This window comes from Labrus mixtus, chromosome 11 (assembly GCF_963584025.1).
Source record: "Labrus mixtus chromosome 11, fLabMix1.1, whole genome shotgun sequence".
Taxonomy (NCBI): Eukaryota; Metazoa; Chordata; class Actinopteri; order Labriformes; family Labridae; genus Labrus; species Labrus mixtus.
Genome location: NC_083622.1, coordinates 5,301,478 through 5,445,656, shown reverse-complemented (window position 1 = coordinate 5,445,656; position 144,179 = coordinate 5,301,478). Strand labels below are relative to the sequence as shown.

The 144,179-nt window shown below is 39.7% G+C and overlaps 5 protein-coding genes across 6 annotated transcripts in view; 3 read left to right on the top strand and 2 right to left on the bottom strand.

Annotated features, from left to right (window-relative positions):
* Positions 1-42,593: 42,593 nt before the first annotated feature.
* Positions 42,594-55,144, bottom strand: cep76 (centrosomal protein 76). Its single transcript, XM_061049712.1, has 12 exons — positions 54,927-55,144; positions 53,332-53,575; positions 53,006-53,224; positions 52,718-52,903; positions 51,742-51,839; positions 51,393-51,521; positions 51,087-51,278; positions 47,360-47,526; positions 45,999-46,158; positions 45,282-45,455; positions 44,029-44,246; positions 42,594-42,982 (listed from the first exon to the last, which is right to left on the bottom strand). The coding sequence occupies exons 1-12, from the start codon at positions 54,987-54,989 to the stop codon at positions 42,844-42,846; spliced, it is 1,989 nt and encodes a 662-aa protein (XP_060905695.1). The 5' UTR covers positions 54,990-55,144; the 3' UTR covers positions 42,594-42,843.
* A 774-nt stretch (positions 55,145-55,918) lies between these two features.
* ptpn2a (protein tyrosine phosphatase non-receptor type 2a) lies at positions 55,919-68,515 on the bottom strand. The gene is made up of 9 exons (XM_061049711.1): positions 68,294-68,515; positions 66,956-67,046; positions 66,751-66,851; positions 66,099-66,197; positions 64,751-64,888; positions 64,173-64,382; positions 61,273-61,437; positions 59,853-60,061; positions 55,919-57,711 (listed from the first exon to the last, which is right to left on the bottom strand). Exons 1-9 carry the CDS (start codon positions 68,348-68,350, stop codon positions 57,522-57,524), a joined length of 1,260 nt encoding a protein of 419 aa, XP_060905694.1. The 5' UTR covers positions 68,351-68,515; the 3' UTR covers positions 55,919-57,521.
* A 1,381-nt stretch (positions 68,516-69,896) lies between these two features.
* On the top strand, positions 69,897-79,016 carry seh1l (SEH1-like (S. cerevisiae)). Of its 2 annotated transcripts, none has more exons than XM_061049708.1 (9): positions 69,897-70,095; positions 71,211-71,261; positions 71,373-71,519; positions 72,646-72,857; positions 73,699-73,797; positions 73,891-74,031; positions 74,208-74,362; positions 75,655-75,808; positions 78,784-79,016. In XM_061049708.1, exons 1-9 carry the CDS (start codon positions 69,985-69,987, stop codon positions 78,959-78,961), a joined length of 1,248 nt encoding a protein of 415 aa, XP_060905691.1. In that variant the 5' UTR covers positions 69,897-69,984; the 3' UTR covers positions 78,962-79,016. The 2 variants fall into 2 exon arrangements, with proteins under 2 accessions (XP_060905691.1, XP_060905692.1); XM_061049709.1 differs by lacking the exon at positions 78,784-79,016 and adding an exon at positions 76,945-77,157 and having other exon boundaries at positions 69,898-70,095.
* Positions 79,017-82,064: 3,048 nt separating this feature from the next.
* On the top strand, positions 82,065-121,520 carry cep192 (centrosomal protein 192). Its single transcript, XM_061049707.1, has 51 exons — positions 82,065-82,287; positions 83,128-83,238; positions 83,685-83,842; positions 84,017-84,078; positions 85,806-85,947; positions 86,028-86,143; positions 86,251-86,349; positions 86,538-86,690; positions 86,805-86,955; positions 88,154-88,371; positions 88,582-88,704; positions 89,159-89,314; positions 90,287-90,554; positions 90,672-90,821; positions 90,913-90,977; positions 92,530-92,754; positions 93,027-93,168; positions 93,306-93,388; positions 93,483-93,776; positions 95,205-96,048; positions 96,194-96,311; positions 96,596-96,752; positions 97,079-97,769; positions 98,736-98,927; positions 99,158-99,306; positions 99,412-99,642; positions 99,796-99,921; positions 101,538-101,678; positions 102,642-102,705; positions 102,862-103,001; positions 103,904-103,996; positions 104,346-104,464; positions 105,563-105,760; positions 106,212-106,302; positions 106,652-106,831; positions 106,989-107,249; positions 108,613-108,734; positions 110,169-110,278; positions 110,393-110,555; positions 110,877-110,967; positions 111,139-111,196; positions 111,299-111,422; positions 112,362-112,467; positions 112,579-112,807; positions 113,005-113,081; positions 113,406-113,501; positions 113,900-114,019; positions 115,693-115,805; positions 116,678-116,804; positions 118,028-118,086; positions 119,992-121,520. The coding sequence occupies exons 1-51, from the start codon at positions 82,115-82,117 to the stop codon at positions 120,122-120,124; spliced, it is 8,412 nt and encodes a 2,803-aa protein (XP_060905690.1). The 5' UTR covers positions 82,065-82,114; the 3' UTR covers positions 120,125-121,520.
* A 3,033-nt stretch (positions 121,521-124,553) lies between these two features.
* Positions 124,554-144,179, top strand: part of LOC132983415 (low-density lipoprotein receptor class A domain-containing protein 4-like) — a 223,958-nt gene continuing 204,332 nt past the window's right edge. Inside the window, exon 1 of the mRNA XM_061049705.1 lies at positions 124,554-124,685. The gene's annotated coding sequence lies outside the window, so the exon portion shown is untranslated. The remainder of the gene's footprint in view (positions 124,686-144,179) is intronic.

Genomic DNA, 144,179 nt, shown 5'->3' with positions numbered 1-144,179 from the left:
GGGGGGGGGAGAGTGCGGAGAAAGAAAGGGAAAAAGCGGAGCGAGCTGCAGAGCCGAGCAGATAATTGACACTCTCAGAAAACAAGCCACCACTTCTTCTCTTCCTCTCGTCGGCCGAGTGCCGTGCTGTTGCTGAAGTTATTGAGCCCATTGTAAGTCACAAAGCAGGGAGGAATGTTTGGCCAGCTCTCTGGGAAACGCCACTTCAGGGCCCACAGCTGTCACAGCCTGGGGACTTGAATTCTGCCACAGAAAGTTCAATGGTGAGGAGCTGGCAGAAGGAGATATGCTTTTTACTTAAGGATGGCAAGCTGTGAGTGGACTTGATGTGAAACCAAAACTGGCTGCTCTGATATTCACTTACTCAAATGGGCTCTTAGCATCTTTTGCTTCCCCCCCCCCCCCCCCCCCCCCCCGTATCACACACTATCATTCTTAGCCATCGCTCTGAATCTCGTCCCCATTTTTTTTTTTTTAACCCTTTTCTTAGATCTCTCCTCGTCCTTCGTCTTTTCAAAAGCTCTGTCTCATTCTGTTTCGGGCCTTAACTTGAGTAAACAAACGTCTCTCTGTGAACTTTTCATCTCGTTTCCTAAAGGAATGCTGCTTCCCATCCTCCACCTCACCATGGTTACTGGGAATCTACTGGGAATCACATTTTACAGAGGTGACTATGGGCACTTACTCTGAACACCGATCGCTATTTGTTTGAATTCTGAATTTAGCCTTTGATTTAAACAGGAAAAAAATGTTTTATGGCAGACAAAATGTATGAAAGACAAAATGCAGGCTGCGGAGTTGATCCACCAATAACTCACTGAAATAATTACTAACGCAGGAAATGAATAAATTGAAACGACTTCTCTTCATTATTAATTATTCTAAACATTTACGGCTTCATAACTGATTAAAATGCCTCGCGGTTATATCAAAAACTGTTCACAAAAACATGATCAGTATGCATTTGTGAGACTCAGCACTCACTATTCACAAGGAAAAAATGTAATTTCTTGATAAAGGACCTGCTTAAGATTTCAGTTAAATAGGCTTTTATTTTGTGACTGTTTTATTGGGAGTTATAAAGTCTGCCCCCTTCACAACTTTTAAAAGAATAAAAGCATTTTTATAGGTCCTGGAGTGCCAAAAATCTCCCTTTTATTCCACATGATCACTGGAGGACCCTTTTCTTTGTCCAAAGGGTGCTTGATGCCACAATCCCAGCAGCAATCAAGCATTTCTATGTGTTGTTCAATAAAGAGTCCCTTTTCTTCTGACAGCCTTGAATTAAATCATTTAAAAAAAAATAAACGTGATGAAATGCTTCCACATTTGAACCCTGGCTCTCCATGTGTGTTGGTTACGAGTTGTGTTGTGGTTCTTTTCTATCACCGCCGTCTAATTATGATAATGGCCAAATCCTAACATTCCTCTGCAGTGATCTCATTTTATAGCACAATACTGTGTGACACTTACAGCGTTCTGGCACCCACAAGGCCTTGGAGATCTACAATATCCCGGCCGTACTAAGGTTCAAAAACCTGAACGAAGACGGGGGAATTAGAGGGCATGAAAAGAAAGCAATCTCAATCTATTTGTCTCTGAGCAGCCTTGGTGTGTTCTGCAGCGGTGACATCGTCCTTCTTGTTTTTAATAGCTCGGCAAGGTTGTTTCCCTCTACCCACCAACAATTACAGCGTGGCTGCTGGATGTCAGGCATTTTACTCAAATGTGTTTTTGTGGGAGAAAATAATTGTGTAAATTCTAATTGAAGTCGTTTATAACACAATCTGCGCTCTGCAATGAGAGAAAATATGCTTTAGATCTCCTTTAAAATGTTTTGATTATAGTTAATGTCAGAATTGAGCTAATATGCAAAATGACGAGAGAAATAAAATGGTTGGTAATTGTTCCCTCTGTTTTGAAATAACACTAGGCAGTACCAACCAACATGCATTCAAAGATGTTAGTAGAAAATGAAAAGTTCTGCAGTAAAATGTCCCATGTTGCATTTATGTGTGCGTAGAATTTTACAATTTAACCTTTCAAAGGGCGGAGCCTAACGTCAAATCAGAGGCGTTTAGAGATCATCAATGTGAGAGAACTGAAGAACAAAAACAGTCTTCACAAATTATTATTATTTTTATTTTTTAAAGATTGAGAATTTGACCTCTTTGACTTTGACAACTTATTTAAATAAAAAAATCATCTAACAGCTGTAGAGGGGAATGTATCTTTAGGGGAACTCTTAAAAGACTAGACACGGGACAACAAGTCAAAAAGGTCAGAAACCATCACTTAAATCTGCAATGTAATGAGTATCTTTTATACAGAATTCAGTAGAGGAGTATTGAGATGTTATGTGGTTTTATATGAGACCATCCAAGTAAATTAAGACTTTATAATGCAAAGGTGTATTTACTCATACACAAAACTCCTCGAAAACTTCGAGACATTTTCAGGTTGAGCTGCATGTGTGAACGCAAACCATGACTTCATCCAAGAATTGTTCCTCACAGCCCCCCAGTGATCCCGGTGCGCAATTGTGTGAACCCGGCAGAGAATATTTTGGTAAATTTCCCCAGGAGTGAGTCGCCAGGTGTGGTGACGTTTATATCATGGGACAGTGCCATCTCCGTACACATAATGAAACTGCTTCCCCCCCCGCCCCCCCCCCCCCCCCGGTATGTTCTTCTCATCTTTAAGTTGATACTGTGATATGTTGACATGTGAAATTGATATAAAGGCAAACATTGTCATCATAGTGTCGGACTTAGTTGCTTCATCAGCGTCTTATATTTCTTACATTAAGACGATCATAAATACATAGTGGTGAAAGGATGTTCAGTTTCAGTTGTTATTAAATGAACGACAAAAATATTCAGACAACCAATAACCTCATATGTAATCTGATATTTTATGTTTTTCATTACATCGAGGCCGACTGTAATATTAGTATACTGTTACTGAATTGAAGTAAGATATAAACCTCCCAAAGAGACCCTAAGGTATCATTCCCCCTTACACACACACTCACACACACACACACACACACACACACAGCCAAACAAAAATCCCCCCCCTCCCTCCCTCCCTCCCTCCCTCCCTCGCAAACACTTGCATATTTCTCTAACAAAAATGCAAATCTAATTTTGTGCACTTCCATTTCTCCTCCCGCACTCCCCCTCCCTCCCCCAGTTCGAGCTTTGCCATTAGAGCTATTTGCATCTGACTGAGAGGCCATTAGAATAATAATTAGCCTGACCCACCAGAGAGGGAAGGCCTTCTTCAGCTCTGCACCAGCCTGAAGGCAAACACACACACAAACACACACACACACACTCACACACACACACACTGGACGAGAGAGAGCGGACTGTATCGGTAAAGAGAGGAGAGTGGCCCGCACATATATGTAATCCCATTAGCTAAATACGTCTCCACGCAATCAATTTGCTCGAATAAGGCTTCATGGTTTTCCACTTTTGCCCTGGTTGGCTTGAGACTTTATCTTTTTCCCATTTTCATGTGTACGTTTCATCGAAAAGCATTAAGTTGAAAATCTTTTGCTGCAGTTCAGGCATGCCTAAAGAGAACGTAAGAAAATGCAGCAAAGCCCTGAAATTTCTATGCACAATTTTTTTCATTTTTTTCTTTCTGAAATTGCCGAACTAGTACTCCATATTGGCAAAATGCACTCCTGGCAAATGGGATGAAAAATGGGTGTCACAGGCTTTTAGCAGATATGCACTAATGTGCCCAATTTCCAGGCTCTTTAGGGCATTAATGTACAAAGTAGCTGGCTTTTATGGTAATTATTCACATTGAAGGCAAAAATAAAATCACCGATAATTAGCTGTGGTTAGGTATCACAGAGACCAGCATGTTGCTTGTATTCTTAAAAAAAAATCTTACAGGTACAAGGTACACTTTTATTAGAGAAGCATTTTCAGTTACATGTGGGATTTGATTCTTCTGGTGCTGTGGTGACGGCTGCAGAGCTCCTCTACTTTACTTGGTGCTATAGAGCAAAGTTGACACCATCTTTTATTTTTTCGATATTTCATTTGTTCAAATGAAATCCTTTTGGTTTGGTGATGCACACCTGATTCCTCCAACAGCAAGATGACCTTACATTTCGGTGCATAAATGATATGCTTATGTTTTATTTATGTTTTAACATAAAGATAATTTAGTAAGGTCTGGGTGGATCATGATAAGAGATAAATGCCATGGTGACAGTGAAGAATTGGTAAAAGAACAATCCTCGATGTGACAAAAACAAACCAACACCAGCTGTCGTTCTGCTTTTAATTTAAGCTAATAAATGCTCTGATAGAACAACTGGAAATACTCCATGAAAAGTGTTTGCATGACCATGGTTCTGTCAATATGATCATCCCTCTGCTTGGAGTCGATTCCTCCTGACGTCCTGAGGTGAATCACGTGCATCTCATTAAGTCTGGAGTATTTTTGTCTGAATGTTCTTTAAGAAGGAAACTATATTTTCTCCTCAGTCATATAGCGGTGGCTCTTGCGTGCAATCGGAAAAGGTTTATTAAGAAACTGAAATATGGTGCAGATACACAAGAAAAGGCCTGATTATCAGTGGACACATCATTTCTCTCAGGGGTTGATGGGAAGCACAATGGAGCTGAAAAAAAAGAGTCGACTTTGGAGCTATTTGTCGGAAGCACCAAATAGAGTTAAAGTTGCTCCATGTCTAAATAGGCAGCTCACATGACTGCTATATAACTGTATGAGTGTCAAGTACAATGTCCCCTCACCCCCCAAAAGACACGAAACATAAATGCTGCAGTAACCTTTAATTTTTCATTTAGTGAATTGGTAAAGAACAACTTCTATTGCATGAATTTAGTTAGTCCACTATTGCTTCATTATTTCTGTGTGAGCCAGACAGTTTAGTTGAACTATTTGGAGAGACATCAGGGGCGTGTCCAGAGTGGTGGTCTGAGGTGGCATGGGCCCCCCCCCCCCCGGTGCCATACCCAAAATCCTTTAATATGATGGGCCATTTGCCTGCAATGTATGAGTTATTTTGAATTATTTCACAAGATAAGTGTAGGAGAGGAATGAGTCTAGAAGAAATTAAAAACATAACTGAAACTTTGTCAGTGTGAAGGAGTTTTCAATTTATTTTTTTAGTACTTTCAAATGTGACTTTGGACATGTATCTTTTCTTCTCAGTCCAGATTTAAATGTTGCCACTCTTTTGTGCTACTTTTCAAAGTTAGAAAATATACTCTGGAATGTCATCATTAAGATACTTTACTTGATTATTTGGCCTTCAGAAGAAACCATGATTTTCAAACCATTAAATTATGACATTTTGCTCAAATGTCATCTTGATGATGTTTTGTCTTTGCGTTTCATGAACTAAGACTGTCTTTGGAATATGGGTTAAGCAAGAGCACAGGTACAACTTCTGCTGTGTGTATCTTCAATGTCTCAACCAAGAGACAACTGAACAACCAACAACAGTGGTGACGCTTCACTTCACTGTGTATAGGCAGACACAAGATGTTTTATAGTTACCCTTCTAAATTATGGCACATGATTAAATAAATAAATGGTTAATTCAATAGATATACGTTGCAATTTCTCTCAGGGATAAAGAAGTAATCAAAAAAATAAAACAGCCCAAAAATAAATCTCATTTTACACTCTTCCCTTTCTTCAGATGTCAATCTCACACACAAAGGAAGTATCCAGCTCAACCATTATGATTACTTTCAAACTGTAACCTTAAGGCTCATTTTTTTTTTCCATTTTGGCTAAAACTAAACTAAGGTTGCATTGACCTGTGGGTGGTCCAAATTTAATTTGAAAAGATAAGATTCAATGTGACTTGTGCTGCTCAAACCGCCAAACACAAAAATCAGATTTTATTCAATAAGGGTTATTTTTGAGTATAATCAAAGTAAAATTCCCTCACACATCTTGTGACCTCTGCAGCATTCTTCGATAAAGTGGATTGCAAACCTGGACCGAGGCTGTCTGGAGTTGGAGGAACCAATCAGAGCATCCCTAATAGGCCTACTCAAGAGGAATGTGCATGAGTGTGCCTGTGTGCACTTAGAGCCTCCGTCTGTCTTCCCAGTGGCTACTGTCTACAGTATGCATGTATGAATCCTTGCATATGCTGTCGTGTGGCGAGGTAAGTCTTCCTCATGCCGGCTGGGTGATATGTGTGTGTGCATAAATAAAATGATGAACTGTGCATGTGTGTGAAAGTATGCACAATAACATATGCACACGAGCGTGTTGCATACAAACATCCAGTCAGTCTCATTTCTAGTATACACAAGCATGCCTGTGTTTGCTTGTGTGTACGCTTGCTGCAGGCAGGTTGAAGATTGTCTCCCCCCTGAGGGTCTCCCTCTCCCTGCAGCATGTGGGAACCATGGCGCGTTGCCAGGATACAAGCCCCTCGTCTGTACTGACAAGAAGACATGAAGAGCAAAGATTAATTATTTACAAGCAGACCCCTGTACGCCACGTCTGGCTTGGCACTTCTCCTGCATTAAATGTCACTATCTATGAAGCCATCCGTTTTATTGCTTATTCTATTTAAGCACCGTGGAAAATCTGTTGCATCGCCCCCGTACACTATCTCATGTCGAATCTGACTTCTGTGGCAATTTTTTTTTTTTCTTTCAAATGAGGCCGTTCTATTTCACATAACCGGTGCTTTTTGAAGGCGTCTCTGCAAGAAAGGCCCATTTTAAAAAAAAAAATTAAAAAAAACCCCAGTTGTTAAACAGACCAGAATGCTCCCTAATGATCCTTTTACTCTCACAGCTATTTTCAGAGTGTTTTCAAGCTCAGATCACCAGTGTCCTCTGGGCAGCCTTCTCCCCAGCTTCATCTAAAATTTATGGGGTCTATAGGCTGCTGAGTGACTGCTGGATCTTCTTCCTGAGAGCAAGCAGATATTTACCAAACATATTAGAATAAATCATTCACCATCATATTCATCTTCCTCTGGCTTCTTTCAGCCCTGTCTCGCTAAATGACGAGACATTCAGAGTCACCAGGGGATGATTGAGCGAGATGTGCGTTTATCGCTCTGATGGTTTTTTATTGTTGTGGATGAAGCTGATAAACACATAGAAACCTCGAGACTAAAGCACACAAAATGTTGCCAAAGCATCAGTAATGTTGGACACATATAACAGTAATATAAGGTGATTTATAGTGGCACTTATACCGACATGTGCTCTCTGATTCTGGCTGTGACAGAACTGGAAGTAAAGGCATCTGTGCCGCTTCAACCCGCACTGATCCTTTGTTCTCGTTTCCTACCACCTCTTTGTTGTGCTGCTGACTGTCAGACTTCTCGTCTGTCTGTCTCTCCTTCTATTTGCATTCCTCCAGCACATCCATATTCATGATGGAAGCGGGTCACTCCACGTGGAGATGTGTGTGCGCGTCGGTGTGTAGGTGCGCGTGCGTGCAGGATTTAATTGGGCTGTGGTCAGAGGGGATCCTCCACACTGAGTCCCAGGTGGAGAGGGAGCAGGCATCCCACTGTTCTGAGCATTATGCATTTTCTATTGTTTCTCTCCCCCCTCCTCCCGAACACATCAGGGCTCCTGTGGCGACGGCACAAGACGCCTTTTCATCAGACTAAATTCAGTCTGATCCAGCGCTAATTCTGCTCATATCTGACGAATGGATTTGAAGGACCACAGGCTGGGAAAGATACATCTTGCTGTGTTTTTCCAAGAGGAAAAAATTGACTTCACATTTCAGTATTAAGATTAGTTATTTTAAAAAACATGTGCTTTGGATGTCGCTTTCAATTTAGCAATTTGTGTTTTTGGTGTTTGACTTGATATCAGGGGAAAACATCCTTTTTTAGAAAAAAAAAAAAAAGGAATTATACATGGAATTGACTTCAAATCTACCAGTGAAAAATAATGGCCAATATTCATTACATTACCTTTTTTTAAATGACATTGATGACTGACTGAGCGGTGTTACCAAAAAGCAAAGGCACCTTCCCCTGCAATGAGCATTTGGCTTCCTGCGAGGGCTTTTATTATCACCAGACATGTAATTGCTCTGTTGTTGTTGAAGGACAGAGGACAGGGGAGAAAAGGATCAGCCTCTGAAATATAAAGAACGTGCCGAGCATTAATGCCCAGCCCACTTCTCTCCTTTATATTTCCCCGCTGGTCTCTGTGACTTCCTTACATGATGGAACTATTGTATCCCTTTAACCCCCTGTATGTCACATGTCAAGAAACACAATCACTGCTGCTGCCTCCTTCACCCTAAAGTGGAAATGGGTTTCAACAGCCAGGCTGAGATTGTGTGGCAGAACAAGGCTTATTACTGAGGTCAGTGGCTTGTAATAACACTGGTTTGATGGGCTTAAGCAATAGAAATGGTCATTGGAATGGGTGGATCTGATCTGCTCATGATAAGTGCTAGTTTTAAATTAAGGAATATGTGTCAGGTGTTTGAGTTTGAATTTAAGTTAAAAAAAAAAAAAAAAAGTATTAATGCAAAGATGTAGCTCAGAATTTCAAACTATAAAATGGAAGCAATTATATGTAAAGATGCAGAAAGAAGTAGGTGTAGGTAACTGAGGGAAAATATAAGGAATATATATATATATTATACATTGTTTTTGCTTTTTCTGAAGAAAGGGGAAGTGTTCTTTATTTTTTGAATTCACAATGACAGAAAAACAGAGAAAGACGCAAAACAAGCTCAATCCACAGGAAGCGTAAGTTGAGTTTATAACCAAAATATGAGCTGAGTGGTGACTATTCTTTCACAAAGATAAAAAAAAAACATCCCAATTTTCTTGCAGTTTTTTTCTTGATATTGCACAAAACTTTATCTTGTTCCCGGCTGTTGACCTAAAAATATATTCTCATCATTCATGAACTGCTTCAAATATTACTGTCAGTCATACTTATATTGTAATATTCGTCATTGCTAATTACTCCGCTGTAATTATCTGTATCTTCTTTTACTGCACGTCTGTCTGTCCGTCTCTTCCTGTTATCACCTTTATCCGACACGCTGCAGATGGATGTTCACCAATTAGTTTAATTTGTATATTGCATTCAAAAAAGAATGTCCTAACCTCAGTTGTTAAGTGAAGTAGGCGAGCTGAAGGTGCTCCGGCAACTCCTTAAATCAGAACATTTATCCCTTTTTGACGGGATATGTCGATGTAGAAACTCATACGTGCAGTCTCTTTGTTTACTACAGTTGTCTGTAACTCGTTTAGAACACATCCTGCAGAGTGATACAGCTCACAGCAGGTCGGCGCTTTCGAGTGTTTCAGAGGTTTTCAACATAATCAAAGTGATCAAAGATGTCTGATCATCAGACAGAGCAGCATAACTAGACGTTTCCTTAGAAGTCGTAGTTTAAATCAATATCTAAGAGGATTAGTAGGGTTAGCGTTATGACTTCTCTCAGCACCACTTACCATGACTGACTTCCAGCGCCGCTGCTGGTAGCGCTAAACGATATCACAGAGTGCGCTCCAGACCTGCACTGTAGTCAATGTCGTGAGGAAACTTTGATTGTGAGCTTGAACTATGCAAATGAAAGTAATGATTGACACTTGGTTGTTCCATAAGGTAGGTCATACCGTTCGATTAAAATGATGATTCTGTCATGAAACAAAACATGTGTAATGTTCTGTTACTTTGATTTTATGGCGCCCAGGCTAGACTGGGACAAAAGATGACCCCTGGCATTTGTGGCTCAAATAGACCACCAACCATGTTTCACATGTACCTACATGTGTGTATTTTGATCCTGCACCAAACTGCTTCAGTGCTGGTGTGCTAAATACTTCCCTTTTACAATAATCATACTTTTAATACATTTGTTGTTCCATCATATTCTTACTCTTCATTTCAAAGTGAAGAGAGTTAAGGCATCTTGAGGGTCTCACACTATGATAGACTTTGGACTGTTTCTTCTTTTCATCATAAATAAATTAAATTAAAAATGATAAATCATCATCATCATGGCACACTTTGCAAACATCAGTTCATTCCACTGCATGCTGCTTCCTGTCTCAGCCACACTCTCCTTCTACTCAGTAAGTTGGTAGTTCAGATTGTGCTGGTGCCTCCTTTGAACATGGCAGTATGGGATGTTGGTCAATAATGTCATAATTTAAAAGGACCAATGGGTCAGTGTCAATAGTAACAAAATAATGAAAACTATAATTAAATGTATTTATTTATTTCATATTTATATCGGGACAAGTATGGAGCAGGAAAACCGATGCCACAAACTGCAGCATTTATAGCCTAAGCTAACTTGAAATGCCCGTCCGTTGATGGGCCTTTAAAATACATAAAAACTCAACATACACAAAACAATAGATACATATAAAACAGTACCATAAAATACCTTTAACTGAAAATGGAATAAAAAAAAAAAAAACTTTACTAAAAACTAAATGAAACTAGATCAGAATCAGAATCAGAATCTTTTTTTGTCTTGGTGTTTTGGTGCAAAACTATTAGCAAAGGAAATAAAGCAAAAATAGCAAGAAATTAAAATTAAGAAGCAACTACAAATGTAGATGATAAAGTAAACAAATGTAAAAATACAAAATGTATGGACACAAGACTGTGTGTTTACAAAGTAACTACAATGAAAGTATTAACAAAAGTGTTAAAATCTTTGACACAAGCACTCGAGGGTCATGTCTGTAGAGTTTCTTAAGGCTCGTCAGCTTCACTTTAAAGAGCGTGCTGACCGCAGAAGTTAAAACTTTATCTATCGGGTACTTTCAAAGAAGTTGCTTGAGATCTTTCTCTAAATTATTTACAATTCTGAGACAACCAAAACTAAACTGATCAAACAAAAAATCAAATAGAAATAAAAACTAATGAAAAATCCAAATCTGTTATAAGCATGGTTACTGCCTCTGTTTTATTGGTACACCATTATTCATTTATTCAAATGTAATCCTTGTGGCTTTAATGAACAAAATCATCTAATTAAATGTGATATTGTTTGTTTGTTTGTTTTAGCAAGGACGGCGTTTCAAATTTTCATCTACATTATGAGGACTGCCAATTATTTTTTTTATCTTAAAATTAATTCAATTTCAATCAAACAGCGGGGCCTTGTTTTCTTTTAAAATGTTCCTGTGTCCTCCCCGCCCCCCAAAATAAATCCTTTTTCATTCACTCACATTGATCTCACTTTTGCCAGACACCCATCAATCGTCTTCCAAAATCTTGCCAGCCTCAAACTTTTCTCGGTGTTAACAATGAACCTAAGTGGAATAAAAGAGGAGACACACCAGAATGTGTCTCGCCCCTCTCTCTCCTGCCAAACACACAAGCTGTGCATATGATGACACAGACTCAAGGTAATTTCAGATGAAACGCTCACAGTCGGTCTTAAAACAATTAGCGGCTTTGTTTGATGGCAGAGAGAAAAGAGTCTATGAGAACTGATTATTGCGATGGGATTTTATATTGCTTTTTAAAAACCAATTAACTCCTGAGAGCTTAGTGGCTTTTTCAACAAACGGCACATCGTTAAAGTATTGTTGAGAAACATTGTTGGACGTGATAATTGGCATCCATTCAGAGCGGCCCTGGCAGACTCTTAGAAAAGGGTCCTCGCTGAACAATCAGACACTCAGAGACAGAAGTCTGAGTTGGCATTTCTCTGGCCTTTTCCCCCTCATCACAAATTCTCCCTCGCAGCCATTCCTCAATCCTTATCTCTGCACCAGAAACGCAAACGCTCACAGTTAACAGGAAACTGAAAGAATACTTCCACTGTAGTCATTTGACACAGTGCATGGGACATTAAGTGCACGCATTGTCCACTCCCTCTTGACACTGAATTTAAAGGAGCAATTTGAATCAGCCTGCTGTTTCATACGTTTCTTAACAAGTTGTAGGCACTAATCTCAATGTCCAGCAGGAGTCCAGCAAATGTCAGCATTCTTTTTTCTTTTGATAAAAAAAAGTGGATCTAATCTACGGCCCTGAAAACCTCAGCAGTAATTTATTGAAAGGTTATTTCAAAAACAGTTTGTGAATTGAATATTTAAGCACAGTCAGTCAGGAGGCCAGTATGTTTTTACCTTTTGATTGATTTCATTGACGTGTAAACAATTTTAAATGTATGAGCGATATTCTTTACACTGATCAGAGAGGCTGCTGCGCAAACTGCTAAACTGCCCACGAGTACTGATAAGGGCGAATTCAACGGAGCACTTTTCCTTATAGGAGCTATTTTGGGGTGCAGTGTTTGCTAAAGGCCACTAACTCCAGGACGTGCAGACTCCAGGAGCCTCTTACCAACCTGCCCTGACGCTGATGTCATGTTTATTCAAATATATGTCAATGCAAGACTATATATACTAATGGAAGACTATATTCTGCACACTCGATTTATTGTTTACTCATACCGTGTCAAATCGCTCCTCCACGCATGCTCACTCATTTTCTCGTAATCATCACCTGGTCACATCTATCCAACTCCCTCATCGTCAGCTTATCATATTGCTGCCGTCTTGTTTAAAAATGAGCGACCCTCCACCTCCCCGAACACCACCACGGGTTCATCACATTCTTCATCACCTTCAGCCTCAGATCGCAGCATCAGCCATCGTCCGGTCGACCCCCCTTAGTCTTCACAGTTTGCCTCAGATGACATCATCAACCCCCGGACTTCACAATCCAATCGACTTCTTCGACGACACCATCGGCTAACACCACCTCCACCACCACCAACAGGGTCTGGACATCTTCAACAACTCTCCCTGTAGAGTTCAAGTTCGCCAAAGACTCTCCGACAATCATTAAATATCATACTGTATGTAAAACAAACCTTTTACCTTTGAATCATTTACTAGTCTCCTGATTGAACTCTTATTGTATAATTGGGGACAAAATGAACCTCATTGACATCCATGCAAACACTGAGGTGAGCAGAACTTTATTCAGGGCTTCTTCACCGATCGGAAGCTGACGGCCGGAGATTATCTCTCATATACTTCCACTCACAGATACAGACTTCCTCTCCCACTCTAATCGAAGATCCATGTCGAGCTGCTCTCTGGGGTTTTTTCTGAGGCCCAGGCTCTCTTTAAAAAACAGAGAGACACATAGAATGACAGGCAGAAAACGTCTAGGGATACATTCATGACCTCTTCCTGCAGTCCAGTGTCTTCCAGGGCGGGCACAATTTCTCCCAGATGGGACGGGATGTATATCTTAGTTCATTAGCTGGATGCTAACACAATACAAGAAAATGCCTGAAACTGGCTAACAGAACTAGCGCCGTAATGAATTTATTTTAGGAAACAATCTATTTTACTTCACATACTTAACAAACAACACCAAATGCACTCACGCTGGATGTTCCCCATTCGAGGTAACCCGTCACCAATCAGTAACTTTAGACATGTAGAATCATTTAAATACACATTTATGCTGCCTATTATACATTTTTTATAACTACATGATGTTAACCTTGTCCTTTTAAATGATACATTAGTGTAAAGTCTATATTGAAAACTAATCTTAAAAAAAAAATCTTAAACAGTGAAGGTCATTGTCCTTGTGGGGAGTGGTCGGGTGGCGCCCTGAGACCTTCTACTGAGCAGCCGTCACTTCACTGAGGTGAGCAGAAAATGATTGAGGGCTGCTTCACCGATGAACGGAAGCTGACGGATGGAGATTAGCTCTCATATACTTCCACTCACAGATACAGACTCACACCTGCTGGGTTCCTCTCCCACTCTAATCGAAGAGCCATGTCGATCTGCTCTCTGGGGTTTTTTCTGAGGCCCAGGCTCTCTTCAAAACCAGAAGAAGACAGAGAGTGTCAGACAGAAAATGTCTAGGAATCTGGATACACAACAGCTCACTCTCCTCACCTCAACACCTGATAACTTGAGATCCTGTTGTACAATCCTGACCTCTGGATGAAGACTGCACCTTGTTTATCTCAAATAATCATCTTTTTAAACAATGTTGCTCTGTCCAGAAATACATGTTAATATAGATGCACAACAGTTTGCTTCAATCATAGCATACACAATATCCTTCCCCCATAGACATGTACTCTTCTCCTGCAGCGCTGGCGCATTATTCTCCACTGGTGGCACAATGTCTCACACTTGAACCAGGATGTATATCTTAGTTTGTTAGCTGAATGCTAACACATACTAGAAAATGTCATCAACTGGCTAACAACATTAGCATTGTGATAATTATAACTTTATTCATTCATTTTAACCTTTTCTTCAAACTAATTGGAAATCAAAGCATACAACAACCCTTCTTCATCTACAGTTTACATATAAAACAGTATGCATACATAGGAGGTGAAGAATATCTTTTATTTTAAAAAAAAACACATTTTAGTTGGTATGCATTGAGTTCGCATGCTATTATAGCAATCAGTCTGTGAGTTTATCATGCACAAGACTGGATACCATTTTTCTCTTAACAAATAAGATGTTCATAGTTTCAAACCTCATTTGGATTGAAGATAATTTGCTCGGGAAGGGCCTGTACCTTCTCATGAATCATAGAAAACTTCCCCGTCCCAAGTGCTTCAGAGTACAGAAAACAAGATTCCTTTGTGCTACAAGTATCCGTAATGAACCCAAATGTTTCTGCTAGTCGCTGAACCAACTGAGAGAAAAGGGATGAATAAAAGATGAAGTTACAATAACAGAGAGAGAGAGAGAGAGAGAGAAGAGAGAAACTTTGAACACATGCAAAGTTTGCATTAAAGATTCTCGCATTAAAAAGACATGAAAAATCCAGTTGTTTACTTGAAGAATTTGGCTTCTTTTCATCGTGGCTTTGATCAGAGTGACACAAACAGATCCAGAGAGAGAGAGAGAGAGAGAGAAAAAACAAAAAGAAAAGGAGAACTAATCCCATTCCTGATTGACAGCCTTAATTAACAAACGCAGTGCCGGCTCTGTGCATTTCCTCTCACAGCCTCTGGGGGCTCAGGCATGATAACAGGGAAATGCAAGAAAACAATACCTGACTATTGAAACAAATGATCTACTCTCGTGCAGTAGTAGGCATGTATGTTCATGTTGGGGTTTTTTTTTTATGAGGATTTTCAGTTCAGTAAATCAAACTAGACCCTGCTTGATTTGTGCTGAGAAGCTGCATCCGACATTCACTGAAGGAAACGAGTGAGATGCCATATGTTTCTCTAGTTAAAGGGTTCACAGTTTGATCTGCGTTGTCTTTATTAGAAATGTTCACCTTCAATGAACGTGTGATGCGACAACAACAGGTCGAAAATAAATGAATTCATGCTTTAAGGGAATGAATCAGCACCTTTATTTGATGTATTATTTAATCATTTAAAGATGTGATCTACTACCTATTAGAAATGTTATCACAGTGTCCTTACAGGGAACCATGAAGGGTTAACATTCAATGCTGAAGAGGAAGTTCTGTGAGGGGTGAAAGTAACAAAAATCACGAGTGAAAACACACAGGGATTAAAATAAGGGGACGCAGATGAGTTCAGTCAGGACGGGAAATGCAGGGAGCAAGATCTAGAAGACAGAGACGAGGGCAAGCATTTCAAAATAAAACAGGAAATGAAAAAGAAACCGACAAAAGGAACATGATCTTTATATTCTTTTAAGACGGACAGTGTCAGAGGTGTGATAAGTGTCTGCAGCTTTCTGTGAGCAGTCGTCTCACCAATGCCGACACATTTCTCTGAACAGTAAGATGTCAACGGCAGAACGACAATACAAGAAACTAGTCTGAAAATAAACAAAACATGTTCCGTGGTGTCTTTGCGTTTCCTTTTTGTCTTGTCTTTGTAACACAGTGATTACGGAGGAGATGGAATACGGTAACAATGGACTGCCTCTTACGCCGTGTACTCACTTGTGAATCGTTGGGTGCAGTGCGGGGAGGTGGAGACAGTCACTGATTATAGTGCACGGGAGCGGAAATGGCAAGCAGGCATAAGCACAGAGCGACATTAGTGTTTTCCCAGACAGCCTGTTAGTTGAAGTGGGTTTTAATTAGCTATTTTCCAGTTAGTAAATGGAGGAATTATCAATGGCCCCAAAAAATGTGTAACCTACACAAACTGTACAAAACACACACTCACATTCACCTCTGCTTGTGTACGCATGTATACACAAACACACACACACACACACACACACACACACACACACACAAAGACTGACAAGTACAAAGACAAACACTCCAAACAAATGACGGATACAGGCATATCATATTAGCATAATGCATGGCTCACAAATGGAAAAACCCATTATCTTGTTTTGGGAACCAAATGTGTTTTTTTTCACTTGCTTCCAAACAAATCAGAGCGTGCTCATACAATGCTTTGCTTACTAAAAGTGTTTATAGATGCAAGATTGCTCTCAATTTCGCTCTATTCAATCTGTGAGGGAGGGCACTTCTAGCTTTTTATTCCTCCTTTATGAACCTGCCGTGAGCCGTCACGGGCAAAGCCATCACATCACGGCGACAACAGAATGCCAACGTTATTAGCCATCTTTTTAATTAGATTCTGCCCTTCCACTCCGTCTTGTCCCCTCTTGATTTTTTTCCCCCTTTTATTCGTTGCGCACCTCTAAAGGCATTATTAATATTTAGATGAGAAGCCCCTGCTATTTCCTCAGAGGCTGTTAGTAAAAGCAGCCCCCCCACCCCCCGACCCCCCGACCCCCCAGCCCCATAGTGTTGGATGGATGGTTGGTAGGATGGAGGGATGAATTCCCCTGATGGCTCTCCTTCATCAGCCGAGACGAGCAGCCTCTCTAATACAGGAGACGAGATTCAGGCTGTTTGTGCCTTTAGTGCAGCCATTACATGCTGTGCTCTGCAGCTTTCTTTAAGGTCTACAGGTCTGGTAAAGCAATGCCAATTCAAATCCTGTTTAGGTTTAGGGTTCAAGGGGTGGAAAGTAACAAATTCAATTTACAAATTTTACTTTTACTTGAGAAAATTTAGGGTAAATATTGTTCTTGGCTACATTTTAAGTAGCATCCATTACAGATATTTTTAAAGAAATTGAAATGGCAACAACAAAAAGGAGATCCAAGCTTTTCTTCATCTTTGTGAAACTGGCCAGTTGATATCATAAAAGTCAGGAGCAAAGAAAGTAGAAGAAGACCCCTGCTCATGCTCAAATTGGAAGATGGATATGGTTAAGTCAGAACAAAAAATAAGACCCAGATAAAAGCCTGCTACTGTTGAGGAGGAAGTGGAAGAAAATGAAGTGAATCGTCAACCACATGTATGCGGCCTGTTTGGCTTCAAGTGCAAGAAAGACAACAGCTTTATCATGAAGTGTAAGCGTGAACATATCTCTGTTCAAGAGACGACTGTGGCTCAGCTGGTGGAGTCGGTTGTCTATCAACCAGAAGGTCGGAGGTTCAACCCCCAGCTCCTGCATCCATATGTCCGATGTGTCCTTGGGCAAGACGCTCCCTCTGCTTCGTTTGAGGCATATGAATGTATATGAATGGGATTAGTTACTTCTAATGGAGACTTTACATAGAAACCTCTACCTCTGTGTGTGAATGGGAAAGTGTGATCTGTGGTGTAAAAAAATAAAAAAGCATGTTGAGTAGTCAGAAGACTAAAAAAGCACTATACAAGCTCAAATACTAAGGAAATTATTCCACATCCACAACAAAAATAATAACATTTGCTTTTGCAGTTTATTTGAAAGATGGTCCTGAAATTGAACAACCTGGTTGGAATATCATATTCTAAAACAACTGTACTTTTACCCTGGCTACATTATTCCTGTACTCTTTCATCCCCTTTTTTCCTATCAAGAACATTGCATTAAAAGATCGAGATATGTTGTTACTATTAAGTCCAAAAGACATAAAATATTCACATCCAAGTAGAAAAAGAAGAATTGTGAAGAAAAAAATAAAATAAATCTCCATAACTAACACTATTACTGTGATGAAGAACATACACCTTTATCATTTTCTGCCCTCTGGACTGTCAACACAACACACTATGCATGACTTGATGACTTTCTTCATAGCGCACTCATGAAGGTGTAAGTTCTATGACCCACGTGCAGTTCAGATACATTAACAAAGAGGTGTTGTATTAAATTGCATTTTGCTATCAGGACAACACACAAAGGTTCCCCTGCCTGACTTTAATGCAGCATTAAGTTCAAAGGAGAATGTTTTGCAGAGACAGCAGGACGTCCTGAGGCTTTGTCACACAGTGTTGAGCTGATGTATTTGGGGTGCCAGTAGTTGGAGGTGATTAAAGTCGAGCGAACATCTGAAGCCTCAAACAAATAATACTTTTTTTTAGTTTTGTTTTTTTAAAAAGTTGCCAACTCCAAATGGTGTGTGGGAGTGACATCTGTTCCTGCAGGTTAGCTGAGGTGAACAGAAGAAAAGAGATTTAACTCCGCGATGCAACAATGGAGCTGTCTGTGCTGCCGTTTCACAACTTTCTGAAGGTTGATTGCGTGCTACAAGCAGATTTAACACAAAATAGTCTGAAAAAAAGTGACGCAACTACAGAATCTGTACACTCAGATAACCACTGATGCCCTGGAATTCCAGATGTTTGATCCCCACAATACCATTTCATCAACTCTGAGAAATCAGGCACAAAATCTATCATTGGCATGTAAAGAAACACTTCAGTATCAGTCGACATGATGTCACTCTCACAGCTGCAGACCACCCTCGGTGCAGTTTTCTAAACACTCTTCACCTTCGCATCATCTCCACAGTAACTGACAAACACTGCGCTCTCCTAACAATGGGGACTTATCCCATTGACTTTATAAAACACGGACATAGTCTCAGTGACATCATTGGTGTCTGAAGCTGACTCCTGAGGCCCATTGATAGTGGTCGCCCTATTGGACATGGTGTCAGATTAACTTTCGGTCAACCTAGAAACAGGCAAAGAGTTAAAGGTGAGGCGGGCTTTAAGCCTCCTGACAGACAGCAACAACACACCTGCCTGCCAGTCAGATCAATCATGTCCATGACTCTTATTATGATTAACTCTTATCCTTTCTAAAACCAAAACAGATGAGTTTAAAAAAAAAAAAAACGTCACCCCCATTCAATGACGGCCGATAAAGACATGAGCTATTTAGACCTACAATCGCTGTCTATGTAACTGCCAGGGCTTTTGCAGCCAACCCTAAGCGGACACTCAAGGAACTGCAAGTATTTGCACTTCAGCGTTGGCCTAATTTTTAATTAATGATGTTCTTATGTTCATCTGCTTTTTTTTATTTTATTTGCATTTGCACTTCGCAGCGTCCTCTTCAGACATCCATGTAGTCTCTGTTTGTTTTGCACAGAAACCATAAAGTCACAACCTTTCAGCAGCCAATGAAAACACACATCATGGTTTACTTCTCTATCTTCTGCAGACGAAGAAGTGTTAAAATAAGACTTTTAACGTCCCGGCTATTGATCTATGTTGTGATTTTTCCTGGTCTTCTTTATTTGTCACATGCTCATACAGATGGGCAGTGAAATGCAATTTTATAATGTGTCAGAAGTGGGATTAAAAACTGCGTTTAAAAAATAGAGTAGGTTGATGTGCATAGGCAAATTAAATCCAAAAAGTTGCTGTAGTCAATACAAACAATAACAGATAACGCTGATAGAGTAAGTCCTAGTCAGGGCAAGGCCTACTACAGTTGGTCTTGAAAACAACATAAATCCTGAAACACATTTTAAAAGCTCTGATCCTTTGAATGAAACCATAACTTGCTGCATAAATTAGACCTCTCCCTTAAGAGCAGATGCCATGTTAACATTACAGAGTCATTCCCAAGTCGTAAGGGTCTTGAAAAAGTCATGCACAGAGTCACGGATAATTCTCATTGACTGTGACATCTCCGTGATTTAAATGGAAGACCTGTGTAGCTCCGAAGTTTACCAACATCAAATATAAAACAAAACAAAACCTCGACGCTCCAGCGAGACCGCTTCGCTCTTAAATATTTCAAAATCCTTCCCCCCTTTTTCCTCTCGTCGGCAATCAGGAAACAATCTTTCCTTGTCTCTCTGAGGCATCTTCAGGGACCCTGGGTACAGAGTGTGAGGGAAGACGTCTGAATGCGAGATGACTGCTCCAGATCCGACGGCGGATGGGTGTAGCTCGGTGGAGGGCGCTTTAATTGGAGATGTGGATGGCTTCTCCTGCAGAGGGAGAATAGGGATGTGCGTGGCTCCCAGTGGCTCGGCGCGTCGCATAACCAGTGACCTAGAAAAGGAACACTGATCACTCCCCGGAGTTGACGACAAGAGGAGACGCACTGCTAACGAATGCAAGCGGCTGAAGTCTGCTGCTGATCAGAGAAAAACAGAGGCATTGTGGGTATTCGGGACACGCAGCAGCAAAATGTGACCCCGCCACAATGAAGGGGGAGAGGCGCAGTGAGTTTCTTTGGACTTCTTTGTTCAAATAAGAGACTGGAGAGATGTAATCCAAATCATGCAAGACTGAAAATAATGCTTTAAGACACAATGCAGTGTCACCTCACAGTCAGTACGTTTACATGCACAGTGAAGTCGAGCTACAGGTATAGTCGAGTAGGCTGTAGAAATGGACTACTGTCCTTGTCCTATATACAAGCACCAGAGGAGAATCAATTTATTGAAGGAAGATTCAAGAGTCAAGATTTGTATTTGTCACATGCTCATACAGCTGTGCAGTGAAATGTAAAGACTGTAGAAATGTAACAGTGTAAAGTGTCAGTGTGTAAAGTGTCCAGGGTTTCAAAGTGCAATGTGCAGATTGGAATGTGTGGTGTGTGTGCATCATGTAGTCGCAGAATACAGAATATCCAAATCCACTACAGTAGGTGGCAATATACATGAACCGTTCTCAGCGAGTTACTATGGGATCTTCTTCTGGTTGACCTACTGTATTAAGTCACATATCAAACAAAAGACAAACAAGTTAACGAGCAGCAAACTGGTTGTATGTCGAACAGTTAAAACATGGACAACTTCACAGCTCTCCTGATTCTTGCTAAAGCATCATGTTGATACTTCTGTCTTGTTTTCTTCTTACAGATTCATGTTGTTCGACTTGCCCAGTGCCGGAGCTATGAAAGCACGTGCAGAACGTCTCGGCCAGTTTGAGTTGTATACATGCGAGAGTAAATCAACCACCACAATATCCTGCTTGAGAAATTTAGCTTCGTATGATTTCAGTTGGACTGATATGTTAACATGCATTTTAAAAGTCCAAGTTTTAGTCTTGATAACACACTAAACTTTAACATGTAGATGTACTGAATGCAGTGCTGGATCCTTAAAGGGACAGAAAGGCATTGCAGGACAAATCATTAGTGGATAAGATAGAAGCAGAGGTTTTTTGGGATACAAGAGGTGCCAAAAGAAAGGCAGAAGTGAAGTGGAAATAACCCTAAAATATCTCTTAAATTTAAACTAATATAGACTTTGGAATATCAGTTAGGCTTTTTATTGTGGTTGAAAAAAAACACTAACTTTGTTTTACATGCAGTGCTCACACTGGCCTCACTAAACAAAGGCCATGCTGATCCCCTTATACTCTAGGTCAGGGGTTCCCAAACATTTCAGCTTGCAACCCCCATTATAACGGTGATAAATACTTGGGACCCCACATTTGAAGCACTAGGTCAAAACACTGGCATTAAAACAGCAAACAATAGCCCAAACACCATCATATTATTTTTGTAATTTATTGTAAGAAACTACTTTTTTACCTACTGTATTTTCAAATTAATGGGTGAAATATCCAATTTTAAACCATTTTCCATTTTTATTTGTTTTTGAAAGGAATCTCACGACCCCCCCAACAGTGTTCCGCGACCCCCCAGTGGGCTGCGACCCCCACTTTGGGAACCACTGCTCTAGGTTATACATTGACCATCTGAAAGTACATCATATGCTCAAGTAAGGGTAATCTCAAATATCCCTTGGATTAAAAATGTTATTACACTTTGAGAAAATTTCACATTGTTGGAAATAATTAGATTACTGGATGCCACATGTCAGAGTACTCGACTGTAAAAGTATAAATTAAAACAAAGCAAACACTCACTGTAAATGTACATACGATTATTTAAACTAACTTTATGGTCAATCATGGAAATACTGTATTATCCTTCCCATCTGATATCAATCTGTGCACACTGCTTAATGCAAATACTGTAAAAAAAAACAAAAAACAACTCTTTCTCATATAAATGAACCCATCTGTTACATTATTACATAATTTATTATCATGTTCATTTCAGCATCTTTGCACTACTCAACACTGCACTACTGCCTTTTAGTCTTTTTATTGTGTGTTTATTGTTAACATAAGATGTTGTACTTTAGTAGCATACCTGGCCAATAAAGATTATTCTCACTATCAACTATTAGTTACTTGTTCTTGCTCTTAAAGTGTACAGCCAACATATTTTCTTTCAGTCTGATTTTAATTGAATGTAACTTTATCAATTATTGTGACATTACATAATGACCAAACTAGTCCATTTAAAATGTAGAAGTCAAAATATGCTGGATAAGTTACTGGATAAGGATCGTTGAACAGTTCTACATAATGGTTAAATTGGCTCATCGATTGACATGACATGAGGAACAGATGGAAGACAAATTAAAGAAATTAGCATTTTTCAAATCCCTACACGGTGAGAGAACGTACGGAGAGGACGAACGGATTGAGCTGATGAAAAAAAAAAGGACAAATTAAAGGTACAGCCTCAATTCCTATAGTCCTCTTCAAATGCAGCCCTACAGCTCACGTCACATCATGAGCCATTCATATATTATATCATCAGTTCAACTGTCATTTACATATTCATTATGCACAAAATCTACCCTTCAAAATGCTCTCAAAGGGTTATTTTTGGAGCCAGCCTTTTCTATCTTTCCTTTGCTTTCTGAAATAATTCAGGGGAATTAATAGAAACCTCAGAAACCAGTATTGACATTTATCTTGAAACAAAAACATTCTCTTCTTTATAATGAGCTGAATTAGACAGAGAGAGAGAGAGAGAGAGAGAGAGAGACTCCCATTAGTGGTGGGGGAGAGGACTGCTGCATTTCCTCCATCAATTAGTGCTGCAGCCAAGCCGGAGGAGCGCCGCTGATTACTGAAGGAGCCGCAGCCAGTCAGTAGTGCAGTCAGTCGATACGGCTGCTTAGTTTTGGATGACTTTGATAAAGCAGGCCCAGACTGGTAAGACCAATTCAAGGCTGCAAAGAAAGATTCTCTGTACGCTCACACACCTCATGGAGGCATTTACAGCCATCGAGTATTCTGCCGGTCATCCAACAAGGGGAGCTCGCAACTGAGTCAGTTATTCCATCGCTGAGGCGCGTTAGAAACCGGTCGGCAACGCGATCTCATCCACGTCCTTTATAATTCAGCTAATGAAACTGAAACATTTTTTTACCAGCCTTTTCTGCACGCTCTTGATGAGTCATTGTCCAAATATTTCAGACATAACAACAAGCAGAGTCTTCTGATTGTTCAGATTTCTGGTTTCCTAGTTTCTGGAATGCTATAATCCACAAACTACATCCCCTGTCTTGGTGTTGGAACCTCTGTGACAAATTGTCACATAAAAAGTGAAGAAAGGAAAGACAGGAGAAAATCCTTGTTTTACCTTCCTAGTCTTTGCTTTTTACGTGTACATATTCGTTCATAATTTGGTATCACCAGCCTGTCAGAGAAATACTGTAAGCAGAATAACTCTGTGGTTGATCTGGTCATAATGCAAAGACATTTATCAGTCCAAAAACAAATATTGATCAAGCTCCCCGGGCTGTGATTTACCTTTTCAAGATGAAGACCATTACTCCTGTGATCTACGAGACTACTGAAAACAAAATAGGTCATTGCAAATTGAAAATGAATGCAGAATGTCTAATATCATGTTTTTCTGAGCACTGTATAGATTTGAAGCTGAAATGGTCCCAAATTGTTTCTTCTTCTCCTTTTTTATTTAAAGAAGATCTCTGCCCGTCCTTTCATTTGTCTCTCTTTGACGTGCATCATGGCTTTCACATTAATCACCAGTCTGTCGCTCCTTTCTCTCCTCCTCCTCGTCTCAATTTATTCACATTCCTCTCTTTCCCCTTCTTTTACCGTGAATCACGCCTAATTAGGCGCTCTCTAGATCTGATTTTCATAAAAGGCTCGGGGGAAGGGGGGATTTGGTTATGACAATTATTTTTCATATATGGAACAGGGACAAAGGATAAATGGTTATTAGTATTCTGCACCTTCAAGAAAATCACCAAAAGATTTCACTCTGATTCTGAAAGTACAAAAAGGACGCTGCTGTTTTTGAATATGTGGGACATTGTTAAGAAATGGAAGATAACAGGCATGGGGGGGGGGGCCACATCATGACGTCATTGACACGGTGGCACTTGTGAAATTAAATATTTGATTTAATAAGAGCGCAAGCACATCAAATCTGTGTATTTATATTTTAAGTAAGACTCAAAACATTATATATAAAATGTGCACAACAAAAGAACTTGCTCTATATCCGTTTTAGACGAGCACTGAGCTGCAGAGCTGCATGTTCCTCCATGTAGAACTGATTGAGTCTGCATCTGGCTCGCTCAGTATTGGTCTTCTGCAGTTGGCTTCTTCTTTTCCAATTAGTTGCTACCATGGTTGCAAGTGCATCACTCTTGAGTGGATCCATATCGTGCACATGTAAGACAGAAAATAACAGACTGTAACCAGCCTATGAAAAAAAAGCGTAAACAGAATGTACATAATACTTACGTTTATCGAGTCTGTCTTATAAAGGTCACAAATCTATAAAGTCAAATGATTATCAGAAAGTTATCCTTTATTTAGTTTCCATCTGAGAAAAAACATTTATTTCAATGACACACACACACACACACACACACACACACACACACACAAAGTCCAGCTTTTGAGAATTGAATAAATGATTTTCTGCATTATTCAGAATGAATGTGCCTGTCGTCCTAATAAGAGCAGCAGCACCTCACAGCCTCAGGGTGGATGCAGGGGGTGAAACAACATTGGTTTAGGTGGGGACGATCCGGCGACATCCCCTATTATATTACCAACACACACACACACACACACACACACACACACACACACACAACCACACATTTATTAATGTACACTGATGATGTCTTCTGCCATATTGAGTGGGCTCTATTGTTTACGGCCCCCTGGACAGGGTCTCCAGATGGCAGGGTGCCTATTACTGCGGCCCCTACTGTGAGGGCCCCACTGCGTGCGTGTGTGTGTGTGTGTGTGTGTGTGTGTGTGTGTATGTGTGTGTGCGCAGTTGCATGTATTCATCTATGAATGTGTGTAGATGCAAATGCAGAGAGAGAGGGAGAGATGTTCACCTCCCTGTTTGTGTGCATTTCCGTCTATATGTCCGCAGGGCAGGTCGTGTGTGTGTGTGTGTGTGTGTGTGTGTGTGTGTGTGTGTGTGGGGTTAGGGTGAGCCAGAGGCGACATACAGTGAGACACCAGTGTGACATTCCTTCAAAGGCCTCATCAGAGCTTTTCTCCTACAAAGGAGAGTGGTGTGTGTGTTCCTCCGGGGGATTAGCTGGGCCTCGGTCATTAGGCCTCAGCCAAATGGCCCCGAGGACACGCTGGCTGGATCTATAGCATGAAACACATACAACACTCACAGCCGTATGGTGGGCCCAGCTCATGAATATCATTACATAGTAATGGAGGATAACTACCCAGGGATAAAGGCTGCATCCCACAATATGTTGTGCTTTGCAGGCAGGATGGGGTTTGAGACATTATATAAAAATAAGAACAATTTTTGTTTTTGTGCTGTTCCTTCTTTTTTTCCAAACGTATGCAACATATGCAACGTCCTTTTCTCATGTGACACTGAATGGAAAGACATAAGTGATACAAATCTTTAAATAAAGAAGGAAAGAGGAGACAAAAGGAGATATTTTGGGTCTCTATTAGCTCTCGTCGATGACTATCCTCCACCTCTGACCTTTATCACTGATGGAGACCACTGATCAACATTACGACACATTGATCAGCAGAGGAAGTGCCAGGCGTCAATAGAGCAATCAATCTGCACAGGTCACAGAGGTTGTGCACAGGCAGATTGCATGTAACAGGATTATGGCAGATGGGATTAAAAAAGATTGTCAGAGCGGTGATTTATCAGCAGCACTTGTGTTAAATAATTTTATAAAGGCAGTTTTTTCTGATTACAGTCAAGGAGATATTATGCAGAAGGTGTGCGGTTAAATTCTACCCTGATTGTACAATTAGTTATAAATAAGAAAACGAAATTCATTATTGAATTCAGAGCTTTAACTAATCAATAACTTAATCAGCACTAAACTAATCTACAATAGAAATGTCAAGAAACTTTTTCACATTTTTATATCCAAAAGATTATTTAGTTTCATATATTTCTTTTCAATAATAATTAAAGAAAATAAGCAGATTTATGAGATAAATTGCAAAGTTATTTTGGACTAACTGAAATGTTCCCCTGGTATTTATTAAGATGTGAGATAATTTGTTTTAAAAGGTTTGCAATTAACTTCTCATATTATTTATCTAGTTTGCTTATTGTGTAATTTTCTACATTTTGCTTTATTTGTGTATTTGTTAATATTCTTTACAACAGGTTTGATGTGTTAACCTCTACATGTTCAGATGCGTGAATGTTCTGAAGACACATCGTTACCTTTGTATCTTTATTATCTATATCAGATCCTGTCAAACATTCAATCAAGCTGGATTCAGGAGGATTAAAGTAAAGTTTACTAAATCCCTCACTTGTTTGGATGGTGTACACACTGTGTTATTTATTGTACTCACCATTGACATTTGCACATTACTTCCTTTTATCTTAAAGGAACAATATGGAGAAATTTGGTTTGTTGGCTTTGGCGCCTGCCGAAGGTCTCTGAGTGCAGCTGCACTGTTGTAAGACACAAAAGAGATGTTACGCCTCCACCTGTTGGACAAGCAGAAGACGTTGTGAGAAGCTAAACCAGGGATGGGCAACTGGCGGCCCGGGGGCCACATGCGGCCCCCATCGACCCTCAGTGTGGCCCTCAGATCAATTAATTGGGAACATGACGAAAACATCTGCCATGAAATCATGAAAACCAGAAACATGTCCATAATAATATTTGATCACTGCCGTATTTTGAGTTAAATTGGAGACTAAATTGACTGCAATCGTTTTTGTATTCTACAATTTGGCCCTCTGGCAGTGAGAATTAAATGAATGTGGCCCTTGCTGTGACCAAAGTTGCCCATCCCTGAGCTAAACAGTCCCAGTGACTGACAAGGTTCAGTAATTTCACCGTATTTTGCTCGAATGTGACTCTGCCAGCGTCTTCAGCGTGTTGTTTGCAAACTGTTTGCATGTGGATTATGAGTTTATGTTTTCAGCTGTTACCGTGATATCTACGGGCTGTGGCTAAATGGCTACACTGGAGAAGGTGAGTTATTACACGCCAGGTGAGGTAGGTTTGTAAGGTTCCGAACTTACAACACCAACTTGAAGACCAACGAGGAAAGAAACACCTTTTTGGTGAAACATGGATTGTATTTGAATGTAAACTTGAAACATAACTTTGGTTAGATGACTTTGTGCACTGGATAAAACTGATAAACATGAGTCAAAGCTGACACTGTAAACGATAAAGCCTCACATTACGTTACATTATTTTATGATTAATATCTGCAGGGATGCTTCTTTCTCACTTGGCCACTCTCTCATTTTCTCCTCTTAGCTTCATCCGTCCTCTTCCTCTCTGCCATTGTATCAAACAGTACAGAGGCAGAGACGGGCTATTGGCTTCTATTTAGTTAAAGGTTGGTGTGTAATGTTGAAAAACCATACGCACTTACTTGAGATGACCTCCGCCCGTTACATACTGCAGTAAACAGGTGATCAGGGAGCGATGCCATTCTCCATGTTGAAAGTTATTGTGCTTTAAATCACCTTTGAAAATACTATTTTGAGGTGGGAAAGTTACATAATGTTGCTAAATCTTTATGCTTATACATTATATCTTTGTGCTTAGATTATGTGTAGGAGCAATATAATGCCCAAATTTCCTGCTGGGAATTAATAAAGTATTCCTGGTTCTGATTCTATTAAGTTTGTAATGCATCAAAACTTGAAATGAAAACTGACAGGTTAACTCTGTCAAATCAGTCAAATCCACTCTGTAGTGCGGCGACACAGACGATGAATTAGAGGCGAGAGAGTGAATAAGATGCATAGAACTTCATGGATCAGAACATATATCCTGCTGCCTCAGTGACATATCTGAACTGTAGAGACATTCGTTACCTGCAGGCCAGCTGACAGGACGTGCTGCGGTAGTGCTGTGTGGTACTTCCATCGGTACGGCACAGAGGCACGCTGACATTTTAACATACTGGTGCCAATAATGCATTCATCTGTTCACAGATTACAGAGCAGCAGTCAGGAATGATGTGATAGTCACGGGTGATATGAGGATATGTGTCCAAGCTGCTGCTGTATTTTTGATGGGAACATTCGACTTTTAGCGTTTGATTGAACAGAAAATTGTAAAAAAATGAAATGAAAAAAGAATGTAGGTTTTATAGTCATTTAATATTTTATTCTTACAGATGGAACCTAGTTTACCTTTTTCCCACCATCATCTTCATCATTCTATCGCAGCTTTGCTCTCCCTCCTGGTCCCCGTTTCAGTCAGAGATGAATTATTTAACCAGAGTATGGATCTACAAGCTCTCAGCGCGCTGCAGTCGCTCAGCCACATCGCCCAGAGGCGGAGGAAGGGGGTGGGTGAGACGGGTGGCCGGGCATTTTACGAAAGAGCGAGCAAGCGAGGCGAAAATGCAGCGCTCTCCAAAGGTCATCGCCACCCACCGGGTCTCCTGTGATATTTTCATTACTGAGGTAAAAAAAAAAAAAAAAAAAACACCCACTCTGCCACACTCAGCTCTCTGTGTATGTGCACCACCTTCAGGCCTGCTGCAGTAATCCCCTGTGGCAATACAAAGTGCTAGGCTTGACAGAGGGGGGAGAAGAGGGAGGCTTTCTGTAAATATGTTGGGTAATGAGGAAAATGCAAAAAGAGGAGTTAGAAGAAAAATTATAGGAAACAGAAGACAAGGGAAGGGAAACTTAATTCCTGCAGAGGGAACAGGAAAGCAAAGGAAATAAAATAAGAGAAGGAAAGGTGAGAGATAGATGAAGGTGAGGAGATAAAGGAAGAGAGATCGGGGCGGAAAGGGAGGAGAAATAAGAGACTTCATTACAGGGACGTGTCTCAGGCTAAAGCTGGGAATCAGATAGGCTCTGATTGTTTTTTCTTAGATACACTGTAATCTCACTGATCTCCAAACACTGCTGTAATTGGATTCTTCTGGGATGATCAGGGGGAAAAAATGTCCTATTAACTGCTGTCTTTTTTTGTCTCCAAACAACAGGACCCAAAGAAAAGAGATGATAACCTCAGAGATAAATGAAGAGTTGGATTTTTTTTTTTTGTTAAGACTTATGATAGCAAATCTAATTATTATGTAGTCGGATTTAAAATGGCAGATAAAGTGTTACATCATTTGCCGCTGAAACATTTTAGTCATTACAAAAGTTTACTTTCTGTCAGACGTACACGTCGCTGTTTCATTGATACTTCCAGTCTACTCTATCTAGGCTTTTCATGAAGGCAAATTTACATGTTGATTCATGTTAAAGTACAATAACGAGGAATAATAATGGGCCTTTTTGTGTGACACCAATACCCTGTGGCAGAGGTAACATAATTTAACAATAAATACAAAAAATAGTAATTCTTTACGCTGATGGTCCTGTTTGATTTTGTTGGTCATGTCGAGGCATCAGTGTTAATTGAGTCTGTTTTATAACCAGATAAAAAACTCTTCACAGGAGCTTTAGAAGAAGAATAATGTTAATAATGTTTCCCTGTGATACAATTAAAAAGTGTATTTTTTAAAGTTTATTACATTCTCATATATTACAACTTCAAAAACATACTCACAACAGGCATCACTTTCACTTCCATACAGTACACACATATTTAAATTCACAGAGCTTGAATTGTTTGCATACCAGAGCACTAAAATAGACTCCTTTTTTTTTTTAATTATATGAGAAGATATTGTACTTTGAACATTTCTTATTTAAGCCTGAAGCAATTACTGTCACTGAAGGTGTGTGAAATTGGTGTAAAAACACTAAAGCCGACTGTTAATTAATTCCTCCTTTGAAATGGCATTAAAACTCCCCTGAAAATATAAATCCCTAATTGCCGTGGTAAACTCTAACAGGGATTGTGAACAGGATATAAAGCAGGCAGAGCAAAACAACTTTGCTGTAACAGATTTATTTGAAAGCTTTCATGCATTTCCTTTTTATTTATTTATTTATTTTTCCTTTCCTTTCCTCTGCCACTGGTGGGGATGCAGGCGAGTGGAGGGAAGGCAGGTGCTACAGAGTGCTTTTTGATTTCTCTTTCTCAACCTTTTTTTCCCTTTTTATTTCCTTTGACTTTACTGCGTCTTATCTTTCCATCTTTTTCTTCTGTTTCTTTTTCAATTCTTTCCTTTATTCCGCAGCCAATCCTTTTAGGCCGCCCATTAGAGGTTCAAATGTTTTGATGTTCCTCTGTTGCCAGCGCCTGTTGGAACTTATCTCAGGAAATCTATTGATCTTCTGGGCCGGTACCTTTTTTTTTTTTTTTTCTTTCTGCGTGTTTCTGTCTCAGTAAACAGGAGCATCGGGAAGTTTTTTTTTTCTGTCCCTGCTAGTTTGACCCTTAGCACATCTCTGGCCCTTAACCAGCTCTGTCACCTGTTAGCAACATCATGCCACCACTTTCTACTTAGAGTCCACGCACATCCATGTTTTCTTTCCCAAGGAGATCGGCTTCCAACTTCTAAGTGGAGCACATCACAGCCCTACAGCCCATCACTGCTGATCTAAAGCCTTTTATATGAAAACAATATAATCTTTTCTATCTGACGTCGACATTTGTGAGAACCCAACTTATTGTGATACTAAATGTGTATCACTCTTGTGTGGTGAAATGCAGCTTTTTTCTTTATTTTTCTATTTAACCAGGTTGGTCCCGTAGAGATTAAGATCCTCTTTTCCACGGGAGACCTGGCCAAGACAGTCAGCAGCAAAAACACAAAGTTACAGACAGAGACACAATGGGAGACAAAGTACATTTTACAAAACACTCAAAATTTGCAACATAAGAAAACCATCTATAGGAAACAAATCTCATTTTATATTTAAAAACATTCAAGGACACCAGCTCCTTGAGTTTCAAATCGTTCTGCAACAGATTCCAGACTGAGGGTGCAGAATGACTTGAAATATATTTTCCCAATATCTGTCAGAGTGTTTGGCACAGAGAGCATAAAGAGATCCTTAGAATGCAAAGAATACTGTCCAGTGCTTTTTCTGCGTGATAAAAACATATAGATAGTGTGGGAGGAGACCAAAAAGTCCCCTTTACTGTATATAAAGGTGTACCAGTGTATGAGCTTACAAGGTCGCCAGAGCAGGTCAACCTACCTGAGAGTACAAATCACAATGGTGAGTCACAGCTTTACAATTTATTATGAACCTCAAGGATGCATGGTTTGCTGTATGGACCATATGGAAACACTGAGCAGAGGCGTACATGCATGTACAAAACATCACTATAATCCAGACGGCCGCTGACATTCAAGGCCAAGTAAGACGTTGTAGCATCTTCAAATAATGACTGAACGTGTCTGAATCAGAGTCGCAGGTGTTTTTTCTTTTCTTTCCGGCCGTCTATTTTATGTGGATGATGTAATCACCATAAGCCTTTTACACATCGTAAATATGTAACAGCGCTGTTGCAAAGTTCCAAAAGAAATTACGCCTCTGTTATCACACGTTGCATCTGCAGCAGAGCGATATTGGAATCCCATTGTGTGATTTCACATTGCAGAATCACGGGATGCATGACGCGTAAACAAACAGCTGGAGCTTCACATACACAAAATTAGACATGCACACACACACACACACACACACACACACACACACACACACACACACACACACACAGCGCTGTTCCAACCTTACACATACCCACCATCTCCCCCCATGTTATGCAGCAGAACGACTTCAGCCCACCATCCTGCCTCTACTGTATGTGTATGCTGCCCTGAACTGCCAATAGACTGAATAACAATTTCCCTGCTGGGATGAATAAAGTATATCTTATCTTAATAAAAGAGTGGAGATAGTCACTGTGACTTCACCCACTGACTGATTGACTATTTGGAAGCATCTTATTTGACATTTTGAGTCAACCCATCTTTTTGATTTGGACCCATAAGTGACTGAAATTAGGTGGGTGCACCTCTATCCTGGGTGACGGTAACAAAGCTGACTAATAGTCAGGACAAGTAGCTAAGTCGTTAATCAAACTCTGCTTTATAGTCTTTATTACTTTTTCAAAAGACATTTTTTAGGAATGAACATTTTGATTTATCGAAGACGGTGTTATATCAAATAACAAGTAAATTTGTTCCTGTCAAGATGTACAAACAGTTCCTGTTCTTTTTGTTGTTCTACTATTGACTGAATATATAAGTATGGATGTCCTGTCTCTAACTCCTTTGTACAAAATTAAAGCCAAAATACCCTGCATGACGGCCACTGACATATTGCACTGGTGACGTCATTTGGAGCCAGAATAGACAGCTCATTAAATCACTTGTTGAAGCGTTTGCAGCAGATACTCGTGGTTATTGAAAGTTTAAATACTCCTTTGTTAGTCTTCATTACTTTTTATCTCCCCATTCCGATGCACGTCTGGTAAAGATTGATAGAGGAGCTGCATTTGTCAACAGAGCTGTCAATCATGTCACGTCAGATCTGCTTATCCGTCACATCCGATGCAGCGGTCAGTCAGCAGGGGGAGCTCTATATATTTTGGCCTCACTGCCAGGTAGCTGCCCCACCGTCCATCGTTATATACAAGTTGTTGTTTGCAACCTGTGAAGTCGCCCCCTGCTGGGTGGTAGCATGAATGGCAATTTAAGTCACCTCTGTGGTCGTCTAACTTCAGAAGAAAAGAATCTACGAGAGAAAAACAGTCAAGGCAGCAGAAACTTCTGTTCATGTCACTTAATTGGACACAAAAAGGGACTTCCAAGCATGCATTGGTTTAGATAATAAACTTTTACTTTGTTCTGTCAATACAGAAACACAAGCACATAAATTCTGCGTGGCTGCAAACACAAACACTAATGTAGTGGATAATCACGTAGGATAAAAGCATCTCAATTTCAGTATAAGGTTGAGGAGGTGACCAATTACCCTCTTGTCATTGTCCATGTTTTGTTTATACTAAGACCTTTACCCAACTTGACTTTTCTTCCAAATAATTCATGAATTGATTGTTTTATTTAAACCATTTGCTTAAATTTACCATTCTTTCACCTTTGCCTTTTTCCTCTTCGATTTTCTTTATGTATTCCTCTTTCACTGTTCAATTCGTTCCCCTTGCTTCCCCGCTTTCTCTCCCCTCCAAACTCTCTCCTTTTCTTTGGATTGACCAACATTTTCAATAGCAGTGGCCAAGGTTATTTGGCAGCGACGACAGAGCACATTTGTTTTTCCCTCTCTGCTGCTGAAGAAGACACTCCGCTATTCTAATGGACTCCAGAAGAGAGTCCTTTGAATTGGTTTAAAGAGAAGGCCAGCAGAGGCCCTCTTTCTCTCTGTCCTCTCTCCTTCTCGGCTTTTGTAGATGCTGACAAAGGAGTCTTTCTGTGTTTGCCATGGGACCAGATGTACCCAGGCAGCAGACAGGATGCTAACCCCTGGAAGCCCTTATGTTTCTCCTGCTATAGGACATTAAAGCTCGCCAGGCAGCTTTGCATATTGGCAGCCCCAAATCGCAGTGAGAGGTGACTAAAAACCTGATCTTCAGTAAACACACAAGATGTAAGGTGATGTCACTTAAGTGAACTTTGCTAGATCACGCTTTCTAACTTGTTTGCACTTTGATACTTTATTAGGGAACCAAAATTATGATAGAGGCACCGAGGCCCACTAAATTGAAGACTATTGAGGCATCTTCCACAACTTGTCACAGTCAGAATATCATTGTTTTACCAAAATAGTGCCACAAGGGGGTGCATCTCTTATGTTTAAGTTTTCTTTAACAGAAAGTTGTTATTCTCTGGCAGCCATCTTGCATGTATTTAAGACCGTGAGAGGACTCAAATTCAGTGACGAGTCGGTGCAGGTTATGTCTCTATTTTTCTGCTCATGTATGATGTAATAATGAACATAGCGTCATGGAGACCCGGAAGTGAATGGTCGATTTTAAGTATTGTGCCGTGTGGAAATATCCACTCTGTTGTCTGTCGAAAGTCTGAGCTAACTGACGATTTCGGAAGTGGCGTGATGTAAATACGGGCTCTTACAGCTTCTTCTGCTCAGGCTGGCAGAAGAATGACAAAACACAGGGGTATTTTGGCTTCATCTTTGTTCAACGCTAGAAGGTTGATATGTAATGTCCGTCTGTATATAAAGTTTATAGTGAAGGCCTTAAAACTACTTCATTAAGTTTATAGCTAGATTATTTTTTTTAATTTAAAATAAGACATTTGTCCAATATGTGGAGGTTTCTACAATGTGACATAATTCACATATGGGTAAGTTACCTAAGTGAAGGATCAGTATATTGCAACATTAAAGAGGCAGAGCTCGATTGCATGGGGTTCTCATGTTTGTGAGGTAACCGACCAGGCTCAAAAATAATAAATAATAAAAAGAAATTATGAAAAAAATGTAATAAATATAGCAAATGTATTAAGACTGACTTAAATTCAGGGTTGTTAATTTTCGAAAACTATCAATTTTTTTCTTTTGTATGCTGTGTTTTGATTTTGTTTTTAACCTCAATGTAAAGCACATTGAGCTCATCTGTAATGAAATGTGCTATATAAATAAAATTGCTATCGCTATTGCTAAGATTCCCTCGGTGCTCTGTCCACACACCCTCCCCTCTGTGCTCCCTCTAAAGCCACGCCCCTCACTTACATGCATGCCGTTGCTCCAGAAGCGGACCTCAGCTCATTGCTTTGCTTGTGGAGAAACTACGCCGTCTCATGTCTCATTCAGCGGTCAGTAAACTCACAGTGTAAACTCCGTCATCGGCGACGCGCTTTGAGTGTGGGCTAGAGCACGCGAGGGGTAGAGAACGAGCCGGGAGACACGGAGGCGTCTGATTGGTTCATCAAATTGGTACCTCGAGGAACACATTGGTCAAAGTTTTTACGTGTTTACAAATGCTACAGATGACAGATTTTCTTTGTTCCTTTTTCAGAGAACATGAGTTACACATTTCTGTCAGGACCAAAAGACAATTTCAAGCAAAATCTTAAAAAGTGAATCTTGAGGAAATGACCAACCCTGCCTATAAACTAATGAGTGAAGTATAAAGAGCGATGCTTTCAGTAATTCATTCTTAGATAGAAGACGGGCGGTGTAAATTACCCTCGGTCTGCTTACATTTGATTAACCCCCTTTATATGTGATTAAAATAACATGATGGACACAGACAAAATCACGATCACAGCTTTTGAGTGTTTGAAATTAAGACCATCAGAAATCAGGAATCAACAAAATGTGGATGCTGCTTTTTTCCTCCGTTACACACAGATCAGCGGTATCGTTTTGTTCTCCCCTGCTGAACAGAGAAGCATCACGTCAGAGAAAAAAACATTCACACTCCCCTCACGAGGGAGCCGCTGACCTCTGCATGACTTCAATCCACTCCTGGATTGTTTTTCCATTGTGTGACTCAAACAGCCCGGGAGCCAGCGCTGCACCGTGAGCCTCTGTCAGGAGTCAAAGCTTTAATGCTGAGCTGGATTACACTGCAAGGGGAAAAGTGAGGAAGAAAGTGATTCTTAATGGGACAAACGATGATGCCTTAAAAAGTGGGATTATTCCATTACTTTTATCTCTGCATGACTCATTTAGCGATTACGGCTAATTATGTGCTTGAAGTGTGTTATATGATTAGTCTTAGACTGTGAGGACAATGAATGGCGGGATAATGTAGGCGTATTTAAATCGCTCTATGTATTTCCACCACTACAGTCTCACACAGGATCCCAATGCCTGCAGCTGAAGCAAGATTTCAGTAAATGCAACCATGCACTATTTTTCTATTTTTTTTGGCAATACCTTTTTAAACACAAAATTGATTTTCTTTTAAAGACTTATTTTTGGGCTATTTGTGCCTTTATTGTAGTGGATATAATGGTTGGAAATCAGAGAGAGAGAGAGAGAGAGAGTGGGGAATGACATGCCGAAAAGGAGCATCATGTCAGATTTGAACCAGGGCCGCTCGCTGAAAGGACATCAGCCTCAGTACAAGGGGCTCACGCCATGACCACTTGTCCACCGGCACCACAATTTATTCAAATGTTTTAATTCATCTCTTGTTTTACATTTAAATTTGTTATAAATGATGAATATACTGCATATATCTTATTGAATGTGTTTCCATTGTAAATCTTTTTTTTAGAGCTTCCCTTCATTTATTTTCTGATTAAATAAAATAAAATAAAACACAATGCTGATATCAAGTCCTCAGTTACTTCTCCATTCATTTATGTCAAACAGTTTGGGAAAATGACATGACAGTACTTCCACAGGTTCATGCCGTCATCTCATGATGTTATTGCTCTGAGGATTGAAGGTGAGGGAAACTCATGTTGCTGTTTTTTTTTTTTTCTGTTTCTTCTCCATCCAACAACAAGCTCATTAAACTGCAAGCAAACTGACATTTCACCCTAACTTCTCCGTCTCTCTCTCTCTTGTTTCACATCATTAAGTGGCGGTGTTAGGCTCAAAGGTAACCGGGCAAACTCTTTGAGGGAAATGGCTCGCCTGGTAAGCGGGCGTTTTGATGAGCTTGTCACTCCCTCACCCCAAACATGCCTCATTAGTAGTTCAGTCGAAACACCTATCTGAACCCCCCTTTAACCGTCCCATCACACACACACACACACACACACACACACACACACACACACACACACAAGCCATTTCTCTCTCTTTCTGTCTTTCCCTCCATCTCCCATCTCCCTCTCTGGCCCCCTCCTGTTTTTCAGCACTAATTAGCTGGCTTCTCCCTCTTCTGTGCTTCCCCAGTCACATCTCAAAGGGAGACGGATATGATTTTTCTTTAACCCAAAGGCCAACTTAATCAGCTGAATTAATGACTTTATTACCCGTTAGGCTTCGGGCCATGCAACACATTTCTCTCCAATGCCCAACGCTCCTCTCCCTATCTCTCTCTACAACTCACTTCTTTTTACCCCCTGCAGGATTTTTTTTTTTTTCCATTTCAGAAACAGAAAAAAGAGAGGCGTAGAGAACAGGCGATGATCAGCAGTAAGATACAAGCGAGACATATAATAATTGAACAGAGATAGAGTTACAGATAATGACTGTTTTAACATTTAGCTGGAAGTCGTTTCTGTAAGAATGTCTCCGTGGGTGTCCCAGGAAAAATAAAAAATGAAGTGAAAACACCATATTGTCTTTTTGAAATACATGTGTAATCACTACATCTGGAGGTATAACAAGGACTATATGGATGTTAAAGTGTTTGTTAGACCAATCTGTCATTTGAATATGGTAAATTAATTAGCACTCATGTCTGTCAAAGATGGAAAATGGCAACGTACAAACATTGAGTGGAAGCTCAATGAAAATCACTGCAGATCTGGATGTCTAAACACTCCTTTTTTTAATGGCTAAAATACGGTAATTAGTTGGTACATCAGTGTCTGTCGGTAGATATATTACAGCAATTGAAAAACACCCCTGATAAGGAGATGCGCCATTAGTCTTCTCATTTACTTGACAAACTCTAACAGAGCCCAAGGCCTATACATTGAATTAGGTTCATTTGGTGACAACAAAATAATGAGGTGGCTCTGCAGCGAGGAGACTGGCCTTGAGAACTCCTCCTCTTATATCTGTGAAGAGAGGAAAACAGCAGCCGTGTTGAGCTGTGCTCCGTGTGCGAAGACAAAGATGTGTCTGGATACGCAGAGTAATGCAATTCTTATCCGTTCTTTATTTTTCTATCTTTAAAAAAATGTTCAAGCTTCTTCACAGGGACCTGCATTTTATTCTTTGCAGTTCTGTACACTGTTGGCCGAATAAATTAAAATTGTTTTAGAATATTGGATCAGCCATAAGAAGCCTGTCTTTGGCAGCGCTGCTCTCTGTATGGTCGTCTAAGAATGGTCGTCTGGTTGGTCCACCATCGCCATGCCAATACATTTATACAGTCATGTTTCAATAACGAGTTAGGATTTTAAACTAAAATAGCTTCTGATTTAAAAAAAAAACATTCACACCAGGCTCGGCTATACTCTGTTGAAAAGAGAAAAAATAACAATCTAGATCTGTGAAAATGGTCAACATTTGACCTCATACAAACCACCATATTGAGATTTTCAAAGTGAGCATCTTTAAATGCTGATCAAAGCATTCAGCCCTGCTGTAGCTCTGTTCAGCTTCACCTGCATTTCTGTACACTCATAGTAATTATTCAATCTGAAATCCACCACGGCTGCAAAAAAAAGGCAACGCAAATTCCCAATTTCTTGGAAACCTCCTCGTAAGAACTTTTCAAAATGTTCTGTTTCAAAGGAACAACAGACAAAGCCCTTTTTTTTAAATTCACCTCCCTTGGATTTTAAAACATTTTCAATCAGAAGAGAAAATGCTGTGAATTTCCAACTTTTTTAAATGTCCTTGAACAGTCCTGGTCAAAAATCTTAAGTTAAATAGAATAAATATTTCTAGTTAGTTAGCTTCTCCATTTATCTGGATCATTCTCACACATGAACAAAAAAACCCGGAATCATCAAAAACCAACAATTAAACGCACAGTGCATATTTAGCAAGAACAGTAATCAGGTATTTCATTCACATTTTATATTCCTCAAAAATCAGTATGACTCTGACAGGATTATGTTCCACAAGCTGAAATCACAGCCCATTTTTCTTCCCCATCGTAATGAAAAGTTACTGTGATAAGGTTTGCTCTGTTTATCTTCCAGCTCACCTCGGTTTATCACCTCACAGTTATTCTTCAAAACATGATTTTTTGCTATCAACCCTGTGATAAATGCAGCTTATAACTATTGTGTTCTGTGATGAGACACACTATGCTTCACAGCCCTCTGTTATAATGTCCTCATGTGTATTTAAATTTCATAATTAGCACCTATTTGAACATTCATCATTTTAAATGACTGTATCGTGTAATCAAAGCATCCAAATGGTATTATTCAGGAAATACAAGAGACATGGAGTGACATCACTGCAGTGTTTCTGAGAGCTACATGACACATTTAACAATTAAGCAAATCTCCAGTGGTGTTCCAGGTATTCTTTAAATTGTTGAAAGTATTCTTCAGACAGAAATTATGAGGTCATTAATTCTTATTTGACTTCAAGGCATCATAAACAAACACACCAAAGTAAAAAAAAAAAAAGTTAAAGATACCTGCGAGCTACAATATACGTCTTCCAATCAACACCTTTAAAACAAATGAGGTTGCCTTGTTATTGACAATACCTGTGAACTGCAGATGAATTGTCAGTGGATGGAAAGCACTCGTTAGCAGCACATACCACCTGAGAAGAGGAGGATGATGATTATACGTGTGAGGACTAAAGAGTGTGCACAATCATTTAAATCAAACTGAAACATGATACACCTGCAATTTCATTCTATCTATATCAGCTTTATTAGCATTACTAATGACCAAAGCACAGGGTGCAAACCATTTGAAGTGTTTTACATAATCAAAACATTGTTTTCTTTAGGGTTTAAAAAATAACCTTCCCGTAACATTGAGGTGTGGATCCAGGGTACAAAATGAGGCACAAACCTCACCTTTATATGAAATGTTTAATTTGAGAATCTCACCTGACGCACACACTGCATGTCAGCAGCAGTGTCAAGATGCAAGGTGTGACCGATGATTTGGTTACGCTCAGCTTAGCTAGAAAGCTGCATCCTGTTTCTTCACTTCCTGTTTAATACAGCAGCTCCTTCCCCACAGGACCTATTAGTCAATTACACCTGAGTGCTGCTGTTTAATATGGGCTGAAAACATACCTGAGTTCTCGGCATCAAACACTTCCTTTGCTGTACATTCTTCCTGTGGTATATAGTAATGAGTGCAGCGGAGGTGTGCGTGCACGTGTGTGACATTCAGAAAAAAAAGGCAGGAATTATTCATTAGCTCTCTATTTCGCTCTCTCAGCCTCCCTCCTGATCCTCGTGTTCAACAACTCTGGGGCAAATGCAGAATTGCAAATGAGCTTTTTCTGGAAATCAAATTAATTGGCCATCCTCAAAGGCTTCTTGTCAAAGTTTGGGCTTGATGTGTCAACGATTCCCCCGCACATCTCCAAACAGCTCTGCACTATATGGTGCACAGAGCGGAGAAAACAAAGGAGCAGAGTGAAGCTTTCCATTAAAAAAATAAAAAATAAAAAAAGGAAAAAGTTCCCTTTGTGTGCCAATTAATAGAGCACTTCAGTCAGAGCAAAACTTTCAGAGTTGGTTTTCTCCTAACAGCACAATAAATTACCAAACAAGGCAGCTGTCACTTAGCCCTGTGCAATTTCACAAATAGTCTGAGTCTCATTAGAAGTCAGAATCTTATTTCTAAGGTTTCAGCTGCCACAATAAGGGCTTTCCTGCGGCTTCTCTCGCCGCACATAGAGAGAAATATTATCAAGATTTGCAAGATATTTGTATTTTATTTTATTCTGTTGTTCCTCCTGAACTGAGGGTTTTTGACTCATAGTAAAAATAGACAATGTAACCTGATTTGTTGGATCATACTCTGTAGGTATAGGTCGACTGCACTGTAACAAAAAGGCCTGAGTGAAACTGAGAGCGGTCGGTGAATTCAATGAGACAACAGTTGTGTTAACACGCCATCTAGTGCCGTTTGAGTGTATAACAGATCCTTTCAATGCAGTCATCTACCGTCTCAATCAGCTTTGACTCCATGCAAAAAGAAACATTGACTTTCTAAATTCTGAATTTTGGATCCATAAACAGATTAGTTCTTAGAACAGGAAAACATCAAATCACATGTGAAGCCCTGAGAATAAAAACACATCATAGATCACCGTCTGTTTCTCTGCAAACAGATGACGTAACACTTCATGTGATTTCAAGTATTTAACCTCACAGTATATCACATACACCAGTTAGCAGCAACGCTATCTAGTTGCACCCAATGTGAAAATGTTTGTGATTGTAATCTGTGGTTAATGTAAGAAAAATCTAAATGATTTTCTTTCCTTGTAATTACAATTTATATGGTGAAATTGATTGAATCCAAATGTGGTTTATTCCGACACACTTTCTACGATTACAGAAGTTAAGTTCATTTTAAAAATATGTGGGGTGCGGGTAGGCTAGCGGTTATCTCGCACGTCCTGTGTTCAGAGGCTATAATCATTTTTTTATTATTGCAGCAGCCGCAGGTTTGAATCTGACCTTGGCCCTATGTGCATATCATCCCCTACATCCAAACATTTCCTGTCTTTCTTCCTCCGCTGTCCTATCTAATAAAGGTAAAATGGCCCAAAAAACATCTTCATAAATGAAGTTATTTTCAATAAGTGATTAGAAAATCTATGATTTGATGTCTTGGGTAAAACAAACTGTGTAAATTACAGAATAGAAGAGGTCAAAATGCTCCAGCAACACTTGTAGTAAGAAGATCAACGTTATTAACAATTTAGACCGACCCGTTTCGGCTCCTGACCAGGGTCATCCTCAAGGCCGCAAGCCGAAACGGGTCGGTCTAAATTGTTAATAACGTTGATCTTCTTACTACTTCTTAAGTGTTGCTGGAGCATTTTGACCTCTTCTAAGCCTTTCACTCTTCATGCACCTTGTCAGTTAGTGAAGTTTGTGCCAGAAAATCCTCTTTTTCTAAATTACAGAACAGAAAATGAATGAAGTACAGATGTCTTCTTCTTGTGTCGGGTTTGGACTCAACCTTTCCCAATATATATCTACAATAAATGCATCTTCTTAACAGCTAACATTTCATTTGAATCCTTTTAGTTTCTCTGTTGTTTCTCTGCAGCTTTCCTTTTTCAATCACAATTTGTAAAACAATAAAATATTCACTCAAAACTGTTTTTGAACAGCTGGTGATCGTCTGACAGAAAACGTTTATTTATTTGTTTAATTTCAACATGCAACAATAAATGAAATGAAAGTATACTGTCAGAAATGATCGCCATGTTTTCCCTTCTGCTTTGAGGGTTTAGGTCATGACGGGGTTTTACAAGCTTGATGCGTCACACTTTTAAAACCCCTTTAAATAAATAATTACAGCGATGTCTTAACGTCATGTAACTAAAAAATGTTTCCAATGAGCCCCCAAAAAGAACAGAAATAATCAAAGTTCCATTTATTTACAAAAGATATAAATATAAATACAACTCTGTGTTTAAATGTCTGTACAAATGAAGAGGTTGGAAAATAAATCACTACAGTAACACGTCTGTAGACATTCACAGGGAGTACAACTTCTGAACGCAGCCTCCCCGTTGGTCCGGATAATTTCATGTGCTTTGTACAAATCTAAATCTAAAAAGGTGTGAAAAATGTTCAGAGGTAGTTTTTGAGTTCCACCTGTGTGTTGGTCAGAGCACTGAGCGGTATTTACATGCAAACATGAGCCACACTGCACATGCGTTCTCTGGAAAGGCAAACACCCGAACACGGACCGCGAGCCTCACATGGTCGCCACGACAACACACTATCTCCTCACAGACTGAAGACCTGCATAAAAGAGTAACAAGAAACACAGAGTTACGATTGGGTGACTGTTGATGTTGATGAAACTGAACTGACATGTGTTCAGATACTTTGTATGGGCTTACAGCACATAGAAACAGGAGAGCAATGGTGTCACTTCTGAACCAATTTTCAACCAATGATTTTAGTACGTTGTTGAAATAATGCAAAGACCCCTCCTTCCCCCTGCAATGCATTGTTTGAGCTGTCAGTCAAAACAGTGAATAACTTGTTTAAAAGAGCAGATAAAAAGGTCAGGCGAGGAGATATCAGATGCCCACTCAGAGGACATTCTGTACCTGCCTAAAAGGGTTTTTTCACACATGCAGAAAACTCCTGAAAATGTCCCTGGTGTTTTCAGGCTGAGCTGCATGTGAGGACACTAAAATCTTTTTTTTTTTCACACCAACTTCACCCAGAATTAATCCTGCAAGCCCCTTGTTAGAACATCTGTGGGCGGGGTTGATAATGTTTATATCACACAACCAGTGTGATCTATGTGCACTTAATGAAGAGGTGTCAAACTCTTTTTCACTTGTTTCCTAATACTGTGATTACAACCATTACATATGGCATTGATATAATAAATGAATAATGCTGATATGAAGAGAAAACCTCAGCGTATGTTAAGTAATGCTTCTTATGGATTCTTCAGGCATCTGTAATTGTAAAGTTACTCCTTAAGGAGGCAGCATTAACACACTATATTACATGATAACTATTGATATTGAATTATCCTTCAAAAAAGGAGTGTCATCATATTTTTGCCATATCACCCAGCCCTATTTAAAGGGTCGGGGTCTGCTACAATACACTGGAGCTAGCAGTTTTTTTTTTTGCTTGAGACAAAATTTTAACTAAAACGTCTCAGGATTAAAAAGGTGGGTTGGCAGTGCTGATAAAAGTTTTTTATGTAATGTACTGAAGGACATACAAGATGAACACGTTCCTGAAAACATAAAGTTTACTCCTGAGCAACATGTTTTGTTTTTTTTTAAATCGTACTTTCCCCACACTACCCGTCGTCTCACCTGAGGCAGGTGGCAAAGGCTCGACGAGCATTGCGGTGCAGGAAGTGGATGGGGAAGCCTTTGAAGGTGTGTCCATCTGGGACTGCCCTCCTCACCGCATCCTGGAACTCCTCGTTGCCACAGGAGACGCCGGTGCAGCGCTCCAGCTCGTAGGCTGACAGTGCAGAGGACAGAAGGTAGGATAGGTGGTCATCCCAAACTGTTGCCAGCTCCAGGTCCTAAAGGAGGAGGTCATTGGTCAATGGTTTATTTAAAAAAAAAAAAAAAAACATTTAAGATATTTTTTGGGCCATTTTGACTTCATTGGATAGGACGGCTAAAGAGAGACAGGAAACGTTGGGAGGAGAGAGTGGAGGGATGACATGAAGCAAAGGGCTGAGGTTGGATCCAAACACACAGCTGATGCGACAAGGACTTTAGCCTCAGTATCTGGTGCCCCGCTCAACGGTTTATTACCCAAGTTAATGCATACATTCAACTAGTTCAGTTGGTATAAACATATCAAATACTAACGTTCTTAAATTGTCTCTTTTTTTTAAGATTTATTTTTGGGCTTTTTGTGCCTTTAATGGAGAGATAGGACAGTTGATAGAGTCGGAAATCAGGGAAAGAGGGAGTGGGTATCACGAGGACCACAGCCTCCGTACATGGGGCGCGTGCAGTAACCACTGCGCCACCAGCGCCCCTACAGATTTCTTTTAACAAAAAATGTAATAAAAAATAAATAAACTGCTAACTCCGGGAATGAATGAATCACTTAACAAAGCAACAATTGGTGACCCAGGAGTAAACTCTTTTTCCACACATGCTGCACTAAGCATGTCAAACTTTCCATTTTGGAACATGCAGGTTTCAGTAGGAAGTACATATCGTTATAACTACGCTACAATGACAGTTTTTTGCCATTACATCAATGCTATGGACATTTCTGGAAAAGTGTGTGAAAAACACCATAAGTCCCATGTTGGTGTACGTGGTGATTTATTTACTAAATCGTTATTGTCCCACAGTGTAGTATCCATAGTATTTGATGTTTTCAGATAGACCAATCATTAACTGAGGGAACAAGTACTTGTTTTAGACTGTTCAACTTCTACCGTGTTTCCCAACAAGTTCTTTTATATGAACATTTAAATAAATGCACTAATTTAAGGAGTATTTCAGCCAAATGTGTGACTTGTCAAAAACGCTCTTTGCAGCTTTCTTTAAGTACCAAACTTTAAGTGTTCAAATCTCGTCTAGCACTGTTTTACCTTCCTGTGCTCTGAGATCAGGAAGCGCATCTCCAGCTCCAGCTGGTTGCTGGCAGCAGCAGGATCCAGGGACGGGGCACAGAGAGGGGGCAGGGGGGGCAGAGAGGTGGTGGAGCCTGGAGCACAGACGGACTTCAGAGCCTCTTCGCTCATCGCCTTCCACCGAGACTGATTCTGAGGAAACCAGAAAAAAAAGAAGAAAAAAAAAAGGACAGACATTTTAAGGATTGCTTTGATCAAGAATGACTTTTTCTTTTCATACAGTAGAACCAAAACATTGTAACCAATGGGGGCACGCCTGCAGCTTTCCCCAGTGGCTTGCACAGTAGGAGATGCAATCTGTAGCAGATGCAACCAGTCTCCCTGAAATCTGGACCTTTGATGATGATTGATTTGCAAACATCCAGTCACAAGCGTGCTGCTGTCTCCTCCAGGCTACCTCTGCCCTCTGTCTCATTAAAAATGACTATTTGAATAAACTGTCCTTACAAAATTAAATACACATTTAAAATGAAGATTTTCATATTGAAGCTCATTTCACTCTATGAACACAACGCCTGCCAGTGAAACAATATCAACATCATTTTACTGATGTGTACTACACAACAATGTACAATGAAACACGAGTAAAAGCCATTTACTTTGGTGGCATTCCGACCTTTACCAACCCAGCGATGGTAGTGACGGTGCACGCTGTGAGGAACACCTTTCTGTTACCTGCAGGTCAAAGACGCAGAGCTCCACAGAGTCCGATGGCTGGCAGTTGGCCAGGAAGGTCTGGTGGTTGAAGACGCAGCCGACAGTCCTGTAGGGGGAGGAGGGTTTGGGCTGGGGGGCCAGGGGCGGGGCATCAGGGTCTATGGCCTGGTGCAGGTATCTGACCACACATATGGAACAACGAGGCTAATTAGTGTCATTAAAATCATGCAAGCAAATGTTTAGAAAACTAGATCTCTTTAATATACGGACGAGTAATACATTCACATGAGAGAATAAAAGTGAGTGCCTCAGTTTCACTCCGTTGGTATCCAGTATTCTCAGCAATCCCCTTAATGTCTCTTGAATCATCACGTAGCCAGCCTGAATACATTTCTGATAAATCAGAGTGGGGTTTGAAAAACTAATAACAAGAACACCTGTAGTGACTTCTACTGATGAAAAGAAGCAGTAGACGACTTTGTGTCCAGGCGTCGACTCTTTATCTGGAACGGCAGGAGTTCATTAACACGATGTGACCGAAATACGGCGGGCTGCAATCATGAGGGTATTCAAAAGTAACGTTTAAGTACATAGCAGGAAATAGGAAACCATAAACCCCAACAAAACTAATATCTTAAACAACAGCTCCCCTTAGTGGGAGTCGGCTGTACTACGGTCAACATAGTTCGGTTTAACATGATCTGGCAGAATTTATTTTCTCATGTGAATGCAATACGCTTCTGTACTTATACTTTCATGTTTAGAAATCAATTAAGTGGTTCCATTTGTTCAAAGGTAGAGAAATATTGAATTATATCAAAGCTCTGAGATGAGAAAGAGTGGGTATCAGCTAAAAAGTGAAGAAATGCATAACGATTCAAATTAAAGTAGTGGTATGAGTTTACATGAAATTGCAAAATCTGAAAAGGTGAGTGACAGAAGATAGAAATCAAGTAGATCCACTGTGAAAGCTGGTAAAAAAAAAAGAGGTTGAACAAAACAACAAAATCCTGGAGTGGGGATCTGACGACTTGATCAAAATCAATTCTTTGGCAATTGTCTCAATAATTTACGACATGTCTTCATGAGATTCTCAGATATCCTGCTGTACAGCCAATTCAGGCAAAAACAAAAAAGCTTGATTCAATCCAGATCAAATCAATGAACGTGTTTGGCCTCAGATGACCTTAAAGTGTCTGATACTGATGAGTTATTGCAAGACAGTTCTCAAACGTGTTGCATTTCCTCACCAGCCCGATCTACAAACATGATTCTTGCAGCACTTCAAGCTTTGAAAGGGGGGATCAAATGAAGCAGCTGTATCAAATAACTTCAACTGTTTGCTGAGAAAATAAAAAAAGAATAAAACGTAATCACACCTATGTGCTGTCAGACTTTCCCAGAAAGTGATGCTCCCATCGGTTCCGCGGGTCAGGACCCAGGTGTGTGGAGTTCCCCTGTTTTTAGTTCCCACACACACATAAGCGTCCAGGCCAAAGCCCAGCAGGAGGCTGCACAGGAGGGTGGCATGGTCCTCACAGTCGCCCTACAGAAGAGGGGCGACAGTTCAATTCAGGTCCTTCAGAAACATTTTGAAATGTGAAATAAAAATGTTACAAAGATAATTTTCTGTTCTATTAAGTGTCATTTAAAAACGTTTGTAAATCAGTGTCCTTCTACACAATAGAAAACTCAAAGTTCTGGCACAGTGGTTAGTGTGCGCGCCCCATGTGTGGAGGCTGTAGTCCTCCAAGCAGGCAGTCCAGGTTCAGGTCTGACCTGTGGCTCCTTTTCCCGCATGTCGTTCCCCTCTCTCTCTCTCTCTCTCTCTCTCTCTCTGATTTCCGGCTCTATCCATTGTCCTATCTCTCCATTAAAGGCAGAGAACGACCAAAACACAAACAAAAATTGATTTTGTTTTGTGCTTGTCTTTTCTTTTTGCCCCTTGGTATGGTTATATTATTGTAATTGATGTGTCTATGTGTGTGTGTGCATGTCTGCGTGTGTATATGTATGGGTGGGGAGGGGGGGTATGTGACATGTTACCAAAAAAATAAATCTTTAAAAACTTTTAGATTTTTGAACATATAATTCAGCTATACTTCAACATCAGCCTTTTTTTTTTCCTTCAGTCGGATTATAGTGATGCACTCTTTTCGAGCTTTTCACAGAAGATCATGAGATTTGGATGAGAGCCCCAAAGGTAATAAAAAGACTATTATTCATGTTCCAAATATTTTTCACTGTTTTCTTGAAATACTTAACTTTGATATATGTTTTTTTTTTTTTTAAATCTCAAAACATAGTCATTCAAATTGTTTCTTGAATTGTATTTTATTTCTGTAACCTTAACCTTGAAAAGTCCAGTTAAATACAGTAAAGTTTTTAACCAGGGTGTACATTAAGAGAGATTTGGCAGTATTTTTCTAACCCTGTTGCTTGTCTCGTTCATCATGTCACCGCAGCAGTCTTTTTTAAACAGGCATACCATATCCTGTTCTCGATGCTCTGTGAGCTTTTCTCAGAACTGTTGAACGCGCGCATGAAAAGCCTGCTGGAGAGGAAATAAGCTCTGTAGTCATCAAATTGCCCGTGACAGTAAGCAACTCTTATTTTACTCGTGCAACTTTCCCGGTAAAGAGGCCGGGGATCGAGCTGGGGACTGGTGCTGCTGCTGCTGCTGTGTGCTGGCTCGGGCTGCAGGCGAGTCAGAATGATAGATGTTCCCCAGAAGTGCTAATATGGACGGCAGCGTCGGAACAGGCTGGGGACTGATGAGGCTAAATTAATTTTCCCCGGAATGAAAGTCATAAATCACAGCTGACAGCGGCCACTTTGTGAGAGTTGTGTTGTGTCTGTCTTGCCAGCCACTCACAGAGGAGAGGCAGGGAACATTTATCCAGTGGTGGTCTGGGAAATTCCCCACTATCTGCCTGAGAGATGAAAACGCATCAGTCAGCCGACTCCGTGCAATCTCCTCCTTTCTCAGAAACGACACTATCAGCTGTGCTAAGAATGGACGCATATGTAAGCTGCAGCGAGCCTGCATGATGCGTTTTATTACTAATGGAACAATAGACTGTTGCTATATCAATTCAGACACGCATAACAGTCGGTAGTCCACGTCTGAGGTCACCTAAGGACGGTGGTTTTCCTTCTTAGATTGGATGCATTTTTTACTAATTACCAAAACTTCAACTGCTTCACCAAACGTTAATGATTATGATTAATGATTCTCTACTTTACATTTGTTCTTTCATACAGAGGATTTTGAAACTTTACTATTATTTTAAAAACTATTACTTGTGATGTAAAAGAACAAAAACAACAGTATAATAACTGTAATTGTTGTTGTCATTGTTATTGTCAAATGACATTTTGAACAAGGAAATGAATTATGAATAAGGATATCGTGATTTCATGTGTCAATTGAAGAGGGGGGGGGGGGGGGGGGGGGGGGGGGATGTGTCTCAGTTGGTAGAGCCGGTCGTCCCTTAACCGGAAGGTTGGGGTTTCGGTCCCCTGCTCCAGCAGCCACATGTCTAATGTGTACTTGAGCAAGTTGCTTCCGCTGCTTTGTCAGCAGAGCGTGTGAAAGTGTGTGAACGTGATAGTTACTTCTGATGGAGCCTTTACAAAGCAGCCTCTGCCATCAGTGTGTGAATAAGTAGGTTTGACCTGCAGAGCAAAAAACTGATATTCATTTTTGTTTGGCATATGTTCTGTGTATGTCTTGTTACGTAACCTTGCTGCATGTTATGTTGATATACATTCATTTTTTTTAAGAAAACATAAAGGCAGCGGTCAGACTAAAAAGGTCTGCAACCTTTGAAATGACGTTAACCCCGTTATAGCACATGTCATATCATAGAATGTTACAATGATGAGTTATAAGGGAACGTGCCACAGTATAATATATTATTCTCCTCTGTGCCAACTTTGATCAAGTACTAGATGTTGTTCTCATTTCTATTTCTTCTCACAGGTGTCTTTTTTGTTTTGCTGTGATAAATTCACTGGATATTTTGTTTGTATTCCACAACATCTGATCACTGACTCGAGTCAGTACATCTGTGACTGAGCTGAAGGTAAAGGTGGTTCAGAAGCTCAAAAGCAGTCCAAGAAGAGGTCTTAATGTTGCACTGGAAAATGTCCATGTCACATTTAGAGGTCATCGAATTACTGAGATCATCGTCGTCAATTCATCCCTGGGCTGGATTTTATTTCAGGCGTCTGATCAGAGACAGGTTACACTTGATGTTATGTGGGCGGTGAAAAGCTAGGACCTGATATAAATGATAAGAAGTGTAATGCAGAAGTGAAATGTGATAGTGATCTACATTTGATGACTGCAGGTTCAAACTTATGATGTCGAACAGTTTAAATCTTTTGGTGTTGAGGTGTTGTCCTTTCTGTCCAGAGTGTGTGGTTTAGATTGATATATGGAGAGGTTTATTATCAACTACTGGAAGATGAATTATTTTTGAGAAAAATAAAAAAACAGCCCCAGTTCAGCCTGTCGTTCCAACAATGCATTTTTAAATAAGCAGTATTTTAGATGGGTTTTTTTTATAATAAACTTTCCAGCTGTCATATTACCAAGTAGTCTTTAACACTGCGGCACTTCTTCTCAACAGAATGGACCACTTGGGGCTTGCAACAAAAGCAAGTCAGTCCCCATGGAACCCCATGTAGAAATACCGGACTGGAGCTGAGCAGAGCTCTCATTGGGCAAGAGGCAGGCAACACTCACACAGCCTCAAAAAGAAACCCATTCTTATTCATTTACTATTAAATTATCCAGAAAATGTCCTTTAACATCCTTACATCACAGTCATTGACATTTAATGTGTAAATAGATTGTGAGTGTTCAGTCCAGAGACTTAGCTGCATGTGTGACGGCAACATAATGGGCTTGTAATAACATGGCAGGATGAATGGAACAAAAACAACTTCAGAAGGAATTCTGGTTTGACCAGCTGTAAATCTGCCATTGTCTCCGTCGTTGGCAGTGAAAATCGTAAAAGTACAGTAAGTGCATTGTCGTCTGAAAAATGAGTCAAGCCCTGCTGTGGCTGCCAAGAAGTTCGGGCCAGTTCTCCTTACCTTCCCGCGACACAGGAAAGCCATTAACGTGCACCACTGCTCCTGTTTCCCACCACCTCCGCCGACCACCGGGGCCTTCTCGTGGGTCAGGAGGCTGACGAAGCGGGCCGCCTGTCGAGGGCTCTCCAGCAGCCGGCCCGCCCGGAGGACGCGCACATAGGAACACACCGGCCTGTTGATGCCATTCTCATCCTGCAAAAAAAAAGCGTGAGGGACACCCGGAGGAAATGGTTGGGTCTCTGCGAAATCACTTCATCACATAACGCTTCAACTTGTCCCCCACAACACGTGTGACTGGAGACGCACCTGTGCAAAGATCTTGACCATCTTGGATTGGTTTGATGGCCGTATTTCAAGAAACTCCCTCCACCACTGTTTGGCATAAACCAAAAAGAGTCTCTCTTTCTCTGCCGTCCTCTGCCTCTCCAGTGACCGCTGATGAGAAACACACAGTGACGTCAAATGCGACTTTAATGTTTCCTTTACAATGCTGCCCTTAGAACCAGCCCTGATTGACTCTTAACAGTGTTAATGGAATTCTGTTGTAATGATTCACTGTGAGCTCAAGGCGTTCCTCTCTTCATGAATAATGTAGCAGATGAATAAACAGAGGGATGAAACAGACAGAAGGATAAAGAGAGTTCAGTGTGCTGACCTGTGTGCTGATGATGTCACTGCCCAGAGTCTCTGTGAGAGGAGGGTAGAGCTCCAGACTGACGGTCAAAACACCAGCTGGAACTTTACATTCACTCCCTTTCGACACACACACACACACACGCACACACATTTGAAAAAAGCTTAAGAAGTGACAGATAAACTGCATGGTTTTTTTAAACAATATTACACATTTCTAGTATTTTCTAGTTGATTAAATGGTAAAACAGTAAATGGATTGTAGTTCTATCACACTTTTGTAGTCTTCTGATCCTTTTAAAGCACTTTAACACTGCATGTCACATTAACACACTGAAGGTAGAGGATCTCGTATTGTGCACATCAGTAATGACTTATCCCATTCATATACATTCAGAGGCTGCTGGCTATGCCACCAGTAGCTATTTGGGGATCAGAGTCTTGCCCCAAAGACACTTTGTGGACTGCAGAAGCTGGGAATCAAAGAGCCAACTGAACGGTTAAGAGACGACCCATTGTACCAATGAGCTGCCCCAAGAATCTCCTTCTAGATAAATGAAGTTACCAGCATGTACCATAAGCTCTTCTGATTAGATGATGTAAAAAACTTGAGCTGTGGTCAGACACAGTCTTTTGTATCAAATTGAGATCCAATGCTGTTTTCTGACCTGGTTGCTTTCAAAACTACAGCAGTGTATATTTGGCATTCTACATTTAAGTAAAACGACATTCTTGCCTCTACCAGTCAACTGTCAACACACACCTCTACCGCCACACATCTGACTTCACAGACAGTTTTAACTAAGAGGCTCGGGGTAAAGTCAGGGAGTTAAATTTGGTCGATTTTGAGACATTTCCAGGAGATTGTGTGCGTGAGGAAACACCATGAGCTACAGTTATTTACCCTTTTGATGTATTAATAATAATACATTTAAGTTGAATCATTCACTTAACACTATCAAGCATGTATCCAGTCCAGCAGAATCCTCTTTCCTCACCTACTCCCATCAGCTCCGCAGCAATGCAGGTCTTCCCATTGGGTGAGCCGAGAACTGTCCTCCAGTCCAGGAAGTAGGATGAGACCAGCGTCGTCTCACTTGAGGTGTCCGTCTTGATCAGGACCAAGTGAACCGGGTCACACAAAGACAGCATGGTTGTCGAATCAGCCATTGTACTGCCTATTCCTGCAGGGTGAGAAAGAGTAATCGCAAAATTAAAACTCATAACAGACAAAACATAAAGTATCAGCTTAGTCCTGATTGACTGACACCAACAGGGCTTAGTACCTTCTCTGTGGATCTCTAAGAGAAAGCCTTCCTTCAGGTCTGGGTCGCAGGCACAGGGCACTGGTTTTGAGTGAAACCTCTGGTTGCGGAAGTGCAGGTAGAGTGTAAATGTAGAACACACCTGTCCAGGTAAAGGCTCTGGCTCCTGGAGATGCTCCAGAAAGGCCTTACCACCAAGTACCTGGACATAGAGGTACCGCCTTGATGGGTCAATGTTGGCTAAAAGAAGAAAAAATAAAGATCATCACTAAGTTGTTTACAAGGACATCGTTAGTGAAAGGAACAAGGCCATGCTTTGATGTTGGTGGTAAAACAACTTATCGTACTTCTTTCCAGCTGAGTTACATTCTGGTCCACAAAGTGAGTGGCAGGTCTTTGTGGAGATCCTATTTCTGCATCTAAACGTTGGCCGCCCTTGGTAAAGTGTAGGTCCTTCATCACATCGTCAACGATGCCCCTGCGCTGCAGAGCATGTAGGAAATCCACCTCGGACAGAGGTCGATGGGCTTGACCTCGGTCGTCCTTCACCGTCTCTGCCAGCACCTCTCGGATTCTCCCATGGATATCCATCTGACAAACGGAAAAGTCTCAGAGCTTAACAAAGTGGTTCGACATACACTGCCTGTCCCAAAAAACTAAGCAAATAGGTAAGAGCCTCCCATTGGATAATAACTGCATGGGCGATTATCTTTCAGCTGGCAGCAAGTTTTTTAACCCCAACTGATGCAATGAGTAGCTTCTCATTTCTTAACCTACGATGTTGAAAGACCCATCATGTGGTCGTGGAAAAGATGTTAGTCTGTTTGAGAAGGGTCAAATCATTGGCATGCATCAAGCAGAGAAAACATCTAAGGAGATTGCAGAAACTACTAAAATTGGGTTAAGAACTGTCCAACACATTATTAAAAACTGGAAGGAAGATTTCCCCTGTTCCTGAGTGATCAGGGTACGAAGAGAGGCAGATTAAGTGATGCACCCATCATGCCTAGTGCCTACTGTACAAGCCGGTGGGGGCACTGCTATGATCTGGGGTTGCTGCAGTTGGTCAGGTTCAGCAACATTATGCGCCTGCTGACTACCTGAATATACTGAATGACCAGGTTATTCCATCAATGGATTTTTTTCTTCCCTGATGGCACGGGCATATTCCAAGATGATTCATCAGGATTCATCGGGCTCAAATTGTGAAAGAGTGGTTCAGGGTGCATGAGACACCACAGAGTCCAGACCTTAACCCCATTGTAGAATCTTTGGGATGTGCTGGAGAAGACTCTCCCATCATCAATGCAAGATCTTGGTGAAAAATGAATGCAACACTGGACGGAAATAAATCTTAATAAATCTGCCGTAATCAAAGCTAAAGGCGGTCCAACGAAATATTAGAGTGTGTGACCCTTTTTTTTTTTGGCCAGGCAGTGTATCTGAATGTCTTCATCCCACAGAAAACTCATGTGTTGATTCATAAAATGCAATGCAGTTGACCTGGTGATACAGAAATCATTTAAGGGTATTTTAAGAAGTGATCGTCTCAGATTTCTTTCCTGACTCATGTTTCTTACACGATGCTCTCTTCTGGTGACTTCATTGTACTTTGGAAGTAACAAGGAACAGCTGCTTGTGAATAAATGAGTCTCATCTTTAAGACCAACACACCTCTTAGACAAGTCAGAGAGTGAGTAAACAGATTTGAGAATGATCTATGCTATTACATTAAAAACACTTTAAGGAGTATTCACTGACTGTGACTACAGCTGGGATCCTTCATTTGTTAAAGCTGCTGTAAGTAGGTTAAAGTTAGTAAACAAAGCAGTATCTCTTATTTTTCTGCTGATTTTAAATACAATAATACATTTAAATAAATATATAAAAATAATAAATCAATAAAAACATTTGATTACAGGTTTTGTAGGTAGCAGCTAACCTTGAGCAGATGGTTGTGAATGATTTGCTTCAGCTCGCAGGCTTTCTCTGGAGGCAGAGACATCACAGCTGATGAGTCGATGTTACTTTTAAGAAAACAGACTCGAACAACAGCTCTCGCTTTTCTTCTGTTAGCAATATTTGATCCATATAAACATTATTCATCTGCGGAAAAAAATAAACAGCCCAAAAGTGACAACAACCATCGACGGGCCATAACAATCAGTTCAAACTGTGGCGGAAAACCAAGCGGGAATCCGTCCCCACATATGCCTGACAACGTTATTCAATCAAATGTGTGATATTCGAACAATTCTGTCCCTGTAGAAATATAATGTACATGTTTTAATACCATTTAAAAATACTTGATTTATTAACGAAATTTGTTTTATATGTTTGGACGAAGAAATACTTTTTTATCGCGGGGATTTTAACGGCTGCCTGGTGAAGTCACGATCTGCGCCTGCCATTAAAGGACCCATTTGTAGTCCAAATTGTAGTTTTTTTCTCTGTACAGTATTTCGGTACAGTAAGAAGTAGATAGATAATACATCCATAAGGCAGATGTTTATTTAAACCTGTTTCATACAAAATATTTAAAATGTCTCTTTCTTTGTCAGTACAAAAAAAAACGTTTGTAGGATTAATAGTTTAAATTCTTAAAGAAGATAATTTTTTTTTTTAGCATATTGCTCATACTGAAAATACAGTACTGCCTCACACGCCAATTCCACCCCACAGACAAGAGAAAATGAAATTACTAAAGCAGTCAATATGAGTAAGGCCTCTTCTTGTAATATTGAATCAATTCCTGGAATCCACGGGTAGAGGCCTCCAGTCTGGCTGCATTGATTTAGCTCATGGTCAGAATGAAATTATGCCTATAACACAGCACAGCAGTTCAGGGATGGAGGAGAACAGTTGGTGGAGCCATAAAAGCTCCTTTTCTGACACAGAATTAAGGTCGGGGGGGAAAAAACAAGTAGAACAAGGTTTGGTAAAAAAAGGTGAATGTTTTATTTTAAGAAGTATTTTGTGTTTTATTTTCTTTTTTTTTTAAAACACCATCTGCCATGTTTTTCACTGTAGTTCAGCAGTGTACAAAACTCCCCTGAAATCTTATGTGGAAAACAAGAATGAATGGAATGTTACGTTCACACGTATCTCTTCTGGGTTAAATAAGATCTTAGTAAAAGCAATGTCCAAGAGTGGTATCTAGCCAATCATCTTCCCACGCATACACGGGGGGGATAATGACATTCACGTCCATTTACAACAAAACTCTCAACGCCGTTTCTCGTGTTACACGTGAAACACCGGCTTACATGAGCCGTCATCTAAACTGATCATGCTAGGAAAGCTTGGAGCACACACTTTTCCATTTAACTCACTTCAAGGCACATAAAAAGCTATCTCAACCAGCAAACAAACAGGTAAAGATAAATGTAGACTATTACTACCCTAACTGGCATTTTATCCAAAGTGCTCGCCTCCAACTTCTACATTGCACTATTATAGTTTCAGACTGGTACAAGTCAACTGAAAACCAATTCCTGGATGCTATAGTTTCAAATTAAGAAGTCACACACAATGCAAGCTACAGTGCTATCACTTTGTAATGCAGGTGTTTGTTATACTAAAGATCGGATGGAAATTACATTCCACACATTTGGAGTACAAGGTTTTCCATTTAGCAGCCATCTTGGCTGTACTCTTCTGAGAATCAAACATCTTTGCTTTGGTTTCCTCTTTAAAACGACAGTGGGATAACCTGAACACACATATACACACACATGAACCCATCCAGTGGGTAAACACACGCTATATGCGGTGAAGAACCAGACAAATTGTACAAGCAAAAATCTATGGAATAAAAAAAAAATCAAGCTCTTATAAGAGAAAATTAAAGGTTAATATTCTGGCCGAGTTTGAAATGTCAGCAAGGCAGCTCCCCATGAAGTGTCCCGTCACAAAAAATATATATCTGGCCATTTTGGGATGCCCTGCTTAATGTGAATGGAAGAACAAGTGGTGCTCTTGAGAACGTCTAAATGCATGCATGAAATGCAAATTCAACTAACAATAAAAAATAAAAAAAAAGGAAAAAAAGCCATTGCTGATTTCTTGAGTTGTAAGTCTTCCTACATATCCAAGGTAGGAAGGACAGTCAACACAAGGTTTTTTGAAATGTAAAAAGAATCCAAAGATGATCAAAACACATCTGACCATTAAAAATAAAGAATTCAAAACAAACCTGTTAGAATATATATATTTGTTTGCTTTGTACTGCAACTTTAGTAAGTTTCTTTCAAAGCATTTTGCTATGATACAGTACATTCATCAACATTGACAAGAAGGAAAAGAAATTAAATCATCGTGCTGGCACCAAGATCCTGAGATGTTACTATATTTGTTAAGATCTTACATGAAAAATATACACACACAATCATTTGATCCAGCGCTCCCGCATTTTGACCTTAAGAAATAAATACCCTCAGTTATGCACATGTTACCTTCTAAATCTAAAACCTAGAGAAGTACCTAATCCCAGGTACTGGTGCAAAATATGAGTCAGTTAGAAGTGACTGCAGATGTTTCACTGGAAGTACATCCAGCACACCAGCAGGCCCGCTGCCAAAGCTGTCCCGGCACCCACGTTGAGAAGGATGGGTCTCCAGTACAGCCACTTCTCTCGACCTTTCTCCGAGTCGGTAAGTCTCTGTTTCATCTGCTGGACCCTCTGCGTGGTGCTGGCAATCCTCTCCTCACGGTGCCGTTTTCTGACACTGGGGGGGGCAAAAAAAGAAGAGCCAGTTATGGGTAAGCAAAAAAAACCAGTTTGAACATGAGATCATTGTGAGGCACTGTACAGCTGATGTGCCAAAGAATTTAAAGAATTATCTGATCTTTTTAATTGTCTTTTTTTAATATTTTGAACATGTAACAAAAGATGAACATAACATAAATAACTGCTGTAAAGTGGCGCTAATAGGTCTCAACAAGCCTAGCCTCAACAAGTTGAAAAATGTCACTTTAATTGAGTTTTAAATCCTTTAAAAAACACAAGACCAATCACACACTAGTTTCGCCCTCATAAAGCCTGCAGCATTTCAATACTTGCTCACTCAGGGATCCACCATTTGTCCACCCTTCCACAGATTTGAATGAAACTGTGTGTTTGTGAGTTTCTGCTCAGCTGCTGTCCAACCCTGAAAGGACTGCTTCACCTTAAAACAACGCACAGGACTACTCACTCTTACGCCTCTTATATTTTCTAGTTCAGAGTTTTTGAGGTTCATAACCTTGTGACATGGCCACAATGATTAGAGGGGAGACAACATTATTTAGAAGGTGGTTTGATTAAAATAATTCCTTGCAAGGTCCCTTTGGGGTGTCTCTGTCCCTGTCAGTCATGTTTCTGGTGGAGTCACGTTTATGCTGCTCGGGCGGTCCAGGTTGACCAGTTGGGAAGTCGTTCTTCTGACTTAACGTGATTTCAGTTCAGAAAGACAACAGCGTTGACGCTACCAACAAGATCTGTGGAATGTAATTGTTACTTTTTTGAGAAGAAAGTTGATGTGCGATATGTGAATTAATAAAAAGTATCTAAACATTAACAAAACATATTTTGCCTCCCCATGTTATGACGATTCTGACGTCAAGTTGGCAAGTCAGGCACCTAATTAGTTTCTGAGTTGTTGCTCTGACTTGAGCAGTTGTTCATGAGCATTTTACAACTCGGGATCTCGTTTTTCCGATGTGTCCGACACCACTTGAATGCACCATTAGTCTGCAGTCAGCCTGGTCATGTGTCCTGCTTCAGCTAGGTAGACACAGGTGTGTAGGGGGCGTGGCCAGGGGAGAACATAGGGAGCATTGTTTATAGGTTTTTCCTGTGAAGAGGGCAGAGGAGAGCTGCTGGAAAGCTGTTATCTTGGAGGACAAACTGAAATATTGACTCCTTTTCACGATGCTTCCTACTACACATAAGAAGCAGATATGTGGTTTGGAGGGCTGTGAACATTGAGATCAAGTCAGGACTCTTTGAGGTCTAGTCATTAAGAAATCTTAATTCCAGGATCGGCGAGTTCCACTATATGGACATCCTCTTTTTTTCCTCTTATTGATGACTTTGCAATGCATTGCTTTTTATATATATTTTTTGCTTGGATTACTGGGATCTTCCAATTTTGGAGCTTTTGAGACCCTTCCATTTGAACTGAGTGGATAACAGGAAGGTTTCCAGGAATTGCAATGGGACATGAGAGGTGGACACTATTCTTTTTCTCAAATATTTTTCTTTGTTATTATTTGTGTTTAAATTGGCGGTAAAGTGTGCATCTAATTTTCTCCTGTTGTCTTTTTATATTATTTATTGGTAACAGGGTTGCTCCCCCTTTTCCTACCACTCCCTTCTTGTTTAAGTTCCTCACCAGGTTTTGTTATTAAATTCAGTAGATTTGAATTAAAAAATAAACTATGATTTTAAATTCAGCTGACAGTTCTAACCTTCAAAGAGAGAAAGGAAAACATGCACAACATTAATACCTTCAAATTAATTACATTAACTATCAAATTTAAGATTTTCTAAGTCTTATAAAATATTATTTTTTATTAAAAATTGACAGTCCCTTAAATAAATGAGAATTTAACTTACTGACCGTAAGTAGCAGCACTCGTTTCAAAACAGATTCATTCTAAACAAGGTCGATCAATGGGGCGGCAGTAGCTCAGCCTGTAGGAACTTGGGTTGGGTACTGGAGGGACGCTTGTTCAAGTTCCATAATATGGAAGTTGTTGTGGTAGCTGGAGAGGTGGCAAGCCTCACCACTATTGTGAATACTTCCAGCGCAAAAAGCACTGTCTGCAAACACAGGCCCTAATAGAAATCAAAAAGACATTAAAGGAGTCCTGAGCTGTTACTTACTGTCCAGAGTTCTCTGCAATGCTGTTGTCTTGGCTGTCTGGCTCTCCAGCAGGTAGGTGCTCTCCAGCAGGTAGGTGCTCTCCTGAGACAGGTTGTGGCTCCTGACAGGGTCCTGGCTGACCGTTGGGCCTGCTGTCATTGAATTGAGGTCTGGGTGGAGGTGGTGGAGGGGGGGAGTCATCTCTGGACATCACTATCTGCTTGATTTGCTAAACGACACAAAGATGCAACACAGGGAATCGTTAAGTTCCCTCAACAGTTGGCATTACTGCGTTACCTCCACACTTGTGAATCAGTAAAGGTCTTACATTTTTACATTTGTAGTTTACAGACAGAAAAGTAATAAACAGCTACCGGTAACCCCAAAGCATAGGTAAAGCAATGCAATGACACCACTAACTACTCTTTTGACATTTGTAAACTTGAAATGGTGGTTAATTACATTAAAAAAAAAATTATTTGGAGCTATTTATGTCGTTATAAAGAGAGACAGGGCAGTGGATAGAGTCAAAAATCAGTCATGATTTTTTTTGGGCAAAATCATGATTTTATCACAATTTTTTCATAGTGATCTTAAGACTAATTTGTAAGTTACTGACCAGTTCAACCAAACGTAATTCCCTGTATAATGTTTTTAAATGCACAAAAACGGTGCTGACAAGTTTAGTCTATTTGAAAAACGTCTTTGTTGGGGGTCTGGAGGTCTCACCCAGAACATTTTTTGAATCAGAAATGTCTTACCCCCAATTTGATAAATATTTATGCACAATTTGAAGGTTTTCCTCACCACTTTGAAATTATGATTTAGTAATGTGCTCTCTTTTTGTGTTCATCAGGAACATTTTCACACAGTGATGCATTCATGCATTCATGCAAAACATGTAGACTTCAAGTTCTTGTGTTTCTGTTCTATTTTCGCCCTGCAGACTTCCTACAGCTGTAGCTTCTTACAGGCTCTGCAGCCTTTGTTTATAAGCTACGTTGTTTTTAATGATGTTATAGGATTAACTTCAGTTTTTTTTTTAATCATAATACAGAATGTGTTCATTGGCAAATCGTCAACACGTTCAAATCCTTCCCGATCTAAGATCGTTATATCGCACACCACTAGCCCCAGTGGTTAACTAGATTTGTACAAACAAACAGAGAATCCTAAAAACAAGGGACAAAGAAATTGCTGTAGTTTAAAGCCACCAGTTTTTACTATCAAACCCTTCAAACCTCTAGCTGCTTGGGGTAATAGTTTTACAAATAAAGTTGAAAGTGGAAGGCTGTTGGAGAGTCTGTTTTATGGTTTGAGTAAAAGCCTGTCCTCTATCAGATACACACTGGACATTGGCAGTCATCTGTCCGGTCTCAGACATCAGAGTTTCACTGCCATAGGAGCACTAAAGCCTAAACAGCATCATGAACGAGCTACCTGTGCTGCGGAGTAGTCTGTCAGGACGAGTCTGGCTCCCTCAATGACCGCCATATAGGAGAAGCGGAGCTGATCAGGGGTCTGGATCAGACCCATGCGGTATTCCCTCATGTCGAGTAGCACCTTCTGTATGTCCACCGATGATGGGTTTTTTCTCCTGGTCATCTGCAAAACAGATTAAGATGTTTAAGAAGACAAATGAAAAGCATCTGCATTGAGCCTAGTTTTTTATTTTAAGACAGAAAACAGACATGCTGGCCCAGGCTTCTAATCTTAGAATCATGTATGGATGGTATTAAGAGGGTATAATGTAAGAGTTTCAATCTTAGTCAACAGAGATCCCTGATCAGAAAAGCAATCAAGTTATATACTATGATTGTGTATAGGTCATTTCTCAGTCCGTTTGGTTACTTTGACATCAACACATACATACGATATATGTCAGGCAGGAGGTGATCTAACTTGACTTGACATTTTTATCAAATCAGAAGGTAAGCATAATAAGTTAAAGACTGTTTAGTGGCAGCTTTGACTGTTAAAAGAGAAACTTAAGGCTTAACGCAACACCATGCAACTATGTGGTCCTAAAATAGTAGCTTAAAAATATTTTTGGTTAACACTGACATGAGATAAGGATAATATCTTCTGTATTCTCCACCCTGAATGACTGAAGAACAAAAACATTTATTTTAGTGTTCATCTGACACATTATCACACAATGCTAAATGACATCATTTTAACACTTTTACAAAACATGTAGGCATTAGCAGTATCTTTTCATTCAGTCGTCAGCTGCACAAAACAAATTGAACAACAGTATAAGAGATATTTAACATGAGACGTTGCACCACAATCATTGAATACAAAGACGGATGTAAAGGCAGATGTCTCTCCCTGATTATGTGCAGAGCCTGTGTCAGACACTTCTTCTCTGGGCTTAAACTGTAGCAGGAGAGAGCGAGCGAGGATCGCCCAGGGATTAAAAGGAAAAAAGAAAAAAAAAAAATGGACGGCAAATATACTTAGGCAGTCATAAATATGGACAACCTGGCAAACTGCCCAGCAATAGTCCATGTGTGGGAAACACTTTCATGGATAATTTCAGTCTCGAGGGTCAACTCTTCAGGATGGAAAATTTTGAAATTCCTGATAAATTCGAAAGAATAGCATCGCTGATTATGTCACTTGTATTGAGTACGGGTACCATCAAATGCAAGAAGTGCAAAAAGCCTTTCTGAATGAGAGCAGTAGAAAAGTAACTGAAGCCGTTTTCCCATATGCACTCCTGAAAATATCTAGATAATTTCAGGAGGACTGCCATCATTGAATCCATCCTCTCCTCCTCCATCACAATCTGAGTATCATATACTCTGCAGAGATGGTGATAGACTGCAATCTGCCATCTCTCCACAACCTGTACACCTGCAGGACCCTGAGGCGTTCGGGTAAAACTGTGGCCCACCCCAGACACAGACTATTCTTGACCCTCCGTTGAGAGGCTGCGGTCCATCAGGATCAAAACCTCGTCACGCCACAACAACAGTTTCTTCTTCTCTGCTGCCAGCGTCATCAATAATGCCCCTGCCCTACCTGAAACCCCCACATTACATTAACGCACATTGGACCTCAGAATTCTTCTGTTTATAAAAGCACACTGTGTGGAAATGTATACTGTAAGATATTTTCACAGTAGATCATGCACATACCTGCAAACATGTACAGTTCCTCCACTGCACCTTGTGTCTTCATATTCTATTATATATTTTTATTAGCTGTCCGCATTAACTTGTCAATCGCCATCAATTAAGGTCTAAAATGTTCATTTCAATCACAGGCTATTTTGTCCCTTTAGGGCGCTCTGTAGATAAGCCTCTAATGTCTCCATGTAGTCACTGTGATGGAAAAGAACGACACTGCTGCGTCTTTGAATGTCTCAATTCACTTTAAAAAAAAGTCCTAGAGATCATTTGAAGAGTCAAAAGTAATATCTCCTTTATTACATTTACTTCTTTACAGTTTCCTTTAGCTCTTGTCTTTGAATTTTTGATCTGGAGCAAGTTCCTTTTTCGCTGGTTAAGTTAGTGTCTTGACCTTCAAACTACCGGAAGGACCTTAATTAAGAGACTGGACAAAAGCACTCCGTCAATATCAGATCCGATACCAATATTAGATCGGATCCGATGACCATGACCACAATTTCCCAGTTTGGGATCAATAAAGTAATTCTATTCTATTCTATTGACAGAATTTTCATATCGGTGCCGATCCACGTCACCGATCATGAAAGATCGTCGGGCACTTTAAACGCTCTCAACTCGCACTGTCTCACTTTGAAGACATTCAGAGCGAACTGCAAGTGGCCACATATGATCTACATCAAGACGTTCAGGCGAGATGGAACAGCTCCTTCTATATGATCAAAGTTCTTTGTCCTCATCAGCAGGAATATTACTGTTTTCATAGCTTTTTGACATTGTTGCTCGACTTCCATGCTAACTGTTTTTCACTAAAACACCAAACCTTGGCAATAACACAGATTCTGATATTAGATTGATAATGCTGAAGCATAAGTGCTTATAAATGATTTACTGTTGTTGTCATATACTGTAATAACCTCTTCAAACTTAAAAATGCAATAAAGTAAGCTGATGTGTTTCCATTTTATTCCTATTACCAAGGTATTCAACTAAGCTGAAAAATGCACCCGACATGCCACAACCTCTCCCTTTCCATCTGTTATTAAGTAAGCATAATCTTTAAATCTCATCTTGCTCGCTTGCCATAACTCGAAACTATTGAGCAATGTTTGAACTATTTGTTGTCAACCTTGACTATCGACTTGAACCGTTTTTCGATTTTCTGCATATTTGATGAAATTCCCTCTCCCCCTTTTTCCTCACCAGGACCAGGCAGGTGTCCACCAGGGCAAAGGTCCCAGAACGCCCAATTCCAGCACTGCAGTGCACCACAGAGGGCCCGTGTTCCTGGTCCAGCGAGCAGGACTCCCGCACCTTGAAGAGAAACTTCAGAAAAGAGGCGGGAGATTCCGGGACACCGAAGTCAGGCCACGTGGTGTAGTGAAAGTGGTAGATCTCCCTGGACTCTTTCGTCTGACAACAGAAGACACGAAATGTAAGCTCAGATTGGATCATTTCTTTAGACAGAGTTCAGCACGACTGTGATTAGAATCGATCATCTTCATACATTCAGACTTTAACACTGGGTTTTTTTTACAATAGTGAAACAACACAAGTTAGCACAGGTAAAGTCATGATCAGGACCAGTGGCAGCTGCCCTGAAAATAGAGCCAGGATAAAGCAACACATGTTAAAAAAAACCTATTCTCTAATACAGAAATGAAACGTGGAAGTTTTTATCTCACAAAATATCATCTCTGAAATTATACCACTCAGCATCTGGGGGTGGGGTGGGGGTGGGGGGGGAAGTGATTATCTAATAATCTGCCTGTCACGCTCACCATTGTGTTATGCAGTTCTAGGACTCGGATTGTGTAATAGGATTGGTCCTCCTCAGAAAGTAGCCTGACAACAAACCCTGTGTCTGTGAAAGACATCTGTTGCTCTTCTGTGGTGGGCCAGTACTGAGCACACTTTTCCTGTTGAGACACAAATGTATTTACTTCACTCACTGGAGACACATAGGCCATGCTTTCTGGTGTAGCAGAAATCTTATAGAGAATCATGCACATCCGTTGGAACCCTGTGACCAAATAGTGTCACAGAATTTATTTATTAGATACTGAATCAAAATCTTTTTTTTTTTTTTTTAGCAAAATACAATGTAGCCTTGCAAGCACAAATAAACAATATTCAAACACAGAGAGATTCCTGCAGTGGATGCAAAAAAAAAAAAAATCAGTTTTCAGACAAAATGTGAAATGAAATGTGTCAAGTCTAATTGGTTAAACAACACACAAACAAGTATTCATTTGTAAAGATATGTCGAAAAAAATTAAAAACCCCCCCGTCTGTGCTCATAACATCATCTGGAGGCATAGCTCGGTTATTAAGCCCTTCTCCAGGGATTGTTTGGATTAACTTTACTGTTGCTTTCAGCCACTTGGGACATGGCACCAACATTCAGTTTGATGTAACGATGGCTCGGCCTCAATATCAGGATTTCCCGTATTGAATTCAACTACTAGAAATCTTTTTCAGCTGCTGGGCGCCTGTCCATCTGTCTCTGGTAAGTTACAGTTTGACTGAATTTAGAATGTCACACATCAGCTAAAGACTCTCTGCTGCTAAATGAACACTACACCATCAGATTCAACCAGATTTAATTACAATAAACAAAACTGTGTACACAGGAAGCATAAACCCTGAAATCATGATGTGGATTTGTCAAGACAGTCAAAAAATTAAAATGTTGTTGGTTCGACTCACAACAGGCCACATGTAACAAAACCTAACCTGCTTGTTGTTTTTTTAAGAATGGCGTTTATGTCATCCATATCCAATGTATTTTAATCCAAAGTGTATATGATTTTGCATCACACAAACTTCTTGCTCCAGTGTAATGTTTGTAATGATTGATCCGTCTGGCGCAATTTTGCCTCAATTCACATCTTTCCACTGACTTTTTTATTTCATCATGCTGCATCAAATATTTGAATTTGCTTTTGGTCAGAACACACCGTAACACAGATAAGGTATGCTGACTGCTCTTTTGGTATCAAGATCACCTTTAGCTAGTATCACTAACACGATATGAAAGAGAAGAAAAATGAATGCTGGAACATCACAGCCTAAACTAGAACGGGAATGTTAAGAAGTCGGTGTCAGCAGTGACTGAAGTGTACTCACAGATCCCTTTTCAATGACTCTGTTGAGCATTATAACGGCTTTGGAACACTGCTCCCAAATCATGAGCCAGAAATGACCACAGGTATTCCTCAAAGGCCCCTGTGGAAACAAGAGAAGAAGAAAATTCAGAAGACGAAAGACCATCATTTCACCAGGACCGTTTCTCAAATCCAAATGTTTGGGGTTCTCTCATTTCATTTTTGAGAGTTCAAATTGATAACTCCTTTGTGCTAACGCAAGTTGGAGGTGTGTCGCTGGAGGAGAGCGGAGGCTTCAGAATAGCGGTGGTGTTTCCAAACAGAAGTTTGTTTTGGTTTCATGCTGGCGCTCAAAAAGTCGCACATTCTTCCTTTGACAAAGAAAAAGGCCTCAACTGCGTGCACTCGACATATTAAAACAACTCAAACTGATTGGCTTCAAATGAATCAGGCTGGATGGAAAGCTGTTTGATTAGGAGGTGGAGCAGACATATCTGCCCGAGCAATCGAAAAAAAAAAAAAAAAATGAGCCCACAGATTTGACATGTTGCTAAGCTCAACAAGTTCACAAAACATCAAAATGATATCCTGCACACACTGCACACTCTTCAAATGATCCATCGATATATTCAACATGAGCATATAGAGTCATTGACGTAAACACTAAACCATACCTGAGAAAGAATGTAAGCTCTCTGGGCTTCTTCCACCATGACGAGACTTGCATTGATGTAGTCATTTTCAGAGTTTTCAAGTTTTACACGACTGTGATCGTCTGAAACAAGATTCAAGAGAATAGGGAAATTACAGAATCACATAGAAACGTCATTCCACATTTACACATTTTTACTAATAACCTTATTCATCATCAAGACTCACATGGGCTGACATCTCTGTAGCGGTTCAAATTCCGATTCACTGGAAGTTTTGCCACTTTGTAAGGATATTCACTGGCTTGGTTGCGAATCTCCTGTTTGGAGAGACACGAAGACAAAGTAGGAAGGACATAGTGTTAGAAATCAGAAAAAAAAGAAATACTTGATTAATCCCCGGGGGAAATTCAGGAAAGTAAAGCACACCTGTGTAACACACTCGCTATAACACCACGTCTTTCGTGCCAGATTAATTGGAACTATCATCTAATAGCGGACGTGCCAGCTTTGCTTGTTCAGATTGTCATTTGTCAAAGGGCTGTCGTGTGCTCGTGTTATTCCAACACATAGTTTTCATGATGTGTATGGGGTGCGGCCAAAGACATTCTCCAAGCCTCAACTGAACAGGTTTGTTATTAGTTTATTTTAGAGAGATAAGTGACAGAGTATAATACTTAAAAAAAACACAAATAAAGGCACCTAAAGAAATAAACTAAGCTTTGACAGACATCAGGAGTTTCAACATTTCAGTGCACATGGGGAAAACAATCCTACTTCTCAGAATTTTGCAATTACCTTGAATTTCTTCAATTCTCAGTAACGCTGTAAGATAGTGACTGAGGGACTATTTCTTTAATAAAACTATTATTTATACATTTATATGTCTCTATCCAAGAACATGTCTTTACCAAGAGCTGCCCGGGGCAATGTCTGTTACCAATACTGCAAGATTCAGGATCTTCTGTATCCTCTAAGTGACTGTTTACGGTGTTACACTGGTATTTTTAGGTCGGCTAAATCATCCAAAACTGTAAAACTGGGTTATGTTTGGCTGTAAAACGCCACCAGTAACATGTAATCCTCCACTTAGAGGTTTCATGCAGTATTACCGGATAAAAGCCGAAATTAAACAGGGTCAGAATGAAATATTATAAAGTAAATGCTGGGCTCTTTTTTTTTTTTTTAGACAGCTGGTGGTAAAGGGTAAAAACACATGCGCTTTTCTCTGGAAGTCCTGACGAGTTCTCAGAAACTGCAGCTGACGTCTACTAGCGTCAGCCAGCATTAGCAAACTGAGCTCAACTATGAGGACTGTGCGGCTGCACGTTTTCTAGCTACGGAAGTCAACGTAGCGGACTGCTTAGTTACTTTCTCAGTTGTCTTCACCGAGTGCATTATCCTATGTTTCTCCTGCACACAATATGATTAAGTGTATACGTTAAACACAGCCGAGTGAATCGCGTGAAAGCTTAAAAGTGAACAAACATTAGTGAAGGAAGCTGCGGCTAAGTAAGTTAGCAACCGATCGTCATAGAAACACGAGAGGCCCAGTGTCCCTACTTACATTGTAAAGGTTTTGCCATCCCCCGGACGAGTCAATGTCGTCAAATTCTTGCTCCATGGTGTCGTAAATGGTGTCGCGGGATGATCACAGAGTGTTTGCAGCGCCGTTCACTGAGTTACTCCTTTCTATAAGCCATCTAAACGACAAGTCTGTGTAACCCTGGGAATCCCTGCGGGGAGTCTGCTGCTCCTGCACAAAACTGACTGCATGCACGCTGACTGACTGACTCGGGTTGCCAGTTAAGCGTTTATCTCAACCTGCCGGAAAAAAAAACATTCGAGTGTCATACTTCTCTGTGGATGTTTATTTTATGTTAAAAAAAAACACTCCAAATGGAATATTTTAGAGTTAACTGGCTTTGCTTTTTTATACAATTATTTAAACCAATATAAATAATTTACAATGCCTAACATGCGTGTATTTTCTTTACATAAAATGGCAACATTGTACCCATATGAATGACGAAAATGGTACGTTATTTTTTTTATTATTTATTTTCCTCACCCTGGAGTCCAAAGTATGCAATATGATGACCAAATTAAATGAAGTCATTATTTTCATACTAAACCTGGCAACCCGTGTACAGCAAACATGTAACGATAAAGTTGCATGCCTCCTAGTTTTACATTAAAAAAAAACATTCGAGTCCCATACTTCTCTGTGGATGTTTATTTTATGTTAAAAAAAACCACTCCAAATGGCATCTTTTAGAGTGAACTATCTTTGCTTTTTTATACAATTATTTAAACCAATATAAATAATTTACAATGCCTAAAATGCGTGTATTTTAACTGCCTACAACCACTAACTCCCCCCTCCTACATTACTTCTTCATTGTACTGTCCTCCTCGTTTTTTGTTTTATTGTTTTATGTTTTTAAGCGTCTTTGAGTTTTTAGAAAAGCGCTATATAAAACCAATGTCTTATTATTATTATTATTATTTTATTTACATACAATGGCAACATTGTACCCATATGAATGACAAAAATGGTACGTTATTTTTTATTTTTTATTTTTTATTATTTATTTTCCTCATCCTGGAGTCCACAGTATGCAATATGATGACCAAATTAAATGAAGTCATTATTTTCCTACTAAACCTGGCAACCCGTGTACAGCAAAAATGTAACGATAAAGTTGCATACCTACTAATTTTTAAACGATATAAAGCTATACATTAAAAAAACATTACTTTGTTTTCTTGACATGATATGTTTCAAAATAAATAATAATTTAAAAAAAATAACGTACCATTTTTGTCATTCATATGGGTACAATGTTGCCATTTTATGTAAATAAAATAATAATAATATTAATACGAATAATAATAATAATACGAATAATAATAATAATACGAATAATAATAATACTAATAATAATAATACTAATAATACGAATAATAATAATAATAATAATAATAATAACAATAATAATAATAATCATAATAATATATTGGCGCTTTTCTAAAAACTCTAAGACGCTTAAAAACATAAAACAATAAAACAACAAAAAAACGACGAGGAAGGGTGAATGCGCCCCTCAGTGGCCATCACTAATGCACACACTCACAACTACACTACACACACTGAACTGCTACAACATGCTACTTACCCGCTCAGCACACACACACACACAGTGGACACATGACAATCTAGCTAGGTAGCTGGTGTAGCCAGTGTTGCTGCTCATCATGTTTGTAGCTCGTAGTATCGCTGCAGACCACAAAGATCTCATCCACGATGTGTCGTATGATTTTCACGGTCGGAGAATGGCGACTTGCTCCAGTGACCAAAGTGTGAAGGTAACTTTAACTAACGTCAAATGTGCATCACGTTGCTAATGTTAGCGTTAGCTCTCAAGGCTAAGCTTGTTAGCATTACCCACATTATCAGCAGTTTTCTGTGGTATTTACTGACCCACATCTCATATTATGTTATTATCTAAATTTGAGGATAAATATTCTGACCATATGTGACGGATTAACCTAATTAATTTAGGCCATTTGCTAGTTATGTTACCCGTAGCATATAAGCTATGGTTGCTACAGTTAGCTCCACATAAAGTTTTAATGTAAACACTGAAAACTTTATTTAAAGTCGATTTGCAAAAACCTGCATCATTTATTATACCACCTGTGATTAAGAGGTGCAATGTATAGTTCTAAACTCATCAATGATGTTTCATAGTAAAACACATATTACATTTAATACACACCACCACACATACTGTGCAATATTTAATTTATATTTCTGCAATATTTTACATTTCATACTGTGCAATATTTAATTTATATTTCTGCAATATTTTACATTTCATACTGTGCAATATTTATTTTATATTTCTGCAATATTTTACATTTCACACTGCAATATTTATTTTATATTTCTGCAATATTTTACATTTCATACTGTGCAATATTTAATTTATATTTCTGCACTATTTTACATTTTATACTGTGCAATATTTATTTTATATTTCTGCAATATTTTACATTTTATACTGTGCAATATTTAATTTATATTTCTGCAATATTTTACATTTCATACTGTGCAATATTTATTTTAGATTTCTGCAATATCTATTTATATTATGTTATGCTACTACCTGTAAATAACTCCTACCATACATTGCCCATCTTACCTGAATGAGAGTTCCTTTTTTTAAATTTCTTCTTTTGTTGTTTTTAGCTGTGGATGCTTGTATGTGTGTGCACTTTAAGGTGAAGCCAAATAATTTCGTTGTACAATTGTATAATGACAATAAAGACATTCTATTCTATTCTATTATATTATATTTAAGAAAGCCATTGACTTTCATATATAGGTACTCGCTTTATTACTAGCTTTATTAAGTTTACTCAGACACTAAATCATCAGCTGTTATTCTCAGCATTGCCTTCCGTCTTCTTTGTTTCAGGTTTGGGATAAAAGTGAGAATGGAGAGTGGCACTGCACAGCCAGCTGGAAGGTAACCTGCTGCTGCTTGAACCTTTTTAACTAAGAAATGCATTTTTGGTAAAATAGCAGCATACAAACCAGTGTTTGGATATATTGACAAAGATTAATTTTTCCTGTTCAGACACACAGTGGATCAGTGTGGAGAGTAACGTGGGCTCATCCAGAATTTGGCCAGGTTCTGGCCTCCTGCTCCTTCGACAGGACAGCTGCTGTCTGGGAAGAGATTGTTGGGGAGTCCAATGACAAGCAGAGAGGACTGAGCCACTGGGTAGGAGAAACTTCAGCATCCAAGCAGAATACACCTTACAAACATACATTTAATACTTCAACAAAGACTGCTCACCAGTTCTGTAACTATTGCAGCATTCACTGATCATAACAGTGAATCAACAATCAAAGTCAAAACAATCCCACCTTGAGTTTCTTCAGTTCTCAGTAATGCTGTAAGATAGTGACTGAGGAGTAAACTATTATTTATACATTTTATTTCTCTATCAAGAACATTTCTTTACCAAAAGCTGCCCGGGTCAATGTATGTTACCAATACTGCAAGATTTAGGATCCTCTGTAACCTCTAACTGACTGTTTACGTCGTTACACTGGTGTTTTTATGTTGGCTAAATGTTCATCCAATACACCTCACATACATTTAATACTTAAACAAAGACTGCTCACCAGTTCTGTAACTATTGCAGCATTCACTGATCATACACAATAATTTGTTGTTATGGAAGTTTACCCATCTGAAGCCCTGTTTGCACAGGATAGGTCATTTTGGAATTACCCCCCATTGTCAGTGTTTGTTTGGTGTGGCACATATGCACGTACAGCACGATAAGTGTACTCTGTAATTAGCTCGAATTTACTAACATTTGGGATTCAAAAACATCAAGGCTCTGCATGACATCCCCCTTGTAGTGCACTTCAAGTGCAGGGGACATTGCCTAAATGCAAACACGCTGTTAGCATTATTAGAGCCTGCTGAAAGATAGAAACTGTTCCTTACTGGATGATGCAAAGCATGTCATCCATCTAATCATCACTTTTTCACATGCGGTTCTTCTGATTGATTTTAGTTTGCTCTTTCTACAAATGGATCTCCATACGGTGAAGCAAGCTGAGCCAGCTCAAAATGCTGTCAGATCTTTAGGGTACAACATCAAACACAGCCTCCATTATTCTCAATTAGAGAGATGGCCAAAAAAAACATGAACAAGATGATTGTCGTCCTAAATTACTGGGACGTTGATTCAGACAGACTCCAGTACGAGCCAAGCTTTTTGATATTTCCATTTTGCTGTATTCTCTCTGTTGAATATCCCTCGTCACTACTGATAGCCAATTTTCTAAAGACTCAGGTTCTTAAAAAAGCATGTCACGCTCTTCTGTTTTAGATAAAGAGAACCACACTGGTGGACAGTAGAACTTCAGTGACTGATGTGAAGTTTGCTCCCAAACACATGGGCCTCATGCTGACCACCTGCTCTGCGGACGGAGTGGTGAGGATCTATGAGGCTCCTGACGTGATGAACCTGAGTCAGTGGTCCCTGCAGCACGAGATCTCTTGCAAGCTGAGCTGCAGCTGCATCTCTTGGAACCCCTCGAGGTTAGACCGTTTCTTTCCAAAACAAAGCTGTTGTGACATGTACAAAGCATTTTCAGTTGAAATTGCCAGCTCGAGCTTTATTTAGTCATGCAATGTGATATGAAGCTAAGTTATTACATTTCCAGATTTAATGTAACATATTTTCTAAAATCATTAATTCACTTGATGTTATTAATTATTTTCAATCAAAGAAAGGGCTAGGTTTTGTTTTCAGAATTGAAATTAGGCTGGATAAAAAAGCAGTTACCAGTAAATCTTTAAAATGAATCCTCTCTGTCGTTGGCAGAAGAAGCCTCATGAGGCTTTCTTTATATTTTTGCTGAAAACAATGGAAAAGCTTTTAGATGTTCCACGATGTCGGCTAAAAACCCGAGGTGACAGAGCCTTTGCAGTGGCTGCTCCTAACTTGTGGAACAGTTTACCTGTGCACAGCAGCACCGCCACATCTATTCACTTTTAAATTGATGCTGAAAACATACCTCTTTGTGTTTGCCTTTAACAAACGTTGAGCTTGACATTTTATTATCTCCCTGTTTCAACTGAGGTTGTTTTTTTTAATGTGCTATATAAATAAACGTTGACTTGACTTGTCTATGGCATTTCAAACTCTGCAAAAACAGTGACATCTGGTGGCATGTGAGACTTATAGCAGTCTTTTTTTAATGACGTCATTAATGACATCTTGCTGATGTTAATAATTTTGGTCTCCTGTGGTAATAAAAAAACTAGAAGCTGGCATGATTCTAACACGACATTTTAAGGAATCTGTTTGATGTACTTGCTGTGTACTTTGAGTATTTGTGAGTGTAACTTTGTGTTATTTATTCCTACCACCACTCAGCTCTCGTGCCCACCCTCCAATGTTTGCTGTGGGCAGTGATGACAGCAACGTAACATATGGAGGGAAAGTTCAGATCTATGAGTATAATGAAAACACAAGGTGGGTAACGATGTAGTGCTGTGTATCAATCTCTTTTTAAAAATTCCCCAAATCTAAATTCTTCTTTTTCATAATGTTTTAATTTTTTTAAAGGAAATATGCTAAAGCAGAGACCCTGATGACCGTTACCGATGCAGTCCATGACATCGCATTTGCTCCAAACCTGGGACGATCTTTCCACGTGCTCGCTATCGCAACGAAAGATGTCCGAATCTTTAAGCTTGTTCCTATGAGGTGAAGTCTTGTTTTCTCTCATTACTGTGAAAGTTGAGTTATGAAGAAGTAATGTCATTTAGATTTCATCAATGCTGAGCGTTAAAACTTATTTTTACAGATGTTCTAAACTGTAAAAACAAAAAAAACTTACCAATGAATCAATGAACTTTCTATTACTTGGATCCCTCTGACAGGAAGGAGAGCGTATCTGCGGGGCCCACCAAGTTTGAAGTGCAGATTGTTGCTCAGTTTGACAACCACAACTCCCAGGTGTGGCGCGTCAGCTGGAACATCACCAGCACCCTACTGGCCTCTTCTGGGGATGACGGTTGTGTTCGCCTGTGGAAAGGTAGCTACTGGTGGTGGTGACTACTTATCTGTCTTCTTTTTATCATAGTGATAGCAACCCTGGAAGCTGTGTTTGTGTTTAAGTGTTTGTCCATTTTTACGTTGACAGCGGCTCTTGCAGGTATTGAGAGACTTAACAAATGCATTATTGGTATCAGTCTATTTCTGTAATTTGACCCTGGTTGTCATTTTCACAAACAGAGATGTGGTATTTCCACAGTGCTAGAATTGCTAGAACACCAGTTTGAGGAAACCCTTTTCACCTCACACTTTCAGACTCTCTGTAGGCTGATTGTTGACACTTGAGATGGAATCGATCTCATCTTATATCAGTCTCGGGTCCAATATTGATGGAATTTACATATGGGATAGCGGACTGACGCCACCGATCCACGTCACAGATTAAGAAAGATGGTTGGGCACTTTAAACATTCCCCACTCGCTTTGAAGATGTTCACACTGAACTGTAAGAAGTGTCCACAAATCGTCTCCATGACGACGCTCAGACGAGATGGAACAGCTCCGTCAAAAGTACAATTCTTACACTTGAGTTTTAACAATTTAATTTGACAACCAGACAGTTGTTGCTGCTTCCTGTTTGTATGTGAAGCTAACACAATGCAATGCTGGGTTTACTACAGCTTTATGTAGCCTCACACATACAGTACTACCAACAACAACAACAACAACAACAACATTATTAGTTACGTTGATAATAAAAATATTGGTATTGGAATGGGATCGGAACTGAAAAAAAGTAGATCGTTGCATCTCTAGTTGGCACTTAATGCATTTATCATACAGTGTATTGAGCATGGTTATTATGGTTTAGGAAAACTAACAAAATAACAAACTACAATACTACATCTTTACGTTAACTGAAATAAAAACAAAACAAGATGAAAATATTCTTAGGTTTTATCTATGAATCGAGCTGACGTATATTCTTTATGGTTTGTCTGTGATTTCAGTTTTGGATGAGCTCGTTCACAGCAGAAGTTAATACTGTTTCTCTTTCTTATACTTTACTCTACATGGTACGTTTTGTATAAAGAACTTGGCTGATATGATACAAAGACAGCTTTTAGATATAGACTTGTGTCCCTGTGTGCACGAGAACTGAACAGTTTCTTTATGATTTTATAAACAAATACAACAGTTTCAGTTTGTTCTAATTTATGGTTAAGCCTTTTTTAAATTAGTTCATAGAAGTGTTTTTTACTTTTTTAGTTTTTGTTTACGATAAACCTTTAGTGTGAACTCTCATTTTTAACTTCTTTGTCCCCTCTGCAGCAAACTACATGGACAACTGGAAATGCACAGGCATCCTGAAGGGGGACGGGAGCCCACTCACCGGCTCATCTGGCCAGCCGACAGCTATGAGCACTGTGGTGGGTTCCTCAGTTCAGACCTCCCAGAATGCCTTGAACGGGATGACTGCAGGAAGGTAGGTGGTGTGGTTCTTGTGATGCCACTCACCCAGCCTGACCCCAAGCCAGTCAGAACTGACAACTCACTATTCCTCACACTGACTGGGACTACAGCTGCTCACTTACAAACTCTCCGGGCCCCCACTGACCAAATGTTGCACTTATGCAAAGGGTTGCCAGCATAAAGCCTACGAAGTTGGATGCTTTGTGTGATTGTTTTTTGTTTTGTTTTTTTGTACTGCTGCATGTTGTAGGAGTGGTCTTATGTTCCCACTTTGCATTGTCAGTGATAGGGGCACAAAAAGTCAAATAAACCTGTTTATATAAATCTGATATGTGACTGTTATTTCAAATGCTAGAGCTATTTGAATACAGAGGAACAAATATTTCTTACCAATTTATTTCTAAATAAAGAAACATTTGATTACTGCATCTTGAGGTTTATATTTTAAGATTAGCAATTAAATCAAAGACTGTTAATATTTTCATATTTCTCCTCCTCTTTTTCACTTCCAAACTTGAGCAGCTGTTGCCAAACTCTTTGCACAGCTGTAGCCGGACTTGCATGAACCCTATTAACCACCTTTGATAACATCAGAAATGTATTCAAAGACATTAATTTTCATTAATACAGCCTCTCACGTTTGTTGATTTTCAGATGGAAAAACTGAATTCATTCAAAATAATATTCATCCTGTCTCTTTTAAAACACTCAGGGACTTTGATCATCATGTCTTACTTGATCTGGCAGCACAGGTAACTGTCACTGGCTATCTAAAAATGCCATGTAAAGGACCTGGAGAGACAGTCTTAAGACTTTACCTCTCCTGTCTACATCTCTGACAGTTGTGTTTTTTTCTTACAAACTCTTGGGAGCTTAAACTTTGAATGTATCACAGTTAGTGAATCGTGTTAAACTTAACAACCGTCATAACCTCTGTATTAATCTTGCCCGGTGTTTATGACTCACCGCTAACCTGAGTAACCCGAGACCTGAGCACTGTGTGACTACTGTTTAACAACTCTAAAACCAAATGTGATTGTGTGCTGCATTTTTGTTAAGGTAGTTGCATTAAAGTCGTTAATGACAAGATAAGGCAAGACATGGGGGTTTGTTAAACTAATGTGGTGTTGTACTGCTTGTTGCATGCAGGATTGGCAAGAGAGCTCCCTTTGCCCCTCCCCTGCGGCAGCTGACCTCTCCAAAGATATACCAGCATCCTGCATATTACTAATGTCTCCTCTGCATCAGTTGCACATTTCTGTTGTGTCAGTGCATTTGAAATGTGTGAGTCACGCTCTGGCTGAATGCAGCAAGGGGTTGCAAGTGGTTAAAGGAGCAGTGTGTAAGATAGAGTGACATCTAGAGGTGAAGTCGAAGATTGCGAGCTTGGAGGAGAACTATCTGTGGCCTTGATAAAGGGAGAAAGGCCTCCTTAACAACCATTATTTGGTTTGTCTGGTCTAAGGTAGACTGGTGAAACATAAAGGTACATCATGGGGGGTGACACACTCGTAGAAGTGGTGTGATTAAAAACCTGAGCGTCCAGGTGCCACTTGTGGTATGAGAGAATCAAATTTGTAAAGACTGAACTATTAACACAGTAATTATGATTCCTTTTATTTATAGATTTGAATGAATCAATGTTTCGAAACCAAAAATTTAAACAAGATGATAAAAAAAATTTTTTAACAGTGTTGGAAAAATAGTATGTAGAAGTAAAAGTTATATACTCCTTTCTCTCTTTCTTCTTTTAGTTTATATGTTATTCCAACAAATGCTCACATTTATTCAAAACGTACAAACCAGTATCCCCAGTTTATTTATCCCCACCTAAAATAAATAAATAACAATCCCTGTGTATTTACAATCCAAATATCCACCCAGTGTTACAAAAATAAATAGAAATACCCCTAAAAGAACTTTTCCTCTTCCGTTCTTCCATATACCTGAATTATGATCATAATGTACATTTCAGATCAGTTGAGTTTTTTTTGTTTTTTCAAACCTTCCTATGAGCCCGGAGTAAATGTTTTTAGAGTTTTCACAATGAAGCATCTCTGTGACATGGAGGAGCTCTCTGTTTTAGTCATTGAAAAAACTACTTCACATATTCAGTGAGCTCTGAACCCAATCGAGAAACTTAAAAAAAAAAAAAACTCTAATTCAGCTGAATATGGTCCTATATGTAAGTCTTACAAATACATCAGTGGTAGTGATGGTCTTTCAAAATGTCTAAAGGAGAGACAAATCTCTGGGTTCTGTTTTTTCTCTGTTTTCATCCTTTTACTTTATTAGGGAGGGGAGATTAAAAGTATGCTTAAACGTTAACACACTTCCGGTGACATAGAGAAGAATGGGTTACTTTTGTTTTCCTTGTGTGTTTATTATGATCAGTTGGCATCGAGCTTAGAGATGCCTAACAACACATTCCTCTGCGAATAGAATCACAAATCTCTGGATAAAGATGTAGATAGCTTGTCTTAAGGTATCGGTGTAACTCTGATTCTGAGGTGATTGTAGGAAGAATACAATTATGATTATAATATTCCATTTGTGCTAAAACAAACAAATAGACTCCTTGATCTTACATACTGGACCTCTTAATGCTCTTTTCTTGGCATGAAAACAGGATTTTCTATTCAGAGTTTCAACATGTCCCTTTATTTGTAGTTAACCTCTTTCACATCTTTGCATCTTCAGCCATTTACCTCTGCCTCATTTGTTTCCGTATGCATGCCATTTACAGCTTCTAGTTTTGTTCTGATTCTAACGTGTTTTCTTCCGTTCTGCAAATGTGACCGCACCCTTTTTAAACATGTATCCATACGCTGCCACTCTCCACTCTCTCTTTTTTTCAAAAGCATGCAAACATTCTGTCTCATTTTTAATCTCTCATTTTTATTTCCTTTTATGTCTCCTTTTGTGCCCCGTTGTCATCGTCTCCTCCCTGTCCATGTCTTCGTCTCCATTTGTTTGTTGTTGCTTCAGGTATTTCTTTCCCCCTCTGGATACTCCCAGAGCAGGGACCAGGTGTGGTCACCTGTTGCCTCCCTCCTCCCTCATAGAGCACTGTGATGTTGAGCCCATTCAGCCTCAGCAACAAGCTCTTCCCCACAGACTCTATTCTAGAGCACTGCTGCCCTTACCAGAGGCTGAAGGGCAGTGATTTGGGAATGTGCTTTATTTTCCACTTGTGTAAATTAAAAAATGTATTAAAACATTTTGTCAAATTTGAATTATATTGCCGACTAAGCCTTTTTGAGAATGAATGCATTGCCACAAAATTGTTTAGACTAAATGAACTAACTTTTGTTTTGTATTGTGCTTTCATTTAATGAAATGTGAAAAAAATCCTCCTATTGTTGATAAGTTGTTTTTTTTTGCTTTGAATCAACTGTGAGTGTAAGCCAGGAATGCATACAATACAAAACACACTGACATCTTCAACCTCATTTCCAGCTGAGCAGAGGTATCACATGGTGATCATGGAGAAATAAAAACAACCCTCAAGGAGGAAGTTAGAATAAACAGCACAAGGGTCTTATTTTAGATTATTATTTTCCATTACTGGAAAAAAACAAACTGATAGAATCCATTCATGGATGACAGACCTCTATGTGAGACTGCTCTTCTATGAAAATAGCCCATGAGTCATTGTCACACATTTATTTTGTTGTAAATGGATCCACTGTATTGAGTCTTGACCCTACCATTCAAAAATGTATAGATGTTCTATACACTGACAATTATCTGGATGGAGCCTGATTTATTGATCATGTTTCAGGTTTTCTCTGCCTCTTTCTGAACAAGTAACTGATGGGATGCCTACCAACGTCATAGCTTTTTTCTCAGGATATTTCCCTGAAGGCATCAGTCAGGAATTGCATTTTGTATAAATATAAGTCACTACTCTTTAAATGTTAACCTCGATAACACGATAGACTATGTCGTTTGTTCTGGCGGGTGGGTATGATAAGGGCTCAGATGCTTTTCTCTAACAGGAATGCATGGGAGGCAGCACTCAGCAGGCAGCTGTCTCCTAACCAAAGGCATTCTTGCAGCTGTTTAGCAGATCACATGATACATTTAAAACTCCTTCTTGGCCAGTAACTGTCATACTGCGAATCTTTGGTTTTATGTCCTTGCCCAGGGTGCTAGATCGTTTTCCGTAACTTTAACCAGGGGGCTTATGTCGAAATATATTCAATCTACGTGTTCATGTTACACATTTCTGCAGTTCATTTCAAACAGTAATTGAAACTACCGTTGTCAGATGGCTGGAGCCTGAAAACATGCATCCCCTTCTTTTTCTTCTTAGCACAGACTTTTTTTTACACAATAAAATACAAATAAAAAAAATATTTTGATTCAGGATTAGACGTGTGAGTGTTCTTTTATGTTATGTTGTTGTCATGTTTAGTTCCTTTGTTCTTTAAGCCATGCTTAGTCTGTAAAGTGTTTTGTACCTGTTCATAATTACCCAAAAATATACAGAAGTTGTTTGTATTTCCATCTAATGAGGAGGATCATGGACGGAGATTTAATTTTAAAAGTCCATTTGCACGCACTACATTAAAACAAATGTGTATCTCAGTAAATGGAGTTAAATTATGGAATTCTCTCGATAATCATTTAAAATGCTGCTCAAGTATCATTCAATTTAAAAGAATGTATGAAGAAAAGGTTCTGGGAAATTATGAATGTATTGAGTTAATCTAACTGATTGTATTTGATTGTTTCTATATTTTTTTAATCAATTTTTTGTTTTGTGAAAGAAAGAGAAAACAACAGGTTAGCCATCTTATTCTGTTAAACAGTATCTTATGTTATTAGGAAAGGGGCAAGTATTATAGGTTTTCTTCTTCCTGCTCCTGTTTGCTCATGAACAGTGTTTCAGCATTAGATAGATAGATAGATAGATAGATAGATACTTTATTGATCCCGAGGGAAATTCAAAGCATCCAGTAGCAGGTTACAAAGACGTACATGACATGAAACATTTGTTACAAATTAAAGCACAAAACACAAAACCCCCTCCCATACATATATATTAACCCGAAAAAAAAAGATTTAAAGAATACCCCTAGATGAATCAAACTTAAACTGTGCAATTAAAAATAGACTCATAACAAGAAATGTACATAACCCGTGCAGGGATAAAAATATATGTGTAATTTAAAGCAAGAACCTATAAACAGTTGAGGGAAAAAATCTGTAATTAGATCTGAATATATAAAAAAAAAAAAAAATAATAAAAAAAAAAATAGAAAATATTTTTTGTTGTTGTGTATTATGGTGTTGAAACCATACACTGAATTGAGCAAATAAATCAAATATGTAATTAAATAATTGTCTCGTTTTTACACCTCTGATCTGATCATCTGACCCTCTTATACTCTATTCCGAATGTTATCGCTTACAATTCTGAACTTCCTGCCTCTCCGTTCTGTTGTCCAATCAACGCGTTTGAAATTCGGTAAGTCCCGCCCCCTCGGCCATGTAGCTCCCGCGGTAGCTTCCTGTGGATTCTGGGCGGGCGCTGCTCGAGCTTCCAAACTGTTGCAGTTTAGTTTGAAGCGTCTCAGTTTTTTTTTTGCACTAATGAACAAACAAAGTGGATATGAAGTTACTTTTGAAACGTAACATCACACTGCGACGTGTTTTGCCTTAGTTTTTAAGGATATAAGTCGAAGTTGAGTGAAGAATCGAGGTGTCCGGCGGCTCCTGGAGGATTGAATGTGAGTAACTTTACGATAACGTTTAGGTTATAATTTCATTCTTTTGGTGATGTTTATCAGTGTCTTTAAAGAAATGTACTGTGGTAACCAACACCACAAGATAGTCAGCTTTTATAAAGTGTCTTCAGGAAACTTGTCTTCTTACAATTCTTCGTTTAAACTTCATTGTTATAGTAAATTATTCAGATGAAATGTGGAGCCACCGGGCAGCTTGGCAAACCCACTTTGTTTTTAGCAAGGAGCTAGCGTGAGAAGTTAGCTGACCCTATTGGCTCTACTCGAAAATTATTATTTTTTTTTTAATCAACTTTATTCAAGATACTGTTAGACCAAAGTGTCCAACTGAGAAATAACAATAATTAAGATTTTTTTTAAAGTGTGTATTCGTATTTTTAAACAACTACCATGTCACCTTTTTGTGAACTCACTAATGAGATTTCTGCTTGCTACAAAATGCATTTTGTTCTCAAAGTAACACCTACCTTTTATTTCTGTCTATTTTTCCTAGCTATTTCAGATGGTCTTCACTTGAGTTAACGCCAAGCCCTACTGGCTATCACTCTTCATCTCCATTCAGAAACATGGCAGACAGTTTTTACAAGCTGGAAGATGAAGCCTTCCCCAGTTTTCTCTGCAAGTCTCTGGACAGCACCAGTGGCCGCGCCACACTGGGGAATGTAACATTGGGTTCAGGTCCAGGACTTCCAGTGGCTGCCTCTACAGTGGCTAAAATTAGACCTGTATCTGACAACAGGTGGGAGCATGCTTCTACTTTCAGCAGATGTGACTTGTTGGAGGAACACACTTGTGCATTGCTGAAATATATGGCTGCAAAAAAATCCTTCTGTTTGTGTGTACATTATAACTTCTGCTGGAAATGGGAAGTCTTAGCATCCAAGTGCATATGAAAAAAAGAATGAGCCATAAATAGAACTGCAATATGCACGTGTGACCATGATGCTGTTTTTTTTGTGAAAGCAGCGCCATGTGATTTTGCTTTACAGAGATGATGCATCATATCATGCTATAAAATGAATCATATAATGAATTTAAATTAGTATATTTTTCAGTCAACATTATTTGACTGAGTACTATATGTTTGAATTTACATTATTATTACCTAAGTGGTATATTAACTTGCACTTAGTATAACAGCTTTCTTTTGTACTTTTTAAGGCCTTAGTCTTTTTTAATTCAAAGTAATTAATCTCACTTAACACGCAAAATAAAGCAGCAGTTTCATGGTATGAAGCACTGTGTCTCTGATGCTTCTCACCAAAAGTAGGATGTTAGGAGCATCTTGGAACTGAGTTACTGCTTACAATGATAGCTCAGTTTTCAGATCCGAATCTTTCAGCAGATGTGACTTGTTGTAGGCACACACTCGTGCATTGCTGAAATATATGGCTGCAAAAAATCCTTCTGTTTGTGTGTTACATTATTTGTAACATTATAACTTCTGCTGGAAATGGGAAGTCTTGGCATCCAAGTGCATATGGAAAAAAAATGAGCCATAAATAGAACTGCAATATACACGCGTGACCATGATGCTGTTTTTTTGTGAAAGCAGTGCCATGTGATTTTTGCTTTACAGAGATGATGCTGTTGATGCATCATATCTGGAGGGCAGAACATCGCAGCAGGGCAGCTCACACTCATCTGTAGGAGAACAGCCAAAGTTTTCTCTTGGCTTTAAAGATGATTTGTGAGTATTTGTATTTTCATATCTATATGTAGATCACAATGCTGATTTCTGTTTTTTTTTGTTTCTTTTCAGTCGTTGACTCGTATAAGTTCATAGAATTGTTTTTTGACTGTAACTGTTTTTCTTGTAGTACTTGTTGATTTTAAAAGTTTTTTTTTTTTTTTAACGTTTTTAAAGTAAGCTTGTCTGTCAACTGCATGCACAAGTCATGCTATAAAATTAATTATATAATGAATGTAAATTAGTATATTTTTCAGTTAACATTATTTGTCTGAGTAGTGTTACACTCGTGTGTTTCCGAAGAGAGGAATTTCATGACACATTTTCAAACTAAATGTATGGCAGCGTACTTTTTACTCATTGGTTTTATTTGTATTTTACTTTCCACCTCTGATCCCACGTAACTCATGTCCTCTTTATCATTGACTTCACTGCCTGCATTAAAGGGACAATGCTGATGACTTCATCGCGGCCCACCGTCTTTCAGACTTGCTCGTTAAAATTAATTTGGATGAGAGTGTGTCCAGAAACCCAGGGTCTACAGTGGGGCTTCCTTCCACTCAGACAGGCTTAGTCCAAGGACGGCCAACAGAACTTGGAACAGGTAAATCTATTGCTCCTGTAAGTGCAACACACCAATATTGCTCTTCTTGAGACTAATAATTAACCTCAGTACTACTACATGGACATATGTTGTGCTTCCTGATACATTGAGAAAGATTGAAGACACACTCTTCGGATGATACTAATTAACTTTTTCTGCTCTCTTTTCCGACAGAACTGTCTATAGGACTTCTAACATTTTCTCAGTTTGGACCTAAAGATATAACAGATGAAAAGGTATTTATTTGAGCTCTTTTGGACAGGTGGACCAGTTGGCTGTTGCACAAAATGCCTGTAGTAATTATGGCTTGGGGATACAGCAAAAAATGTCATCACACCAATTATTTTCTATATAGAATAAACTGATCTTAATCTCGGTATACACTAGAGAATGCGACCCGTTGATAAACAACTGGTTACGATAGCCGCCAGAGGATCTGTTAGCGATATGTTTGGATTTACATTATTATTCCCTAAGTGGTATATTAACATGCACTTAGTATAACAGCTTTCTTTTGTACTTTTTAAGGCCCTAGTCGTTTTTAATTTAAAGTAATTAATCTCACTTAACACGCAAAATAAAGCAGCAGTTTCATGGTATAAAGCACTGTGTCTCTGATGCTTCTCACCAACAGTAGGATGTTAGGAGCATCTGGGAACTGAGCTACTGCTTACAATGATAGCTCAGTTTTCAGATCCGAATCTTTCAGTGGTCATTGGCTGCGTTTACATGGACACAAATAATCGTAATAAAAGGCTGATCAGAATAAAAATGCTTCATGTAAACATGTCAATAAGAACAGACTGATCTGATCAGACTCGTTTGGAAAGAAATTTAATTCCGATCGAGAGGGGTGGTTTATGCCGATCGTTGTTCGGATCAGGATCAATGTACACGCTCGATTTGATCGTGTCTGCCTGACTGGGATAAAATGATCCTTACTGCTCATGTCTGCCCCACATGAAGTGACGTCTTTCCATATAGCCTACCTCTCCATCAGAGCGCATAACTTCATGAAAGATTGCCATTCAAAAGTTTTGTCTCCACTCTTGATTGGTGAACTCCATGAGGACGACCCTCTCCGACCAGTCTCGTTTGGATTATATTTGTGTTTTAAGTAGCCTATAAATGTATTTGATTAATCTCTTTCACAGGTACGATTTCATATGACCCTATTTTTATAAAAATATTACATCGCTGTAAAATGAGCCCACTTTGGAGCGATATTTAGCGCCTTTCCCAATCAACATATCAACAGATTCATTGTAAACTGTAAATTCATATGATATGTTGTCGCGCTAGCATTAAAACTGACTCCGCAATCTCTTCCTAAAAAAAAATATTTTTAACATAAGGTGAGACAAATTATAATGTTAGAATAAACGTGAACTCAGAACTGAGAAGAACTATTAAAGTCTCATTTTAAAGTCATGCCGACAAGTGTGGCAGAATCTAATTATGATTTATTGTATGTTTACAGTTTATCATTAATGCCAGTATAATATTTAATTCAATAATCTAACGAATAAGATCACTTTAATTTTTAATCGATTTAATGCCAATGCATGAACGTGCACGGCATAATCCGACCATTTTATTTAGCGTCCATGTAAACAGTGAAATCGTAATGATTTCAATCAGATTGAAGAAATTGTGCACATGTAAACACAGCAACGGTTAACAAGTCTGTATAACAATTATCCACACAGGTCTTTGATTCTCTTCAAAACAAATTGACCTGGTGATAAAAACTGTAAAAATGCTTAAATAGTAGTTCCACTTAGAACCTCTGTATCTCTCTGGTGCTCTTTAGATTTGGGGACTGTGAGCCTGACTGTTTCTAACTTAAGCTTTTCTTAATTCTATCATATATATTCCAGGTATCTGGAGAACAAAATCCATCATCAGCAATTCATCATGCTGCTGTATTTTGATGTTTTTTTATCCTCTGCAATTCATACAGACTCAGCCTTTTCCAGCCACAGCTGAGGAGGACAACGTGCAGAGTGAAGTAGTGGACAGTGACCATTTCAGTGGCAGCAATTCAAGCTTCCTGGCAAATGAAAAGCTCATGTCTGTCGACAGCATTACCAGCGATATCACAGGTATGACTTTTATTTAATTTAACTCGTGTCCATGTGTAATATTGACATGCTTATCTCATTTTATGATGTTTGATTTTTAGATGATGACATTGATTCAAATGATCTGCCTGATGATGAGCTGGAGCTCTATTTCAATAAGCTGGTGCCTCCTGCCATGCAGAGGGGAAGAGTGGAGGGCCAGGAGATTCCTGCATCAGTAAGACGCTTTGCCCTTTTCAAATAGTTTTTTTTTTTTTTAATTTCTATTTAACTATTTAATCAAATGAATGTTATTTTCTCTGTTTCTCCATTAATGTTTTTTAGTACTCACAGGGACTGCCAACTACTGCTGATGACATATCCAACCCGAGTTCTACAGAGTCAGAACACTATAGACACCACTTCCTTGATGACTACAATCAGGTGAGCACATTAGCCTTCTTACCGTCTTGTGACTGTGTTCTGCTTCTGGCTCTTACTGTCTCAAAATACGGTTCAATATCATAAAAATCACCCATCAAACATTAATTGTGTTTCATGTTGAATTTAGGTTGAGTCCTTTTTGTTATTTTTGTAATGTCTAACCTCTACCTTGTGTAACTTCTATTCAGGAGGACTTTCAGATGCCGAATGTGCGTCTGGCTGCTACAGGTATGGACTCGTGTCCTGCCAGTGATGAGGACACTGAGGACGAGCTAGACTCTGCCAGAAGGAACAGTAATTCTTCCAGAACAAGGCTGCTGCCTAGCACCTCCAGGCAACTGGTAAAAAAGGGCAAAAACCTGCTTGTTTTCAGATTTTTACTGCAAAACAGAATTTTGCTTATTGTTATTTATTTCTATTGACGTGTGTGTTTCTGAATCTATATGCTGGTACAGGTTGGAGAGAGTCATCGTCCCAGTTTCAGGCCTGGATTAGAGGGAGGGAGTTCTGATGATGAGGCTTCCAGTGGCCGGGGCGGTCCATCGCTGTCTGGGATTGAACACAGACGATCAGCTGAGGGACAAGTCATCAACCTTCCGGTCCCAGGTGCAATGTCTAACTGAAATGACCGTTGTTCCATGCATTATTTTTGTTTTTTGTTTTAAATATTATTTTCTGCTGCTTTGACTTGAGTGAATGAGCGAAACTAAAGGACAAATTCATCTGTCTACTTGAGTATTGTAAATATAGCAGAAGTCTAAAATATTGAACATGCTTGCAGCTGTTACCATTTTTGTGCCCTTGAGCACAGCCCTGCAAAGCTTCAACATCCGTCACTCTTCCGACAGCAGAGCCGGTATTTGACATATTTGGTAGGGACAGATTGATTCAGGAATTTTTGGGCTGATACCGTTATTGATATTGGGGAGAGAAAAATAAAAAATACCCATATATCTGCTGATATCTTTCTTACACCTATCTTCGATCTGTAGAGATAGGTGTATACACATTTGTTGCCTTGTTTGCTCAAATGCAGATAAACACTTGTGGAAAAGGAGTATAATGAAGACTTGTTTTTGGGCTTTTTGTGCCTTTATTGTAGGGATAGGATAGTGGATAGAGTCCTTAATCAGGGAAAGAAGTCATTTAAGGATACCTTTCAGATAGAACAGGACAGCTGTCATTAAAAGTAACCCATGAACACCAAGATTCCTTCAAGTGTTTGTGTCTGCGTGTCCCCCCACCCCCCCAACGTTGTAAACCTAAACACTGTCATCAGTGGGTCTGTAGCGTAACCACTTAAGCATTTATATACACGCTGAAAATGATGTGCTCTCTGAAGTTGGCTGACAGATAACATACTATTTCAGCAGTTTCCCAGTCATGCAATTAGCCACGCACCTGCTCACTTAAGTGAATGGATCCAAGACATACTGCATTTACCAGCGGCGCTGCGGTTGTATGTATCATTATCGCACATTTATAGCCTTCATTGTTGATACAAAAAAAGTAGTTTTGACATTGAGGTTTCATGATTTCAGCACCGATGTTTTGTTCATAATACAGTATCAGGAAGAAAAATGGGGAGAGCCTCCTTCAATCTTAAACACTTGGGTTTGGCGTTTTTTTTTTAATTTTAACCGGGTCAGACACCGAGCGCATACCTGCCAACATTACTGAGGGTTGCTGTTCATTATACAAGGGGCAGTTTCTTCGTAGTTTGAGACCGATAATCTTGCCAACCAATCAATCTGCTCAGTTTCTCCAGTGACCATTTGTTTGTTTTGTCATTGTGTAACACCAGGAGATGGAGGTGGTGGAGATGGTAGCAGCGGGAGTGAGGAAAGTGGAAATGACGGTGGAGTTTCAACCATCCCTCTCCCAGCAACCAACGTCCAGACCACTTACGATGTCCTGCGAGGGCTGGGGATTGTGGGTAGCAGTGCTGTTGGTGAAGATGAGGACAGCGGTCTGAATAATCTGCCAGTGCACGGAAGGAACGGTGTCTCAAGACATACTGAGGTAGGAATAAGGCTCACTTTGTGCACTTTGATTCTGACACAAGAGTAATCTATCACCCAAGTACAGGCTGCATTCTGATAACAATGAGGTGGGCCTTTGAGTCACCAAGGAAAAGTGGTATCGAATGTTAACCGACATGTCTATTGGTTGCTGTTCCAAACCTTAAGTCTCACAATGTTGAATTAAATTAAATGATGTGATATTTTGCAGATGGGTGACCGTGTGGGTCCTGTAGGAACTGGAGAGGCCAGCTCCTCCTTGAGAGCATCGGGGGGAACTCAGAACATTGCTCCTGTCAACTGGAGCATGGTGTTGGACCGACAGGAGGCGCTGGTGAGTGCAGATGCTTGACAACTCTGACGACATTCAATCCGTTGTTGCATGCAGGTGGATTTTTATGTATGTGTGAAAGCACTATGAAGCAGCCTGATGGTTGGCATTTTAATCATTACATATTTTATTTATGACTTCAAATAAATGTGGAGAATTGAAGACCCTGCTGTCTTTTAATGTCTGGAAATGGCAGATTTAGATTTGGTTGAAAGTGTCATTATTAGAACAAGAATTGTTTGTTCAAATAAAAACACTTGGTATCTATGGGTCAATTTTAGCTTCTGTCTGTTTCACAACATGTTTTAATCCTAATAGAAATAATCTGTTTTTGCATAAACAAGAAGACATGAAACACTTCCCAATGAGCACAAATAAAGTAAAAGTTGCAGAGTGTAGTGTGCATTAAAACATTTCAATGAAAACTCTTTAAAGTTATTTTTTCAATGAATGCCAGGATGCCATGGAGAATACCGACTCTGGGCCCACCGTTGACAGATTGCTGGACTCAGCCTACTTGAGGACTGGAGCTGGACTCAAGAGACACCAGGACTCGACAAACTTAACTTTCTCCCACCTTCAAGGCACCCAGGGGAGCTTCCACCTCTCTCAGGTATCTCCATAACCTGGAAAATCTGTTTTCTAAAAAACTGATTGGGTGATAACATAGTCACAGTTATTTTAGTTTGACTCTATTTGGCTGCTTATATTTGTTTCTTTTAAGTTCAGTGCCAAACTAGACTCCAATATTGGTATAAATGAGTGACATTTTACCCTGAAGAGGCATGCCAGTCACAGTTTTATTACACTACAATCGAATGCTTTCAGCATCACATCTCTCGCTCACTTCTTTCAAAGTTTTTCAAGCCATTTCACTGCATTTGAAAGCTTGTAAAATTCTTGTCATTCTTGGATTTTAACTAAACTGAGAAAAAAGTATCGGGTTAGGATATTTAACCTGAAACTGCTTGTTTAAGGTTAAATATCCTAAGTTTGCACATCTGCCGAAAAGCAAAAAAAAGGAGAAGCAACCACTCGCAGACTCAGTCCATCCTGCTAACTGGGGATGTTTTTCTGAGATGCCAACAACGACCCTACTTCCACATGAACCGTGCAGCTCAGAGGAGGAAACGGGCCCGTGCTGCGTGGATATGGCGGTTTTTGAAGCGACGGGAGCAGTTTAGAATAAGTCATATAGCAGTTCACTTCCTTGTTTGAGCATGGTTGCTTTCCCATCTCCCGCAGACCGTACTCGAGTGCACATGAATCGTGCCCGAGACCCCCTCTTCAAGTGGACTCGGGCACGGTACCTGAGCGTGGTACGTTTTTGTGCACACTTATCAAAGGAACCGGACTTTGGGGTCAAGCATACCCTGATCCAGGTCCCTAGTGTGAAACTACCCTTATATGTATGTTGGGTTTTGGCTTTTGCACAATTTCACCTACTGGGGGAGTTCATGGAGCAGCTCCACTTTAATCTCTTTGTTCTATTGTCCATTAAAACACTTTTTCATATGTATTTTCTTTCAAATAGAGGAAGTTTTCATGTTCATGTAGCTGACTGACCTTGTCAACTATCTCCCAGGTTCTGCTTCCAGAGTGTAGTGATGAGAGTGATGGTGAGGGAGTAGATGAGCCTGACGGTGCCAGGTCTTCCTTGGGACTGAGGAATGGGCCCTGTGGGGATGTGAACGGTGCAGAGGCTTCAGGCGGCACTAGCGAGGAAGAAGAAAATCCCCTTTCCACCTCCCTGGAACCCAAGTATTTCTCCCAGAGTTTTCACCAGGACCCAGAAGATTCAGATGATGGGTGGAACCACTGCCCAGACAACATGGAACTGGAGTTCCAACAAGGTTAGCTTTATCTTAGAACTTTGAATCAGACATTTGTTGAGATGATAGAAGGTACATAAAAAAACTTTATGACCTATGTACAGGGTTGTATGTTAAAAGCATTGTTTTTCTTTTTAGGTGCGAATGCGACTCAGGGTGTAGTGTACCAGAATGAAGAAGGGCAGTGGGTGACAGACCTTGCGTATTACTCCTCCTTTGAGAAAGAGGTTGATGGAAAGACATCACAGAAGGATGAACAGTTTCCGACCGAGGAGTTTGTTTCTCCCAGTACGTAGCAAATCTCTAGTTCTATTAGAATTCTGTATCATTGTTAGTGTTTTGCTTGATTCATGAATTAACCTGTTTGTCTCCTTTGCAGATGATGCTATGGAAAAGATAGTCAAAGATCAAGAGGAATTTGAAAAGGAGCACCAATTCATGCAGGTAAACACCGATCCCCTTCTTTTTTAAAGGTGATAGCCCTGGCTGGAGTCTTTACGTTTTTGGTTTGTTAATTCCATTTAAGTTTTTGCAATACCTCTGGTATAAGGCCATTACGGAAGAAGGGTTGAGATCCCTACACAGAGGGATAAGATCCATAGGAACGATAAAAAACATGTGATGGGGGGATAAGCGCTGGAGTTGAATATCTTTCAACATTTCAAAAAGGCGCTGTTGACGTCACTGTCGCTCTTTTCCAATGCATGATATTCCCTGTATTTTTGCCTCCTACGGATTGTGACCTGTCGCCTTATCCCCTTTGCTCCATTTCTGGTGGGGTTAAAACAATCTAAAAAAAAATACAAGCACAGTAAAAAGCAACGAAGCAATGTCGGTCATACAGCGGCTGTTGTCAACAGACTGCATGTCAAACATGCAACACTTCATGTAAGCGCTCCTGAGCACACAGCCTCATGCGCTTTTCTGCCCTCTCTGCTAGGTGGACACAGGGCCTTATACTGATGATGACTTACCTTTTAGTCAAGTATTGGTACAATCACAGATGTAATCAGGACATAGCTGTAATTGAAATGTCATTGTCACTGTTGTATCCCAGACTGCATATTTGGCTGTAACCCAAGAATCCATATGCAAGTTTCTACAAAAAAACTAATGAATGTCTTTGTATATTAAAATGAATAATATGTTCAGTTTGTGCATTTCTTGTGAATGCAAGATCTCATGCATGTTTACCACATTTTATGTCTTTGTTTGGAAAATGGAGAATTCAGATTTTTAGTTAAACCTTTCTTAGTTGCACCTGAAGACTCGACATACTGCCCAAAGAGCATGATTTTATTAAGACACTAAGAAATGAAAATTCAGTTTTTATTTCATATTAAAGTTCTGACTTTTTACAGTTTATTTTATTTATTTTCCTAAAAAAAAATCAAAACAGGCTATATGACCATCACTGATTCTTACTCTGACACTAAACATTTTCGGATGGAGATTTGTCTAACGTTTTAGTTCCTATATTTTTATGCTATAATTTTTGATGGAAGTGTCTTTATATACAGTATGTAAATTAAAACAAAAATATATCAAGTTATCCATTAAAATGATAGATGAATTGCATTTCTGCATTTTCCCTGACTCCTAAAGGAATTCTGAAATACCCATCAAATAACTACAATCAGTCACTACTTCATCAGGATACTGCAGTGTCTCCCCTGACTGCCTCTCTCTATATCGCTACCCAAGTGACAGTATTTGCTGTTGCAAAGAATTGTTGGCCTCTGCTGATGTGCACCTCACATCGACACTGCCAACATATTGGCTTGTGTTTGTGTTTGTGCCCAAAGAGCATAATTTTATTAACACACTGAGAAATGTCAATATATGTTTGGATGATATTGTTGGCCATGATCAGATTCAAACAAATAAGGGATAATTTAGTGAAGAATGTCGCTGCAATATTGTGCCAGATGATGTTCACTATTTATATTTATTAAATTACTTCACCTGTGATTTAATTGAAACACTGTTCTCACAGGAGGAGAAGATTGAACCAGCCTCCAACAACACTACCTTTACCAGTGACTCATCTTGGAAGCATCCTGCCAACAGCCATATCTTAATGAGGGCTTCCCAGGTCTCCTCTGAGTTTAAGCAGGGAGACCAAAGCTACCTGCGACTGTCTTTTGGGCAGTTCTTTGGACAACGCTCTGAAGCCCTGGGCTGCCTGGGTAACAGTGATGATGAGGATGCAGTGAAACGGGTCAGTGAACTAAAGCTAAAAAAATCACTTTTTGTGTCTTTCTGCAGTTCTCATGGGGTTGTTAAGAGTTAATACTTACATGCTTCCTATGTAACATAGACCTGCATACTCAAAGATATCCTACCCATTGTTTGAAGAGGTCTTATTGGATGTATTGGCGAAACTGATACCAATACAAACAAATCCTAAGTTAACCTCCTTTATTATGTGCTTCTTTCCTGTCTGTCCCTCTGAGAAGAAACTTGTATTAAAAGCTGATTCTTTTTTTCCAGCCCTCCTTTGGCTACATTATAACTTCTCCAGAGAAGAGGGAACCGTTCGCCCTAATTCATCCTGCAGAGTTCTCAGCTAAAGAAAGCTCACTTCAAAATGACACTTCAGAACTCAGTGAAGCCGATAAGACACTCAACCCAGGTCCGTTTGTTTTTATTGCTGAGGATCAAGAATTATTTTTAATTTCATACTACAATGCTGATATAGTCTGTGTTAAGCTTAATTGATTTAGACTGCTTTTCTGCATGTTTCTCATCGTCTCCTCTGGTTCACTGCAGAGGACCTGGATAAAACTCTTGAGGCACCTGGTGGAAGGATGTCACCCAAAGGTGATACCAACTCAGAACCAAGAGCACAGGAGGTATGGTTAACTTTGTATTGTGTTGATATCTAAATATAACCACTACTGCACAGCTTTATGGCTTCCAAACATAATTTTTACTTCCCCTCCTCAGAAACCTGCTAATAGAGCTGCACTGCCCAGCCACACTGAGGGCTCTACCTCTGAGTCAAGCTTGAGTAATCAAAGCTGTGTCTCCCCTGATGAAAACAACAGCAGCCATCTGACGCTGAGTATCAGCACAATCGCTTCGGCCATTGCTGATGCGTCCATCAGCACTGACCCATCACAGCTGGCTGCCATGATCGTGGAACTGTCGAAGAGGAGTAGAAGGAAGACTCGACTTGAGCCGACAGCTCATGGTGGACCCGCTATCAACTGCACAGACGGACCACAATCAGCTGAACCTGTGAGTCTTTGGATTTTCTTTTATTTACTTGTACATGTTTAAAGTTAGACATGAATTACTTAATTGTTCCCAGTTATGTTACATGCTACTTAAAGTCATTGTAGAGACTCCACAGATGCCCTGATTGCAATTTCTTTGGCTGAGTCCGATTTCTAACTTTTTTTGAAGGTCTGACCTGCCAATACTGTTCTGATTTTCTTTTGAGAACTGTTATTGGTAGCAAAAACAAAAACTGTTATCACTTTTGTTGAATGAAAATTCAGTTTATATTTCACATTAAAGCTCTGACTTTTAACAGTTATGACTTTTATTGATTTATTTTCCTAAAAAAAATCAAAACAGGCTTTATGACCATCTCTGATTCTTACTCTAGACAAATCTGCATCAGAAAATGTTTAGTGTCAATGTTTTAGTTCCTATATTCTTGTGTATTTTTATGCTTTAATTTATGATGGAAGGGAAGATAGATGAATTGCATTTCTGCATTCTCCCTGACTCCTGAAGGAATTCTGAATTACCTATCAAATAACTATAATCAGTGACTACTTCATCAGGATATTGCAGTAACGCCCCTGACTGCCTCTCTCTCTCTCACTACATAAGACAGTATTTGTTGTTGCAAAGATTTTTTGGCCTCTGTTGATGTGCACCTCACATCCACACTGCCAACATATTGGCTTGTGTTTGTGTTTGTGTTAGTGTCGATGTGTGCATGGCGTGAAACACGGCTTGAGTGTGTTAATGTAAGATCTGTACAGAATTGTAGACGGGCTGGTTCTCACAAATATAGTCAATCTGGCTGAAAATCATCGGTATTCTGTCACCTGTTGGTCGACTGATGCATCACTAATCATCATCGTCAACCTTTATTTAAGTTCTCGGAGAGATCATTGAGGTCAACCCTCATTTACAATGATGCCGAGAAAACAACAACAACAAACAACGAGTCAAACAAAATGAGATAAAGCTACCACAGAAAATAAAATCGGTAAAATAGCAATAAGAACAATACAATATATACAATATATACACTAAAATAATTTAAAAAAGCTTGAATTTACTACAATGATAAGTCAGCAATTAAAATCAAATAAAACAGTTACAGTCAGGTATTGGGCGGTTAAAAATAATATTTCTAAAGTGACCATAAGGGATAAAAGTGCTCAAATTCAGGTCCTGTTGTAAAATATTCCAGGAGTTTGCAGCACTAACACTAAAAGAGACTCCTACAAGAATAATCCCTCTGAGTTATCACTCATGACCCACTAGGATTCAGAACATCATAAAGGAAATGTACAAATTTGTGCTGGTGTAGGAAATTGCCACAAACATAAGTCTGTCAACAAGCTATGAGTGACCCCTAATTTATGTTTACATTTTCATATAAAAGAACAATTAAAATGAATAACATTCTGTTCTTTTTCGCAGATCCCTCATGAGCTGGATCACAGAGCACTAATGGACACACTCCAGAGAAGCACATGTGTTGGAGAGCTGAGTGCATTCGACATAGAGAAGTATCTGAAAAAGATTGATATGTCAGTAAACAGTGATGCTTCTGTGGCACACACTACCTTTGACCTGACTACCTGGGCTGAGAACTTGAGCTCTCAGAGGAACCCCCCAGCAGTCAGTCCTGAGGAACAGGAGAGCTCAGCTAGGTCTCAACAGGAACCTACAATTACAACAACTGGAGAAAAAGACAGACGAGGAGGGCCAACATTGAACACTAGCTCACCTGCGGTGTCCCTTTCCAATGCATCATCCCAAAGTCATAAAGTTGACTCGAGAAGAAGCTCTATTCCTCGTTCAAGTACATCTTTCAGCTCTGGCAAAAGATCAGTAGGTCTAGGGCAATCTTGTAATCTCAAGACCCCTGCAGACAAAATGGCAGCTTATGAAAATTACGCCACCAAGATTTGTGGCTCCTCAAGCCAGACCCTCACAGAAAACGTAGCCAAGGCAGGAGAGCTGAACCCACATGCATCAAACAATATGAGGTCTTGCCTGGAAACGTCACAATCTGGCTCGCAAAGAACCTCACCAGGAAGGAGGAACAGGCAGTCAGGACTGCCTCACATTAAAGGTTCCTCTCCTCCGACACAGAGGTTGAGGAGTTCAGGCCAGCAGCAGCATAACAGACCCAGTTATTCTCCGGAGAAGAAACCGCTTTCCAGGAACAACAAAGCTGTTTCAATTTCTGATCCCTCCTTAGAGAAGCATGCTGGATTCTCTTGCCAAAACACCCTGCCTCCACAAGACACTGCATCGGGTGAGTAAAGAAAAACAGGAATATGGCCTCTGATATAAACATGCATGATAGGAAGTCTTCACATTGGCTGCGTTCAGACACATTTCTTCTTTAAGAATATTGAGATGACATGAATGTGAATATTAATAATCACTTTGTGTCTCAGATCTGCCGAAAGGTTTTTCTGAGCCCTGTGTAGAGGAAACCCAGTGTAACTTCAGACCGTCCACCTCTCCACTTACTCACTCTTCTCCAAGTCAGACGTCCATCCCCAGTGCTGATGGGTAATATATGATCATTTAACCCTATTGAATCAAGTTATTAACGTTGTTTTAATTGTTGTTTAACTACAATAGTAGTAATCTTTTGTAGCTAAAAATGTATTTGAATCCTTCTTCATAAACATCAATCCTTTATAGTTACTCTGTTGTCTGTTACAGTTGTATTTCACATTTCTTTTGCTCACCTGATGAGAAGTATTACTAACCAAAACAGGACATTTGCATTATTTTTTGTCATGTTTTATTCACTTCATGCTTCCCATTTTGTCTCTTTTTTTCATATATAGTTTAGGGTCCCCGGCGTCAACCAGTGGAGGTCTAGCAGACAAATGTCCAGTGTTAGACCTCTCTCCTCAGTCTACCTGCTCCAGCCCTAGTATCAGCAGGCTCACATACATCTCAATGAATGACGGCACGGTCATACCTACACCTGCAAGGCAAAAGGTATAGAATGTCAAATTCAAGTATCACTAACCGTATAGTAGGGCTGCACAGTATTGGGAGTAAAAAACGTGTATTTTGGAATATAAAAAGCTTGAACAAAATATTGTGCAGCCCTGACATATTCCTAACCTTGATCACTATTGTAGAGACACTTTTGATTACATATTCTCCAAGATGGTACATTTCAAGTGGTGTAGTATGACAATTATATAGGCTATAGTACGTTTTCAGAAACGTCTGCCCTTGAAACCTGAGTTGTTGCATTTTTTTTGTTGACATTTTTTCATGTGTTGTATATAATGTTTCTGGTTGTTTGCCCTTCACAGAATAACTGTACCATGGCTCTCAGCACCACCATCATCAGATTCAGTCCGACTCCACCTGTGGAACAGGATACACAGACTAACCTTGATATTACCAGCCAGCCCAGCTTGGACCAGATGCAACCTCAGCATTCTAAAAGTCTTGACCCACTACCATCACAACAACAATGTAAAAGCCCGGATCCCTCATGTAGTGGTCCTCCTCTGACTTGTACTCGCAGCCAGAGTGAATGTAACTACCAGTGCCCTGGGGACAGAACTGGTGATCTCTCAGCAGGTTACAGGAACCAAGGCCCGCTCTCTGGATCCAATGTAAGACAGCTCACTAAAGTGGACTCGGGCTATTGCAGTAATCTCAACATTCCACAAACCAGCAGCACTGCAGCTCCACAGAGCTCCCAGCAGTGGGGAGCTTCTAGCTCGATGTCATCGTCTGTGTACGGTGGTGGCCTTGGCATGCCTCCGTCTTACTCATCAGACGGACTTCACTATGTGCCAATCCCTAGCTTTAAGCCCCAATGTCCTGGACTTATCGACCTTCCCCACCAAAGAGATGTGCAGTCCCTCCCCACTGGACACCCTGTCTTCAATCCCCAGCTAACTCAGCAGTATTTGGGACCCGAGGCTTCATTACATCCTGGTGTTTATCATGTTGGAGCAACAGGAACTGGTCTCTTCAGTATGTCCTCTACAGGCATGTCTTTTCTCACTTCTTTCAAATTACCTTTGTTTGATGGTATACACATACAATAATGCAGCATAATGGGTAGAAATTCCTTAACAAAACATCTGTAGACTGAACAATAATCCCCCTCTGTATCATCACGTATGACCCACTTAAAGTTTGTGTGTCGGTATCTAGACAGAGAGCCCACCCTTTGACTGTAATGTCATATTAGGCTAGGTTTTGGAGATTTTTTTGGGTCAATAATTCTGGCAAGTGTTGTGTAGCCTGCAGCTTACTTTAGTGTGTGCATTTAAGGACTCAAAAAGCATAGCAACCAAGTCACATTGTTATCTCTGTCTCTATACTGTCAGAATTGCTATAAGCATTTTCTGGATTAAAACAAAATCAGTCGCCAGATGGGTGTACCAAGAAGCCAGTTCAATGTATCCAGGCTTTCTTTGAGTGAGCTGGCTTGATAAAGCCTGAACTTGTAGTTAGAGACATTGGGTATCACAAAGCTGTTCATGAACTTTATCTCTTAGCTCAGGCTTTGTGCAGGATCACGGAAAAGGGGGCATTTAGCGCGATATTTGATGATTCATCCTCACAAACAGGAATGATCACTGGTTGTCTGCTTCAGTCAGACTGAAAATATGAGAAGAGATGATTAATATATAGTTATATATTATTTTGTAGAAGGAGGGTGACACTGTAGAAAATTGCTGTTTATTCATTTTATTAAACATTTGTCCCCCCATTACCCCTCCGCGACATTCAGATTGAAGGTGAAACGCCACAGGGACGTAAATATTGGGCCTTGAGGTGACTGTCAATGGCCCTATTCAGACAACCTCTGCTGCTCTCCCCCTTGCTTGTTTAATCAGGGGAAGAGGGCAAACCTTGAGCTGACAAATACTACTCACTCTACCTCTGCCTTAAATCCATAAAATAAAACTGACAAATGGATAAAGCTTCCTCTATTTTCTTTTTCAGGTATACCCAACAGTAATCTCATGGTGAGACACACCCATCACCCATCAGGTCCACTGGGGATATCTGGGGCTGCCGGGTCCCATAACCTCCCTAGAACCCATCACTGCCAACAGGACATGGGAATGATGGGAAAACCCTATGGTCATTTCGGTGCTGAGCCCCTTGTGGGAGGTGGTCTTGAGGAACTTAAAGGTAGCAGTGTTCTTGGTGACGTTTGACAGTAAAAAAAAATACTTTTAAACTGTAGCGAGATGAGACATTTATTGAACAGTTTCCATTTATTTATGTTCTACTTTTACTAGTCATATCTGTGGGTAATACTTTCTCACATGCAGGGATCAGTCAATGTCTGGTGCACACATTCATACTGCTTTTCCAGCCTTTACATGTATCAGGTGTCCTCATTGCACTGTCATCCTCAGGCCAAGTGATGGTACCAGAGGAACTGCGGTTTCCCCACTCCTGCTGTGTAGGCATCGCTTCTCAGACCTCACTAAGCCTCTTCAACCCCTCTGACAGATGGCAACAAGTGTCTATCAGTGTCAGCAGCCTGGCCATTGATGGAGAAAAGGTGATCAGAAAACAAACAGGCCAATAGTATCACTAAAAACGGTGTACAAAAAACTTAATCATTTCCCACTCAACAATAAGTTAATTAAGATTATTTTCCTCACAGGTTGACAATTTGCCGTACCAATGGTTGATAATCAAAAACAAGACCATCATTGGCCCGAAGAGCACGGAGGAGCAGAAGGTTTTGTTCATCCCGCCTCATGCTGGCGTCTATCAGTGTGTTCTCAGTGTTTGCTCATGGCCTGCGTCTGCTGAAACAGAGGTTGCTGCCAGGGCCAATATCTTTGCTAAAAGGGTCGTGCTGGTTGCCATAGCAGAGAATCCTGCACTAGAGGTGAGATATCACTCCTGAACAAAGTAATCTGCTTCTAAAGAAATAGAGCAAAGTACAACAAGTTCATATTTATCTAAAGAGATTGTAGGAAGCAAGTTGCCTATTTATGCTATCTACTGATTAGTTAGAAGTTAAAATCTTCCTATTTCTCAGGTTGAAGTAGGTAAATCTGGCTGTCTAGACTTTGGAGACCTTCCAGGAGGCAGTGCCAAATCACTTCCTGTCACACTGCTCAACCGGACTCGTGCTACAATGCCCATCCGCCTGGTCATCAGCGCAGTAAGTCAACTGTTTACATTTCTACATATTTTTAGATCACCTAGGACACATAGTATACATACCTGCTGAGCCAGAACTGTAATACAGTGCCATCTAGTGGTAGTGTGTTGTTCTTACATGAAACAACTGTGCAATGTTATAACCTAGTACACATTTGTTAAGTCTCTGGGGATTTATGCATTTTCCTTTACAAAAAAACGCAATTCATCTCGAAGATTAGGATAATAACAAAGAAAACCCTCTATGTTGTTAGTGTGGCGACAATCTGAAGAGAAGATAAATACAAACAACTTGCTGTCCTCTAGTTATGGAAATGTTTAAGTAAAGATTTAAAGTTATTAAATTACAACCAAGGTTGTCAAAATCTATAAGTATTTTTTAAATGATACTTTGATAGTTTTCAATACTTTTAAAATGATAAAATCTCAAACCAACTCCAACCACCTTAAACCAACTTAGGTACAGATAGAGAAAGAGAAATACCTGTGGTGGTCCATACAAATCCATCCATCAATCTGTTATCTTTACCGCTTTTCCCGTTCGGGGTCGCGGGGTGACAGACAACCAGCCACACTCACATTCACACCAATTTAACGAGCATGTCTTCGGACTGTGGGAGGAAGCCGGTGTAACAGAAGAGAACCCACGCATGCACGGGGAGAACATGCAGACTCCACACAGAGAGGTTCCTGTCTGACTGGGATTCAAACCAAGAACCTCCTTGTTGTTATGCAACAGCGCTAACCCCCATACAAATGTACTGGTTGGCAAATACTCAAATACTGAGAAACTAGTGTCAGTCAATCAGTCTTCATTTGTATAGCCCCAATTTATAACAAATGTTATCTCAAGACACTTTACAGAAAGCAGGTTAAAGACCTTACTTATAGTTATATTATCTACAAAGACCCAACATTAATCCATCATGGAAAGAAAAAATGTCCTTTTAAAACCAGACTCATGAACATCCATCTGCAGAAACTGTGCTGGGCTTGTAAAATGGGATAGAGGAAGATGCCGTAACAGAATGGGCACATCCAAGCAAAATGCATACAGGTGCTGCGGGACAAAAACAAATTAACTGCAGAAAAAAGGGGAGAACGGTCCGCACAGCGCACACAGTTCAGCTCCCAATGAGCAAATTCATTTTAAACAGGGAAATGTTTAGATCCAAAACTCAATGTTGCCCTGTTTCAAATAAAATAACATAAGACATTTGGCGTCTCATGAAGGTGCGTTGAAAGTTGCGCTCTTGCCTCTCACAAAGAGACAGAGAGCAGAGGAGGTTCCTAAATGTATTTTTCCAATTTAGACATGTGCACGATTTTGATTGCATTTTTTGGTACCATAATTAAAAACAAGAAACGACCCAATATTGGGTTCCTAGGACTTCCAATCTTATCTCCATAAAACAAAACAAGTTATATTGTTCGTGTTTTAAGAGTATAATTATAACGTTTACAACTCTGGTATTGTGACAACCCTGAAAGGTAGTACATTCTGCTTAAATCAGGCCTTTAGAGTAAAAACTATTTTCCAGGAAAAGCAGCAAAATTACAGCAGTTGATGTGATGAATAGTATCTGAGTGGTTCACATCATATATCCCATTCTCTAGAACGCTACAGCCTGGCGATGCTTCACCTTCTCCAAGCAACCTGTTCTAGCATCGTCTGAGGCAACGCAACAGGATGGACACATGACCACCGGGTCTTCTCCCTCTGTGATGAATCATGTGATGCATGCCAGCTACGGAGAGGTAAGAATCAACAAAATGTTTACAGCCTTATTCAGCACTTAGGTCCATTGTCTTATTCCATATTAAGGGTGTGTTCTTGTTTCATATTAATTTAAACATGTTGAGGTTCTTTCGATATTCACCCATGAAAAAGTAATAATAACATTGATTTCAGTTCAGTGTATAGTTGTTCTTTTTTATAACTGAGATGTGTAGAACATTAAGGTATGACAGGTGGCCCATGGTGTTTTCTGACAAGCACAAAATCCCTAAAAGTTACCTGAAATTTTCAGGGTCAGCTTCAAATGTAAAGTAAACGGTCAAATTGTTTTCTGCCAGCCCCATTTTAATTTTTCTGGTGAAGTCAGGGTGAGCCAATATATGAACACAGCAGGTAAAAGTCAGAAAAATTCACCACATCATTGCAGTCATCCTGTATGTAATGTAGCAGCTTCATACTGTTTTCTTGTTCTTATCTGCTCTTTAGTGCGGTGTTTCCAAACATTTTTACCTTGGAGCTTTTATTACCTTTATTAGTATCTAAGAAAGGCTAAGGCCCCTCCAGGACTTGCACAAAGAGGTGATACATTGCTGTAAAAGTTAAACAAAATTAATTATTTTCATTGATGAAATCTGAACATAGTAGGCCTACACACACTTATTCTTACCAAAATACCTTTGTATAAACTATCCAGCATGTGTTATCATGTATTTAGTTAAAATGTGCAGATCTAATTCCACCTGAGACCCCTCCTGTCCAACAGGGAACACTTCACGCTGTAAGGGACAATTGTGAACAACAACTTTGGAAAATTTCCGGGGAAGGACATTTTTTTAGAACTTTTTAGAAATTGAGAAAATGATTTAGAAATTTCCAGTAGTGTATATGGGAAATCCTCTCTAGTTTCACATGTCCAGTCTCACCTATAGAGCTTTGAAACTGGTTTTAACATTCATTATTATATATTTTCCCTTTTTTTTCAGGATCAGCAGGGCTTCACGGTCTGGGTTCACTTCAGAGCCCCTCAGAAGTACACAGCCTCTTCAGGTAATTAACCTGAAGATTTAAACTTTATGTATCTTAACCCCTTACCACCTTACTTAGCTTTTTATCTTTACGTTTACATTTTCTGCTGTTGGTACAGTCACAGAACATTCTTTTTTTTTCTGGTAACCAAACTCTTTTTCCTCTGGCTCTTGTCAGAAGACCTCGGCCCAGCTGATGAGTACAGTGCTCGGGTGGACATTGAAGTGGACTCTCCAGGTCCGAGCCATGTCATTAGGAGTATACCCCTCAGGGCCAGGTCTGGAACTGCAAGGGTTCATGCTCCGAAGGACTTGCAGGTAGTCTAACTGTTGGGTTGTATTTTTTTTTTCCGACTGATAATGTAGCACGGCCCACCAATACTTCGCAAATCCTTTGTTTTGTTTATCCTAAAATGTAAACTGCACATAGCAGCAGGCAGTGAAGAGAATGGGTCTTGATTTTAGTAACCACCTTAAAGGAAGAATGTGCAACTTTTTGATCCAGTAGATGTCGCCTTTGAGCACCAGCATGAAACAAAAACATCTCAAGCTGTATTGTTGTGTTAGAAATGGCCGTGATCTAAAAACACTTACGTGACATTCAAATAAGGAGTGAGTATAGTATGTTATTCTTCTTTTCTCTAGTCACTCAATTAAAAACGTTTATACGCGAGGGGAGGAGTCAGCCGGCCGTCCCGTCCATGTAAACACGCTGTAGATACGGCTCAGGAAACATCACAGACAGCGGGACTCGGGTGTCACACTCATTTTAGCCAGTAATGACTCACAGTTATTTTCAGAGGATAAACTTGATTTCTGCTACGTTTATGTGTAAAATGTTGCATATTCAGGCTTTAAACCTTGGTCATTGTCTAAAGTACATGTAAGCGCACCCGATCAGTCACTGTGAAATGTGTACGTTTGATTTTTAAGTTCAAAGCCAATCAATACAGAATGCTTGATTTTTGCAACATTATGTCTGATGTGACATTTTAGAGTTGAAGTGTGTACTCAAAAGTCTTCCAACCTGCAGACATAAATCATATTTACTCTAGAATAATGTCAACAGACATGAGAAATGAAACTTCTAGATTGACATACTTGACTTTGAATTTGACTTAAAAATACCCTTTGAGTCATCGGGTTTCATTCTTTTTTCACCTTGTCATGGCCTTACTTTGAGTTGGCATTCAACTGCTTTTTGCACTTCTTCTGTCTAGACTGTCAGCCTGTCTGCTCCACTGGGTAAATCAAGTCAACAGATGCTGCCATTAAAGAATGCAGGAAACATCGATGTGCAGCTGAAACTCAAGGTAATCCTGACCTTTACTTTTCTTATTAGACCTGGGATTTGGGTAAGCCTCAGTGACATTTTGAGCCCAGACTGTGACACACAGCATTAGGGATTTCTGGATATTTGGGGCAACTTATTCATATCTTCTTAATTCTTCACTTCTTAATTCTCTTGTTAGCTCTCTACTTTTTTCTCTCCCTGCTCTTCAACTATTCTTCTTTTATTCTCTCCTGGCTCCCCTTTTTTTCTAACCAACCTGATCTTTAATCTATTTCTTTTCCATCTCTGTCTTCTTGTTGTTGTATTTTTTGTCCTCTTGTAGTCATTTATATTCCCTCTCATTCTCTCTCCTTCATTCCTTTTAATAGCGCAGCGATGCTGAGGACAGTTTCTCAGTGACACCTGATGAACTGTATCTGAGAGTGGGAGAGGAGCAAGGCATCATGGTCTCTTTCAAAGCACAGAGCAGCAGGAAATATAGAGAAAGGTAAATTTGTTATTATGCTGTAAAAAGATTTTGCAATTGAGAAAAATCAAGTCTATTCATCCAATTCTCAACAGGTCCGTATTTAAAATCACTAGGATTTAGCTGATAAAGAGTGTTGTGTTGCATCTTTGTTCCAAATGTCCTAATGAAAAAGTTATTTTTTTGTAAAAGCAGCAATTTGTTATTCTGGCATCACAGAGTTTTTTTTTTTTGTAGATTAGTCGATTATGTGTTTCATAATAATGTTTAATGCATACTTAAAGGAAAGACAACCTAAACTGCCCTATAACTACTGATGCTGCTCTCTCACTGCTGGTGGGTTTGTTTACAACATACAGCTCTTACTGCAAACGAGAAGGAGGTCATGTTTCGCATATTTTACTGAAAAAACAAAGACTTGTGTACAGAATATGCTGTAAGCATTCCTACAGCATGCTCCTAGTACCAGCATATCACAAATCTGAATCGAAAGAAAATGCTTTTATTGGGGGCGGCTGTGGCTCAGTTGATAGAGCCAGTCGTCTCCTGGAGCAACATGTCCGACGTGTCCTTGGGCAAGATGCTTAACACCCTGCTTCATCAGCGGCATATGAATGTGTATGAATGGGATTAGTTACTTCTGATGGACACTTTTCATAGCAGCCTCTGCCATCAGTGTGGGAATAGGTAGGTGTGTGAAAGCGCTTTGAGTTGTTTGAAGACTAGAAAAGGGCTCTACATCTTCAAGTCCATTTACCATTTTCCATTACACCCTCTTGGGTATCCTCACAGAAGGTATCTACTAATAACTGCAAACTTCACACATCCAAGTATGACTGTTGAGAACAAGCCTTGTGACTTATTTTAACCCATTTATAGTAATGATTTTATTACACATTATCCCTGAGAAAAGTTAAATATATATCATTGTCATATTTGGAATAAAAGTGGAAAAAAATAAGTAAAAATGTATTTATTTAGTATCAATCAGTGTCCTTAAATCCTAACAGTTGTGATTTATTTTGCCTCAGAGATTCTAGACACCTCTAGTTAAAGTCTCCACTCATAAATCAGGAGAGAAAATAATCTGTATTCTGTATGTTCTTGTTGTTTTTGCAGCCTTCTCACCATCCTAGTGCTGCCATCAGGTCCTCAGTATGAAGTGTCGATGAAAGGAGAAGTCATCCCAGAGGAATCCAGGAAACCTGCTTATCCCTCCACTGCTGTCATTGGTCCTGGTGTGGCCGCTGATGTTCCACCAATTCTTTCTAACAAACAATTTGTAGCCTGGGGAGGGGTCACTTTGGGACGAGCTGTGTAAGCAACTTTTTGGATTTTCATTAATTTCACTACTACATGAAAAACACATGAAAACACTGTCAATCAATAATTCATTGAAATATAATCAATAGGAAGTTAAGGCCCATTGGTCACTTTATTCTATTAAGGCTTTTATAATGTTATTCATGAAGAGGGACAGAGGTTTGTCTACTGGGAGTGTTTTTCCTCAGAAGCTATTTCAACATAATCATCAACACACAATGCATTTACTCTCATTGAAGGGGGGTAAAGTAGAAACAGCTAAAGCTTCTTTGAATGTTTGTAATCTTTAGAGGTTTAAGTGTGTTAAAGCTTGACTTGGCTATTCAACACAAGTTAAGATATTTAGAGAATGACTCTCAACTTCAAGGTAAAGTTTGTCAAAGATACCAATTTAATCGCTGTACAATTTTTAAAATATAATCAACATCTGCCTTTTTTTCCTCAGTCAACAGAAGCTGGTCCTGAGGAACAACTCGACAAACGTAACACAGCAGCTACGGTTGCTTATACGTGGTCAAGACCAGGACTGTTTTCAGGTAGATTGTATTCATTTAATAATAAAATGGATGGCTTCGTTATTTTAGTTTAAGTTGTTATACGTTCCAAATTGCAGCAACTGCAACTCTTTGTTGCCTAAATTACCAACAATTCATCATACTTGACTAAATATGTGGGGATTTATCAGACGCATATCAGACCACTTCTTTATTTGAATTTCAACATCCCAAAATCCCATTAACAGCCTTTTCTCTGTAAATTGTGTCCTTTCCATTTTACTTTATGCTGTTTAAAACAACATTCATCCTTTAAAAGTGATAATATTTGGCTGCCTAAGCAGTATAACACTGTTTACATTTGAAGTATATGAACATTGTATTCCCTCAGCTCCAGAGTATGTTCAGTCCTGAAGAGCGCCTGACCCGACATGGGGAGCTGTCTATTCGTCCGAGAGAAGACGTGACTGTTCACCTGCTCTTTGCTCCCACCCGAGTGGCCTGCATGTTGGCCAAGCTGGAAATCAAACAGTCCGGAGTCCGGCCTTCACAGCCTGGGGTTAAATTCACTGTGAGTATGCCACATTTTCAATTTATTCCTTATAGTCATCTTTTACTTTGCATTTCTCTCTCCTGTCTTCTGTCCACATTTCCTTTTCAATATTTTCCATTTCCCTTAGAAAGACTTGAGCTACAGTTTAATTTGGTCTCTATATTTCCCCCATCAGATTCCACTGTCAGGCTATGGTGGGACCAGTAACATCATCCTGGAGGACCAGAGGAAACAGGCAGATGGCTATGAAGCAATACTAAGTGACATTGCTGTTAGTCGCGTCAGCAAAGTGTGTCTATGCGTTAGGAACACTGGCTCCAGAGCAGCTTTCATCAAAGCTGTGGCCTTCTCTGACGTGCAGACACGAACAGTTATGGAACCCTCTGTGATCAGCCTGGCTCCGTCACAGTTTGTGCTGAAGGAAAGGACCCAAGAGGTAGGGCTGCCCAATTAATCACAGTTTCAGCATTGTCGCCGTGTGAGCAGCAATCGGCAATGAAAAATACATTTTATTTTATGTAAACAAGCAATGCGTTCTCAAACAACATGCATCCATTTGACCTGTGGGAGTATAATGACCATGCTTTAAAACCATCCTGATACATTCAGATGAAGCTCAAGCTAGTTATTTGCTACCATTAGATTAATCTGTTTAATTAAGAACTTAATTTTGTTATTGCAATATTGTACAGTGTAATTACACATTTTTATACTGTGCAGCCTTACAACAGGTAGACATTTTTACTGTGTGCAAAAAATAGTGGTTGTCAATTTGAACTAATTTGACATCCAAAAACCGGAGGAAATTGTTACAAAAACAGTAACAACATAAATTATATTGATGTTTGCTACCCTACAGGGCAGCTTATAGCCCTTCTACATGAAACTTTTTCAGGATTTCTTTTGTGAATATCTTTTTTTTTTTTTTTAGTTGGCAGCGTGTGTGCATTACCATCATTCATTAAAATCAAAATAAATACACCACTTAACTTGGAGCATATGTGCAAGTAGTTTGCAGATACAGTGTTTCCCCTAGGTTTACAGTGTTGGGGGGGTGGGGACAAGCCGACACTGCGACACGACGACACAAACACTTGAAGGAATCTTGGTGTTCATTGCTGTCATTTTCTATCGGAAAGGTATCCTTAAATGACTTCTTTCCCTGATTTCCGACTCTATCCACTATCCTATTCCTACAATAAAGGCACAAAAAGCCCAAAAATAAATCTTTAAAAAAAAAAAAAAACTTGACAGGCCGCCCCCCCAACGGGATATACTCAGATATGAATTTTCATCTGCGTAAAGAGATATTTCAAATACATCATATATGTCCTTGTGTGTATCCACAAGTACACATGTATAAACAAACCGACAGTACAATATACACAGCCAAATGCCAACCCACCCACCCCCCCCCCCCCCCCCCCCCCAGGCCTTTTCATAATTTTTAATTGTTTGGATTATTGTCTTTGTTTCAAAGGGGAGAAGATCCCTTTGGATTTAAAGGCAACTGTTAACAACTCATTAACGATGAACAACCAGGGTATCCTGACCCCAAACCAAGCTTCCAGAAGTACAATGAGCTTATCTAAGCAGCAGCATAGCCTGAGACCCGCCCCAACATCCCATGTCTTTTTTACAACAATGTTGTTTAATAGTATTTTAATACATTTTAATTATCTTTACTTCAATGAAATAATGATACAAAAGCCTCATTGTTTTGCTTCCTTATTTTGATTGCTGCCTCACATGTATGTTCTTATATATGACCTTTCTGATACCATTTGTTCATGTTTCAGGTGATTACTGTGCTAATGAAGTCCACCCAAAGAGAGTTTTCCCTGAGTCTGTCAGGGTGTGCACTTCTTGCTTCAATCTGTCTGTTTTGCGGAGATGAGATGTCCAGGCAACAGTACAGGAGGTGAGTGTTCAAAAACTGTTTTTATGTTGTTGTTATCAGTAAAGTACAGATGTTAGCTGGTATTTAGAAAAAGTTTTCAAGTCAAACAATGAACTATTTAATTATGATTAATCACATTTTTAAGTATTCAAAATGTGCAACATTGAATTACAAAGAGTGCTACTTGCAGCCTGTTATGAAACAGCTCCAATATTTAATTTATAATTTTTCACCTGGGGTAGATGATCATATTGGGGCCCAGGCAACCCTGGCCACCCCATGCACTTGTCTGTGCTGCTAAGCCAAAATCACCTGAGGCCATCCAGCTCATCACACACACCACTACGCATGCAGAGGCGTCCTATTACGCAACTTTATGGATGCATACTCAGGACCACTCAGACAGCTGTGTTTACACTTTTCACAGTTTTAGCCAGATGTTGCCAAACACCCAAACTCGAGCACACAAACCTCCGTTTAACCGTCCATAACTGCCTGATGCAAATTAAAGACAATGAATGGCTTACCTGATGCAACCGAAGGAGCCTCTTTTCCAGGTGGCATAGTTGTTCATTATCTTCCCAAGTGACAGTTTTGAAGTCAGATGGCCTCACTATAATGCATAAACCACGACTCCACATGGTGAATGACTTGATCAGGAAAAGGGACTAGTGAAGGATAATTCAGGCAATCCAAAGGCCCAGAGCAGTAGCATGAAGAAAACAATAGGGAGCAGCAAGGTAGACTTACAAAATATAAACTAGAAATATAAAATGAAACAATTAAGATACAAAATAGATAAAGTGGATTAAAGACATAGTAAGTGGACAGTGATCAGACTGTGATGATTAATTTCCGTTTGAAAATAATTAATGCATCATCAATGCATTGCATGCATTGACACTTGAACACTTTTTCCAAAAAGCATAGAATATGGTCTGTAGAAAAGTTACTTTGTGAATCCTTCTGGATTTAAGGGATTGTGGCAATTTCCTTCATCATGAAATTTCCCATTTTAACAGATTTTTACAAATGCATGAAATAGTTCATGCAATAATAAGGATGCACGATATTACACTTAGTTTGATCATGAAACCTGGTGTCCCTCTACAGTTCTGTGGATTATCTGTGGAAATACAATAACTGCACTGTTAACTGAAGTTACACTGGTAAACTGTTTAAGTAGTGCATGCAGAGGAATCTAAACTGGGCATTTATCAGACCAGCAATTTATTTCTTTATGATCAGATCCAACAAAGGTATTGTCTCTGGCTAGCGTTCTTAGAATGCTGCTAGCAACATGATTTGTATTCTGGACTTAGTTCAGATAAACATACATTGTTTCCAAATCATTCTCAGTGCTGAGAGAGTTTATAGATCCAATTCCAGATGGCTGTGCTTTTGTTGAAAGCTGATTTGTTTGCCCGACTGTGAGTTTGTGTTTTGTTCTCTTAGATTGCTTCAGAGTAAACCCGAGGCTGTGGGAAAGGCTCTGTCTGAGAACAGTCTGCTAAGAAACATTAACTTTAATGAGAAGTTCCTGGGAGAAGAAAACATTGATGAGAGTAAGATGTTTACGTTTACATTCTTAGGAATAACAGATGTCATTTCAAAAGGCTATATACGGAATAAATGTCTGATAATGTCTCTGACCAAGTGTTTATTATTAATCTCTGTAGCCTATGACCTGCCTCAAAGACCCAATGAGGCTCACATCTTTTATGGAAACATGAGTAAAATAATGGTGTCATTACTGGGAAGTACAAAGAGTGCTGACTGTGAGCAGAGTGACCCTGCTGAGCTGCTGCCGCCCTCTGTGAGACACACTTCAGAGACACACAGGTACTGTCACAATATCTCAATAATTGTGTTACCTCCTGGTTTATCTAAATAAATCTATCCTTATTGACGACTCCAAGTATAAATTAATGATGTCTGTCATCATTACAATGCATTTCAGTTATTCCTACATCTTAATGATTTGTAAATCTATGGAGAAACACACAGTTAGAATCCACATTTTCCTTTAGACTGCACGCAGCCTGCAGAAGCAATGCTGTAACACTATAGTAAAACATTTTTTAACAGCAGAACATCTCATAACATGTTTGTCATTTAATGTTGTTTGAATTATCCAGCTCTTTTTTTCCATGTCATTACCAGTGGTTTGCCAAATGGTAACGTCTCCCTGGATGTGCTGCCAGTGAAAGGTCCCCAGGGTCCAGCACTGAGAGTGACCGAGTCCTCCTTACAGGTACCAGAAGCTCTCTTTCATCATCTCAAACAGTTCCTTGTGTCGAGTCCCTGCTGATTACTTTGGTGATGTTTGGAATATAAAAAAAAAAGTTGTTGCATTTGATAGGATTTAAAATGCTTTTTTATTTTTTTTAAAACCAGAATGTCCTTTCTTTTGTTCTCCCCTCAGACCTCTGAGTCTTGGACAATACATCCAGAACAACTTGTTCTCGCTGCTCCTACCATCAGTGAGTAGTAGATCTCGTGGGCAAAGGGAACAGACTCTACCATGTCATGTGACTAAATAACCAGCTAGGAGTAAATTCATTTGTTGATGTTTTTGTTTTTAGGTGGTGCAGCACCGACCAGCCAGGTTCAGATCCGTAACAATACGTCCAGAGAACTGAGCTTTGATTTGTCCTGGCCCGCCCACTGCCTCACCATTACCCCACAGCATGGAACTATTGAGCCTCAGTAAGAATTCTCAGTTTGTTTGTTTGTTTCCCAGTGAAGCATTCTGTTTAGAATAAGACCCATGATGTATGCTGTTCGCCTCTCTGTTTAACTTTCCTGTGGGGTCAGGCTTAGACCCGGACCGATTAATCGGCTAACCAATTATATCGACCGATATTAGCATAACCAGTGACTATCGTATTGGCTAATTTCATCTCTCTTTCTAGATTTATTAACCAGTCAAAAAGCATTTCATTTGAGTTTCATTGTTTTACACTGCTGGTGAAAAAGAACTATTAGAGTATGCTATATGGATTACAACATGCCTCATCAACATCACTCTCCAGAGTATCAAATGGTGATGCACAAACATGCAGTTACTTTCCAGTTGAGAGGCCATGTTGTCTACTTTATACTGTATATCTTTTACACAAGTGTTCTGTAAGTAAATTTGAGAGATCAACGCAATAAATGTGTATATCTATATCTATCTATCTCTACAGATCAAACTTTGATCTAAGAAACATATCAGACGATATATTAGTATCGGATTTGTTTTCTCCACAATATCAATATCGGCCCCAAAAATTCAATTTCGGTCGAGCCCTAGTCAGGCTACATAAACTTTAAAATCAAATCTTTAATCATATCCAATTAACCATTTAAGTCAATTTGAAGCTGCTAATATTTTTTCACATGGGTATCATGCTTCCAGGGTCTTCTGCATCATACAGTGCCAAACATGTCTCCATATCAGCTACATGACCGTTTCAGAGATGAGATGTTCTGCTGCTTTTCGTTACCAAAGATTTAAAATCCAATCTAAAGCTGACAGTGGTTTACTTGATCGAACACTTCTAAACGTATCTACTTTCTTCTAAATAATAATAATTAAATAATAATAATAAATGTGTCTGTGTATTTGTGATTTAAATAGTTTCTTTATTTTTGTTTACCTAGGTGCCATCTTCAGATATTGATCAGTCCAAACCCTTCCCTAGCAACAAAACCTGCCCTGCTTCCATGGAGCGGACAGATATATGTCCAGTGTGATGGTCAACAGAAAGTAAGAAACACTTACAGATACAACCTTTACAAACCTTGAGTCTATCATGAATGTTGGATGGTTTTGTGAGGAGTAAACGAGGGCTGACTGTGCAATGTGACCGTGGTTCAGTTTATAAAGGTCCAGATACGTCAGGACCTGGCTCTGGATGTGTCTGCGGCCCCAGGAGACACAACTCTGTCAGCACTGCCTCCTCAGGCCGCCACCCCAGTGCTGCCTGTAAGCAGGCTGCCCGCCAATCCCATGCTACCTTCTCAGACCCCACAGGCACCTCAAGCCCTGGTGGAGATCAGCAACAAGACCATCATCTTCCCCAACACTCTGTCAGGGGAAACATCAGGTAGGGAAGTGACCGACCAGAGGACAGAAGATCCTCTGTTCATCTAACTCTACTCTACTACAGCCTCAGATGGTGTCGTAGCAGCCTTTAAAAAATATTTCATATACTTCAGACTGTTGGGGCTTGGAGTCATACTCTGTAGGCAGCTGTGTTCACTCCTGTAGGAGATCAAACTCTCTGTTGCTCCTCTACTTCAGACGCCCAGCTGGAGGTGCAGAATGGGAAAGTGGAAGTGCGCTGGTATCTGTCATCATTTGCTCCACCATACGTCAAGGTGCTTTTTCCTTCATTATTTTCTTTCTTTCTGGCAACTCTTTCATCCCTGCTCATTGTTCTCTTTCTGCTTCTCTTTTTGTATTGTTTCTCCTTTGGGAATAAACGCTTTTATTTGTTTTGTTGTTTATTTTAAATTTGTATGAATTTACTTTGAGACACTGTGAAGTTAGCTCCATTCTTTTCTTTGTTCTTGTGAATCACGTTGGTAATACGTTTATTTTGCAAGTCCTGCCTCCTGACATAGTTTATTGATAGTTTTTTTTTTATTTTGTCTTGCCGTTGTGTGGTTGCAGTCACTCAGGTCCTTTCTCTCTCTCCTCAGGGGGTTGACCACTCTGGAGATGTTTACCGGGCCACGTACACTGCTTTTAGATGCACAAGGGTCTCTGGCACTCTGGGAGCCCACGAGAAGATGCAGGTGAGCATTCATATTCAACTTACCGTATTTGGAAGAAGACATTTGAAAGGGGAAATGATTACTGCATATGTCATGTTTTTTTTAGTTTTTTTAAAAAAAATCTCGCAATACAAGTAGTTTTTTATTTCGAAGGTCCAACAGTACCCCATGCTCCTTTGAAAACTAAACACTAGGTTCGGATTAGACTACCAGATGAAAAATGTTCTGCCCTCAAGGTCAATATTTGATCCAAAAAATGCTGCATCTACAACCATGAGAATGTTAAATTGTACAATAATTATGGTTTCTGGATTTTTTGACTGTTTTGTTTGCTGATTTGTTTTGAACTTTGCATTTACAAAACATGTGGTTTAATTTGATCTGGATTGTTTCTGCGAATCCTTTTCTTGCTCTCCCAGGTGCCAATTACTTTCCTTCCCAGGGACAGAGGGGACTATGCCCAGTTCTGGGACTTGGAGTGCCACCCTGTGTCTGAGCCACAGCAGAAAGCCAGAATCCGCTTCCAACTCTGTGGCACTGTGAGAACATTTTATTAGTTTGAAGGATATTTAACTAAGCTTAGATGTTTGTTTGTGTACGTACCTTTGTCTGTCAGACTATCTTACATTCTATAAAATACTACTTGCGTTTTTAGCTTTGGGCTTTAGCTGCTGTTGTTCAAGAGGTTGAACATCCACTTATCTGAAGATCTGCCATTTAATCCAAGCTCCTCCAGTCTACTGATCAAAGTTAATTTTGGCAAGAAACTGAACTGGTGTTGACACGACACTAGAATTTAAAACTTTGTTTTGATAGTAGTAAAATTCAAATGATTTTGATTCCTGTTTCGATATCACAGCAACAAAATTAGAAGTCCTGTAGAAGATAAATCCCGGGAGAGGAAAATCCAATTTTACAATCTGTTGTTGAACATGCTACACACATATGCACAAACAGGATCCTGTGGACGTGCACTATTGGAGAGATATCAAGAGTGATGGGGCTGCCCACAGCGAGCCCCCCTGGACTTGTGTGGAAGGGGGGTTTGGTGCTTTGCTCAAGGGCACCTCGGCAGTGCTCATAAAGTGAACTGGCCCCTCTCCAGCTACCAGACATGGAATGGTGCTGCGCCATATGCTATGCACCAAATATTGATTTATTATTTCTTGATTTTATTAACCAAAAATTACAGGCACACTCCTCTCTCTGTTTGGTTGAAAGTATGATGGAACGTTTTGCACGTTGTTAAAAAACTTTTTAAAGCTTTGGTACTTTGCGATACTAGTGATCATTCAAATAACAGAGATTGTATCATTTTAAAAACACTTGGTATCTAAAGTTTGACAACCTTATACTGAACCCCATATTGTGCCCTAAGTGAAAGCTTCAACTATGTAAATATGTATGAGAAAGACCTGAATGGCATATAGTGTAAAGTGCTGTGAGTGGTCAGATAATTATAAGTACTGTCCATTTACCTCTTCCTAAAAGAGTTGCATACCATTTTTTTTTTAAACATTTGCTCTTCCTATCCATACTTACCTTACCTTGTATGAATATATTTCTCTTATCCTTGTTGTGTTTCACGCATTTCTCAAAGAAACAAATCAGAAAAATAAAAAATCATTATCAGACATTCTTACAAACAGCGATTGTCATCCAAATAATTATTTTTGATTTAATCATAAACATAACAATGTGTACATCACCATCGCTAACTGTGGAAAACCTCCCTTAAAAAAACACTACTGTTTGTCATCATCTTCATCAGTTTGATGAAACCAGCGCGTATGGCAGAACCATGACTATGGCTTTGTAGTTTAAGTGACAGAATTAACAAATGAGATAAGTGGGTTTAGGGCCGGCAAGGAGAGCCACCCTGCTGAGACGCGCCTGCAGGCTTTGTCTGAGCCATTTTTAACGTGAAGTATTTTGACAGACTTGTTTAACTTCAGCGCCTACACTCCCAGCTAAAGGGATGTTAGATGGATGGCTCCACATGAGTAGCTTAATCGGCTATAATGGCCTTATTTGGTGTAGTGTTTAAGTGTCTTTTAAAAAGCTTTAGTCTATTGGGTGTGATATACTTGAAAGATAGCTTCTTACATGTTTTTAGTGACCAGCTTTTTTTGAGGTATTACAGAAATGGAATCAATGTTTTATCATGCGCTTACTCGCCAACCTCCTAAAGTTTTTGTTTATCTATCTAAAGGGAACCAAGTATGGACCGGTGGAAGGACCACATGAAGGAGACTGCTCTCTAGTGAAGACTGAGGCCACAGTCAAGACCAGGAAGAGAGCTGAGGTCTCGTCAGTAAAAAACAGGTGAGACTTACTGAGCTACAACTAACACTCATATGACCCTCACAAGGATTCCAGTGAAGGAGGGAACACAACAACAGTGGAATGATTTCTCACTTTAGACTTTATTATTGGCTTTATTCTTTTAAACAATAGAAATCCCACTCTGTTGGCTGAGCCATGAACCACAGGGTCGGGTCCTGGATGTGGTTCCCAATATCTTTTTTTTTTCCTTCCCCCTTTTGTATGGGGAACTTTCTTAGAACCCATCAGCAAATCATCTTCTATCATTGCCCGACGACGATATATGCCTCTCTGGGAACAGATGCTAACTCTTTCTTGTCATTATTTAGCCTGTGGCTCTCGGTTATAATGGTGAAGCCCTCAGTTAGCGTTGGAACGATTTACAGCCAAGACTTCCTTCTCTGTGTGGCGTTTACATTACAGACATAAACCGCGTCACCTTCATTTCTTGGTCTTTAACATCCCCCAGAGTAGTGCCTGTTCATCTGTTTCTTGTGAGTCTCAGTACAACAGCAGATGATAGTTCCACAGAGGCTTCAGGTGTATGAGCACTAAAAAGATTTACTGCTACTTGTGATGTACTTTTAAATAAAACAGGTCTTTCCATATGGACTTTTTCCCTGCATACATTAAAGCCTGCTTATAACTAACTAGTAAATAGATGCTCTGTGTTAAAATATTATATTATGAGAGGTGCAAAAAAGCTAAAACACACATGGATGTTTAGAGAATTTGTTAGCAGTTTTCTTTAAAATCTCAGCGTTCAGAACTCGGTTCATATTTAATGTTATTTGAGTATGTTTTCTTCCTATGGAGATTGTGTTGATGGTTATTACTCCCCTTTTTAAACTGGAACTATTTGTGTTTCACAGCCAGGAGGAGGCTGTGAGGAGAGGTGTGTATTCTCCACAGGATCTGTACACCTTCCCAGCCACACGGGCGGGTGAATCCAGCACTCTGAAGGTCAACATCCGCAACAACTCTTCGGATACACACGAGGTGAGGCGTGCCTTTATACTCATGAAGACGAGGGAGAGAAAAATCATTAAAGAAAGTGAGATGCAGTACATTTGCAGCTCTAGGTTTCTGGAAAGATAAAACCATGGGGTTTATAAAATATTTTTTAATAGGTCTTTTGAGTTTAGTCTGCTTTGTTGCTTCTGGAAGTAAAACTTTTCATCTTCGACTTTTTAAACACTGGACCTCAATGCTTAAGTATGGATAAAATACCTTTATTAGAATATGTGGCTTCCAAATGGGGACATGTTTCTGAGCCGGACAGGAATGGCAGGCAGGACATAGTGTCAGGTGGAATTGGGAGAAATCTTAAAATGCCTGGAGTAGTCCCAAACACCGACACTCCTCAAAATGAATGAACTGCAGAATATTTATCCGCCGAATTGTTTCTATTTGCAAGGCAAGGCAAGTTTATTTATGTCGCACATTTCAACAACAAGGCAATTCAAAGTGCTTCACACAAGACATCAAAAGCATCATGACAGAGGAAAGAAAAGAAACATTAAAATAGAACATTAAAAAATCACTGAAATTATTAAATCTGAACATATGTTCAAATGAAATTAATTAAAATAAAGTAAAAAATATAAAAAAGAGTTAAAAGTTACAGTGCAGAGTTAAAATTTAAAATCTTATTAAAATTGTTTAATGAAAGGCAGCTGTAAACTGGTGTGTCTTCTATATTGCAGAATATATACTGTATCTGCATAACATGCAGTTGCTATCTTTAGCTTTGTGCTACTAAACAATACACAGAATTTTGTCATCTTTATCTTGATTTAAAGAAAGAGTATGATAATATTTAAACATATGAATTCAGAGAAATGTAGTGTTTTTTGATGCCCCTGTGGAGACATCCCCCCCCACCCAATAAATGATAGGTGTGCAGCCTCTCCTGATTAATGTAGGGTTACCCGCTCTGTTATTTTCTTTTTGGCATTATGTATTGCTAACATGTTTTTTTAAATGTATTCTCTACCCACACTCTGGTAGTTCTACAATGTAATTTTTTAATTCAGCTCTACTGTGAGAAATGGAGTGTAGATATATATGTGTGTAGAGTGTCATTCATTATTGCTAATAGAAGTTGCACGCCTGACTGGATTGCTTCTTATTGTAAGCAAAGTGTAATAACCACTAACAAATGTCACTGTGCTCTGCATGGAGTTAATATTTGATGTGTGGCTTCTCTAATTGACTTGCAGCTGAAATTTGTAAACCCTAGGGAGCCCTTCCACATCAAGCATTCCAAATATTCCCTGAGGTGAGTCGAATGGTCATTATCCCTGACAGAAACTCTTTATTCTGTTCTCTTCAAAGATAGACACTAGGAATACAATGTTTTTCATTTTTTAAATGAACCTCCACCTGTTAGTGTTTACTTGTTTCTATTTTTAATCATATACTGTAGAATATATTTATTAGTAGTCGGTTAGAAATTAAACGTTAAGTCAGGAATGGTCTGTGTTTGTCAAAACCAACTTCTTCATATAACTCTGAATTTGTATAATGCTATGTTTCTATTGTTAATGCTCACTATGGGAGGTATTATGAGATGTTGGCACCCAGAGGATGATTGGAAGGTACACCCACTTGAGTCTTTTGGGGGAGCACTCGTGTTTTCCTTCACTGCTGAGGCCTTTGGGTGAGGTTGCCTGGCCCCAGGTATCAGCTGGGCTGTGCTCTGTTGACGTGTGTGGAGGCTTCAGAATGTGTGCTTTGCATTGTTGAAGTAAGAAATGAATAGGAACAAGTTGAGAGTGGTACAACAATTTAAATATAGAAATTTCAGGATCAAACGGAAAGCTTTGGACATGCTATTGTGTTTGAATTGCGTCATGTAGCTCCACCCTGAACCTGACACATCCCTGCAGTATGAGTGTTGTGAGCCTGCTGGTTGTGGATTTGAAGCAGTTGTGTGGTGGTACAAGCTTAATGTGTCTCTTATTATGTTATGCTCTCCTTTTCACCTTGAGATGTTCCAATATTATTCCTTTCTGATACCTAAAGTGCATCTAAAGACTCACATCAATAACCTTTTTATTTAGTGTCCTCATCAGTTTTCTGTGTTTAGTTTTAGAGAGAAAGAAACATTTGATTTGCTTTTGGAAAGTCTTGTGAATGATGAATACTGAAGGGTTTCTGAGCTGGAAACAAGCAGCATACCTAGACACAACTCTGCTAAAGTTAACTGCAGCTTGACTCATAGCCCCTCCAGATGTGCTGTGACTGCCAAAGTGTCAGAGAAAGGCTGATTTTTTTTTTTAATGTGAAACTGCCTCATTCAGTGTCGCTGGCTCACTCTAACCTTACAGTCTCTGACAGCTCCACACTGTTGTGTTTCCTTTTCGTCACATGATAAATTAGTTGAAATGATTTCTTCGGTGCGTCTAATAGCTGCAATGATCTGAACACTTTTTTAGTGGCTTCACAGCACAAGTTGCTCTAAAGGCTACCGTTTAGATCTGGGCTTATGAATTAGTTTTAAATTAAACATGTCTGTTTTCTGGAGAGCTTTACTTTCAGTATTGGATCATTCAATCGCCTGGTTGACTCAACAAAACCCCATCCTGCATTTTAGGCTGTCTTAGAATCGGAGGCTGATATTAGTATTGGAACAACTCTATTAGCACCTCATCCACACGATAATGATATACCAATGCTTTCTACTCATGATCGAAAACATTTTGGGTAGTGCACATAGATATGAGTTCTTTGTTTTCATTTAAGGATACTTAACACTATTAGCATAAGTATAGTGCAGTCCTACAGAAGCATCGTGCATTCACTTGAGAAAGTAAAAATCTGCTCTGATTTTCTTTATAATCAAGATAATTATCCCAGAATTACGAAAAAGTCTATCTTCTTCTGAGTCTAACAATACAATCTACACGAGTATCTCTACATTACTCAAACCTAGACCCAGATAAATCTCGGTAAAACTCAACAGGAGAGGTTTTAGTTTCTTATAAGACTAAATAAGAGATTCTGACACTGGATATTATTTTCTTTTTAATTCAGAAAATTGAGCAGATGTTTATTTGCTTTTCTTTGTATGTGAACATGCATGTGAATCTTTGTTCATGTGTTTCTTCATACTTACTCACAATTTAAAATAACTATCTATTTGTAGACTCTTAACGGTCTGTTCCTCTTCCCCACCCGTTAGATCACAGCACTATCTGAAGTTACCTGTCCAGTTCAAGCCCAGTACTGCAGGCAGACACACGGGCTTGCTGCTCATCCAGTCAGAAACAAGTGGAAGTCTTGTTATTCAGCTGACCGGTGATGCATTACCTTGAACTCACCATCTACCAACTTACGCCACCTCCTAATGCCGACTGGGAGGATACTGTACCAATCATCATGGAGCAGACACGGGGTAACGGAGAGGAAAAGACAGAACTGAAGGGGAAAAAAGGGGAAAAAAACCCCAATCAAATAAAGGCTACCTTGAAATCTGATGAAAATCTTCTCTCTCATCATATTTGCTGACGTCGACTGTAGCTGCTTAACTGGAGATGACTGAGACCTCACTGGCAACACAGACCCATCTGCCTCTGGATGTGGCACAGGTGTCCTCAGTTAGCCTGTGAAAAATGATTGTGCCTGTTTGTGCCTGAAGCTGAAGGATTTGGTCAGGCTGGCTCACGATTATTCTGCACCAGTCTTGCATTTCTGGGAATTACAGATTTTTGTCACTTGACTCTGGATCTGGTGTTTGTCTTAACCCCAAGTCATGTCACAAGGCAGCATTGTTGTTGCTTTGGCCCCTGCCAGACAGTACCAGTTAGACTATGTTGGGGATTACTTTGAGTTGATCACAAAGGAATGCCTTTGTCTCTTGTTTGGTAACCCACTGCTAGGATTCTTTTGTTTGTTTGCCTCTGGAAAAGGTAAAAAAATATGTGTTTTATTTCTGGATAAAAGTAAAAATCTTAAAAACAGGACATGGCATGTTTCTCCCCCTAGTTTGACACCAGATAAAAAAACATGTGTCATGAAATTGTGATTGGGAAAAGGACAACCAGAAATGTATGAATTCATTTTTCCAGCATATAATCTAAGTGACTCCTCATCATGCATCGCCCACCTGCAGTAACTTTTTATCAGCACCATGTGTTGACTTCCCCAGAAACCTCCAAGGCTCGTTCCAAGCAGTCCAGATGCATTTAATTTAGTCGTGAACAGGGCAGCTCGCAGCAACATCAGGATGCTTAATGATTGTTATTACATGCTAAAAGTGGTGGGCTTTTGTTCGGCAGCTTGCCAGGCCTGCTTAGTATGGTTACCATGGCAAAACAGTGTTAATCACTGTTCCAGTCACAGAAAATTAGCTCCCCATTTCCTCTTCTGGCTCTTGGGCAAATGGCCAATATTGCTTTGGGGTATTGGAGTTACATCCATAATGGGTTTTGGCACTGGAAGGGCATAGGGAGAGTCAGGTAAATGTGATCAAGGATGTACTGTTAAGCTTGTAGGTGCCACACAGAAGAAATGAAAAACACTAGTGTAACATTTGATGTTCGTGCTTGTAGATAGAGCTTAAATAAAGATAAAAAAGCAGGCTTTAGGCGTCTCTCAATGTACCATGCCTACTATCCTGACATTATTTGAGTTACAATTTGCACATTCTTTAAATAGTATATAATGTAATATATAATTGTATGTACACATTTTGAATAAAGTTTGTGATTACAAATATTGGCTTTTTTTTTTCTTTTTTTTTACATTTTCTTATATTGTTGTCGGTGGGGCAGACAGTTCCCAAAAAAAGTATTGATGGAAGAAATATAACAGGAAAACATTTACTTGTGATCTGCTTGGGAAAGATAAGAATGAGGTCACCACTCACCTCACCGCTGACCCGAAGAACACAACATGGATATGGAAACTGAATATTTCTTCAGGGGATTACTTTAATGTTAGTTGTAAACTCTTCGTGACCAGTGTGCTGACTACAAAGGACAAGTATAGAAAACTATTTTTTACAGATTACTTTGAAAAACAGATCTTGTTTAAAGTCCCACTTTACATGAAAAACAAAACAGAGGCCACTTCACTTTAGACTTTTAGACTTTATTGTCCCCGAGGGGAAATTATTTTTCACAGCACCGTTACTGTCCAACAGACAAGTCCCACCAAAGAATATACACAAATAAAACAGAGAAATATACTTAAGACGCTTGAAGAATCCCACTTGTTCAGACTGACAAGTTTCTAACTACAAAAAAAGATAAATATATTAAAAGTTCAGTTAATAGTGTTTCTTAATTTTTGAGCCACTCCCTAAACTGCATGTTGAACTTATACTTTATTTTTTTGTACTTTATTTCCTGTAAGTGTTTTTGTAAGTGTTGATCTGAAAGAGACTGTAGGAGAGTTAACTTGGAATAAAATTTGTTAAAGTGCTTTTTAACACAGGAATGGCTAAACCACCAAGCATCTCACTTTATTCATTTTTAAAAAATGAAATATTTTACCTGAAAATGCTCATATTTCTTTAGGAACACTTGGCATGATATATAATATATCAGATAATATGAGAGCTGATAATTACAGATTTTTTTCCCTCAACTGTTTATAGGTTCTTGCTTTAAACTGCACATATATTTTTATCCCTGCACGGGTTATGTACATTTCTTGTATAAGTCTATTTTTAACTGCACAGTTTAAGTTTGATCATCTAGGGGGATTCTTTAAATCTTTTTTTCGGGTTAATATATATGTATGGGAGGGGGGGGGGGCGGCGTCGTTGGTTTTGCGTTTTAATTTGTAACAAATGTTTCATGTCATGTACGTCTTTGTAACCTGCTACTGGATCTTTGAATTTCCCTCGGGATCAATAAAGTATCTATCTATCTATCTATCTATCTATCTATCTATCTATCTATCATCTATCTATCTATCATCTGTCTATCTATCTATCTATCTATCATCTATCTATCTATCTATCTATCTATCATCTATCTATCTATCATCTATCTATCTATCATCTATCTATCTATCTATCTATCTATCATCTATCTATCTATCTATCTATCTATCATCTATCTATCTATCATCTATCTATCTATCTATCTATCTATCATCTATCTATCTATCATCTATCTATCTATCTATCTATCATCTATCTATCTATCATCTATCTATCTATCTATCTATCATCTATCTATCTATCTATCTATCTATCTATCTATCATCTATCTATCTATCATCTGTCTATCTATCTATCTATCTATCTATCTATCTATCTATCTATCTGTCTATCTATCATCTATCTATCTATCATCTGTCTATCTATCTATCTCTCTATCATCTATCTATCTATCTATCTATCTATCTATCATCTATCTATCTATCATCTGTCTATCTATCTATCTATCATCTATCTATCTATCTATCATCTATCTATCTATCTATCTATCTATCTATCTATCTATCTATCTATCATCTATCTATCTATCTATCTATCATCTATCTATCTATCTATCTATCTATCTATCTATCATCTATCTATCTATCATCTGTCTATCTATCTATCTATCATCTATCTATCTATCTATCATCTATCTATCTATCTATCTATCTATCTATCTATCTATCTATCATCTATCTATCTATCTATCTATCTATCTATCATCTATCTATCTATCTATCTATCTATCTATCTATCTATCTATCATCTGTCTATCTATCTATCTATCTATCTATCATCTATCTATCTATCTATCTATCTATCATCTATCTATCATCTATCTATCTATCTATCTATCTATCATCTATCTATCTATCTATCTATCATCTATCTATCTATCTATCATCTGTCTATCTATCTATCATCTATCTATCTATCTATCTATCTATCATCTGTCTATCTATCTATCTATCATCTGTCTATCTATCTATCTATCTATCATCTATCTATCTATCTATCTATCTATCATCTATCTATCTATCTATCTATCTATCTATCTATCTATCTATCTATCTATCATCTGTCTATCTATCTATCTATCTATCATCTATCTATCTATCTATCTATCTATCTATCATCTATCTATCTATCTATCTATCTATCATCTATCTATCTATCTATCATCTGTCTATCTATCTATCATCTATCTATCTATCTATCTATCTATCTATCATCTGTCTATCTATCTATCTCTATCATCTATCTATCTATCTATCTATCATCTATCTATCTATCTATCTATCTATCTATCTATCTATCTATCTATCTATCTATCTATCTATCAACAGTACAAAGGAAAGAACGTGAATACTGGTATATAGATTCAAAAAGTAAAAACCAAAACTGAAAAAAACATGTATTTTTTATTACTAAAAAGTTAGTAATAATAATGCCAAGATAAAACTACAGAAGTCTTAAATAGATAAGGATGCAGTGATGATTAGTTGTTCCTTTGACCTTACGTTGTTTCATTGAATGTGTTCCTGTAATAATCCATTATTTTGTGTGAAAGAAAAAGAACTGTGAGCTGAATTAAACTGCATATAAAAAAGGAAGGATGAGTTCTGAACCTTAGAACTCTTTTTTTTTTTTTTTTATTAAATTAAACACTACTGCATACATGTATGATTCTGACCTGTGACCGAACAGTAACTTTTAGTTAGACGCCTGCAATGCACTAAGTGACCTGCAGGTGTCGCCAAAGGCTCGCTGGTGTCGCGGCTGTCAGCAGCGTGTCCTGTACAGTGGGGCAGCTGAGCTTTATTTTGCTTCCCAGACTGGAAACCACTGTAGTGCAGTTGGACTTGACGTATAGCAACACAACATCACTGACTTTTTTAACAGGCAGACACGGCGACTTGGCACGTTAGCGACTGCATTTACAGGTAGGAAGCAAGTGACGTTTTCTTTAGTTTTTTTTTTTTTATCTCTACACTGATGTATTTTAATGCATGTAATGCACGTAGGCGGCGTCAGAGGTGTTGTGGCTGTGCTAGCTGCAGAGGCTAGTCGGGCTGTCCGGTGTCGGGTCTGACTTCGGGCCAGACAGTGGAAGTTGCTGATGGGAGTTGTTGGAGCTGCTTTCCAAGCTGCGCCAGACAGCACAGCTAAGCTAATGGCTAAGTTAGCAGCATGCAGGCTAGGCTCCCATCCATCCACAGGGGGCCACAGCAACCAGCACCGCTATGTCTCTTGTCTGCCTCTCCCTCTGCCCATGACCTCACCTGTCAACTGGAACATTTAATGCACTAGAGTGAAGACAGACACAAGTGTTTTATTCTGTCTGTCTTGTGTGTCGTTGGCTGTTTTCTGCTGTTTGGTGTGGTGGACAAGCTAGCTTGCAAAAGCTAGATTAGAAATGTAAAACCCTGAGGTTGTCAGTCATGTTTAAGGGCCAGGGGGCTACACAACTTTTTTTTTTTTTAATGCAAATGAGGCATGCATGATGAGGCAGGTGTCACCAAGGAGCTGCATGATGCTGACCTGTGTGTGTGTGTGTGTGTGAGGCTGCAGGGTGGGTCAGGCACCAGGGTTGGATTGTAATATCAACATTCATCCACATACAGGTTTTACTACAAAGTTCATGATAAATATTATGTATGTTTTATATTAGTTGACACTGAAATTTAACAGACTAAAACATCTGCAGACCCCAGATGTGCAGTACATGTCTGATCATATCTTACAGGTGTTTCATTCTACACTCAAGTGTTTTTTCAACGTTTTTTCCAATTTCTCCTAATTTGTGATTATCTTTCTTTTCTGTCTCAAATGCAATCAATCAATTTTCATTTGCATAGCGTCAACTCATAACAAGTGTTGTCTCGAGACACTTTACAAAGAGCAGGTAAAAGACCTTACTCTTTGCTGTATTGCAAAGACCAGTGCTACGTCATGCTGCCTGGCAGTGCATTTACGTCTCATGCCTGCAACGACCTGTTAAAACGCTTTCCACCCTAAATACATTTTAAACTATTTTTTTTTTAACCTGTTTTATATCTCACATTGCCCAGAGGGTAAATGATCACGTTGCTCGTCTGGTGTAACATAATTTTTTATATCACATCTGTTACAACAAACAAACCCACCGCTGGCCTACTTTTTTTTTTTTTGAATTTTTAGGGTTCGTTTAACTTCCAGCAGCAACCACTGACGTCACCGTGCAGACCAATGGCCATGTGGTTGAAGCCAACAGTCATTTAAAATCATGATGTGATAATATACATGACAGACTCTCTGTCTTCCAGCCTGCTGATCAGGTTTACATTATTTAGATTACTGAGCTGCATAAAGGACTGGAGTGCATACTTTTTTATGTTTGGTTTCTTGCCTTGCTGGTTTACTCTGCGATAGCCCCCTCGTCGCCCACCCTGACTCATGCTGAGTGTTTCAGTCTGGGACCTATAGATGAGGCTCCTCCAAGCTTTAAATGTTTTTTTTTAGGGTTTGTTTTTAGTTCTGTCTGCGTTGCCTTGTTGGCATCCTTCCTGTCTGTGGTACTGTCTGTGACCTACACGCGCTCCCTCTCCTTTCATGCTTTCTGTCTCATTTACCCACTCTTTCACTTCTGTACGAACTTTAGCATAAACAGTTTTTGACAGACTCCAGCTTGTGGAGTTTGGATGCTTGTGTCACATCTATCGGCGATGACAGTAGATTTGTGACGGTAGCTGCTGTGGCATTTCTTTTGACATGTTTCCTCTGCCGGGCTGCTGCTGTGCTGATGAGGTGAGCTGGGTAGTTACAGCTTGTTAAGCTGGGTTCAGTAAAAGGACACCTGTGGATAATGATGGTGATGATGCATGTACATGTGAAAGCATGGAGACAGGTAATAATTGCCGTCAAGTCAGGGTGTCGTACTGTTTAATCCTTACGGGAATTAAAGTCTTAAGAGGTAACACTGGGGTTTGCCTCAAGTGTCAATCATCTCTATGTTGACCTTTTTTCTGTACATTATATTGAGCTTTGTTTGAAACAGGCAGCTCACGTACAGCACGAACAATATTAGACTTCAGAGTTCCCTGAACATAATTCAATTTTGGAAAAAAAAAAAGTATTACAATGGAGCATAATGTTTTTAAATAATTTAAATGATTCAGTCAAACATGCAGATCATTTGAGTCTGAGAGGATTATCTGATTTGATATTTTTGCCTGAATGATTTAGTTGTTATGTGGGTTGGCATGACAACATGCTAACAATATTAAGTTTTATACCAACTACTGACGTCGATGCTGATTTCTTGTCATTTATCTAAGACTTTGCAAGTTTAGAAAAACTACATCAGAATACGTCAAATGAGTCTGAGGTCATATCGCCCAGCCCTGTCCATAGAGAGGATTCTCTCCCCATGGGACTCCAGCCTGATTCTGCATTCAACCTTTATTTGAACCAAAGAACAAACTGAGGAGGACACGCTCTCCCTTTCTGACTTCAGCTGTGTGTGCAAAGAGCTAAACTGCAAAGGTAAAGTCCATTAATACAGAAGTGAATTAAAAAAACGTCTTTAAATAATAAAAGAGTAAGAAGGTCGAGTTGTCAGTTACCAGGCAGACACTGTGTATTATTAGCGGAGGTAATGTATTCTCTTCTAGCAGCTTGCAGTGTGTGTGTGTGTGTGTGTGTGTGTGTGTGTGTGTGTGTGTCTGTTTCACACAGCTCATTGTACGACTGCTTCTCAGAACCAGACGTCTGCGTCCATCCGTCTCTTTGTATGTCTGTCTGTCTCTTGTTCTAATGTGTGTGTGTGTGTGTGTGTGTGTGTGTGTGTGTACTTGTGTAGCTGTAACTGACCGTAAGCCCATGTGTGTTCACCGAGAGCACACATGTGTGTTCGCGCGTGTGTGTGTGTGTGTGTGTGTGTGTGTGTGTGTGTGTGTGTGTGTTTCACCCTTTGCCAATTAGCAGCTTCTCACCTCCCGAGGCGAGAGGCTGAGTGTGTTAGACGGAGGAGAGACTTGACGGGGCTTGTCTGCCACTGACGGCTCAGCCTTAACCTGAACTCTCTTTCTTTCTGTCTCTCACTCACACACACACACACACACACACACACACACACACACACACACACACACACACACACACACACACACACACACACACACACACACACACACACATATTCCATTATGAGCACTGAACTCTAACTCTCTGTCTCACACACACACACACACACACACACACACACACAGGACCTGAGCTGCAGCCAGTTGTTGAGAATACAGCCTCGTCTGTCTCTTCGCCCATGTGACACACCAAAACGACGGTATTGTGATGGTGGGGAAAAGGCGCGAGACGAGGAAAGACGTGTGCCAGCCTGCACCAATGTGTGTGCGCCTTTTGTCTGAGTTGTGCTCATGGGAGTGTTTGTCTTAAAAAACGCTGTTAGTGTACCTTCAGTCAGCGGTTTGTATGTGACTTTGCCACTACTTTAGATCAGTGGGAACGCAAACGTACCGTTCTCGGCGCCGTGCCCGAGTCTTCATGGGGAGGTGGCCTGGGGCACGATTCATGTGTACTGGAGTACGATCTGCGGGAGATGTAAACGCAACCATGCTCAAACCAAGTAGTGTGGAAGTAGGAAGAGGGCCGTTGTTGGCGTCTTGGAAATAACAAAAAAAAAATCCAAAGTTTGCAGGATGGACTCAGCCCTCAGTGAGTGGTTGCCATGGTTGCCGCTTCTCTCTGCTTCATAACGTCATGATTTGCGAAACAAACTATGTGCACACTGCCACCTGCTGTACGGTCTGTGTACATGCTCGAGTGTACTCGGGCACGATTAGACGTTATTATCAAATCAAGTCAAACTTTATTCATATAGCACCTTTCAGACAAATTACATTGCAAGAGTGCAGAAAAGTTATCGACGAAAAAGTAGTTTATAAAATCATTGATAAAATTAATGTGAGCGTAGACCAGCGGGGGAGGGGGGAGGGGGGGAGCAATCTTGCTCGGGCACGGTACAACACCGTCGTGCCTAATATGAAAACGCCGTTATTGTAGGTCTAATGTGGTCTGGTTTAAGTGACAGAGAGAGTAGTGTTGCCCTGATGGATGACGGAGGGAAACTAAAGTTTTAATCTTTAACTTCACTAGGCGGCAAGGAAGGCAAGTCAGACTGTCGATGGTAGACGTGCAACTGTCATTAATTTACTTATACAGCTTGAGCCTCAGCATTAAGTGAGAAACAGAGAAGAGCAAAGCCTCTGCCTCAACATATCTACTACCTACAACAACAGTAGCGAGGCATCTTCTGTAAGAACACCTTCTCACCTTGTACAGGTGAACAGAACAGGCTGCTCAAGTTTACTGTAGGACTACTACAAAGCTGATGGTGAACACACTGACTTATTCAAACCTTTATGCCACAAAACAGTTTTGTATAAGCAGCCCGACAATTCAAACCTCACCAGGCACCTCAGTGACCTCTCAAACCATTTAAAAAAACAGCAGGTCAGCATACAAGCGAGCAGGCTAGGCTGCTAGTAGAACGCTGATGATCTGCTTAATTATGTTTTATGAGATACGTCGCGACTCGCATGACACGTATCTCATAATATCGTATCAGTAGCGTGTCATTGTCACACACACACACACACACACACACACTGCATCGTAAATAAGTAAGTATAAGTATTAGAGTGAGTTTCAAAATGACAAATGTCTTGAGCTACAGTTTTATACAGCTTGAGCTCTTACCCAGAATAAACCTGATTATAATCCGCACCTGGGTGCTCATCATGTGTTACCATGGTGATCTGCCCCGGTAACAAGTGAACCAGCTTGCTTTTGTAGTACTGTAAAACCCCGAGTCTTCCTTTGAAGTTCCCTGGTTAACTGAAAGTCCTGCTTCGTCGTCCAGGCCTGAATTAAACACGACAGCTGGTCAACACAGACAAATGTTCCTCTCCTTTTGTTTTTCCAGTCGCACGTTCTCAGTTTTAATCTCTACGAGCGATGTCTTTCAAAGATGAAGGACTTCAGAGATTGATCATAGATCTTAATAAATCAAAGAAACCGACTTGGTTAATGTTAGCAGCAGGTTTGCTTGCAGCTCATGAAACACCACCATGGAGCATCAGATAAAGATTGATTATTAGGAAACTATGTTTAATTATTTGGACCAATCCTAATGATATTGTGTGTTTGTTTTGGAGAGGAGTACACCTCCTCTGGGAATTACAGCTCAAAAATTGTGCACGATGAAAAACCCAAGGACATAAAAAGTGGGCTAACATTACACACACAGAGCCTTAATATTTGTGATCATTTCAGTATGTGTTATTACCTATATTTAAAAATAAATGGATGATGTTTTAGGGCTTACGACAAGCCAAGTTTTGATTTTTCTTTTCTGAGTTAAATCTTTTTGCTCTTGCTTTTGGATAAAACAGCGTGATACCACAATTTCTTTTTAGGTGATTTGGCAAACCATGAAAACGAAGCATGTCCTTTCAGAAACACAAGTATGATTTCCTCATTTCGACCAAAGAAATCAAAACATTTCTCACGTTGTTGTTTTTTTTTCTTTTTTTTTCTGTGAATTGAATATGTCTTCCCGGCCAGGACAAATCATCTATCTGGGTTTCTGACTGAATACATCCAAAATGTTGTGCTAGTCAAATGGAAGATCAAAGTGCTGCGTGAAAGCCTCTGAGAAAAGCTGTGCTTTTATTTTTAACCCCAGTTGGCGCACCGTGATAAGTTGATCAAAGAACTTATTTGCAGAAACAAGATATTCTTCCACACTCCCCTGCAGAAATCACAGCATTGAAGTGTGTATCCTGTGTGAAAGTTAATCTCAACCATTCACTGAACACAGAACAGCTTGTCTTAGATATTTCTCTTTGGGGTTTTAGGACTGCAGACTGTTTGATGCTGCAATCCTGTTTATCTCTCACAGGGTTAGGCAGATAGTTAGCTGCTGGATTTAAGCTTTTTTTGTCATTCAAATTGGGAGTCCATCATCAGTAATACTGCTGTAATTTAATTCTACTGTTTTTTTTTAGATATACAGATTAAAGTTTCATGAACACTGCACTTCAAAATAGCATCTATCCCCTTACTGGGGGATAGACACAACTATAATAATACAAGCAAGTACTATAGATAAACCTGAACTCCCTTTTTATTTAGAAATAATCGAGAACAACTGATTGTAACATAAAAAGCTGCATCATTTCAATGGGGCTGAACAGTTTGGTTCCACAAGTAAAGATCCCCTTAATTTAGCCGATTTGATTATTAGCCGTAATGTCATTGCCATCCGAGGTAGACTCACCACGAGCTGCCGGTGTGGGGAACCAAACGAGGGTATCCGCTCCTGTAGAAGACACAAGTATGATATCAACCTCGTTTTAAGAAAAACATTGTTTATTTGGCATATCGGGGGAAAAGTCTACATTACCCATGATCATAGAGTGTCACAGTGACATCTCTGATTGGTGGAGCTCGCTGTTGCCATGGCAGTGTTTCCAGCCCTTGGTGCTTGATGTGAATGGATAGTTTCACTAGCTAGTTAGTTAGCGAACACAAAACCAACTCTTAGGTGTTTTTGCAGAAGAAGTAGTTTTCATATCAAGGTAGCATTTTTTTCTTTTGCTCGTATGCTTAAAATTGTAAATAAAAACTTTGCACATCTTTTTCACAAGACAGGTGTGTAGGTAGGCCTGGGCGATAAAACGATAACGATAATTATCGCGATATAATTTTTGTCAACATAAATATAAAAAAATGTTCGATAAAAGTTCAATAGATTTTAACCTGTAATTACACTGGGAAACAGGGAGGGGGCACTAATGCGCTTTCAAACGCTAGTTGCCACCTGATATTAAAGAGAAGAAGAAAAGGACGATGAACCGCCAATCATGTCGCAGGGATACGGGTGGGCGGGCTTACAGACGTTTAGAGTGGAATGAAAATACAGCCGAAATTAGCAATCGCGGCACTGAAGGAAACGCCAAACCTACCGGCTCAAAGCAGGAGAAAACATTGTCGACGTTGTCCGTTAGAACACATTGAAGGAAATAAAGGTCCAAATGTCATAAACGAGTGTTAGTGTGGACCGTATTGTAAATAATATAAACTGTCTATGCACGGTGTGGAGCCCAGCGGGCCAGTGAGTGTGACTCCCCAACAACAAAACGGTCATATCAGCGTTTTCCAGCACTGAGCTCATGAAGGTGAAATGTTTCTGTTTAATTATAATTCTTCATGTTCTGACAATAAAGAATAATTAAAACATAATGAACCATCTGGTTTCTTCAACTTTCACTCAGGAGCAAAAAAATCAGCGTTTAAATTTTAAATAAATAATAATTGACAATTATCGATATCGACTGATATTACATTTTTTATCGCGATAAAAGTTTTTGTCATATCGCCCAGGCCTATGTGTAGGAAAGTATTGCACTGTGTCTCACTTGGTTTGAACTAACTGGCAATGTGTCGGGACCAAAACATTGTTAGACTGCAGGAGTGCGCACATACATTTTGTATCTTCTTTTTTTTGTGTTATGAAGTAGATATTATTGGTGAGTTTGGCAAGGGTGAAATATTCTTATTTATTTGTGTGTCTTTGTGCACACGTCACACTTCAGGCCACCCCTGCATGAGTCCAGTTGACCCACCCCGGTCTAAAAAGTGTGGACACGCCCCTATCATTAAGTAGTCTTTGACCAAACAGTTTCTTAATAAGTCCATGTTTATCCAGCCTTTGACTTGAAAAGTAAATTGAATAGTTTTACTGTAACTGTGTTTCACATCATCATCATTAATTCTTGTGAGTAATACATTTAACACATTCGATCATGTTCAGGGTAATACATTGACCAGCCCATGGGGGGGAGCTACATTCTTTGTTATGACATGATTCATATGAGGGATCTTTTAGACCAATTATTGGATTTTGACAAAAGCTGTATGACACATCTCATCTTGTGCAGGCTTTTCAGAAGACATCGCCCGAGGCAGACGCTGCAGACTTACGTCCACAGGAGGCGACACTTGTGATCACATTTGATTGTGATGAGGGACTGCGTCATTCATAAAAGAAGAACTGTTGCAGTCTTTCTGATGGTTATTGTGAATAAACAGCTCCTCTGTCATCACGATACGTTCATTTATCTTTCCCTTTTGCTTCTTTGGGAAGCCTCTCGACAGGTCTCTCAGCCCCGGCGTGTTAGTGAAGAGAGACTCCCCAACATTTGGCTAATGGCTCCACAGTTCCCACACTGATTAGGAGCAGCGCACAAACTGCAGCATTAAGCCGTTGATTAAGTAGTTAAGAAGTCCTAGAAAGAACCAAAAAGTGCTGGAGACAGCAATTCTATATTGTTTTACTCTCTTTGAAGGAGTTTCACCGAGGACATTTAAACAGTTGTGTAAAGCAGTGCTTTCACTTGCTGCTGCTCGAGTGTTTTTTATTACTGCTGCTTGTCCTTGTTTGCATAGCTGCATTTAACCTCAAAACCTAAGTAGTGATTTAATAATTCAGTTAAGTCCCTGTATGGGAGAAAAGACTGGAGCAACACATACGACAACAACAAAAAAGCATTTCACATTGAGTCTGTAACCCCCCAAAAAACTCCCTTTATTTTCTCCTTTTTGTCAAATTAAAGTTTTTTGTTTTTTTTGTTGCAGCGCTGTAGCAGAGCAGACTATCTCTCTCTCTCTCTCTCTCTCTCTCTCTATATATATATATATATATTTTAACAGCATCATGGTCAAGGGGGAAAACAAGAACATCTTCGATTCCTGATAGATGTACTTTCATCTTTCAGCAGAGATGATGTATAAAGATGATAACCTTATTCTCTATGAGATTAATACTTCGAGCTACAACAAGAACAGTCCATATGATATCGAGTTGAGTCTGCCTGTAAAGTAAAAGTAATTTGGATTTTCATCTTAATCCATTGCCTGCTTTATTGTTCACAAACAGCAGGCTCAGTGGGGAGGCTATAAGAGGATATTAGTCTGGTTTTTCTAGAAGTCTTAGTGTGAGCTGCAGTTGTTTATCTTGAGTATTGTTGCTCCGATTTAACACACACTCCTGATTTTGTTTGCATGTGCGTGTACATACTGTTTACTTATCTACTCGTGTGTGAGTTCTTTCCTGAGAGTGTGTGCATCCTGGTCTGTATGACAGTACAGTGTGCGTTTGTAAAAATAGCTCGGTGTTAGCGCTCTTGTTCTCATGGTGCTGGCCTGAGATGTCTTCAGCCCGCCTTTGTTTCCGCGCGGGGTTGTCGAGCAAGCCTCTCACTAAAGCCCTCCGATGTTAGCAGGCTGTGGTCTGTGCATTATTAATGCAGACTGTGACTGGGCTCCACAGGCCATAGGCTACAACTTAAAAAAAAATCCTGGAAAAAAAAGGTGGAGTGAACTCAGACTGAACTCGCAGGGAGTTTAGCAGGAGACGGCAGAGACGGGGCCTTTCTGTCTGCAGTCTGACACAGGGGTGTGTTTTTTTTTAAACCAGGAGCTGAGAGACGACCTGATTCCGGTGACATGACAAGTTTACTGGTGCATTTTTAATAAGCCCAGGTCCCAGGGCGAGACTCAGATGATTAAAAGTAGCTCATGAGCTGGAAAAGTTTAAGACGGTGTGCCTTAGATAAGAACTGAACTGCATAAGGTTTGAACAAGCAGATACAAGGAGTTCAAATGAATTACATTCTTCATTAATGGAAGTATTCAATAAAACATCAGATAATCCTATAAGGAACATTTCAAGAAATAATATGGTATTGTCATTGATACAATACCGATTTTATAAGCCATTATGTTTGTTATATCTGAATAAAGAAGCTGTTTAAACTGCTCCCCTTCTGTTATTCCCCATCTATCTCTGAATGTCTGATGTCGGTGGCTACTTTATAAGAAGTGGGCAAGTTAAGTGTATTTGGGAGCAAAGTTCACAAATAGTTAAAAATAAGAGAGGATAGAGAAGATATTTAAATCATTATATGCAACAACACAACTTTAAAAGCACACAGATATTTTCAAAGCCCTAAATCTGACACTTTGAAAATGCTGCTTACTAGAGGTGGGAAAAAATCGATTTATGTAAAAATTGAGATTCTTCTCTTCTAAGATTTAAAATTGATTCATAACTTACAACAATCAGTCACTCCCTGCTAAGTGCTTAAACTAGCTCTGTAACTCAGTAGAATGCCAAGTAGAGCAACAAGAAATTCAGCCAGTCTCACAGATGACTGGAGTAGATCCTGAAGTATGTACTCATTCAAAAATAGACTTTGAATCAAGAATCCAGAATGGTTAAAGAGCCCATATTATGCCCTTTTTGGGGTTCGTATATTTAATCTATGTTCCTACTTTTGTACGTTCACAATAGATAAAGTCTGAAAAAAGTGTCTGTTTTCATGTACTGCTCCTCCTTGCTCCCTCTCCGCTCTGAGTCCGTCAGCTACGCTCTGCTGAGCCCCCACTGTTAGACCCCACGTGGGCCAAGTCTGCTCTGATTGGTCTGCCGATCCGCTCTGTCGTTATTGGTCAGTTGCTCAGCACGCTTCTTGGAAATTTCAACATGAGCTGCAGGGCTTGCCACAACGAGCCAACGGACTTAGATCAGTGATCTCACACTGACAATGACGTCGGACTGACACATTTTTATCGAGGGGGGCTAGAACCGAGCGTTACATGCAGCTAATGCTACAGCTAACAGGAGGAGGTAGGAGAAGCCGCGTTTCCACTGACTTTGAATTTTTGCAAATAGATGTGCCTAAACATGCACAGGACACTTGGAAAACGCACTAAAGAGCATATAAAACCAGGAAAAGCAGAATATGGGACCTTTAAGGGAACAAATGCCGCCTGTAGTCCTTTTCATAGAACAACTCAGCAACAGCGCCGAACAAAAACTCTGCCATCAAGATGCCTTTAGACATTCATTTTGATCCCGCAACGGCGTAATACTGGCGTCCCAGTCTGTGAATTCACATTGCATTATGGTGTTGCGGAAGTGCACATGGAAAACACACTAAAGAGCATATAAAACCAGAAAAAGCATAATATGGGACCTTTAAGAATCGAAAATCGATTCTGAATCGAATCGTGAGACACCCAAAGATTCCCTGCCCTGTTGTTAACACTGGTTTAGTGATACAATGGTAAATGGACTTGCGCTTGTATAGTGATATCTACTCCGAGAGCTTTGACACCGCAGGTCACACCTTCACATTCACACACAGAGACAGAGGCTGCTATGTAAAGTGACCTTCAGAAGTAACTAATCCCATTCATACACATTCATACGTTGACAGCGTGTCTTGCCCAAGGACACATTGGACATGTTGCTGGGGATCGAACCCCCAACCTTCCGCTTGAGGAGACGACCAACTCAACCAACCGAGCCACAGCCGCCCGATCAAATCTGTGCTAGCTGCTGTCGTCAGGTAATTCTGCTCTCTTCACGCACAGGGGACTAGAGTTGGACGGTATACTTTAATTCAGTTGCAGCTCCCCCACATTTACCGGGGTTTACCGTATCACAGTGACTAAGTAAAAGTCACGTTGTAGGGCTTCAGAGTAGCCGCCTAATGTGGGGGGAAGAGAGGCGGCCCTGCCCACTCAAGGACGCTGCTTGTAGAGCCAGTGTCATCAAACAAGTGCAGACTTTCCAACTGAAAAGAAAATACTTTTTTTTTTGGTCTTGAAATTCTTGAGATGATTGGAAAATCCAATCATCTTTGGGCTGCATTTCAGAATGGTGATCATTCCTACAAACGTCCGCACGCCGTCTGCAAACTAAGGGACGGGGGTGGGGAAGGAGGGGAGGCTAAAGGACAGAGGAGGTAAGGCCAGAGGAAGGTTTTGAGAGACTGTTAAGTGTGATTTTAATACCCCTGAATCATTTGGCATGACTTCTTTATTCACCTTTATGTCCATAACTGTGCACTGAATACACAACCTTTAGATCACACAAATATTCAGTAATATATTATTAATACGTACAGTAACTTGAATAGTGTTGACTGCAGAAAGTCTATGGTATGTTTCACTTTCTTTATACACAAACTTTGAGTTAGAATTGCTCCTCAACATAAATCTGAACTCGTGATTAGAACTGTTTTCTGCTTTGATCTAAAGCCTCGATATTTATTTAATTCAAGCTGGCATTAAGAAGTTCTTTGACTTGAGAAACTTTCAGACACTCTTTAGTACTGCTGATGCCTCATAAATGCAAATGAGCATGATGACATCATTTTGCCCGAGGACAGGAGCATTATTTTTAAATCAGGAAAAATCTAACCAGTCAGCGTTCTGTATGAAACCCACGGTATAGAAGAAATAAAGCTCAAGTGGAATAGAGTTGACTTCTTTCTGGCTCCCTGTTTAAATACAGAGAAGGTGAGAGTTTGTTTTGTGTTTTTGCTTACTGAGTTAAAGACTGGGTTCTGTGAATCTGGAGAGGGCATGTTTCATCTCGACTGCCAATCACGACACAGCTTCTCCCTCCGCTCCCCCACAGCTCCGTCTTTCGTTTGTTACTGTATGTGACGGCTGCCCTTGGTTGTCTTGATTTGTGTGTTGGGTCTCTTTACTGAAAAGCTAAAATACAACACCTGGTAAAGTTTCCTGTTTCCCGGAAGTCCCCCATCAGTCACTTGAACTAACAAAAAGGAAATGGAAAAGTGATTTACAGTTTACCGCAACCTCAGAAATCATGTCATGACTTAATATGAACAGGGCATTCAATTATTATTTTTATATCACATCCCATTACATTTTACTGATTGCCATTTTACCGAATTAATTGATATTATATCATATATAATCAAATGGCATATATGTAGACCTGGTAATTATAGTGGATAAGTAAAATGCAATATTTCATAGGAATTATGGCCAAAAAAGAATCCTGCATTCTGATGCTGCTCTGATATGTCCAGACGTTGGGATACCTATTTGAATCTTTTTGTGTTCACAAGATTAAAGTCCATATGTTGGAGCGCTATCCATTGTGGTGTTTTTGTGAAGTCAGAACGACTTCAGGTCACAACCTTAGACAATTTAAATAATAACACGAGAGAAAAACCTAAAAAAAAAAAAAAAAAAGTTTTAATATCAATCCAACATTTTATTTTAACTGCTGCTGTTCATATTCCTGGTCAGTTACAGAACCAGCACTTATTCAGGGTGAGACCTGGGTGAGAAAAATATTGCAGTGGGGGCGCAAGTAACCTAGTGGTTAGTTTACCCAATGTACCGGGGCTACAGTCCTAGAGGCGGGCGACTCGGGGTTCAAATCCGACCTGTGGCTCCTCTCACATGTCATTCCCCACTCTCTATGTAGTGTGTTATCTCTGAAAGACCAGCGGAGACTCAGAGACTCGTACACATGCTGTCGATTTGATGTTCTCGTAACTCAAGTTGATGCTCTACTTTCCATCCACAGAGCACTTTGGTGGATGCAACAGTGGGATTTGTATTTTTTTTTTAAATTTATAAAAAGCCAAAAAAAAAACTTACACGTACACAATCAGTGTCTGTCAGTTATCTGGTTTTTCAGCTTTTTCCTCTTACCTAAAATACTCAAAGATAATCCCACAGGAATCACTTTGTGAAATATAATTATTATTCCATGTTAAAAGTAATTAGTAAAGGTATATTTCACGAGGGGCTTTGATTTTGAAATTGGATTAAAACAAAAAAAAAAATGTGTTAAAAAACTCTTCAGGACTAGCTGCTAATTCCATTCCTCTCAGACTTTTGGCTTCTTTGGTGGCCAAATTACCCAACCTGTTACCAGGCAGCTGTTCTGAATGAGATATGTGTTGTTGCTTTGCAGCTAATGGTTTGTAATGAGGCAGCCGATGTGGGTAAGTGTAGGCTGATGTCGGGCTTGGGTTTGGGTTGTGTGTGTAAATGTGCGATAACTGGTTCCTGAGGGCTTCTGGAAGCTGCCGGAGGTTAGTTTGGGTTACAGGTCAGTGTGTGTGTGTGTTGCTGTGTAGGAGGGAGAGCTTCACAGTCACTGCCAAGACCTTGAAGGAAGTTTTCACTGGCTCTGAATCCACGGCTTTAATTGCTGGGAGTCTTTGTGAATACCAAAAGACAGCACTAACTCACTCCCTTTCTTCTAGTCTCTCGAACATGCCTCTCCCTCTCTCTTCTTTTTCTTTTCATGCCCCTCTTCCTTTCGTTCCCTATCAAAGAGTTTGAGTGTGTTTACATCCTCAACTTGATGATGGACGGTGGGCGGTGCAGTGAGCAGCTCTCTGCAGTCATTATGACAGTGGATTGGAGGATATTCACTTTTTTTTTTCCAGGCAGCTCTTTGTCTTGCTGGCTGAGTTGTTCTTTCGCTTTATCGGCCAGCAGTCGACTCATTTCAGTCTTTGAAGTGGTGTACTTCCTGCGACTACTCTTCTCCTTTACTTTGAGAGAAAAGGTGGTGTGATTTAGTTTGTTGAAAGTGCTCGCTGAGATTTAATTGCAGAGGTTGTGTTAGACTTTGTCACTGTCTTTCATTTGGACGGACCGGGTCGTAAAAAGCATCATTGTACTGCAACATTATAAATACATCCATTCATGTATATATCTTTAAAAAAAAAAAAGAATTCTGATAAAGTAATGAACATCAGAATCAGAAATCGAACCAATTATTTTTTAACACCTCTTTTCACAATCAGTACTTCAGCTCTCCAGTCTCTGCTCACAAAATACAGTGTTCAAAAGCTGGCGCCTGTTTGCAAGTCGTGTGAAGCCCTGATGTAGACATGCAGGAGGTAAAAGTTTTTGGTACCAGTTGCTTTTATTCTTTACGTTGCGCTTCACATGTTTCAAGTTCAGCTTTATATTCAACACAGAAAGGTAAGACGTCGTCAGTCTTCACACTCTTGGAAAGATGTTCCAAAAGTAATTCTATATTGATTATTCATCTAAAAAGAAAAATGTGCGTCCTTCCCAGTAATATAAAGTATTGTCATTCTTATAATGTTATGGATGTTAATGGGTGTGCCTTCACCTCCAGCAGTGACACTTTGGAGCTTACATTGGAGAATTATGGTGAATTATTGACAGGAATAAGGAAACGTGTATTCCTTTGTAAAAGTCTTATTATCTGTGTGTGCGTGTGCGTGCGTGTGTGTGTGTGTGTGTGTGTGTGCATGTGTGTGTGTGTGCGTGTGATGCCACTGGTTTGTGAGGAGCACTGCAGTCTTGTCTTGCCAACTGTTCTGAAGTTGGCACCTGGCCAACTGTGACAGTACTTTCTGGGGCGACAAGTCGAACACCACACACACACACACACACACACACACACGCACACACACACATTTAGACACATGAGGTGATGGAAATGCCATAAATCTGTCAGTGAGGCTGAATGAGCTTAGTGCCACCAGGGGGGAGTGTGCTCCTCAGCGACATGTGCACTATAAAATCCCATGGACTATAAAAGCGTTCTGTCATGTGGAGCCGAGTGTGTACGTCTCTGTCTGCACGCACAACAAGTTCCAGGAATAACACACACACACACACACACACACACACACACACACACACACACACACACACACTTTCACACTCACAGTCTGACTTTTTCTTTGTCTTTGTTTTGCAGTTTCTTAATTTTATCTCCGTTTTCTGCTCTCAGTCTGTTCGTCTCTGTAGCCGTGTTTTCATCCAGCTATAGTTCTTGATTTTATATATCAAAGTTTTCATTTTCATTTGATGTATACATCAGAATTTAACAGATGGCTGAAAACTGATTTTTCTGAAGGAAATACAATAAACGTGTCGTTCAGGAGACTTAAGGAAAGATAGGATTTTCAAACACATTGCAAGGGGCTCTCATGTGACACAGTGCTCGTATTTGCCTCCTTAGCAGGTGCGTATTGGATTTTGTCAGGTATGTAGATTCACTTCCTGCAAGCAGAAGGTAAGCTTAGTCACATTCCTGCTTCGCGGTGTCGGGATTAGGATCCATTTGTCCGTCCATCTGTCACACTTTGCTTTCTGTGCACAACTTACAAATGATCCAATGCTAAATGATAATTGAATCAGTGGTCATGTAAGGTAACACTACTCCAGAATGAAATACACAACCAGTCGTATGTACTCACAGCAAAAACTGCCATGACTCTGAATGCCAGTAGGGGGAATAATCATTGATTTGAACACATTACAACAGAATCCTTCCAAGTTCAATTTAGTGATTTGTGATTTGTTTGGTTTTTTTTGTACCAGGGTGTAAACATGTTTTTATCTCTGCTGTAATAATGAGCACTTTGGGGTGCAGATGGCTTAGCGGTTAAGTCGTGCCCCATGTACGTAGCTTGGAGTCCTTGAAGCAGGCGGCCTGGGTTCAAATCCGACCTGTGGCTCCTCTCCTGCATGTCGTTCCTCACTCACTCTCCCAGATTTCTACTCTGTCCACTTTCCTATCAAATAAAGGCGTAAAAAAAGAGAAAATAGGGCACTTTAAAATGTTTTTTTTTTTAATTGAGCACCCTGTCCTAGCAGATGTACGAACTGCAGAAAAAAGCCAGTGCACAGCTTTTAAATAGAGTTACAGATTTATTCCTTTGTACTCCTGAAGGTTGCCAATATTTCCCGAGCTCACTTGAAATTGAACAACATTTCGGTTGTCTTCTGCTGACCTTGATCTTTTTCTCTGCATAGCTTTGGATGATTTTAACAGTCCCTCCATAGCAACTCGTGGGCCACTTGCATCAGGAAGTGTCCGACTGTGGATCATTGTTCCTGAAGTGTGTTATATATGTAAAGCTTTGTTTACCCCTACAGGATAGCCCCGCAGTTTATTTAAAAAAAACCGAGGAGAAATGACAGAATTTCAACACGAGGATGTGCACGCTTTACTGGAGAGAGAGAGAGAGAGAGAGAGAGAGAGAGAGAGAGAGAGAGAGAGAGAGAGAGAGAGAGAGAGAGAGAGAGAGAGAGAGAGAGAGAGAGAGAGAGAGAGAGAGAGAGAGAGAGAGAGAGAGAGAGAGAGAGAGAGAGAGGAAACAAAGTAGATCAAAAGGGCAGCAGAAGAATTTGAATGTGTAGTATGTATGAATAAAAACATGGCTATTCTTAATACAAGCAAGAGGCAGAATCTTTTGAATGTAATGAATAAATACATTTGAAAACTGGGGGTAACAAAGTCATTAACACTGGAAACAACAAACTAGGAGAGATGTAGCAAGGGAAAAGGAGTGATGAGGGGACGATGCCCTGGTGGAGCTGCAGAGAAAGACAAGTGGCAGTTTTCCCGTCTCACGCTGGGAGGTGACGCGAGCAGATCATGTGACCTGCAGTCTGCTTACCTGGCAGCCACCCACCTCCATCGCTCTGTTTGTCTACCTGACTCCAGAACTCCATCCGCTGTCTGTGTGTCCATCTGTCCCTCTGTGTCTATCTCTCTCTCTCTGTGAGCTGTCTGCATGTCCAACTGTCTCTGTTTGCTACCTGCATGCTCACTCACGTTTGAATTGTTTTTCATGAGCGCGTTTGTGTGTTGCTGAACATTCGATCAGCTACCACCACCGAACACATTCACGTGCGAGTCTTGCGTATCTTGCCAGTGTGTCCTTTTTCCGACCAGTCGAGATTATGCATTTGTCCAATTACACAGCTCATTGATGTAAAGGCACAAAAAAAAATCACGCTATGAAGCTCAGGAATATCTTTCAAATCTTGGTGAAAGAAATGATTAATCACGGAAGTAAATTGGACGCCATGCATTGCTGCTTAAATTTAAATGAACAATGAATATTAATATGGAGACTTTGATGTGAAGCTCTCGATGTGGAGGGACTTTCTGTGATTCTACAAAACCAACATTTTTTTTTTCTTTTTGCATGTTTTTGAAGCAGTTTCATTGAACGTGTTTCTACGGAGCTCAAGTCAGAATTCAAATCTCCTTTGAATCTCTCCTTTTGATATTTGCTCTGCCATAGTATCCGCCGTTGTTCTGTTCTGGCAGGCCTCCAGGCCAAAACTGTTGACCCAGAAGAGGCCGTGTTGTGTTTAACTCCGGCACAAAGCAGGAAGGGGTGAAGCTAGCTCCTATAAGGGTCACTTGACGTCCTTCACTTTCTTCTTTTCTCACTCGGCGTGCTTAGTTCTCGTGTGTTTGGTGCGACGCCCTGAAGGTTGACGGCGTTGTGAGGAACACTCAGGAGAGGAACTTTAGCGTTGACGTTTTGTGTCTTTGACTGTGTGGGCGTCTCGTATTTTATAACGCAAGTCAAAGAAAACTCAGAGATCAGTGAGGACACTAAAATGCAAATGTCATCTTTGAGCCTTGACTTTGAAAACTCATTCAGTAAGAATTCTAATAACACCACCTCGCCACAGCCAATTCAACTTGTTGTAAAGATGTTCTAAATTGAATATAGTGGACTCACGGCCCAATCAGAACAGCCACAGTTTAGCGCACTGTACTCTCTAGTAGTTTGAGTTGTAGGAGCGATAAGGCAAAGTGCTCATTTTTTCACTGTCCTATAAATCAGACCAGAACAGATAAGGTCAGCCCAGTTTGGGGCAGACCAGACCATAACCATCCGATGCCATTTCCCAGCCCTGCCAGTTTGAGCGTGTACATGCTCCAGCAGCATATGGCAGTAACATGCTGTCAGGGGAGTTTGTCTCCTGGCCTGGCCTCCCCAGCCCTGGGACAGATGGCAGCTCACTGGGCCCTGAAGAGCAACTGTGCCGCTCAAGATACTGTCCTCGGCCCCGCCGTCTCCCCTGCCTCGGCTCTTCCTGTCCGCCTGGTGGCCTCTTTTCTCTGCGCTGCCTGTTACACGCCAGGACCCCTCAGTGTGCCGGTTGGACTCTGATTTAATTGGGTTTCCATCCAAGCTGAATGGGGGGGAAAAAAAAATCTTTAGTGCTTCCCCCCACAGGCTTATCGCTCACCTGCAGCTGCAGAGATGTCACCGATGATCCGAGGATTCAGTAATCATAAAGCATTATGGTAATGTTTGTGCTGTAAACGACGGTTTCTTTAAAACCTGCCAATTTAATGGACGTGAAAACATGTGAAGTCTGTTATTTAGATCCAATCAAAAGTGAGCTCTCTGTAGTTTCAGCCCGATATAAACTGGTATGATAAAACTCCATCGTAAACATGTTGTTTGTCCGCCTGTGTGTTTTTGTTTACTATCCCTGGTCTTCCTGGTAACGGGCCAACGTGAACCCACTGCTGTGATCACACTCTCAGTATCTTCAGAGCGTACACAGACCTGTCATGCTGGCTCATATGTTTGAATCTGAAATCACAGACACTGTTTATTAGAGCATTTCTGTAAAGACGTGTGATGTGCTCAGAGAAAACACAATCACGCTACATATAGTTGGTTGTTGTTGAGTTATTTTAAAGAGATCAATGAGCACCTGATGTT

What these genes read in the sequence shown, in the direction of transcription:
- cep76 (XM_061049712.1), bottom strand. Translation starts at nt 54,989, where the DNA reads ATGTCTCTGCCTCCAGAGAAAGCCTGCGAGCTGAAGCAAATCATTCAC. An exon ending in TGCGGAGCTGATGGGAGTAG is followed by an intron (nt 51,840 to 52,717) that starts GTGAGGAAAGAG and finishes GTGTGTCGAAAG; the next exon opens with GGAGTGAATGTAAAGTTCCA. An exon ending in TCTGCGTCTTTGACCTGCAG is followed by an intron (nt 45,456 to 45,998) that starts GTAACAGAAAGG and finishes TGGTTTCCTCAG; the next exon opens with AATCAGTCTCGGTGGAAGGC.
- ptpn2a (XM_061049711.1), bottom strand. Translation starts at nt 68,350, where the DNA reads ATGGAGCAAGAATTTGACGACATTGACTCGTCCGGGGGATGGCAAAAC. An exon ending in CTACAGAGATGTCAGCCCAT is followed by an intron (nt 66,852 to 66,955) that starts GTGAGTCTTGAT and finishes ATCTTGTTTCAG; the next exon opens with ACGATCACAGTCGTGTAAAA. An exon ending in GAGTCATTGAAAAGGGATCT is followed by an intron (nt 64,889 to 66,098) that starts GTGAGTACACTT and finishes GTGTCTCAACAG; the next exon opens with GAAAAGTGTGCTCAGTACTG.
- seh1l (XM_061049708.1), top strand. Translation starts at nt 69,985, where the DNA reads ATGTTTGTAGCTCGTAGTATCGCTGCAGACCACAAAGATCTCATCCAC. An exon ending in AGAGAGGACTGAGCCACTGG is followed by an intron (nt 71,520 to 72,645) that starts GTAGGAGAAACT and finishes CTTCTGTTTTAG; the next exon opens with ATAAAGAGAACCACACTGGT. An exon ending in GAGTATAATGAAAACACAAG is followed by an intron (nt 73,798 to 73,890) that starts GTGGGTAACGAT and finishes ATTTTTTTAAAG; the next exon opens with GAAATATGCTAAAGCAGAGA.
- cep192 (XM_061049707.1), top strand. Translation starts at nt 82,115, where the DNA reads ATGGCAGACAGTTTTTACAAGCTGGAAGATGAAGCCTTCCCCAGTTTT. An exon ending in CATCAACCTTCCGGTCCCAG is followed by an intron (nt 86,956 to 88,153) that starts GTGCAATGTCTA and finishes GTGTAACACCAG; the next exon opens with GAGATGGAGGTGGTGGAGAT. An exon ending in CTTCAGTATGTCCTCTACAG is followed by an intron (nt 97,770 to 98,735) that starts GCATGTCTTTTC and finishes TTTCTTTTTCAG; the next exon opens with GTATACCCAACAGTAATCTC.